This window comes from Gopherus flavomarginatus, chromosome 5, assembly GCF_025201925.1.
Source record: "Gopherus flavomarginatus isolate rGopFla2 chromosome 5, rGopFla2.mat.asm, whole genome shotgun sequence".
Taxonomy (NCBI): Eukaryota; Metazoa; Chordata; order Testudines; family Testudinidae; genus Gopherus; species Gopherus flavomarginatus.
The window spans coordinates 38,048,950-38,193,128 of record NC_066621.1 but is presented as its reverse complement, the minus strand read 5'-3'; the positions used below and the strand labels follow the sequence as shown (position 1 = coordinate 38,193,128).

The window sequence follows — 144,179 nt, the reverse complement described above, 5'->3', positions numbered from 1 at the left end:
AAAAGTTCCTCCTTAGCTCAGGAGACAGTCAAATGGACTGCAGAAGTGTTCATTTCTCCCTAAACTGTTGACTAAGACAGTGGTTGCCCAATTTTTTGTATCAAAAAGGATGTGCAGCTCGAAAAGGTCCTTTGATGAAAGAAGGAAACCCCTAAAAGTCCCTTGAATCAGGCCTTGCCAACACTCAAAATCAAGCAGCTAATGAAGGGATGTTATATGGGCCAAGTTGTGGGGACTGAAGAAACAAATGTACCACTGACACAACTGCTGTTTGAGAGAGAGGAACCAGGCTGCTTAAATATAAGGCTTTTTGAACATGAGAAGACAACCTGGTGCCCAGTGCTCCTTTAAAGGGTGTGTGGCTATGGGCAATCTTGTGCCATAGATGGTGTAGATCAGGAGTTCTCAATCTTTTCCTTTCTGAGCCTCCCCCAACATGATTCCCTCCCCCCCCCCATGCCAAGTGTAGACAAGTTTCTGCTACCAAAATCATCTAGGTGCCCAAAATTCTGCTACCAGGCATGTGCACACCTTCCGCAGTCCCCAGAAGGCTAAGCAACTCAGAGCAAACCACCCTGCTTGTAGGGTTGGCAGTAGCCCTACCACTCTTTTAAGGATGGGTAAACTCAAAAATACTGTTACCCAGGGTTTTCAGATCCCATAACACTGGTAATTTAACTGTTTCACTCCAGATAGTGTCAGGAATAAATCAATGGGAACACAATGCTCTGGCTGAGGACAAATTAACACAAGCAAGTGTGGTCATATCTAAAATTACAATTTATTAGCTAATAAGCACTCTCAGGCAGAAGCAATCAGTTTAGAACATCCCAGATATAGTTACCATCAGTCTAAGATGGTTTTAAATCATCACCAGCTGGATTTCCAGGGACGGTCTTTTCCTTCCAAAAGAAAAAGCTCCCTCAGACTGCTCCGAGATATTTACTTTTACCTAATCTTTTCTAGCTAACTCTATCAAAGTGTATAACCTATGGTGACTCATAGTGGCACAGCATAATAACCTGTACTGGGTCACCAATTCTTCTAATTTCAACAAACTACTCATTATTTCAAAACATTTCTAGTGTTTCTAGCTATAACAACAACATATCTAGGCACCAGCTTCCCAAGCATGTGCTTGCGGTGGCACTTTTAAAGGGGCAGCATTCTGGCATTTTTCCTTTTTTCTTTTGCTTCAGCAGTGGCACTCTGTCTTCTTTTTTTTGCTTCGGCGGTGGCAAAAAACCCGGAACCAGCTCTGCCTAAAACCAACATTGCTATCCACTCAAATTCCTCCAAAACTTTTTGTCCCATCCTCCCATCTAAATAACAAACAGCAAATATGCAGCTGTCCGAACTTGTCTCACAAAGGCCTATTATTCCTAGCAAGATGATGCTTGGTTTTCAGCTGGCAGCGGCTGCACATACAAAATGGCTGAGAGCAGTACTGTTAGGTTCTGGGGTACACACAGGAATGTCAAATTCCAGAGAAACAATACTAGTCAACATTTTAGAATCATAGAATATTAGGGTTGGGAAAGACCTTAGGAGGTCATTTAGTCCAACCCCCTGCTCAAAGCAGGACCAATCCCCAACTAAATCTTCCCAGCCAGGGCTTTTTCAAGCCTGACCTTTAAAACCTCTAAAGATGGAGATTCCACCACCTCCCAAGGTAACCCATTCCAGTGTTTCACCACCCTCCTAATGAAATAGTGTTTCCTAATATTCAACCTTTTATCTGACATAAGAGCTTTTATAATTTTTAGTGACCACAGTTGCATCCAGATTTTCAGCCAACTTCTTTATTAGGGCACAGTAGCACGCACTTCAGAAAACTTTCCCTTCATAGGATCAATTCTCAGAAAGAATTTCTCTCTGTAATTTTTATGATGTTCCAGTTTTTCTGAGGATAGAGGACTGCTGCCTACATGCAGTGAAAGGTTTGCATAAGCCAGCTGAACACCATTTCCTCATCATCATCCTTCTTTGTTCATTTATTCAAATCCACCACAAATGGTATATGCCTCCACACATTTATTTATTGCCACAACTCATTTCATTTCCTTCTTTCAGTCCTTCCAGGAGCAACTGCAATATTTTGTAATAGAACTACAGACAAATAAACACTCGCCTTTCTCATGTTCTGTCCCACTTTCTAGAAGAATAAAAAAGCTGTGGAAAGGGGTGCACACAGTTAAAACGGTTCTCAGCATCTGCTCTACTGCTGAGATAATGTCATTGGGTTTCCCTGTGGTGCTGTTTGCATACATGGAATGTTGGTTCCAACCACTGAAATGGTGGTTAAAAAAAAAGAACATAAGGGGTTCTGGGTATTGAGTCAGAGCAATGGTCCATATAGCCCAGTATCCTGTCTACCAACAGTGGTCAATGCCAGGTACCCCAGAGGGAGTGAACCTAATAGGTAATGATCTCTCTCTTGTCATCCATCCCCACCATCTGACAAACAGAGGCTAGGGACACCATTCCTTACCCATCCTGGCTAATAGCCATTTATAGACTTAACCTCCATGAATTTATCTAGTTCTCTTTTAAACCCTGTTATAGTCTTAGCCTTCACAACATCCTCAGGCAAGGAATTCCACAAGTTGACTGTGCACTGTGTGAAGAAGAACTTCCTTTTATTTGTCTTAAATGTGCTGCCCATTAATTTCATTTGGTGGCCCCTAGTTCTTGTATTATGGGAATAAGTAAATAACTTTTCCTTATCTACTTTCTCCACATCACTCATGATTTTATACACCTCTATCATATCCCCCCTTAGTCTCCTCTTTTCCAAGCTGAAAAATCCTAGCCTCTTTAATCTCTCCTCATATGGGACCCATTCCAAACCCCTAGTCATTTTAGTTGCCCTTCTCTGAACTTTTTTCTAGTGCCAGTATATCTTTTTTGAGATGAGGTCACCACATCTGTATGTAGTATTCAAGATGTGGGCGTACCTTCAATTTATATAAGGGCAATAATATATTCTCCATCTTATTCTCTCTCTCCCTTTTAATGATTCCTAAAATCCTGTTTGCTTTTTTGACTGCCGCTGCACACTGCATGGATGTCTTCAGAGAACTGTCCACAATGACTCCAAGACCTTTTTTCTGATTAGTTGTAGCTAAATTAGCCCCCATCATATTGTATGTATAGTTGGGGTTATTTTTCCAATGTGCATTACTTTACATTTATCCACTTTAAATTTCATTTGCCATTTTGTTGCCCAATCACTTAGTTTTGTGAGATCTTTTTGAAGTTCTTCACAGTCTGCTTTGGCCCTAACTATCTTGAGCAGTTTAGTATCATCTGCAAACTTTGCCACCTCACAGTTTATCCCTTTCTCCAGATCATTTGTGAATATATTGAATAGGATTGGTCCTAGGACACAGGGCCGGCTTTAGGACTATTCCACCAATTCCTCCGAATCAGGCCCCATTCCTAAGAGGGCACCTCTTCCAGTAAGAATCCCTTCCCTGGCTAGAGGCTCCTTTTTAATTTTTACTCACTTGGAGGCGCACTGGGTCTTTGGCGGCAGGTCCTTCACTTGCTCTGGGTCTTCGGCAGCACTTAGGTGGAGGGTCACTCAGTGCAGCTGAAGACCTGGAACTAGTGAAGGACCTGCCGCCAAAGTGCCGCCGAAGACTCAGAGCACCGTCCAGTGAGTACAAGACCCATGTGTTTTTTTAACATGTGTTTTTTAGTCATCTCTGCCAGGGCCCCATCGAAACTGTTTGAATTGGGCCCTGTACTTCCTAAAGCCGGCCCTGTTAGGACAGACCCTTGGGGAACACTGCTGGTTACCCCTCTCCATTCTAAGAATTTACCAAGAAGATCTGTGACCTAGAGCTGAAAACAATTGTCTCTCATTGCAAGACCCATCATCTGTCTGGTCTCACAGTCCTTGAGCGGGATTAGACAATCCTGCTTTCCAAGGTATGTCCTGCTTTGAAATCACCTCCTCCCTGGATTGGAACTGGTGATACAAAGGGGAAAGACACTGTTTCTCAGCCTCAAAACCTTGAGCTGTTCCCTTTCTCCATAACTGTCTTCCTTAAAATCCTTACTATTTATTCCCCCACCTCCATTACTCAGCAATTGACTCACTGCTTTAATTCTGCGGAGCAGACTACAACACATCAGAGGGAAGAGAGAGACTTTTTTTTTAACTTGATATCAGTGTAAAGAAGGTACTGACCCATGGGGCAATTTAAGTGATTTGTCCAGTTTGTGGCAGAGCAGAAGCATGAACCCAGCTCAGCTGAGTCCAAGTCCAGCAAATCATCTGCCCCACATGGATCAGGGAGAGATGGATTAAACGATTCCTTTCCAACCTAAAAGAATCTGCTATCCTGTAACCCTAAATCTTTAAATAAATACACATCAGGTCAAATTTAATACCCAAACCCAAAACACATGCATGTCATAGAATCATAGAATATTAGGGTTGGAAGGGACCTCAGGAGGTCATCTAGTCCAACCCCCTGCTCAAAGCAGGACCAATTCCCAACTAAATCATCCCAGTCAGGGCTTTGTCAAGCCTGACCTTAAAAACCTCTAAGGAAGGTGATTCCACCACCTCCCTAGATAACCCAGTCCAGTGCTTCACCACCCTCCTAGTGAAATAGTGTTTCCTAATATCCAACCCAAACCTTCCCCACTGAAACTTGAGACTATTACTCCTTGTTCTGTCATCTGGTACCCCTGAGAATAGTCTAGATCCATCCTCTTTGGAACCCACTTTCAAGTTGTTGAAAACAGCTATCAAATCCCATCTCATTTTTCTCTTCTGCAGACTAAACAATCCCAGTTCCCTCAGCATCTCCTCATAAATCATGTGCTCCAGTCCCATTATCCCTTACATCGGTTATGTACCCATGTCTGTTGCTATAGGACATTATATCTCATTCACTCAGCCAGTCCCCTTCTTGTTCTGCACTTCCTCACTGGTGATGTTTTACCAAGTTAATTAAGAGATTCACTGAGCGAGGACCTCGGGACAAAGATGACCATGAAAATGTAGGAGATGAGGATAACGAGGACGGAGATGATTTCCACTGAACTGCCATAGATATAGAGCATGAGTTCATTGAGGGAGATATCGGAGCACAAGAACTTGAGGAGCTGAGGTGGGTCTTCCCACTCCCTTTCCTCCCTGTGACTGGAGGGGTGTTAACAGGCCACTTGCACCTTGAATGGTCCCTTGAAACATGTGTTTACTACTTATACTAAACAATCGATTCCACCATGTATTGACCTGTGCAATTCTGAGTTAGTTTCCCAGACCTGAAGAAGAGTTCTGTGTCGGCTCAAAAACTTGTCTCTGTCACCTACAGAAGTTGGTCCAAGAAAATACATTGCCTCTTCCATCTTGTCTCTGTAGAGTTCTGGTCAGTTATTGTACCAGCATCCCTTTGCTATCAATGGCTAAGATTATGTCTACACTAGAGCGTTAACAACAGCACAGAGGTACTAATGCAGCTGCACCGCTGTATGATTGTTCATGTAGCCGCTCTGTGCTGATGCGAGAGAGCTCTCCTGTTGGCCTAATAAAAGCACCTCCATGAGTGGTGGTTGCTATATTGGCGCGAGAGCTTCTGCCACCAACATAGAATCATTGAATATCAGGGTTGGAAGACACCTCAGGAGGTCATCTAGTCCAACCCCCTGCTCAAAGTAGGGCCAACCCAACTAAATCATCCCTGCCAGGGCTTTGTCAAGCCAGGCCTTAAAAACCTCTAAGAAAGGAGATTCCACCCTCTCCCTAGGGAACCCAGTCCAGTGCTTTACCACCCTACCAGTGAAATAGCATTTCCTAATATCCTAGCTAGACCTCCCCCACTGCAACTTGAGACCATTGCTCCTTATTCTGTCATCTGCCACCATTTTGAACAGCCGAGTTCCATCCTTTTTGCAATCCCTCTTCAGGTAGTTGAAGGCTGCTATCAAATCCCCCCTCACTCTTCTCTTCTTCACGCTAAATAACCACAGTTCCCCCAGCCTCTCCTCATAAGTCATGTGCCCCAGTCCCCTGATCATTTTCGTTGCCCTCCGCTGGACTCTCTCCAATTTGTCCACATTCTTTCTGAAATGGGGGGACCAAAACTGGATGCACTACTCCAGGTGTGGCCTCACCAATGCCGAATAGAGGGGAATAATCACTTCTCTCAATCTGCTGGCAATGCTCCTACTAATGCTGTACACACTGGTGCTTCTGATGGTGTAACTTATGTCACTCAGGGAGGTATTTTTCTCACACTTCTGAGCGACATGTTATACCGACAAAAATGGTAGCGTAGACCTGGCCTAAGATGATTCCATTCTAGCATTGTCTAATATAATACAGACACTTGTAATGGATGAGGGTGTAAGTGGCAGATATAATTAATTTTCATGGTCTCACTAGAACTAGCCTCTTTGTATTTGAGTCATGTATTCGATATGGGCCTCTGAATAAAGGCAGAATTCTCTGATTTGAACTTCCATCCATGACCTTTCCATCAACAAGTGGATCTCACCTGAGGTTCAAAGGAGGCACTCATAGTAGTTAGATCCTGGGTTTAAGGTAGCAATAACAATGCAACACTATAATAGCAATACATGTTTGCCGAAAGAGAGGCCAGGGATTGCTGATCTCAGTGTTTGTTGTGTGGTTACTACACTAATGGTATACGTAGCTGTACATTGTGTTCCTTTTTTAAAAAACCACATTAAATTAATCTACTCTTTGCCATCCTGCCATATGGCTTGGCTGATACCAGAATGTAAAGTACAAATGTTTCTTCTCTCATGCTTACAAAATGATCGTTCTGTGATGTGTACTTCTGAAACTATCTGTCTGCCTCTCTGTGTACCAATCTACATTCTTATACAGGGCACATCACTGTAGAATTGGAGAGCCTTACAGACTGTTCGCGTGAGCAGATATGGGTCTCTAAAACTATTTTAAGGTCAGTGGTTTCATGGCCAGCTTTAAGTGAGCATTTCTATGAGATGTGGTTATTATTTACAACACCAATGGAAAAAGCACCTGACAGAGCAGCCACCTCAATCACATTCCCCGAAACAATAAAGAGAGGAGATGAAAAGGTTTGTTATTGGTTATTAAAGTGACATGGAAATACATTCATCTTGAAACCACTTCCCCGCCCCAGTGATCTCCTCAGGGCATCCTTCACCTCCTTGTTCCTCAGGCTGTAGATCAGGGGGTTCAGCATGGGGATCACCACCGTATAGAACACAGAGGCCACCTGGTCATGACCCACTGAGTAGCTGGATTTGGGGCGTAAGTATGTAAAGATCAGAGTCCCATAAAACATGGTGACAGCCGTCAGGTGGGAGGCACAGGTGTTGAAGGCTTTGTGTCTGCCCTCGACAGAGTGGATTTTCAGGATGACAGCCAAGATGTACAGGTAAGAGAAGAGGATTATCAGGAGAGAGCTGATACAGGTGAAACCAGCTAAAAGAGAAATGGTATTTTCAGCGATGGAGCTATCAGAGGATGATAGGGCTAGCAGTGGAGGGGTGTCACAGAAAAAATGGCTGATGATATTGGAACCACAGTATGATAACCTGGTAATAACACACACAGTAATCATGGCATTTGTGAAGCCAGTGATATAGGAGCCAGCCACCAGTGGGACACAGACTCTATGGGACATAACTGATGAATAGAGCAGGGGTTTACAAATGGCCATGTAGCGGTCATACGCCATTGCAGCTAGGAGGAAGCACTCTGTACATACCCAGGCAACAAAAAAATACATTTGAGAAAAACACCCAGTGTAGGAAATGGCTTTGTTCTCTGCGAAGAAGTTTGCTAGCATCTTTGGGGTGACAACAGATGAATAGCAGATATCAACAACAGACAAGCTGCACAGGAAGAAGTACATGGGGTTGCGTAGTCGGGAACTGATTCTGATCAAAATGATCATCCCAAGATTCCCCGCCAGGGTGATAACATAGATCACCAGGAACAACACGAAGAAGTTGACCTGCAGCTTTGGATCATCTGTGAATCCCATGAGAATGAACTGGGTTGCTATGGTACAATTTTTCTCTTCCATGACTCTCACTTCTGATACCTGCCGAAAAGATGAATTAAGAGAAGATGAACTATTTCATGTCCAGTCATCATTCTGTGTACAAAACATGCAAATGCATACATATTTTTGCATGCCTACTGCTTTGAGATTTGAGTCCCAGGGATATATATTCACAAACATTCAACCCTCTAATGTATAAAGAAGGTACCAAACTCTTCTCTGAGGTTTGCTTAAAATGGTTTCTGTAGTGACAGGCAGAAAACAAAACAACTGAGTGCTTAATTCAGTCTTATTCATCCGATAATTTGAATGCTTTCCATAATGCATTGCCTTGTATTTGGCATACTGTGTAAACGGGTGACTGGGTGGATGTACTAGATGGTAGGTGAGTAAGTGTGTGGCTGCATGAATAAAGAGATGTGAAAGAATAGGTGGTTGGCAGGTGAATTGGTTTGTAGCTGGATGGGAGTGTCCGTTGTGATGGACAATTGGATGTGTTAGCAAACTGGTAGACTGATAGATGGGTGAGCATATTGTTGGTGTAAGAAGAAGTGGGGAGTCGATGGTTGTGTAGGGAGTTGAGAAGGTAGATGGATGAGTCAGTGGGCAGTCAAATGGAGTAAGTAGAATTGTGAGATTGGGTTAGTGAGAAGGTGTCTGGGAGAATGCACTGGAAGGCAAGCAGTGTGTTTATAGGGTGTGTTGATCTCTGGCTATTACAGAGACAAGGTGGGTGAGGTAGTATCTTTTATTGGACCAGCTTCTGTTGGTGAAAGAGAGAAGCCTTTGAACAACACAAGACTACACAAAGATCTGACTGTTGGTCCAGTAAAAGATATTACCAGGTAGTATCTCTGTAGAGCAGACAGACAGATGTGTGAAAGAGTTTGAGGATGAGTGGATTGAGTGAGTGGTACTGTAGGTGTTCAGTAAGTTGAAAAAGTTCTTGAGTCTATTTCAGAGTTTTGAAAATGTTTTGTATGACAAAGATCACCCACCAGAACTGGAAGGCATTGCAGAAGCAAAGGAGTGGAAGCTCAGAGATTGAGCTCTTACCCTAGCACGTGGGTCGGCAACTTTTCAGAAGTGGTGTGCCAAGTCTTCATTTATTCACTCTAATTTAAGGTTTCGTGTGCAGTAATACATTTTAACATTTTTAGAAAGTCTCTTTCTATAAGTTAATAATATACAACTAAACTATAATTGTATGTAAAATAAATAAGGTTTTAAAAATGTTTAAGAAGCTTCATTTAAAATTAAATTAAAATGCAGAGCCCCCTGGACTGGTGGCCAGGATCCAGGTAGTGCTAGTGCCACTGAAAATCAGCTTGCGTGCCAACTTCAGCACATGTGCCATAGGTTGCCTACCCCTGCCCTAGCAAGTCAGCCTTTTAGGTACAGTGTGGCAAGGAAACTTGCTCTGTTACTGGTGATGCTGTTCTGTGGATAAACATAGAACTTGAGGGACCCAGGGCTGTCAATACAAGAGCAGTATAGGTAATGTGTTTAGTTACAGATGTATAAATTTAGCTCTTTCCCTCAGCGAAACACCCCAGAAGAATCATTATGTTAAATGCCAACCCTGTACACTGGCTATTAGTTACATTGTTACTCTATTGATACACAAAAATTGACATCAGTCTAATGAAAGAGGAGGGATAAATTTTGTACTAAAGGCACTGGACTGGGTCTCCGAAGATATGGATTCAATTCCCCCTCTACCAGCGATACCATCTCTGATCCTTCATGAACATGACTCAGAGGAAAATATTCAAAAATGTCTATGTAATTTAGGACCCTAATTCCTATTTTCAAATGGGACTTTTGAAAATGGGACTCAAGCTCCTAAGTGATTTAGGCCCTTTTGAAAAATTCACGCTTTATCTCTCTGTGCCTAAGTTCCCCACCTGTAAAATTAGGATAATAATACTTCTTGTCTCTCATCCTATGTCTGTCCTGTCTCTTTTGATCGCAAACTTGTTGGGGCATAGATTGTATCTTATTATGTGTTTGTACATTGCCTGGTTTTCTGGAGACCTGATCTCAGTTGTGGCATTACTGTAAAGCAAATAATTATTTCAAATCATTTCTTATCAGAAGAGTCAAAATCCAAGCATATTGCTTATGTTATTTAACCCAGTCATTCCCAAACAAATAGAAACTGAATCCAAGTTAGGAGTGAACAGTTTGGATTATTAAAAATATTTTGTTCCTTTGAACATAAAAGTTCTTATAATTTTCAACTCCCACATAGCCGAATACAATTTTTTAAAAAAAATTTCACTAAGAGACTCTCACTTACCAGGTTCCAAATTGGGCTATGAACACTGCTCCCATGTGGTAAAGAACATCTGAACAGAACTTCAGTTCATGCTGGCGTCTGAAAGAAAAGCCCTTTCTTAGCTTTCAATCAAAGCAAAGGGGTTGCCAGTGATTGTAACTGTTACTGTGAAGTATATTCAGATCTGCTCCAGAAGCTGGTAAAACCCACAGCTTGAAAGAGTAACTGGCTCTTTTTAAGAGCAGGTTAGACAAACACGTGTCAGGGATGGTCTAGACGGTGCTTGGTCCTGCAATGAGTGCAGGGGACTGGACCTGAGGGCCTCTCGAGGTTCCTTCCAGTCCTATGATTCTGTGAGCTGCGGAACGATTCATATCCTGATCATGCAGTAATATTTACATTGTACTGGGAACTCTGGAATCACAAAGGAGACTTCCTCAAACCCCAACCCTCCTAATCTCCATTATGGGATGCACTAAGCAATTAAACAGTGCAGCCTCATAACAGATTGGCTTAAATACATATTCAAATTTCAAAAGGAAATGGAGATGCTCAGAGCTACACATCCTGCAGGGCAGGACACTAAATGGAAAACACTAAAATCAAATCCAGCTATAGAGTTTGAGTGACTATTCTAGGAAAATAAACCATCCAAGAGACTGAAGAGGGGAGGACAGAGTAACTCTTGGGAATGAGTTGCACTCTTTTTGCACTCAAGTCATCAGGTTGAAAGCCCAGTTGATAGTGATCAGAAATTGTGGTTTATCTTAAGTTTGATTGATAAACTTTGTGCAATGAGTTGGGTGCCTCACTGCATCTTCTAGCATGACAGGTGGCCACATCTAGAGCTGGTTGGGAATTTTTTTTTCCACTGAACATTTGAAATTTTCATTGAAAAATCACAATTTATCACATTTTGGCTGTATACGGAAATGTTTTGACTTGGAAATGATGTTGAGGTGCCTCATGGGAGTTGTCGTTCAAGAGCCTCTTGCTCCCATATTTCTTTACTGGTTGGCCTACATGTTCCATGATGCATTATGGTCTCCCTTCTTGGTGACGGGAGGAGGAGTATCATTACTGATACATGGCCCCAGTGCATCATGGGAGATGAAGTCTGGCTGGGGAACGGGGCTCACCAAGGAGAACTGGAGCACAAGTTACTGGAGTTACAGCTCCATAAGGCAACTTGGTAGTATTTCGGAATTGAAGTATTTTAGTTTTCAAATTAAATTAAAAAATATTTAGGCTCTCAGGAATTCAAATTTTGGATGACAAAAAAATATCCATTTAGTTGAAAGCCTACAATTTCATGAAGAATAATTTTGGTGGAAAATGTTTGACCAGCTCTGCCCACATCACAAATTCCACCACTGCACTTTGTGCTTATTGGTATCTCATTGGCAACTTCAGCAGAGGAAGCAAAGAGTGACTAGGCCACAGAGACTGAAGACTATCAGCCCCTGGAGATGTTGCTTCTAGGTCAGCACTGAGGAACATTAGTTGGAACGGGCTTGTGTGTAAGTCTTTATTGCAGCTGCCCACAGTGTGTCTGACGTGGATGACTGAGAGCAGTCTTCAGTCTCTAGAGCTGTCAGTCAGGGCCGGCGCTTCCATTTAGGTGGCCTAGGCAATCGCCTAGGGTGCCAGGATTATTGGGGGGTGGCATTTTGCCGGTGGGGGGCGGCAGGCGGCTCCTGTGGACCTACCGCAGTTGTGCCTGCGGAGGATCCCCTGGTCCCACGGCTCCAGTGGAACTGCTGCAGGCATTCCTGTGGACGGTCCACTGCTCCCACGGCTCTGGTGGACCTTTCGCAGGCATGGCTGCTGCAGCTCCACCGGAGCCGCGGACCAGCGCGCGGGGCGGCAAAATGGCCGTGCGCCTAGGGCGCTAAAAACACTAGCGCCGGTCCTGCTGTCAGTCAGACACCTATCACTCGCAACATGTTCACTTTAACAGGTAGTGAGCTCTTTGAAAAGTCACTTGATAAAAATGGCATCATGGCTGTCAGTGCTTATTGTCTCTCACTAATATCTGTACCAAGTATGCTCAGATCATATCTCACTGCTAACCTGGGAGTTTTTTCTCTCTCTGCAAATTCCACCTGCTCTCCGAGAGTCAAATGAGGCATTGTCCACCTCATGCATCATCATCACAAGCCAAACTGGGCCCTCAGAGATACCTATCCAGTCACAGCACCTTCAGTAGGTTTGCCCAAACATAATCAATTGGACCTGAAGAAACAATTTAACTGATGATGAGTAAGATTGGAAAGTGTCCAGCTCCTTCTCTCTCAGCAACATCAGTTCTCCAGAGCCAACAGAAATAATCAGCAATAAAAACTGATTTCTGTCACTGAAGATAGAAGACACGACTGCAATGCAGACAGGAAGCGGGTCTGTGGTGTAGGCAGGTGACAGTTTTACACAGTTGATTTTAAGAGATTGCCTGTGTTTGGCATGAGTGGGGAAAGGATACACACCAAAGAGGTTTATAGCCATACTGTTCCTAGCCATTATAGGGATAGATCGGGTAAGAACAGCACAGCTGAGGAGGTTTCATGGGAGGGAGCAGAGCTGACAAGGAGGAGGTGTGACATTCTCTTGGCATATCTTTTTGCTACTTAGGCTTTAAAAATTAAAATATTCAAAATAAAAACCAAATCTGTTTTTCCAACATTTCTGGGTTCCAGTGGCTCAACAAAGACTAGACTGATACCTTCTAAACATGTAACACTCACAGTGTTGCCAACTGCCGTGATTTTATTGCCTGCCTCATGACATTTGGTGCTTTTCTTCAAGATCCAGTGGCTGGAGTCAGGTGAATCTCAGCTTTCATTTAAAGACAATTAATTGTTGAGCACTTATGATTACAAAGAAAAACTTGAAAACATGACCTATGTGCCCCACTATGGCTCAAAAACCAGAAGACCAACAAAAATAACCCAATTATTTGTATTTTTTCCTTAATCTTATGCATTTGGGGGACGAGTGTCATGATTTTTGAATGTTTGGGGTTGGCAATACTACAGTTGCCTGACATGGGACATATACAGAGATTGACTCGGGATCTACTGCATTAGGGACCAGATCCAGCACCCATTGAAGTTAGTGGTAAAGCTCCCATTTCCTTTGGCTGTGTAGGGGTAGGTCCTAAAAGCAGGAGCATCTACATTTGAGCTCAAATATTAAGCGCCTCTTTTTTGGCCTCAACTGTAGATTTGTTAATTTATTATGTGGACAAACCACAAAAGGGGAGGGGGAGGCAAAGACCTGCTATGTGGCTAGACAAAGGTTGGCTCATCACTCTGGTGTTTGCAGGAAGAATGTTTGATGTGAGCAGAATTTGGTAGGAAATTTTTCTTTCACTCTGATTCATTTTTGGTGGAGAAATGTTTGCCATTAGAGGTGGCAGACAGTTTTAAAGATGAAAAGCTTTTTTTAATCCAAAATAGCCATTTTCTATTCCTAAACTGATAATTTTCACAACAAATGTGTCCACTTTCAAAATGTCCCATGATATTGTTTTTCAGTATTGCTTGCCAATATTTTTGGTTTAAGTGTCTTCCTAGTTTCTTCTTTTTTCCCCTTCCCCCCACCCCTTTGTCTTTCCTTTTTAATTTCAAGAGAGTTGAAGAAAAGAGGAAAGAAGGACAACTGAAAAAGCTAAAAGAATATTACCTTGCCAAACATTTAAAACAACTGTGTATTGAAACCTACAAACCAAAACTTTGAAATTTTGAATCAAATTGTTTTACATTTCTGTTTTTACCAGCTCTAGTTCCGACGTGCCTGATTCTGGGCCGCTGGGCTTGTGATGTCACTAACAACAGTGCAATATGAGATGCTGATTCACACTCCGAGTTAAATAGGAATCTTTCCACTGACTTCAGTGGGCTTTGAATCAGGGCCTTATGATTCAAAGGTGTACAAGACTATACAAGCTGCAAGACAATGGAAAATCAGTCACATTGAGAGCGGGATGGGCGATGGGATGGATCACTTGATGATTACCCTGGAATGAGTTACCTAGGAAGGTGGTGGAATCTCGTTCTTTTGAGGTTTTTAAGGTCAAGCTTGACAAAGCCCTGGCTGGGATGATTTAGTTGGGGATTAGGTCCTGCTTTGAACAGGGGGTTGGACTAGATGCCTCCTGAGGTCCCTTCCAACCCTGAAATTCTATGATTCTATGTTCTGTTCATTCCCACTGAAGCACCTGGCACTGGCCACCATCAGAAGACCGGATACTGGGCTAGATGGACCACTGGTCTTACCCAATATGGTCGTTCTTATGTTTCTTATGTTCTTATGGGATTTTGAAGAAAGAAGCTTCAGAGGTGAGCCTTTTTTGCCTGGAAAACTTAAGAACGTTTGCTCAAAACATTCTGTACAGGTTTAAAACAAAACATTATTCACTCATTTTCAAAAAGAGAAGATTTGAGGGAAAATATATTAGCATTCTTTAAATATTACTGTTTTTCCCCACTCAGCCGTGTGAAAGCTAAATTCCTAGTTGGTCTGCATCAGCATACAACTCCTGGCCTTTCAACTGAATAAAATAACAACAACAAAATTTAATTGTTTTACTCAAACAAGGAAAATCAGTACAAAATTAGAAAGAGTAGAAGATGTTAAAAAAACAAAAAACAAAAGATGATTGGTAGATAGATAGAACTCCAGTGTTTCAGACCTACGTCAAGCAGGAACACATTTGCATCCTGCCTCCAAAGCAGTTCCATCTTGTTATCAGCATCAGAGTTTATCCTACCTTTTTAATGAACAATGGGAACCCTAATCCCTGAGGCAAGATTGTGATGGGTGTTACCGAGGTGCAACCTGGAACTGGGGCACCGCTGAGCTCTCTACCAACCTGAGCTCCCTTTCATACTGTGACAATGCAAGAGGTCTTGCACTGACACAAACATTCACAAGGGGGGACACACCCAGCTGAGTTACATGAATGCTTTTGCCAGCTGCTATGAACCAACAATGGGCTTCAGTCAATTCCCTCCTGCTCCCTAGGCTAGGGCCCTAGACCTGTACTGTCCTGCCCTTGTCAGAAGCCTTACCAGTGTAAGTTATTACTCCATCCATCCATCCCTCAATGTGGAGAGGATAATGCACCCCTCCTCCTCCCCGTTCCTTAGCAGATTTCCCTTTACACTTCAAATAAGACACTTCAAATAGCAGGTTTATTAACTACAGAAAGACAGGTTTTAATTGATTATAAGTATTAAGTGTTCTGATCAAAGCAGATTACCTAAGAAATAAAGAAAAATCACAATCTAAGTTCTATAGCCTAGACAGGATTTGAATCAAGCAGTGTCTCACCTTGATGATACAAACAACTCACCAATCTTCCACACACAGGCTGGAATTCCTCCTTTCCTGCCTGGGTCCACTTCCCCAGTCAAAGTATTTGTCCTCTAGCCATCTTTTCAGGTGTTACTTGGGGGTGGGGGTAGTGAAGCCAAGTGATGATGTCACTTCCTCCTTTCATAGCTTCTGCCATGTGGAAGGAACTTGATTGTTCCAAACAAAGCCCCGAGCACAGTTTGTGGAAAAGTACAGGAACAAGATAGAGTCCAGTGTCACATGAGCTGTCCCATGCCCTTGCATGCTTCGATGACTCATAGCAGAGGCCATTACCTATATTCTGGCTGGAACAGCCACAAAAATATTTCGTTATATAAGAATCGTACAAAAAACAGATAATAGGACATTACAAAAAGTTTAGCACCATCCAAGACAGGCACCCAATCCCCCCCTATTTAAATTCTATGGGAGCTTTGCTACTGACTTAAATGGGATTAAGATCAGATCCTCTAACAGAAATATTTTGATGTACAATAATAGCCGGAACCTTTTCCGAGGAGAACCATCTAACATTACAGAACTGTAAGATACTAATAAATACCAATATTAATATATTAATCTGTTGCCACAACAATTGTAAGAATTTATTTAGACATTTTGTTGGTGCCAGTTTTTTCTTTCTCCACATGCATAACAATTGCATAGGACCTCTAATTTTGTATATTTATTTGAGAAATTAAACCAATATAGTAAACATATAGTTATTTGTAGATTTACTTGCAACACAAAAGTATTATTAGGCACAATCAGAAAAGCTAACATAAGTGTTCATTCTAAAACAAGATAAAAAGGACAGAAGAATCGAGTTCAAATGGTGAATTAATTCATGAGTCACTTCTCTAGTAACTATGAATAATTATGATGATATATTTAGTTTTCAATTGCTTATCAATATGAATTGTAACTCAGTGTAAGTGAAGGGAGGAAAAACAAAGAGGTACCACCGAGACATGAGCAAACAAATCAGTTTCAGAGCACTTCAGCCTTTAATTGAAATGACATTAATGGGAAAGGAAGGAAGAAATTATGCTGAGAGTAAAAATTTCTGAACATATTTACCTATCAAAAGAAGGAAAGAGCTTTACAAGGAGGGAGAAGACTGATAGAAAAGGAGAGAAAAAAATCTAGTCAGTCCTAGGATCAATCCTATTCAACTTAGTCATAAATGATCTGGAGAAAGGGGTAAACAGTGAGGTGGCAAAGTTTGCAGATGATACTAAACTGTTCAAGATAGTTAAGACCAAAGCAGACTGTGAAGAACTTCAAAAAGATCTCGCAGGACTAAGTGATTGGGCAACAAAATGGCAAATGAAATTTAATGTGGATAAATGTAAAGGAATTCACACTGGAAAAAATAACCCCAACTATACATAAAATATGCACAATATGATGGGGGCTAATTTAGCTACAACTAATCAGGAGAAAGATCTTGGAGTCATCATGGATAGTTCTCTGAAGATATCCATGCAGTGTGCAGCGGCAGTCAAAAAAGCAAACAGGATGTTAGGAATCATTAAAAAAGGATAGAGACTAAGACAGAGAATATGTTCTTTCTCTTATATAAATCCATGGTATGCCCACATCTTGAATACTGTGTACAGATGTGGTCTCCTCAACTTGGGTGAAGGACATTTGGTCCCAGTAACTTGTTAAATGTATCAATTAGTTCAAAAACCTCCTCTAGTGACACTCAAAAAGGATGTACTGGCATTAGAAAAGGTTCATATTGGGGGTTTGGAATGGGTCCCATATGAGAAGAGATTAAAGAGGCTAGGACTTTTCAGCTTGGAAAAGAGGAGACTAAGGAGGGATGTGATAGAGATATATAAAATTATGAGTGGTTTGGAGAAAGTGAATAAGGAAAAGTTATTTACTTGTTCTCATAACATAAAAACTAGGGGCCCCCAAATGAAATTAATGGGCAGCACCTTTAAAACAAATAAAAGGAAGTTTTTCTTCACACAGCGCACAGTCAGCCTGTGGAAATCCTTGACTGAAGAGGATGTGAAGGCTAGGACTATAACATGGAGAACTGGATAAATTCATGAAGATTAAATCCATTGATGGCTATTAGCCAGGATGGGTAAGGAATGGTGTCCTTAGCCCTGTTTGTCAGAGGGTGGAGATGGATGGCAGGAGAGAGATCACCTGATCATTACCTGTTAGGTTCACTCACTCCAGGGCACCTGGCATTGGCCACTGTCAGTAGACATGACCCTGGGCTAGATGGACCTTTGGTCTGACCCAGTACAGCCATTCTTATGTTCTCATGTTCTTATGAGTATTGTTCATTATTATATCATTATTATTAATTTGTTTGTATTCCAACAAGGTCTGCAGGGCCTAATTGAGATCAGTGGACAAAACCTGAGGAAGTCTCACAAGTCCAGAAAGTGAGAATGATTTTATAAACGAGTGGCTAGGGACATTCACCTAGAAGATGAGATGTTCAACTTCATGTCTCAGCACATCAGGTGCCAGTTCCAAAGGGGTTTTTGTAACCCAACCCATCACACAGAGTTTAGGAATAAAATTAGGAATAAAATTGCTAAACAATGTGTGTGGGGGCAGGGAAGGCTAGGACAAGAACCGATGGACTTCAATTGCAGCAAGGGCAGTTTAGGCTGAATATTAGGAAAAACATCTCAACAATGAGGGTAGTGAAGTACTGGAATAACTTGCCTAGGGAGGCTGTGGAATCTCCACTACTGGAGATTTTTAAGAGCAGGTTAAACAAACATCTGTCCGGGATGGTTTAGATAATACTCAGTTGTGCTGTTAGTGCAGGGGATTGGAATAGATGACTTCTTGAGGTCCCTTCCAGTCCTATGAATCTATGATCTGACAAGGAACCCTCCCTGCACTGGGAGGAGGGGGGATGCCAGCCTGAGCACTGGTCGGGGCAAGGGACACACACCTGCCTACACATGATATTCAGCTCCACTGTACCCCCCCACATGCACACACAGAGTGCCCAATGCACACTAAATGCACACACACACAGTGCCCACTACACACCAAACACACACACACACAGAGTTCCCACTATACACACTATACACACACACAGCCTGACACTGAGCTTGGTCAGAATGCAGAATAATACAGAATAATCTCTACTGGGAAGCTGGGACAGCTGGAATATTTCCAACTTGCCTGAACAAAAAGAAGGACCGAAGGGGATTCTGCTGCTCTGGCAGGGAGATAGGACTAGATTTCCTAACTGGTCTTTTCCATTGGCAGCTTCTCTGAGGCCTGGTTTATGTTTAAAAAATAGATCAACAGATCTCGGTCATACAGGGGGCGAGGGAAATTTTTCACACCCTGTGCTACCACCTCCTGGAGACGTGGATTTACTGCATCGAAGGAAAAACTCTTCCATCAATGTGGAAAGCATCTATACTACGGCACTGCTACACACCATAGCTGAGTCAATGTAATGGCTTTAGTATAGACCAGGGGTAGACAACCTATGACACATGTGCCAAAGGCGGCATGAGAGCTGATTTTCAGTGACACTCACATGGCCCGGGTCCTGGCCACTGGTCTGGGGGGCTCTACATTTTAATTTAATTTTAAATGAAATTTCTTAAATATTTTATAAACTTTATTTACTTTACATACAGTAGTTTAGTTGTATATTATAGACATAGAAAGAGATCTTCTAAAAACGTTAAAATGTATTACTGACATGCGAAACTTTAAATTAGAGTGAACAAATGAATACTTGGCACACCACTTCTGAAAGGTTGCCGACCCCTGGAATAGACATTCCCTGAATTGATGAGGGAGTTTTCCCTTTCCTGATAAAGCTATTTCTCTCTTCTTTTCCAATCACTCTTCTCTCTCCCTTGGTAAAGCTCTTTCCTTCTTTTGATAGGTAAATATGTTCAGAAAAGTTGAAATTTCTCCTCTCGGGATAATTCCTTCCTTCCCCTCCCATGAACAGCTCACTGTCATTTCAATTAAAGGCTGAAGTGCTCTGAAACTGACTTGTTTGCCCATGACTTGCTGGTAGCTCTTTGTTTTTCCTCCCTTCACTTACAATGAGTTGAAGACGGAAGCAGTACTTGCTCAGAAACATAAAATCAGAAGCATAAAGTCAGAGTCGAATCTTTCCCTGTTTGCTCACCACACCAACATTTCCCTCAATACCTCTGGAGCTGCTTCCTGGGATGACTTTGAGACTTGATCCCGGGAACATCTTTGCTCCCAGCACAACAGATGTGCACAGCACATGCAATTAATTTTGTTGCCGTGTCTTTCCTTGTGGAAATGGAACACAGGGGGCCAGAGAATCAGCTTGTTTGGATCACTGTCTCTCCCATGAGGTCTTTTGAATATGATAGGAAACAGAGGTGACTATTCCACTTCATATGTTTGTCAGCTCTCCTAAAATATTTTAAAGTAATTTTCCAGGGTTGGGACACAAAAGTATCTAGAAATGGGTGAAATTCTTCTGGAGTAATAATTTACTGTGAAAAACAATGCCTTGGGGCTGACCTGAAACTATTCACAAATGTGTTACAAAGTCTCCTAGTAGCCTTGTCCCAAAACAATGTTTGTGTGAGAGTTAGATTTAGGCACCAATGGCAAAGCAGCCGCCAGTAGGAGGTGGTGATGCTCTCTCTTTTTGTAATTTTTAGCTCAATAGTTGGGGTTTTCACTGGTGAGGTGTGAGATTCAGGTTCAGTTCCCCCTTCTGCCCAGTGCTGGGCAAAGATGTGCACTTGGGTTTCCTATATTTACAGAAAGCATCCCAGCCACTGAGTGATGTGCTATTCCAGTCTGGGTTGCTCTCAATCTCTCCTTTCCAAGTTGTCCTACGGTAGATGACTAATTAAATAACCACTGGAACAGAGACATGAAGTTGAGCGTGTTGGTGCCCCAAACTACTTGTCTATAGAGTCTTCTCTCTTTCTGGCCCTGTGATTCTTCCTTTTTTTTTATCCACAATGCAACAGCTTCAACCAGTGAGACTGAGGCCATATCTACGCTAATGATTAAATCAGGATTACTGCGATAGATGAAACGATGTTGATTGAGCTTGTCTGGAGAAGACATGCTAAATCAATGGGAGCGTTCACACCTGTTGAAGTCTGTACTCCAGCTCCCTCAGACACTATGTTCCATCATGGATCTTTCTCAGGGCTGGGCTACACTAACGCAGTCGGATGATGTATGATACACTCCTTCAGTTACGTAACTCTTCTGGTGACATAGTATGGTGTGGCACCGCTGTAAATCAGACTAACTTAGGGCTTGTCTACATCAGAAAGTTGCAGCGCTGGTGAGGGAGTTACAGCGCTGCAACTTTGAAGGTGTACACATCTGCAGGGCACCACCAGCGCTGCAACTCCCTGTTTGCAGCGCTGGCCGTACTCCCGTTTTGTCTCGGGTGTAGAGGATCCAGCGCTGGTGATCCAGCGCTGGTAATCCAATGTAGACACTTACCAGCGCTTTTCTTGACCTCCGTGGAAGGAGGAAGCCTCTGGTAATCAAGCTGGTCTCCTTTCCCGGTTTGCTCTCTCGTTCCTGGAGCCCAGAGCAAGCAGGTCTCCTTCCCTGCGGTTTGCTGGGTGGCTCCGGGAACGAGAGAGCAAACCGCGGCGAAGCGGGTCTCCTTTCCCGGTTTGCTCTCTCGTTCCCGGAGCCCAGAGCAAGCAGGTCTCCTTCCCTGCGGTTTGCTGGGTGGCTCCGGGAACGCGAGAGCAAACCGCGGCGAAGCGGGTCTCCTTTCCCGGTTTGCTCTCTCGTTCCCGGAGCCCCGAGCAAGCAGGTCTCCTTCCCTGCGGTTTGCTGGGTGGCTCCGGGAACGCGAGAGCAAACCGCGGCGAAGCGGGTCTCCTTTCCCGGTTTGCTCTCTCGTTCCCGGAGCCCAGAGCAAGCAGGTCTCCTTCCCTGCGGTTTGCTGGGTGGCTCCGGGAACGAGAGAGCAAACCGCGGCGAAGCGGGTCTCCTTTCCCGGTTTGCTCTCTCGTTCCCGGAGCCCAGAGCAAGCAGGTCTCCTTCCCTGCGGTTTGCTGGGTGGCTCCGGGAACGAGAGAGCAAACCGCGGCGAAGCGGGTCTCCTATCCCGGTTTGCTCTCTCGTTCCCGGAGCCCAGAGCAAGCAGGTCTCCTTCCCTGCGGTTTGCTGGGTGGCTCCGGGAACGCGAGAGCAAACCGCGGCGAAGCGGGTCTCCTTTCCCGGTTTGCTCTCTCGTTCCCGGAGCCCCGAGCAAGCAGGTCTCCTTCCCTGCGGTTTGCTGGGTGGCTCCGGGAACGAGAGAGCAAACCGCGGCGAAGCGGGTCTCCTTTCCCGGTTTGCTCTCTCGTTCCCGGAGCCCAGAGCAAGCAGGTCTCCTTCCCTGCGGTTTGCTGGGTGGCTCCGGGAACGAGAGAGCAAACCGCGGCGAAGCGGGTCTCCTTTCCCGGTTTGCTCTCTCCTTCCCGGAGCCCAGAGCAAGCAGGTCTCCTTCCCTGCGGTTTGCTGGGTGGCTCCGGGAACGAGAGAGCAAACCGCGGCGAAGCGGGTCTCCTTTCCCGGTTTGCTCTCTCGTTCCCGGAGCCCAGAGCAAGCAGGTCTCCTTCCCTGCGGTTTGCTGGGTGGCTCCGGGAACGAGAGAGCAAACCGCGGCGAAGCGGGTCTCCTTTCCCGGTTTGCTCTCTCGTTCCCGGAGCCCAGAGCAAGCAGGTCTCCTTCCCTGCGGTTTGCTGGGTGGCTCCGGGAACGAGAGAGCAAACCGCGGCGAAGCGGGTCTCCTTTCCCGGTTTGCTCTCGCGTTCCCGGAACCCCCCTTGAAGCCGCCCAACAGCGCTGCAGTGTGGCCACATCTAACACCACTTGCAGCGCTGGTTGCTGTAAGTGTGGCCACTCTGCAGCGCTGGCCCTATACAGCTGTACTAATACAGCTGTAACAACCAGCGCTGCAAAACTTTAGATGTAGACATGGCCTCAGTCAACTTGAAGTAGTGCAACTGAGATCAATTTACAGCTGTAGAGTAGACCAGACCTGAGAACAATGCAGGACAGAACAAAGCCCATTCGTCAGGGTACTGTCTGGCAATGTGAGAGACCCACTTTCAAATAACTTCTCCCCATCAGACAGAGGGGGAATTGACCTGGATCTCCCACATCCCACGGGAGTGACCTAATGACTCGGTTAAAATCTACAAGAGAAGCAGCACCATTACCGCCTCTTCCATTCCTTCCATTTTGTCCATGTGACCCTACATTGTCTTTGCTTTTACATCAAAAAGTATCCAGGAAGGAAAGGAAATGTTCCATTTCTGGTCATGCTAAATATTTCCTTCGATCCTACAGGACATTTTTGTCAATGTTTTATATTTGTCAAACATTTAGGGAATTTTCAGATTTGGTTCAGGTTGAACTGAATTTGTTTTTCAATTTTTTGTAACCACCCATGAACTCAACAATCAGCTATTGGCCCAGCTCTATCCATTTCTCACTCACAGTAACCAGAGCTGTACAATTCCCAGAAGCCCTATTCTTCAGACTCCATTGTACTTTCCTGCAGAATGGTGACAGTGACTGTGAAATACTCAGGGAGATTAGAGAGGCTGTAAAATAATTAAAAACCCTCAATAATAATAATAGGGGATTTCAATTATCCCCATATTGCCTGGGTACACGTCTCATCAGGATGAGATGCAGAGATAAAGTTTCTTGACACGTTAAATGACTGCCTCTTGGTGCAGCTGGTCCTGGAACCCACAAGAGGAGAGAAAATTCTTGATTTAGTTATAAGTGAAGCATAACCTGGTAACCTGTTCCTGTGGTATTAACATCTAGTGTCTGATATGACTTTTTCTTTCTGGCTCATTTATATGGTAGAGAAAACTCAAGCTTTCCATATTGTTTTGTATTCAGTTCAGTGCAGATTCTCACAGAGGATGCACACACACCATGCTCTCTTTTGGAAATGTTACCCTTGTTCTTACTTTATTTGTTGGTCCCTTAACTTAAAATAAAGGCCATTGTGATGGAAATCACCTTTCTCCTCCATACGCATGGATACAAACCAGGCGACAATCTCTACAACAACCCCACAGAGGACATAAAGGGCTGCAGAGGATCAGGAGAGTGTGCAAAACGCCCTTTGGTTCAGCCATTGAAATCACACACTTCATACTTGCAACTGCATAACAAAACCAAACCCACTACCAAGAGGGAGATAGGTTAGATGCCCCCCTCTTCTTTCCCACTACAAATAGGTCTGTGCTTTCGAAGCACATTACCTGTATTCACACATGTGAAACAGATGCCTCCTGGAATTTTGCTGGGGTAATCATCTAATAAAGCCCTGATTTTAGGTGGGGGCTGCAGACCATGTTGGGATACAAACAGATTAATAATAATAACAATACAGAAATGAACAATACCCCAAAGGGCTCTGTAAAATTACATTGCAATGGGCTGGGAATTGAATTCACCTGTTTCCACTCCCCATCACTAAACCAGTACTGAGTTAAATGGATTCAAAAATTGGAGTTTATTCATTGCTCTCCTCAGGGCATCCTTCACCTCAGTGTTCCTCAGGCTGTAGATGAGGGGGTTCAACATGGGGATCACTAGTGTATAAAACAGTGAGGCTACTTTGTCTGTGTCCATGGAATAGCTGGAGATGGGATGTAAATAGGTGAAGAATTGGGTGCCATAAAACAGGACCACCACAGTCAAGTGGACAGAGCAGGTGGAGAAGGCTTTGCGCTGGCCCTCGGTGGAGCGGATCTTCAGGATGGTGGAGATGATATAGACATAAGAGAGGAGCACAGTCACAAAACTGCCCACTGTAAAGAGGCAGGTGAAAAAAAACATCACAATCTCCTTGATGCAGGTGTCAGAGCAGGAGAGAGACAACAGTGCAGGGATGTCACAGAAGAAATGATTGATGATGTTGGAGCTGCAGAATGACAGACGAAATATAAAACTCATGTATATCACTGAATCCACCATCCCCACAGCAAACGCCCCAGCCACCAGCAGTTTACAAAGCTGCCTGGACATGGTGACTGTATAGAGCAGCGGGTTACAGATGGCCACATAACGGTCATACGCCATCACCGTTAGCAAGAGGCTCTCAGCATCTGCAAAAGCGATAGAGAGAGACATTTGCACAGCGCAGGCAGTGTAAGAAATGCTTTTCCTCTCGGCTAAGAAATTCAGCAGCAACTTAGGCGAAATTATCGAGGATAAGCAAAGGTCACAGAAAGACAAAATACTGAGGAAAAAGTACATGGGGGTCTGGAGCTGTGGATCACTCATGATTAACAAGATCATCCCCCCATTCCCCACCAGGATGATACCATAAATCAGTAGGAACATCACAAAGAGGGGAACCTGCAGCTCCAGAAGATCTGTCAGTCCTGAGAGAATGAACTCAGTCGCCTCCGAGTGATTTCCCTTTTCCATCATCTCTGAACACAGATCAGGCAGCTACAGAGATGTGGGCAGGTGGATGGTGTGGAAAGCCTGTTCCTTCTCTGTAATGAAGTGAGTGAAAATAAACAGAGATCAATTTCTTAATGCATATCAGGGAAGGGCTTAGTTCACAGAGCCAGATGTTCACAGCTGGTCATTCCAGGTGTTCAATAAGATGCACACACTGTGCAAATACAATAACACGCAGGTTAATCATGCCCCTCACACAAACACTCCTGTTTACTAATCCAAACAGAAAACAGTGTCTTGTGACTGTGCTGTGAGGGAATCAGTCTGAAGAGATTATTCCTTAGCTAAAGAAAGGGTCCACATGTTGGTGTGACTGTAATTCAGGACAATTGCAAGTACCTGCTGCAAAGAGAGAGAGAGAGAGAGAGAGAGAGAGAGAGAGATGTGGTGGCGTTTCTCCAGTGACAGAAACTGCCAGTTTGGAGCATTTGGGAAGTTTTATACTGAGATGTGTAATCTGTGGCACATGATTCCTGAAGCAATACCTGAGATTAAAGAGCCATAACACCTAATTAAGGCATTCACTGAGCCAAAACCACCCTCTGTGTAATTGGTGCCCTAGGGATTAATTTGACCTACTCTTCCTTACTGTGTTCTGAAATGATGCAATTTCTACCAGAGTTACAGAGTATTAGGTAAGGGGTATATTTCATCCTGCTGTTTTCAGTGCAAGTTGGGTAGAAAGGATGCACAAAGGGTTTTGGATTTTTTTTGTTGTGGAGACTGAATTCTTTTTCTAAGAACTTAATATTTCGACTCGGAAATACCATGGTTGGGGCCTCAGATACCACACACCACCAATCTCTTCCATGGGCCAGGCTCCCAGGCTAGACTACATCCCCCATTATGCATGATGGTCTCTCCTCTTGCTGAACTGACCTGGAACTTCACCAGAGTCCCACAGCCATGGTTTGGGGAGGAGGGGAGTTTGGTTTTTTTGATTGAAAGTGGATAATTTGCAGGGGAAAAATAATTTTATGGAAAAAATAGTTGATTGAAAATCCAATTTCCCATAAAAAAGACTTCTGAAGAAAAACATTCAATCAGCCTTAGCAACAAATTTGGTTTCAAAGGAACAGAAAGTTAGATATAGGTGAAACGTACTAATTGTTTGCAGCTGTAGCTGTTCTGAGTCATTCCTGGTTTCAGAATCACCTCATTGTCCTGGGACCAAGAAGTGGAACATAAAATCTATAAGACATGTAAGAGTACTCTAGATTATGTAGCTATTAATAGGATGCCAATCACCATGGTATCCTATGTCCTTCCTTTGCGTATTGGAACATCTCTGAGGGTGAGATTTACCTGCATTTAGTTTTTACTGTATTAGGCTTAAACTTGCATGTTCTATTTTATTCTGTTTGCTAATTTACTTTGTTCTGGCTGTTATTACTTGGAACCACTTTAATCGGACTTTTTTATTTAATTAATCCCATTTTTACATATAAATTAACCCACTGTATGTATTAATAGCTGGTGGGGGGCATATGGCTGTGCATATTTCTCTATCAGTGTTATAGAGGGGAAACAATTTATGAGTTTACCCTGTATAAGCTTTATAAGGGTAAAACGGATTTATTTGGGGGTTGGACCCCATTGGGAGCTGGGTATCTGAGTGCTGGAGACAGAAGTACTTCTTGAGCTGTTTTCAGTGAAGCCTGCAGCTTGTGCGGGACGTGGTTCAGACTTGGATCTGTGTTTGCAGCAGGCAAACGTGTCTGGCTCAAACAAGGCAAAATACTGAAGTCCCAAGCTGGCAGGGGAAACAGGCTCGGAGGTAGTCTCAGGACATCCAGTGGCAGTCCCAAGGGGGTTTCTGTGACCCAACCCATCACAGTGGCGTAGTCGGCAGGATACACAGCTGATTGCTTTGAGACACTGGTAGTGATTTTAAGTGAGTTTTGGGTGTGGTGGCTGGAAAACAGACAAAGTGATTATGTTTGTTATTTTCTGATAGCTTATTTTGGGTAAGGGAAATAGTGACAGAAAAATAAGCAAATTAAATAAGAGTGAAAATCAGAAGAAGCTAGAGCTGCACAAGTTGCAGACTGTAGCCTGATTTAGGGTGTAAACGCACAATATTAATTTAATTTGTCAATTTTAATTTAATTTCATTAATAATAATAATACATTATTAATAGTAATAGTATGGGTTTTAGGCTCACCAATCTTTTTGGTCAGAACATAAATGATCTTGTCCCAAATCAAGCTCCACAGAATTTACAAAGGACCCTTGAGGGTATGACAGGAAGCTCGCACTCAGACAGTTATAGCCTTAAAGACCTTTTATTACAATCAATAATAGTAAGTAAATGGTAAAATACCCAGAGTTATAAAAAGTTACAATTGCATTACTGTTATTCAAAAGAAAAATATGTTAATGTTTGTATTATATGGAACAAAGCTTTGGTTAACATACTCACACTCTTCCTTGATAACCTGAGGATAAGAGACACAGGACCAGCCTTGCAGTTCAGGTCTCTCAATTCTTGAGTGACGGATGCAGTGCTTAAAAGAAACTAATGCTAAGAGATAACTTAGAATTTACTTGACTAACTTAAACTTAAAATCAAAACCTAATAAACAAAACTAAGAATAAAAGCTTAGGGAAACCAAGCTTAGCCTAGTTCCCTTGAAACTTAAAGTTTAAGAAAAACAAGTACAGCCTACTACTACTAGGAGTCATAGTAGATAGATAGAATAGATGAAATAAAATAAAAAGTGTGCGTAAGTAAGTGTCAAAGTTAGAATCAGGACTCACAGTTTGTCAGACCACTCTATTTTATTAGCACAGCGCTCTGCTAATAACACTCAGATAATGTGAGCTGCCATGCAAGACTGAAACAGTCTTATTTACAGATAAAAGAGCAAGAATTAAACAAAGGGACAAAGAAAGCAAAACAGTAAAATTCACCTGGGGCACAGCATGCATATCCTACTTCCTTACTAACTCTTATCGATCTAAGGCTAATACTTCACCAATTGCCCTTAAATGGAGCAATTGTTCTACATTAATGTCTGCATTCCTGACACCTGGATTGCAGCATTCCAGCAATTTTGCTTAAAGATACAGATAGCATTTCTTTAATCCTTTCTATTTTTACAATATAATTCATTCTACTTTCACAATCCCTCCTTTTGGTCACACTTCGCCATGACCAACATTTTACTGGGTTCCACATATTAACCGTTTTTCATCTCTTTGTTCATCAGCGATATACAAAATTGTCATATCAGCACTCTGTTTTGGGGCACTCACCTGGGTGGCATATTTTACACAATTCTGGATACAACAGGAGATTAACTGAAAACAAACAAAAATTACTAGGATTCCAAACAGGATAGTCAGGGCTCCCTGAAACATCCAGTTTCCTGTGCCAGAGAAATTGAACAAGTTACTTAGCCACTTTCATCAAGAACTCAGCTCTTCATGGGGAAGATATGCGATTTGTTCTAAGTGGCTAGCTCAATCTATTACCTCATTGGTATTGTCAGGTATAAACACACAACATTCTTTTCCAATGAGAGCACAGGTCCCACCTTTGGCCGCCAGCACTATGTCCAATACCTGACGGTTTTGGAGGGCCATCTGTTGGATCGCCCCTGTCTCTTTGGCCAGGGTTTTTAAACTCTCTCCGGTTTCATTTGCCATTATTTCAACTACTGCTTGTAACCTCAGAAGCCTTTTTGCATGGTGTATTACTCCCCCAAGTGAGATAAGGGAACTGCCAATGGCCTCTTCCCAGGTTAAGGGGCTTATGTTATGTATATACCATTGGGCATCTGGTAAGTCCCTTCTTTTTCACTTGAAATTAAGGAGGCGTTCTCGTGGGAAGGACCCTAGCACTCGGAATTGTGGGAAGAGTCAGGTGGGATAACAGATACCTGCCCAGTTAGCTGGTAATGCAGTATAAGCTTTGGTTCCACAAACCCAATGATGGCCTATTAAGGCCGGGAAGGGTCGATTGCACCCATTTGTTACATAGGTGTCTGCAAAGGAGGAGTAATATCCTCCAAAGGGAACAGGGTAATTCTCCTTATGAGGAGTGGTGTTGTTTGTATGGCATTAAAAGATTGTATTATTTTTACTAAGATTACAGTAGAGGGAACATGAGATAGATTTTTCTGTTTGATCCCAGATCGAAAAAAAATTCATATTCCCATACCCGGCCTTCCACTCTTTAGGTTTTGTTCGAATAATCCCATACACTATTGGCTACAATATTCTGAAGGCAATAGCTTTTTTCCAGATCCAGCCCTGTCCCATTACACACCCAACACCAATGACCTTTTCCCTCCATCACACTTATCCATTTAGATATATTTATTCCCACTGCATCCCAAGTGTCATTACTGATCCATGTTTTGTTAAATGGACAAGATCCTCCAGTGATGTTTGGAGAATTGAGTGGGATAGCCAGGACAGGAACACCAGCTTGAGAGTGGGCTGGGATGTGGCTGCAGACCCAGCAATTAGAGATATCAAGGGTCTGAGCTACCCACACTTGCTGCTGGATAAAAGAATTGTCATTGTGGGCTCCCCAGACCTTAAGAGACCAGCAGCCGAGAAAGAGGCGCCACCATAGGTGCATGTTGGAGGCAAGGCCCTTCTGGTTCTGACAACCTCAACTGAGGGAACCGCAGTCACGGTTTTATGTCCACCAGTGAGGGAACCGCAGTCACGGTTTTATGTCCACCAGGCAGCAGGCGCTAGGCTTGCTACTGCTTCTTTTGGTGGGCCTTGCTTTAGGTTGTCGTCTGCTTCTGGCAACCCTTACGAGAGCGTAGATTGTAAGGTATTGCAGGCTGTTCCTCTTCATCTTCTTATGGAGTCAAAATTGACTCTGCGCGGTTCTGAGGTGATGATTGGTTCACAGAGGAGGGTGTCTTCTTACACTGCGAAGCATGTATCCACGCTGCGATGCCAGATAGTTTAACAACCCTCTGGGTAGTAAGCAGTACCTGACAAGAACCCTTCCATTGGGGTTCTAAGGCGTGTTTTCGATGATGGTGCCATACGTAGACCCAGTCACCTGGCTAGAGGTTGTGGCAAGCGTCAGAGGTGGGTTCTGTCAGCCAGGCGGCTTGAACCTGTGAATGGAAGTGACTTATGGCTTGCATTAATCCCTTGCAATATTGAAGGAGTGTATTGTGAGTCAAGTTCAAGTCTAGGACTGGAGTAATTGCAGCCACAGCTTACACAGGGCGTCCCATAACAATTTCAAAAGGACTCAATTTATGCCTTTGGGATGGAGTGGATTGCATTTCCATAAGGGCCAACGGTAAGGCTACTGGCCAGCCTAACCCCGTGGAGTCACAAATCTTAGCAAGCTTATTCTTAAGTACACCATTTTGCCTTTCCACAGCACCTGCACTTTGTGGGTGGTAGGGACAGTGCAGCAGGTGTGTGATACATAATATACGATCCAGGTGTTGAACAATTTGTCCGGTAAAATGTGTACTCCGGTCACTGGACAGAGTGGCAGGAATTCCTTTGGCAGGCATAATATGATTTAACAAACATTTGGCAACAGACAGTAAGTCAGTCTTGTGACAGGGAAAGGCTTCAATTCAACCAGAAAAAAAACATACCATAACCAAGATAAATTCATATCGTTGACACTTAGACATTTGTACAAAATCAAGTTGCCAATGCAAGAATGGTGCTTGAGGCAGGCCCCGGAATCACTGAGCCACTTTTACAGGTTTACCAATATTGTGGCTTTGGCAAGTGGTACAGACAGCACAGTGGCAGGCTGTAAAAGAGCCGAAATGGGGGGCCCACCATCCCACCTTAGTTATAGGAGAGACCATCCCATCCTTTGTGACATGCGAAACACCGTATAGCAGGGCAGCCAGTGATGGATAGAGTGAAAAGGGGGCCACAAAGGCACCAATAGGCGAGCGCCAAAGAGAATCAGGAAGTAGAGAGCAACTCTGGGCAACCCAGGAGTCTCTTGGCTTCTGGGGCAGAGTCCTGGAGCAGGGTGAGGTCAGAGAGAAACAGAAAGGGAACTTAGAAATGCATCTGGGGGAGGTTCTATGGCAGCAGCATGTTTAGCAGAGGCATCAGCAAATGGGCTACCCTTAGCAACATCAGTATCTGCCGTCAAGTAGCCAGGGCACTTAACAATAGCTAGCGCAGAGGGAAGTAAAACCGCATACAGGAGAGCAGCGATGTAGGGGCCATTTTTAATAGGAGTACTGGCGGAGGTATGGAAACCCCAAGCTTGCCAGAGGGTGCCAAAGCCATGTACAACCCCAAAAGCATAGCAGGAGTCAGTGTAAATGGTGATGGAGTGTACCTCCACCAAAAAGCAGGCACGGGTGAGGGTAACTAAGTCGGCAACTTGTGCTGAGATTACAGAAGGTAAAGGCGCAGCTTCTAGGGTTTCAGAGAGTGACACTACAGCATATCCTGCAAGGAGACAACCTCAGTAGTCTCGAAAACAGGAACCATCAGTAAACAAAACAAGGTCAGAGTTAGGGAGAGGGACTTCAGAAAGGTCAGAGAGGGGGATGGTGACAGCAGACACAGGTGCAAGGCAGTCGTGGGGATCACCGCTATTAGACAAGAGAAGGAGAGTGGCAGGGTTTAACTGAGAAAAATGCTTTATGGTGATATATGAAACCGACAGCAGTAGAAGTTCATACCTGGTAAGGTGAGTGAAGGAGAGGTGGCTTGTATTACATTGTAACAGCAGAGTTTCCACAGAGTGAGAGACCATGAGAGTAAGGGGAGAGTGAAGGACAAGGGATTCAGACATTTCGACTAGGCATGCTGTGGCAGCCACAGCACACAGGCAGGGGGTAGGCCTTGGGCCACAGGGTCCAAAGTGGCAGAGAAATAAGCCACTGGGCGGTTCTTGCCTCCGTACACCTGAGTGAGAACTTCAAGTGCACATCCAGATTGTTCATGGCAGAAAAGGGTAAAAGGCTTAGAATAGTCAGGCAGCCCTAAAGCGGGGGCAAAAGCCAAACCTTGTTTGAGGGAAACAAAGGCAGAGTCAGCCTCAGTGGGCCATGGTATGGGGTTAGGCACAGAGTCAAGTGAGTTCCTGGAGAAGTTTTGCAAGGGAGGCATATTGGGGAATCCATTGCCTGCAAAATCCAGCCAAGCCCCAAAACTTTCAAACCTGGCGTGGGGAGCAGGGTCAGAGAAAGCTAAGGAAGCCTGGATGCAGGTGGGAGAAAGTGTACAGGAACCCTGGGAGAGGAGAAAACCAAGGTATGTGACAGAGGCTTGACAGAGCTGTAGTTTAGAGAGAGAAACCTTGTGAACTTTGTTTGCTAGGGCAGTAAAGAGCACTAAAGAATCAGTTTTTGACACAGGTAATGAGGGGGAACAGAGGAGTAGATCATCTACATATCGGACTAGAGTGGACCTGGATGGGAAAACAAGGTCAGCTAGGTCTTGGGCTAATGCCTGGGAAAAATAAGATGGACTTTCTGTATACCCCTGAGGGAGCGTGGTCCCTGTATATTGCTGTCTCTCGTAAGAAAAGGCAAAGAGGTACTGGGAGTCAAGGTGAACTGGAACAGAAAAGAAGGCAGAACATAAATCAACAACAGTAAAATGAGTTGCATCTGGTGAGATAGAAGCCGGAATCGTCGCTGGGTTTGAGACAACAGGAAAGGCGGGTATGACAATACGATTAATGGCTGAGGATGGTGACAAAACAGTCCCACAAGCATGTTACCTTCCAGCCCTACACCTCTAAACAGACTGAACTTGGCACAGCAGCAAAACCATAACAGGCCAATGCTGCTGTGCAGATGGGGAAACTGAGGCACACTGCCTCATGGCATTGGTGGCTAAGTGCCAAGACTCCTACACTTTAACAGATATTGCTGTCTGCATTTTGTTAGCAATACTACATCCCAATCTGTTTTCAGGCACCCGGGGATTAGGAACCCCAAACCTTGCTAGAACACTTATGTATGACATCATATGGTTTAAAGGTACTGAAAGGGGGTGTGATGAGAGACAAACTGATTTTACATGTACTGCCTCCGCCGTGCAGAGTGTCCAAGTTTCTGTCAGTAAGTTCCGAAGGAGAGTATGAGGGTGCACCCCCGTAAGGCTTTATGGAATTATGCTTATGAATGTATATATGACATAACTGGAATATGTTTTATGTGACATAGGCCATGTAACATATCTCTGCAAATGTTATGAGCTACTGAATCTATTCCTCCTACTTGTATGCATGTGTCATTTGGGTAGTTGGAGTTATGAATATTGGCTGTGTACTTGCTTGATTTTAAGTAGCCTAGTAGAGCATTTGGTCAGCTTCTGGAGAAAGAAGTCAAGAAGCACTTTACAGACAATAGAGCTTGGGGATGCCAATCCACATCTGAGCTTCCCCAGGAATGTGGCTTGGCTGGTAAGGAACTCAATCGTGCATGGACATGTGACTTGCCCATGTGACTCCAAAACTCCATTTTGTAACGCAGGGAGTGGAAAGGGTGTCCACCCAGAGGAGAAAGTCTATAAAAATCCCTGGGAGACCCCTCCATTTTGTCTTCAGCTGGCTCAAGAGAGAGCCTCTCCACTCCCAAGGAGATTCCTGAAAAGAAACTGGAATAGAGGACAGTAACTACAGGGGGTGTGAGTGATTGCTGGACCCAGACTAGAGGGAGACTCGTTTGTAAAAGGAAGCTTAATGGAACACCAATGAGGGTGAGGTTTTTATTTCTGTTCAGTTTCATTACTGTATTAGAGATAGATTTGCATGTTTTATTTTATTTTACTTGGTAATTTACTTTTTTCTGTCTGTTACTCCTTGGAACCACTTAAATCCAATGTATGTACTTAATAAAATCACTTTTTACTTATTAATTAAACCAGAGTATGTATTAGTATCGGGGGGGGGGAGCAAACAGTTGTGCGTATCTCTCTATCAGTGTTATAGAGGGCGAACAATCTATGAGTTTATCCTGCATAAGCTTTATACAGAGCAAAATGGATTTATTCAGGGTTTGTACCCTATTGGGAGTTGGGCATCTGAGTGTTAAAGACAAGAACATTTCTTAAGCTGCTTCCAGATAAGCCTACAGCTGTTAGGGGATGTGGTTCAGACCTGGGTCTCGGTTTGCAGCAGGCTAGCGGGTCTGGCTCAAACCAGTTAGGGCACTGACTTCCCAAGCAGCCAGGGCAAGAAAGCAGGGGCAGAAGTAGTCTCAGCACATTAGGTGGCAGCTCCCAAGGTGATTTCTGTGATCTGACTCATCACAGGTGGGTGCTCAGCGCTCTCTGAAAGTCCAGTCCTTGTGAGGTGCTTCAATCTTGGTACCCAAAACCACTATTCGCTTTTGAAAAGCTTGACTCCAGTGAGCAGCTTCACTCTTCTAGCCTCTGTCCCCAACCACAGACCCAAACCCATAAAGGGAGCGAGTGCTAACAGGAATCAAACTCACATTATCATTCTTTAAACATCACTGTTTTTCCCCACTCAGCCATGTGAAACCTAGAGCCTGAGGTGCTCTGCGTCAGCATAACTCTATTGATGCCGGTGGACCACATGTAAACAATAAATGCTCTATTCAAGTTAATTGCCCAGATCTCCTGCTAATGTACTTTGGCCATAAACAAACAAGCAAATTTAAAGTTCTATGGGAGCATTTTGCCCAGGGAAAACTTTCTGAGTGCATGTAACATACTAGTTAAATGCGCCCTGCCCCTTTCTGGTGGCCAGTCCATAGAGAAGATAAAAATCTACAATGGGGACCAGCAAATGGAGTTACTGTGCACTCAGAGGGTATTGGCCTATGCTTTGATGCTGAGGGTCTTGGGTCCTATAAGCAATTATGACACATAGTTTTGATGCAGGACATGTTTTCTACGCCTGGGGATTTGTGCACAGCTAAGTTTCTAGGGGAGCAGTTGCCTGCAAAGGGTCACATTGTCCTTGCTTGAACGTGCAGGGTTAAGGAGACAGTGCAAGGAAAGTTTCCACGATAGAGCCCCTGCACAGAAAGCTGGCACAACTACATTCTCTTCACTTTCTGAGTCCAAGCATCGCTCCCCGCTAATCCCCCAAGGGGGAGAGGGGACGGGGAGGAAGCAGAGGGGAGATAGGGTCATGTTCCCCCTCCCTCTTAGAAGGCAGCAGAGATGACTGGACCCGAACTGAAGGAGGTTCTGTTCCCTACGGGCCTGCTGTAAGCCCCACTGACGTTAAGAGGTCTATTGATTTCATATCCAGGCCCCATTGATTTCAATGTGAATTAGGCACCTAAATACCTGTAAGGATCTAGGCTGGCTGTGCCAAACAGGCACAATCGGGGCCCGCCCGATGCAAGGAATAATCCAGCTCTTCCTTTGCTTCTATCGAATCTACTGTGCCCAGTGGAGGGTGTTGCTGTGAATTTACCAGTCCCTCTGTGTACCATGAACACAGAGATAGGACGGTGGGCCCTCCAAGCCCTAGGCTTTGGTGGGTTCTCCATCCCTTGGGGGGTCCTCATTAAACATTTTGCCTTCTGAGAGCCTCAGATGCTTTAGTGCTCAGCTTACAACTTCTCATCCGCGGCCTCTGGCCCTGCTCTCAGCCAGCCTGCTCTTCCTCTTCCACTGCCAGCTCCCAGACCGCTGCCTCTGGCTGGCCACTGCCCACTCTCAGCAGCTCGCTAGCTGACCCTGATCCTCTTCTGTCCTCTGGGTGTCACTGCCTTGCCTGTTCACACGGACCACTCTACTGTCACAATGTGGATCGTGGATAAGACAGCACTCTCTGGCGGTCATACATGAACTAGATCCCCTCCCAGAATGAGCTGTGGCCCAATCCTTTTCCTCCAGCTAATTCTGGAGTGGGGTGGGTGGTGGGGCCTGACCATGAGCCAGCAGGTTCATTACACTATCTCTAGGGCCCAACGCGATAACACACGCTCCAATTCCTGTTCCCGGACACTCTCTGCTCCACATTCCCTCATAGCTAGTGCAATCTGTGTGATGCCTCGCAGATGCACAAGGACAGTATGGCAGTAGAGAACTTCAATACACCCAGTCCACAGCAGTGCTTCCTCATTCTGTATTGGTCCACAGTGAGCTTGGAACCATTGTGCAGACTAAGGTGCCTCTGGGAAGGAAATGGCCTGGGGACCTTGGATTTCCTTTAGGATGGAGATTGCAAGAAAAACCAGGCCCCCTTCAGTACACAAAGCTCCCAGTGTATAAGCAATTCTGCCCATGTTGTTTCATTACATTGCACTTCAGGCTTTATCAGCGGAAAGGAATTCAGTGTGCTTATGCATGGAATATTTTATGGAAAAGACTTTAGCAGAGCTGTATGAGGTGTGGGATGGGGGGCAAAGAGTGAAATATCGGGGCAGGAGGTTGTAGCACAACAGGACTGAGGGGCATCAGGAGAGTTGTGTGGACAGGCTGTGACTGCAGTTCCAGGGGATCCAGGCAAAGAATTAGTGGGGTTGTTATGGGTCAGGTCTAGCTATCTAAGTTCCTCACGTGGCTCCTTTATCACTGTGTCGCAGAACCTTGCAATCTGCAGTTGGTGCTGCAGGCAGAGGTAGCTCTCCGGCGCTCTCTGCTGCTGCCTGCACGTATCAGTCAACAACTTCTTAGTCCTGGTCTACAATGGGAAGTGGTGGGGGAAAATCGATCTAAGATACGCAATTTCAGCTACAGGAATATGTTGATGTATCTTAGGTCGACTTACCTTGGCGTCTTCACGGTGCAGAGTCGACTGCTGCTGCTCCCCCAGCAACTCCACTTGCGCCTCTCGTGACGCTGGAGTTCTGGAGTCAATGGGAAAGTGGCTGGGGATTGATTTATTGCATCTAGACTAGACACGATAAATTGACTCCCGATCGATCGAGCACTACCTGCTGATGCGGCGGATAGTGTAGACATAACCTGCAATATGTTTGACACTCTAAGGGTATGACAGGGGGCAGGGGCATGAACCCACCTCATCTAACAGGCTAGCACCCTAAATGTTGCTCTAGCCAGTTTCCAGCCTCCAATTTTGTCTTTGCCCCCACTACAGCGCACCTTCCTGCCCTGCCACAGGCACCCCAAATGCTAGGCTGTCCACCCTCTTCACTAAAGTGTGTTGGTGGAGATTTTGTGTGTGTGTGTGCGCGCACACATATCCTACATATTTAGTGTAATGGAAACTAAGGTGATGCAAATTAGGATTTGATGCAGAGCTGGGGGCATGTGTGGGACTCCTGCAGATTAGAGATGAGCTGGACAGGACTGGAATGCCAGGGGATCCAGGAATAGAAATAGAAATGCCAGGAGGGTTGCTACAGCTCAAAAATGAAGTGCGCTGTCTATTTGGGGAGTGGGTGGATTTTCAAAATGTTCTTTTCTGTCTTTAGCAACTGGTTTTAATTTTTTTTTATTCCTCTTTGAATTCACCGAAATAGTTCCCAACACAGAGGTTTCTCTTTGCTTTATTTTTAAACAGGAAATTAAATTGGTACACAGGTCCATAGATTTTAAGGCCAGAAAAGGTCATGATTATCAGATAGTCTCTTGTCCTGCATGCCACAAGTCGGAGTATTCCAATCATTCCTGCAGTGAAGGGAATTATTCTATCCTATGGGAGGGCCTGTTTTGTAATCTGTGGCTGTGATAGCAGTTTCAGTTTAAAACATGTTTATTCTGTCCATATTCTTTCACTGTTTTCCCATAGTATTAAGGTGCATCCAATCAAGATGTGTCCATCCTGATCTACAAGGTCTGGACAGAGGGTATGTGGGCTATAGAGAGAGAGGTGGATATGTAGGTCTGACATTAGTAGAATTAATAGTAATATTTGACTAATATTAATATAGTCACTGCAACAACAGTTTTGAATTTCAAATGTATCTTCTGTGCAGTTTTGCAGTTACAAATCAAATAATTAGTTTCTGTCTTTGTATGTTCCCTCTTAGGGAATTCTCTGCTGGTAATTTGTTTAATTCCCCTATGAGGAACAAGGCAATGCACTTTGGTGATTATGCACGCTGGTTCAAAATAATCACCCTGGCTCTGGCTATAAAACAAAAATGCAAAATCCAGGGAGATTACATCTCCAGGTACCTCCATCTCAGGACCTGAGGTGATCAGTTTAGTGTGATTGACCCATGTCTCCAGAAACGGCATTAGCTTCTGACCATGTTAATAAGCTCCCGGTGGGCATGATTAGAAAGTCTGTGCCTGCCAAACTGAGATTGCTTAACTTGGCAAGAAAGTTTGGAAGTGTGGTTAAAGTGGGTCCACTGTGCATTATTAAAATCTGAATATGTTTCAAAGACATTGCAAACATTCATTGAAATTAGTAGGGTGGCATCTGCATTGTTGCAGAAGACCGTCCCTTGCATCCCAGGTCACCCTCAGTAGTGAGATAACTTCTAGGACAAACCCAGCCTGTGGAAAATGTGGGGACAGTGTTGAGTAAAGGGGCTGCCTGCAGCTGTTGGCTCTCCCCAAGACATAGGACCCCAGAGGACAGTAGGGCCTGTTAATGGTTCTCCAGCTGCTTGTGGATCCACCCCCATTTCTCACTCCCCTCAGCAAGCCAGCCAGTCCCCCTGCCCTCACACTGGATCAGAGCCAGGACCCCTTGGAGGGGAAAGGCCCTGTGTCCCATTCCCCACCCCTCTGAGCCAGCCAGTGCCCCCCTGGATCAGAGACCCTCATACCCCATAACACAGCAAAGGCCCTATATCCCAGAACCTGAACCCACTTCTGTATGTCATGTGGCTTTCCCCAAACCTCTGCATGGCACCTTACTCTTCAGCACCCAAAGCATGACCTCTTACAGCTCAAGAGCACCCCAGCTGCTCAAGGATTAAACATGCTCCCAATTGTGGGAGGGGGGAGGTTAACACTTTGTGCCCTGCCCTAGAATCCCCACCTCTCCCAACCCAAACCTACATGTTGCACACAGCAAAATGGCTCAGGGCCCCCAGCCTGTGGAGCCCAGGCTGGGATGGGTGAATCACTCCAGTTCCTGCTCATCCTGTCACAAAGCTTTGCTCGCTGGACCCTCCCTCAGGGATCCCAGGACCGAGCAGGGCTCAGAGCCTGATCACCAGAGGAAATAATGTCCTTGCATGATCCAGTCCCTGCTCCCAAAGTCAGGTCCCATCGCCAGGCTCCGAGGCACTCTGAGCTCATTCTCCTTCTCTCTGCAGCAAGGGAAGCACCACGAAAAAGTTCTGTACAGGGTCTGCACAACAATCAGCCTCATGCTGTAACTGCACACCTTTCCCACCCTGTAAGACTAGCTCAGCAGGGTGGAAATGCAAACACCTCTAGACTCTTCCCACCGAGCTGGGAATGGAACCCAGGAGTCCTGACAACCAGGTTACCTCTCTGCCCTTCTCTCATCACTAGACCCCACTCTCCTCCCAGAACCAAGAGTAGGTCCCAGGAGTCCTGGCTTCCAACTCTCCTGGTCTAACCCAAAAAACTTCCCTTCCCAAGCTGCAGATAGAAACTAGGAGCCTTGACTCTCTTCTCTCCTCACCCCACTCCCAGAGCCAGAAATAGAACCCAGAAGTCCTGGTTCCCAGCCCTGCCCCACCCCAGCTCCTAACCCAGATGACCCCACTCTCCTCCCACAGCTGGGACTAGAACCCAGGTGTCCTGTCTGAAGCTTAACCTCCCTCCATTTCCTAGCAGAGATTTCAAATCTCAGGCCCTAAACGTTTGCCTCAAGACAACTAGTTAATCTATGAGGAGTTGTATTCATAGCAACACCCGCAGCATCGCAGCAGGCCTGGTGGACTCTCCTTCCTCCAGAGCCCATCACGTGTCTATTAACACCACCAAATGAGCACAGCTGCTCTGACAGCCTCAGCAGGGCTACTGTCAGATGCTGTCCAGGACATTAAAACCACACAGGTTTCCCAGCCCTACTGATTCTGGTAGCCAGGAAAAGGAGTAGTTGGAAGGCCTCTCTGTAACCCCTAGAGCTGGGCTCAGTCTCTGTGGCCTGGTCAGCCCCCAGTCTGAGGTTTGTGAGCAAGGGGGTCATTTGGTACCAACTGTGGTGAATTTTGGGAAATGGACACATTTGTCCTACACACTGGGCTGAGAACCCACCAACTCATTAAATACAATGTAACAGATTCAGGCACCTAGAGGGGAGAAAGATCCTGTATGCCATTCCCAGACCTCCTCCCATTCCTGCCCCTGGACAGCTAGCCCCTGGCCAAGGGTCAGATTGGAACCAGCATTCCCCAGAAGGGGAAGGTTCCCCCTACCCTATTCCCAATATCCCCTTGTCAGAAGCCAGAACCTCCTGCCTGTAGAAACCCCACTCTAACATGCCCTCCTCACATAAGGTTGCCTGTAATCCTTTATTCAAGGGATATCCCTTATTTTTTCGTCTCCTTACAAGATCAAGTGTTTCTGAGCATTGCAATAAGCAACAAGAAATACCCCCTGGTGAAGGTAGGTGAGTCCTGCTTATTATTAAACTAAAACTGATGATAATACTGGGAGAAGAGGTGGGGCAGGGGTGCTATGAAAACAGTCCCTTATATTTGAAGTACAATGTTGGCCAGCCTATCCTGACACCACCCTCTTGGCAGCTCTTGTTAGGGCTATCAAAAGCAACAGAGTGGCAGTCCAAAAGCCAGGCTGTCCAAGGAAACATGTCCCAGGGTGGGGCTGGGGCAGGAACAGAGTTGAATTTTGGCTCCAATACAGAAAGAGTGCTTGATGACTGTGAGAAATCAGTTGGGGAGAGTGAATCAACACAAACACTGAGAGAACAAGATGTGTGAACCACAGAAGTGTGGGGGGGGGAGGGGAAGGATAATATCCTGAAGCAGGAAGTTCCACAGATTAATTATGTACTCAGGAAAAGAGAAACCTGCTCTTTTATATCAACTGCATTCAGCTCCCAATGTAGTATTCTCCTCCCTTCCCTCAAGGGAATGTCTAGGTGAGATCCTGGAGTCACAACCCTAGCAGACGAATTCTCAATATCTCACTCTCACACACCCTACCTTGCAAATGCCTTCCCTCTAAAGGGTGGGTGTTTACTGGAGTGCCCTTAATATAGGAAAGCCCCCGAGGTGGAGCTAAGGCCCTCTAGCCCCACCCACAAATAGAACCTGATTCTTCCTCTCTTTATAAAAGACCATGCTCAGACAGTAGTGGTTTCCTTTAGATTGAGGGGTGGAGTTTGTAAGATAGGGCTGTATTTATAGGCAGTCTTAAGGAAGAGTGTTAGGCAGCTTAAGATAATCCTCTGTCTATGGGCTTTTGTAGGGAAGGGCTGAGAGTTAGGGCTTCTGTGTTCTGTTCCCAGTTTTGGCTGGGAAGTAGGGTCTGGCTGGGGCAGAGCTGGCTGGGAACTAGAATTCCTGGTTTCTGTATTCTATGAAGAGAACTCTGAAAGAATGTTGTCACTCCTAGCAGGGAGATTCAGGCACAGAATGGGTGTGAAGCCTATTTTTTCTAACCCACTAGACTCTCTTAGACCTGGGCAAAGAACCCAGGAACCCTGGCTTCCAGTATCCTCCTCCTCTGTCCCATAGGCCCTTTCTCAGGCCTCCAGAAGGGCTCTGTAGAGCTGGGAAGCTTGTCTCACCAACAGAAGTTGATCTAATAAAAAAATCTCACTTATCTTGTCTATCCATAAGACTCTATGATGGCAATTTCACACATTATCCTGCACAAACCTTACTGAATTATGTGAAAACTTACTGAATTAAATGTATGCATCATTGCATGCTAGGGATTGTATTTAATTCCATGGGACATGAGGACTGTCGCCCTCCAAAAATTAAGAACAGGTTGAAGGGATAAATTCACTCAAGTTGTAACATCTCCAGAGAGCTACCACCACCTGGAGAGAGGCTTACGTATACTCGTTCAAACTGGATTCTTCAAGGCCCAGTGAACAAAGGAGGGACATTGAGTTAAATAGCCTTAGTTAAAACTGACTCAGAGCCTTATTTCTAGTGCTCCAAACAGACAGGACCTTGTCTCCAAGGGCTGCCTCAATCCTTCCTGGGAAGTTTTGGAAGGACATGGCCCAGTCTGTTTGTTCTGAGCAAAAGGTGTTGTGAGCTTGTAACCATAGGGAAAAAAAGTCCTTGATGGCAAGGTTTGAAGGACAGTTCAGCATCCAGAGCCCTTGTTGGAGCTGGGATGATCTTTGGTGAGCTTAGTTGAATGCATATAGGTTCTTTTATTGCTTTTAATATTTTCTCTATAATGTTTTCCCCTTGAGAATGAATTTTAGCAAGAGTGGTGTGGTAACTTATAACTGTGGCAATCACACTGTTTTCTGTCACTAAGGAGAAAAGTAAAGCAGGTTGGCTTAGGCAGTCTGGCTTGCTGGGGAATTCACAGTGTAGGTAGGGAACCGTGGAGCTGCAGAAAACCCCAGTCAAGAGGGAGAGAGATGTGCATCTCCACCCAAGAGAGGTGACAGCTGCAGAGCTGGAAACCTAAAAACAGGTGTTCTTGCTGGACCATACAGAGGGGTTGCAGGTTCAATGGCCCTAAATGAGACAGACTCCACTCCCCTTGGAATTTCTCTGGAGTTTACTCTCAGGGACTTGCCTTAATCAACGCCCCCCACCCTCAGGTTTTAGTTCCCATAGGAGCTGTGGGAACCATCCCCCCTGGAGTAGAAAACAGTAATATATAAACCATTCATATAATGAAATTTAATATAATGGTCCCAAAGATACTGCATGGGTTTGCAATATCTATCACACTAGATCTCCTGAGTGTCTTATCTGTTAGACCATGCCACCTCTCTAAAACATTATTCTTAAAACTTGAACATATTAGAGTTTTGATTTTCATGATAAAGTTACATAGAGTGGAAGGGAATGCAAAACATGGTCAAATTATTCATCAAAGCTGCTGAGAGAACTTTCTTCTCTCTAACATTCTCCCCATGCGGCCTTCACCTCCTTGTTCTTCAGGCTGTAGATGAGGGGTTCAGCATGGGGATCACCACCGTGTAGAACGCAGAGATCACCTGGTCTGCTCCCGTGAGGAGGTGGAGTTGGGTCGTAAGTAGATAAAGACCGTCGTGCCATAGTATATAGCCACGGCTGTCAGGTGAGAGGCGCAGGTGGTGAAGGCTTTGCGCCTGCCCTCTGAGGAGCGGATCCTGAGTATGGCAGCAGTAATATACAGATAAGAGAAGAGGATGATCAGTATGGTAGTCAGCTGTATGGAACCAGCAAAGATAGAAAGCAGCATTTCATTGTTGTGAGTGTTGGTGAAGGAGAGCCGCATGAGTGGAAGGATGTCACAGAAGTAATGATCGATTACATTGGGCCCACAGAAGGATAGCTGAAAGGTGCAGCTGGTAAACATGGTTGCATTTGCAACCCTAGTCATGTATGAGCTAGCCAAGAGCCAGATGCAAGACCTCTTGGATATGAGGAGCCTATAGAGCAGTGGGTTACAGATGGCCACATAACGGTCATAGGCCATCACCGCAAAGAATAAAGACTCAGCTGTGGCAAAGACAAAAAAAAATACAGCTATGCAGCACATTCAGCATAGGAAATAGCCTTACTCTCCCTTGAGAAGCTCACCAGCACCCTGGGGGTGATGGATGAGGAATAGCCAAAGTCAACAAGTACAAGTTGCTGAGCAAGATATACATGGGGGTGTGAAATCGGGAGTCCCTCCAGATTAGGCCAATCATCCCCAAATTCCCCAGCAAGATGAGAACATATATCACCAGAAATATGAGGAAGAGGGCAACCTGCAGTTCTGGATGGTTGGTGAATCCTGCAAGGATGAATTCAGTCACAGTGGTGTCATTTCCCCGGGCCATTGCTTCACACAGGCTTTGAAGGCAGACATACATGGGGGAATTTCTGTATAAATAAAAACCAGTGTGAGGACCTGGAATTCCGTATGACCAATGACAGCATTTTAGTCCATTTGAGACCCTTGTTTGCTGAAAGTAAGAGTACTTTTACCCATATGTGAGTAGCTCATTCTTTCTCTTTCGAAGTGGACAATCTGCAAAGAACAACTATTGGCACAAAACTATAGCATAGTGCCGACTTGATTGCCAGAGGGTGAAGTTCACTGTTGCCTCAGTTGAAAAACCTTCCCCCCCCCAGCAGAAATCAAGGGAGTTTACATTAGAGCTGGGTGATTTTTGTTTTGTTTTGATTCGGTGGCTGGGCTGAAAAATCCTAAAATAACAGCAACTTGTTCCCTCCTCCCCCAGCAAATCATTTACATGTCAGGTTTTTACCCTCTGCTCCCTTGGAACCTGTGGAACTCCTTGCCTGAGGAGGTTGTGAAAGCTAGGACTATAACAGGGTTTAAAAGAGAACTAGATAAATTCATGGAGGTTAAGTCCATAAACGGCTATTAGCCAGGATGGGTAAGGAATGGTATCCCTAGCCTCTGTTTGTCAGAGGGTGTAGATGGATGGCAGGAGAGAGATCACTTGATCACTGCCTGTTAGGTTCACTCCCTCTGGGGCACCTGGCATTGGCCACTGTCAGCAAACAGAATACTGGGATGGATGGATATTTGGTCTGACCCAGTACAGCCATTCTCATGTTCTTATGTTTTTTTAAAAATGTTAAATCTAACACATTTTTTTTAAAAAAATGTCATTTCCAAACAAAAACTTGAAACACATTGTTTCAAAAATGTCAAAATGAAATATTTCTCCTTTTTTTATTTTTTCCTCCCTGAAACCATTCGCTGAATTTGACACAAGTCTGCCAGAAGCTTTGGGTGATGCAAACCTGCATTTTTGGGTGAATAAATTATTCAGAACAATGGGAAAGGTACAAAATTTTCCTGATCACCAGGTAAGGATGACCAGATGTGGTCTTGTTTTGCTAGGGTCAGAGCATCAGGGGATTAGAATCTACTCTAGTATTTTAATCACAAAAGGGATTAAAGACCAGTTTATTTTAAATGCTAAATTCTCCTGTGATACTTTCCAGGAGTATCAAGGGCTGAGGCACCGCAGCACCACTTACCCTTGGCATGAGGAAGTCTTGTCCACGCTGGCTCTAGACCTGAATTCACCAGTGTGTGGCAAGACAAGTGCAGCCTTCCAGGCCTCTGCAGGCCTCGCTTTCGCTGTGCGGGTTACCTCTAGGCAGACACCAACCCCGTCAAATCTTCTGAGTGTCTCTCTGGTGTACTCAGCCCCTGTTCCACTGAACACACCCAGAGCTCTCAGACTCACTACTCCCAAAGAAGTTGTACACAGCAGCTTGCAAGACACACCTTAGGATCACCACACTCCTTAACACACAGCACTTAGATATACAGAAAACAAGAATAAGTTGATTATCAAAAAACAGAGATTCAAGTGATAGAAAGTAAGATAATTGGAAACAGTTACTTATAAAACAAAATCATAACATGCTTCCTAGAGCCTAAACTTAACTAACAAGGCACAACAACGTCAAAAGACAGGCATCAGAGCTTCAATCCATACCTTTTTTAATCACTAAAAATGATGGTTTTAATAAAGACTCTCTGGATTTATGGCTTATTACAATGATCTGTAACCCGCTAATCCTGGTTTTGTACTTTTTGCAGAGGTGTTAACAAGCCACTGCACCTTGAATGGTCTCTTACAATATGCGTTAACTCCTTATGCTAAACAAGGTATTCTGTGTACAGCAGAAGTTGGTCCAATAAAAGACGCTATCTCACCTGCCTTGTCTCTCAAGGTGTTCCCCTATTACCCACAAGATAGCTTACCCAAGGTCTTCCCCAGGATTTTCAAGCAGTTTGGCGGAGATCCCTTCTCAAAATCAATCCCGCTAGCGGCTTGTCTTCACAGGTTGAAGGAATAACTGGGGGTTAATCTGCATCCCAGCAGTAGTTTCAAAGATGGATTCTTACCCTTACACAAGCTACCCATGTTCTTTTTCCCTGCAGCTTCCATCATTTATTGATTAGCATTTTGCTCAGGCTGCAAATGGTGTCCATACAGTAATTAATTTGCACATGACCAGTTACAGTGAGATAAGTATCTCTTCCCCTCTGACTGCCAGGAATATGTGGATTACTTTTTGGTGACCTGTGTTAACTCACAAACCTAGAGACCCTATTTCTTTGTATATATATGTAAGTCTTCGCGTATTTTACATACATACATTAAACTGAATGATTATGACGACCAGTGGGGCCCAGGCTTTCATTAGAAACCTTACATGACAATATTTGGTGGACTAGTGTGTTGATATCAGACTCAGGGGTTTCCGTGTATATCTATGTGCCCTCTGCTAGTTGGTATCAAGAGATCCTTGGGTCACATTTCCCTCTTGGCCAAGTCTAGTAACTTCAGAATAACTCTTTTGGAAGATTATTTCTGTGACCCTTACAATCCCAGTATGGTGTTGCCAGGGCTAACACTGTTGCTTTGCTGTGAATGATCCCTGTGGTAAATTCTGGTGCATCCTTCTGGAAATCTCATAGGAATTATTAATCTCTACCCAATGCCGGGCAGTTGCAGAAACAGTAAAGCTGAGAAGGTGAACTGGGATTTATATACTACTCATTGGGATCCCACAAGATGGCCTCTTACAAGGGGGCGAGAGGAGAAAGGACTCAGAGTTTGGGAGGACGGTTAATAACAACAGCACATGAAATGAATAAAAAGTGTTTTGCTGTTCTCTACAGTGCCATCCCTCTCCCTAGACACAGCCCAAGCCCAGGATACAGCCTAGCAACACAACAATTTAGCTGCTGTGTGCTGCTCCGTAGATTCTGGATGTAGCAGCTTCAGCTGAAGGGGTCATTTCCTCCATAAGTAGCTCTCTGATCAGTTAGGAAATTTTAGGTCAAAATTATACCTTCAACCCAATTTTCCAGTGGATCATTAGCTTTTACTTGCTGCTCGCAATAGGTTTTTACTTTTCTTTCCCTGCTAGTGCTACACCAAGACAAAGCAAACCTACCTGCGTGAGGATGAATAATTTATGTGATAGCTCCAAGAAAGTCCCATCTGGAGGAAGGGCAGGGAGCTGATTTATATTCTCTTACAGGCCATTGGGACTGTAAGTTTCCCCAAACTTGGACTGTCGGATAGACGAAGGAGCTTCAGCTATCTTCATGTTGCTGGGGCCAAGTATCTTTGTGGAGAAGTAATTTGTATAATGCCTTGCGAGGCCGCTGTGGTGCATGTCGGTAATTGGCCCAGTGGGTCCATTGGTCGCTGAAACCGAATGATTCAAAGCACTGGGGATGGAATATGGAGACTTTTCAGTTCTCGGTGTTGTTCAGATTGTGCAGATTGGATGACTCAAGAGATTGGGAATTATCTAACGGGTCAGGGCTACCTTGTGCTTTGATCACCCGCTCTGTGTAAGGGGCAGTGCTTAACTATACCACCTCAAGAGGAGGTCAGGGATTGAATTGTGACTCAGGTGCCACAGCTGATAGCTACCTTTATCTATGATAATTCGTTGGGACATAGGGGAAGAGGCAATGCTCTGCCAACTTTCCACCCACCCGTGTGTCAGTTGTGCAGCCCACACTTTCCCCATAGCATCCCCTACATAGGGTGAAGTCTGTGGGGTCCTGCTCCTCCTTATATGTGAATGACCCCCATAGAGACAGGCCAGGCTCTGGCTCTCAGAATGTATGTCTGTTTTGTTTAAGCATCCAAAGCTTTTATGTGCAAAGCAAACAACTGGAATCTATGACACTGGGCTGGCAATGAGCAAAACGTGGGTGGTAAACACCTACTTTCTCATGAGAGTCCCAGTACCTCTGCTCTTGGTCTCAGTTGGACACTGAAAACACTAAGGCCACATCTACACTGACAATTGAAAGACAAAACTTTTGTTGTTCACAGGTACTTAACCTCCCCCCCACCCAAAAGACAAAAGTTTGCCTGTGTGAACGACCGCATTGTTGGCAGGAGCGCTCTCCTGTCGACAATGCAAATCCCACTCATTGGGGGTAGAAGTATTTTGTTGGCAAAAGTGCCGACCAACAGCGTTCACCCTGTCCAACTTTTAGCAACCCAGCTGTGTCACTAAAAGCTGTGTAGTGTAGACATAGTCTAAGGCATAAAAATATATGTGAGTGTTTCAGAATCTTAAACCAACTCATGCCTGAATGTGGGGCTTGAAGAAGAGGTGGGATCTATGAGGGGGATTAATGGTTTGTTCCGGATGGGGGGGTTGGAACAAGTTCATTCATATTCATAGGGAATATATATTTCTCTCTCTCTCCCTCACACACACACAGAGGAACTAAATGTCAGAATGACTTTTATTTTAGATTAAGGAAAACAACAAAACAAGAAAGAACAAATGTAAGTCCTTAGGTGAAAGCATAGTGTGTGCATGTCTTTGTCCTCAGTCACATGATGCATCACCTCTGCCTTACAAAATAGCCACTGGGTGACCACAACTTTCTCCCAGTCCTAGATTTCCCCCCACCAAATGTGTATTCTGTATTGCACTGTCCAGCCTTGTCCTGGACAACTCTGATAACAAAGGTCTCTGTTGTCCCTGTAAAGAAACAATATGCAACAACTTGCCATCCTAAATGGAGTTACCCACACAGTTCACAACACTGTATTAATTTTGATACAAAAAAAAGTTTATTTAACTGCAAAGACATAGATTTTAAGTGATGACAAGTAATAAGGTGTTAAACTCAGAAATGTTATAAGAAAAGTAAAGATAAAAGACTTTCTCAACTTATCAAACCAGCCTTGGTGTAAAGTGGAGTTCTTACCACAAGTTCCCATAATCACTGCTGTCTAAGTTTCAGATCTCAATCTGTACCCAAAGTCCATAGCCAGTTTTTGGTGGTTGTTGTCATTGTCTTAGGCAGAAAAGAAAGAGATGGACAGGGAGAGAGCTTGGGAGTATTGGTGCTCCTCACTTTTATAGTTTAGCCACCCTTTGAAATTCTAGCCTTGGAATCCCTATCCTTAGAAACTTATTAGGACTTTTAAAGTAATAGTTCTGTAGATTTTGTCACCTACCATCCATGGAAATAGCCTTTGATATGTGTTTAGCTCTATTTTCTTTTTAAAATATTTACAACCTCTCAGAAAGAAGTCTGTTGTAAGTCTTGGACACATTCCTCAAGGAATATCTAACTTTCAGGGAAGAGATAAGGAGAAGTGTGGCAATGGGCACTAATGCTTGTGATGATACAAGCCTCAGTCCCATTCACATACCACCAATGTATTGGCTTTGGACTTTTGTTCTCCTGTAAAGTCGATGTCATTATGGTTATTTCCATGTTAACTGTTTCAACTTCACTAAAGAATATGCACATGGAAGAGGTGAAGAGGGACTGAGAAAAGGTTAAATGGAACCACAAAAATCTGCAGTTAGGTCAAGAGGATAGATCTTTTGGTCAAGTAAGTAATTTTGGTAACAATATTCTCTTCTCTGAAATTTTGACCAGAGAGAGAAATTTCCACATCTATTTGTTTAAGATTTATGTTGCTGTGTAAATCAAGAGTGAAACTCCTTTAATGCTGCTGCAATGGTTATCACTATCAGCTCTAATCACAGCAATCTGTGCTCAAATCTCAGTGAGAACTACAGGTTTCGTATGATTATTTCATTCAGAGAGAAGGTCAAGGGTTTTTTCTTTAAACAAATGTCTAATGTAGGGCCCTGGGTTCATATTTAGTCACACAAATAACTGGCCTGATTAACAAAATGCTGCGAATCCAGAAGATAACATAGATTTTTTAAGTTTCCTTGTGCCAAAACCATGTCTTTCTAAGTGTTCTGGTGAACATCCTAAAACATTGTCAATAATAAAGTAATATGCTGTTGCAAGTTATTTTCATGTTTAATCATTGCAGGACTTCACTGAAATCAGCTTTTTAATTATACTCAAGGAGTATGTATTATTTTTAAAACACTAGGATTTCTAGTGTATTCTAAATAACCATTGTAACAACTTTCCTAGGGTTGTGGTGGATTCTCTGCCACTGGAAATTTTTCAATATTTTTTTTTCTAAATATGCTGTTGTTAACATCAGAATTAATTGCTTAGGTCCTACAGTTCTGACTAGCTTCCTGTGATAGATGGGAGGCCAAGCTAGATGAGCTCATGGTCCCTTCTCCCCTTAAAATGTATAAATAAGTTCCATTGTATTCCATATAGATTTTTGTACATCCTTGCTCCACTTGAGCTCTAAACACCTTGATAAGTTCATTAAACAACATGACTAACATCTATCATATGTGGATTGTTCTCTCTCTTTCATCATTTAACCATAACTGCTGTACCAGATCAGATCACTGTTTCTTTTGTCTGGAAGTCACCACTCACAGCTGCTCGAGAGGAAGGTGAAAGAAAGGAACAACCCGTTGGCGAATTATGAAATAAGATGCTCCTAGGAAAAGATTCTACCTAAACTCAGTCAGTAATTGGGTGTCTGGAACATTTTTCATAGTGAGGGTGCAGAAAGACAGCCCCCTTACCCCTGTCCCCCCCACCACCACTCCCCAGAACTAGGGCTAGAAGCAGGGCTATGTCTCCTGGAGTGAGTGACCCAGACAAAGGTGAGGGGCTGAGGCTGGTGCCATAGCTGGAGACGGATGTGGGGCCGGCAGCCAGGACTTCAGGGTGGGGCAGAATCCGGAACCTGGGGCACAAGCCTGACAGTGGAGCCCCAGGCATGGGGGTGGCTGCTGGGACCCCAGGCAGAGATCTTTTTTCTGACACCATACTTCCTGGCAGGGAAGTGTCTGGCCATCACGGTCCTGCTGCAAATTATTCAATATCATCTCAGATTCTGTGTAACTACTTCAGATGTTCTAAAGCTATTGCTTATGCCTGTGCATGCTTAAATCTAACAAATCATAGTTTTAGATAAGAGCACACTTACTTGTATGAATCTTTCTTCAGACAGAATTGCTGTGTTGCCATTGATTTATTCCTGACATTGCCTGGGGTGAAACAGTTAAGTTACCACTGCTTTGGGTTCTGAAAACCCTGGGTAACAGTTGAAATGTCATGCATTTTTAATTTCAATCAATAAAACAAAATTTGTTGGGGAAAAATAATAATTTCCTTCTGTCACGGTTCAGGGCAACTGCCCCTGTATTCCCCCTCTGTGGTCCAGAAAGTGCCCCAATTCAGAATTCTGACTCCCCACCTGTCACCTCTATTGGGGAATGTCTACACTACCTGCCAGATCGGCAGGTAGTGATCGATCTATCAGGGATCAATTTATCGTGTTTAATGTAGACATGATAAAACCGATCCCTGATCATTCTGCTGTCAGCTCCAGAACTCCACTGCGGCGAGAGGGGAAAGCGGAGTTGATGGGGGAGTGGCAGCGGTCAACTTGCCGCCGTTCTCACGGCCAGGTAAATCGACCTAAGATACGCCGACTTCAGCTACTTGAAGTTGTGTATCTTAGGTTTACACACACCCCCAGTGTAGACCTAACTTTGGATGTGTAGAAGTCTCTCTCCCCTTTCTGATTGAAATTTTCCAGACCGTAAAGTTCCCTGCCTATACTGTGAATTCCCTAGCAATGAGATTCCATGAGCCAGCCTGCTTTACTTGTCTCCTCAGAGATAGAAAACAGTGTAATTGTCACAGTTATCACACAGATCTTTCTAAGCAAGCACATTTATTCTTAAAGTAAAAGTTTTACACAGAAAACAAATTAAAATGATAAAAGAACCTCCACACCCACTAAAAAGCTTCCCATATATCACTGCCCCCACCCTCTCAACTCCAGTAAGATCTTTGGCAGGTGAAGTCCTTCCAACTCTTCCCTAAATACTGAGGGCCCTCCTCTTGGACAGAAGTTCTGTACATTTGCTGGATCAGGAAGGAGGCCCTGAGTCAGTTTAAACTCAGGTTATTGACCCAAAAGCCCATTTTGTCTGATCTGTGAAGAATCTGAGAGAATTTGTCTAATTACCTCCCACTGGAGCACTGTGGTCTCCTCTGCCATTCAATTCCATATATTCACTGGCCTACAATGTTACATACACTTATTACAGTGAGATCTCCCAAAAATATGGCAGGAAATTGCCATAACTGTCAGATATTCCCCTTGCCCTGTTTTTATATTTGTAACAGTTAGTGATCTGTGATATGCAAGAAATCAGACTATCTGATAGTTGCCTTCTGGCCTTAAACTCTACAGATTAATCTTTTATTATTAATTATTAATTATTATTATTATTTATTTGACAAACATAGTAAAATACTCCAGAGAGTTTGCAATTAGATCCACGTGATTTGGCTCCTGCTCCAGTATTCAACCTTCATTGTTACTGTTCTTATTTGTATTAAAATGAGCCTCTAGGAGCCCACCAGTACCCCATTGTGATGGGTGCTGTACATATAGACACAACAGAGAGACAGCCCTTGCCCCAAAGGTTTCCAGTCTAAGAAAGGAGACAACAGACGTTGCAGACAGATGGGGAAGTACGAGAAAACAGACACAATACTAGGCAGTTGTCTCAATAAAACTGTGGCCTAATCGTTATCAAGTTTCTGGAGACTGTGAGACCAAACATGAGTTTTCAGGAGGGACTGGAAGGAGGAGAATGAGAAAGTGTTGTGAATATTTATAGGGCTCTCCTCCCAAGTGTGAGGGGCATGGGAGGAAAGCACAATGATTCTTGTCTGAAAATTTAACATGTTGGTGACAGAAGCTGGGCTTACTGGCCAATCTGGGGTGAATGGTGGCCTTTCAATAGTGAATGGTGATAGGGTCAGCTGGGATAGATTGTGAAGAGTCTTGAAAGTGAAGGAAGCATAGAGAAAGGGGAGCCAGTAAACGGAGACTGAGAAAGGGATGACATAGTCAAACCAATGGGCTAGGGAAATGATCTTTGCAGTAGCAATCTGAATGGATATGAAACATTCACATAAAAAAGATTCTGACACATCAGAAAAGGGCAGACAAATAAACAGACAGGTTTTTAGAGTGCTTATACACGAATGCTAGAAGTCTAAATAATAAGATTAGTGAATTAGAGTGCCTCAGGTTAAAGGAGGATATTGATATAATAGGCATCACAGAAACCTGGTATAGCGGGGACAATCAATGGGACACAATCAATCCGGGGTACAAAATATATCGGAAGTACAGAACAAGTCGTGCATGGGAAGGGGAAAGGCACCATATGTGAAAGAAAATGTAGAATCAAATGAAGTAAAAATCTTAAATGAATCCACATGTTCCATAGAATCTCCATGGATAGTAATTCCATGGTCTAAGAAGAATATAGCAGCAGGGGTCTTTTATTGACCACCTGACTAAGACAGTAATAGTGACAATAAGACACTAGGGGAGATTAGAGAAGCTATCAAAGTAAAGAACTCAATTATAGCAGGACATTTCAATTATCCCCATATTGACTGGGTACATGTCGCCTCAGGATGAAAGGCAGAAACAAAATTTCTCGATGCTTTAAATGACTGCTTCATGGAGCAGCTGGTATGGGAACCCACAAGGGGAGAGGCAATTCGCGATCCACCAAAATGGTCTGCAGATATAAAATGGATATTTATGGAGTTGCAGGGCTCTAATTAAAGGAACCAGTTATGGATCTATTTTCCAATATATGTCACTTTTTGCACCATCTGAGGTGAATGACCTTGTGAGCATCTGATCAGGATTTGGGGGATGGGAGGGGAGGAATGGGCCAGTTCTCTTTGAAACAAAGAAAAAAGGAGGAAAGAAAATACCCAGAAGTTAGAGCAATAACTGGACACAACACATCTTTGTGTGGCTATCCCTAGAAGACCTGAAGGTTTTAATGATCCCATCCATGTTTGCCCTGAACTGCAGAACTTTGGGGCTCCCCAAGGATTCCATCCCCAAATGCCACTGAAATAACTTTATAAACAAGGCTTCCAAACATTCTGCTTTGCAGTCAAGAGTAACAGATGTCTCCCTCCTGCAAGTAGGTTTAATTGCTCTGGTTCTGATGAAAATGGAATAAATATTCTCTTTTGGTTCTGGCAATTTGAATTAATTCTGATTCAGAGCCAAATCTCATGGAGATCAGATTTATTGCCTCTAGAGGTCCTGATATTTCAAGAAGGCTGTATCCTCAGCTGGTGTCAGTTGCCTAACTCCACTAAAGCCAATTTTCCATTTACATGTGCTGACGATCTGGCTTGTTAGAGCAGAGCAGTAGCTCTGCTATGGAAAAGCTTGAGACTCACTTTCCATTGGCTTTAAAATCCACAGCCTTACTCAGACTTGAAAACAGCTGATCCTCGTGGAGGTCCAGGATAGGTTTAATGGACTAAATTTGGAGTCACGTGTGCAAGGGAGAGCCCCTTGAAAAGTCACAGGATATCAGAATTGTGCAGTTCTCATCATGTTATTTTATCAATGCTCTGGACACACTAGGGCTCTGATTCTCCCCAGACTGTTATCTTCTTGGGGTTGATCCCAGCTAATGTCTGGCACCCACTGCCCCTAAAAAAATGCACATTTGGCTTCCCAAGTGCCAACCATCTTCCACATGGAGACCTGGCAGGTTCCAGTCTTAAAATCCCTCCAGGTAGGTTTTGCCCCCTGGATTAATGGCTCGTGCTAGTTTGCTGGATCAAAACAAGGGCTTCTCAGTTAATTTAAATTCAGCTTTTGTACACCATGCCTGCTTTTGTCATTTTTGTCATGACATATGTATGGGACCAAACTCTCAGTAGGCATAATGTACGTCTAATGACGATGCTCTGTTTGTATGTAATTTTGTCAGTTGTTCCTTAGAAGCCCACTGCCCCTGTGATGGAAGGAGCATTTCAAAAGTTATCCAAGGTAAACTTGCATGTGCAGGGGGAAGGCAGAACAACCAGGTCGCTCAAGATGACTGGATCCCAGGGCCCCCTTGCTCTGGGATTTTTGACTCCTGGCTTTGGCAGACTTCTACTCTTGTGTGTTGTGTATGTATGACAAGGAGGAAGATGGAGAGGAGAGCTGAACTGCATCTGTGTGTGTGCGCATGTGGTGGGAGGGAAAGCTTGGAGCAGCCAGGTCTTTTGGGGGATGGTCACAGCAATGGTTGTGGTGGAGGGTTGGGTTTCAGAGCAGTGGTAGAGGAATGTGTGTGGGGTGGTGTCCACTGTGCAAACATTAGGGTTCTGAAAACTGGGTTCAATGACTAGAGCTCTGAAGAAGAACTTGCTTTTGAACAATGTAGGGTTTTTATTTTCCTGTGATCCCTTAATGCATAAGGGAAGCACTTGAACAATTACCTAGGGAGGTGGTGGAATCTCCTTCCTCAGAGGTTTTTAAGGTCAGGCTTGACAAAGCCCTGGCTGGGATGATTTAGTTGGGAATTGGTCCTGCTTTGAGCAGGGGATTGGACTAGATGCAACCCTAATATTCTTTGATTCTGATTAGTTCCCTCAAAAAACTACTATTAAGCCAGGAGAGGGGTGCCTGTGTGTGGATTGCTAGGAGAGAGAGTCACATAAATCCAGGCGGAAGGGAAGTGCCTATCTGTGAGGAAGGGGCAGTGCTTAGGAAATCAGTGGGTCCTATTGGCAAGCTTAGGAGTCTCCCCACCTGGCGTCATGTTGGCTGTGGTGGAATGCATTTTAAGGTGCCTCTCTGTCCCCATTCATTGTACAGGGAGACTGTGGAAGCTCCTTCACTGGAGGTTTTCAAAAAGAGGCTAGAGAGTCAGATGCATGATTTGGGCACAACAAATCCTGCCACTTGTCAGGGGGTAAGACTCGATGACCCTTGCAGTCCCTTCAACCGCCACGGTTCTATGATTCTGCAGGGAGGTACCTAACTCGGCTTTCTGGATTGCAGTGCTGTGCTTGTGTTTGTTTAGGCACCTAAAAGTTAGATGCCATGATGCTCGGAGCTGCACTGCCTGAGTCCCTTCATGGATTCCAGCCAATGAGACTTAAACACAGGGGCCAGATGATCATCCCCACAAACATGCCGAGTAGCATCATATCCCACCATTGCTCCCATCGAAGTGAATAGCACCACCGCCCAGCTGGGGTAAGTTTGCTGCTCAGTTGAGAAAAGGTATCGGATCTGGTGCTCTGAGTGAAGGAACATTTTTTTTCTTCTTCAGAAGGGCAAGGCTGTAAAACAGAGCTTGTGATAAACATGGCTGTGCAACTTTAATAGCTGAGTCACCGTGGTAATCTGAGGAGTGGGTCCCGAGCAACAGGGTCAGTTTTCTGGCGGGATCTAGTTTATTGTGACATCAGGAGCTCAGGAATGTGAACAGGGGTCAGGCTCCTTGTGCACAAATGCTAGAGGCTCTGCATGGAATGCTGGGGAGCCTCAGGCTGCTGAATAAAGGTCTCTTTCCTGCAACTCCCTGCTTGCCCACATCACTTATTGCTAATGAAACAACTAGCCTGGCTCCATAACAGACAGTGCAGAAGCACCCACACCTCAGAGATGTTCACACACCAAGTAGTACTTTGCCCTGCATAAAGTCTCATTGCCCAGGGGTCTCACTAACTGATATTGGGGATTGTATCAGAATCTGACCCTGGAAATGACATTATGCAGATGGGTGGGTTATCAGAAGCAAAGATTGAACTTGTCCCTGTGGCTTCAAGAGCCTGAGCCACCACTCCCTGAGCTAGAAAACCTAGCTTGAAGCCGGTGGTGGACTCTGAACACTCCATGTAGTTCAGACAGTAGAGGGAAACAGATATTCATGGTGGGTATGAGGTTTATGGATTTCTGAGATAGTTCCACTGCCTAGAGTTAGTGCTTTGTTGAAAGTGACAGAGTTTGAGGTGTTTGTATACAGCCCTTGTCATAAACAGATAGCTAAGGGTTAATGTCTCTTTTACCTGTAAAGGGTTAAGAAGTTCACCTAGCTTAACTGACACCTGACCAGAGGAACCAATGGGGGAACAAAATGTTTCAAAAGGAAGGAGGGAAGTTTCCTTTGTTTAGTCAGTTTCAGTTTCAGCCAGAGTGAAAAAGATCAAGGAACCAGCCTCTTATCAGAGTAGTAAGTTTTAGAAAGGAATAAATAGGTTTATGTTTATTTTCGTTTGTGACATGTTTGGGTGCCATTAAGGGAATTATCAAATTGGATATTCTTGTGTGTATTAAGATTTCTGCCCAGGGGAACATCCTGTGTTTTCAATCTATTGTCTGTGAGATATGCTGGTATGCTGTCTCCCAAAGGGTTTATATTTTTTCTTTCTTTTACCTTTTTTTTCTTTAATTAAAAGCCTTCTTTTTAAGAACCTGATTGATTTTTTCCTTGTTTTAAGATCCAAGGGGATTGGATCTGGACTCACCAGGAATTGGTGGGGGAAAGGAGGGGGGATGGTTAAATTCTCCTGTGTTACGATCCAAGGGGTTGGATTGGCGTTCACCAGGGACTCGATGATGAAGTCTCTCAAGACTATCCAAAAAAGGGAGTTAGTTTGAGAGTGGTGTCAGCGAGACCAGATCTAAGCTGATAATTAAGCTTAGAAGTGTCCATGCAGGTCCCCACATCTGCACCCTAAAGTTCAGAGTGGGGAAGGAACCTTGATAGATGTGGGGACCCACATGAAAGACCCCCTAAGCATATTTCTATCAGGTTTGGTTAAAAAACTTCCCCAAGGCACAAATTCTTCCTTGTCCTTGGACGGTACCACTGCCACCACCAAGTGAGCTAGACAAAGATTCAGGAAAAGGACCACTTGGAGTTCCTGTTTTCCAAAAATATCCTCTCAAACTCGTTCATCCCCTTTCCTGGGGAGGCTTGAGAATAATATACCAACCAAATAGATAACCAAGTTGAGCACAGACCAGACCCTTGTGTTTTTAGGAAACTAAAAACCAATCAGTTTCCTAAGAGCAGAACTTTATAATAAAGAAAAAAGCTAAAAGAAGCACCTCTGTAAAATCAGGATGGAAGGTAATTTTACAGGGTGATAAGATTTAATATACAGAGAATTCCCCTCTAGGCAAAACTTCAAAGTTACAAAAAACAGGAATAAACCTTCCTCTTAGCATCGGGAAAATTTACAAGCTAAAATAAAAGATAAGCTAACGCATTTCCTTGCTATTGCTTCCAATTTTTGAAATCTTGGATGCTTATTTCAGGTAGGGTTTTAGGAGATTGTTGTTCTTTCTTGGACAGAGAGTGACCAGGGCTGGAAAAACTAAGAGACCACAAACAAAACCTCCTCCCATCGATTTGAAAGGATCTCTTTCCCTTATTGGTCCTTTGGGTCAGGTGCAAACCAGGTTATCTGAGCTTCTTAACTCCTTATCGGTAATGGAGGGATTTTATGCTACCCTTAGCTGTATGTTTATGACAGCCCTCATCTGTCTCCTCTCTGTGTACTCCTCACTTTCTCACCTGCAGTGGAGAGTGCATCTGGGATAAATGGCAGAGAGGAATTACACAGCAGTGACTGAGTTTGTCTTGTTGGGATTCACACAAAACCCAAAGCTGCAGGTCATCCTCCTTGTGATGTTTCTGCTGATCTACATGCTGATCCTAGTGGGGAACCTCACCTTGGTCACCTTAATCAGAACTGACTCCCAGCTTCACACCCCCATGTACTTTTTCATCAGCAACCTGGCCCTCTTAAATGTCAGCTACACCACCATCACTTCCAGCATACTGATTACTTTAATATCAATGAGAAAAGTCATTTTGTTCTCTGGGTGTGCTCTGCAATTCTTTTTCCTATGCATCGCATTGTCCTGTAAATGTTACCTCTTGGGTGTCATGGCGTACGATCGCTTCATGTCCATCTGTAACCCATTGCTCTACACTGTCGTCATGTCCAAGCGGTTTTGCATGCTACTGGTGCTGGGGTCCTACCTAGTGAGCTGCGTGAATGCAATTGTTCAAACTATATTTATATTCCATTTGTCCTTCTGCAACTCAAACATCATCAACCATTTCTTCTGTGACGTGTCCCCAATCCTGAAACTGTCCTGCTCCGACACCCACATTACAGACATTGTTCATTTCACCTGCGTCACTGTGGTGGTAACACCTACTATCTTGATTATCCTCATCTCCTATATATACATCGTGGTCACTATCCTAAGGATCAACTCTGCCAAGGGCTAACGCAAAGCCTTCTCCACCTACGCCTCCCAGCTGGCAGCCATCACCATCTTCTGTGGAACGGGCTCTTTCATGTATTTACGGCCCAGTTAAAAGTACCTCATGGACCACGACAAAATCATGTCCTTGTTTTATACCCTTGTGATTCCCATGTTGAACCCCCTGATCTACAGTCTGAGGAACATAGAGGTGAAAAAGGCCTTTACGAGGATGTTACACAGGAAGATTTATTCTCAGAGAATTTAAATGTTGGGAGTGGGTTTTTAACAGTAAACGGGAGGAGTGAGTTCTTTACATCTTTCTTTTTTTTTTTTTTTTGTGTGGATAACCAACCCAGTGCATCTTGCACCAAAGGGGCAGGTTTTCCAAGGAGATCTGCACCAAACAGCTATGATTTGGCAACTCATCAAGTAGCCAGCTTCTCAGAGCTGCTCAGCTCCCAGTTAGGAACCATTTTGTGCTAAGGCCACATTGCCATCCCCAAGTGAAGGGCAGGCTGGTCCTGTGGTTCAGGCACTGGCCGAGGACATAGAAAACCTGGGTCTAATTTCTTGGTCCACAGTGACTTTCCTCTGTGACCTTGGGCAAGTCACTTAGCCTCTTTGTGCCTCTGTTCTCCAGCCTTACAACGGGGATGGTGGCACTACCTAGGGATGCTGAAAGGGGAGCAACGTTAAAGAAAAAGACAGTAAAATGCTCGGAAAGCTACTGATACAAGCAATAGGCATTATTATTACTATTTTTTTATTAAGTGTTTTAAAAGCATGAGCTGGGCCCTCTAATAAAGAGGAGAGTGGCTGAAAAATCATTTATATTTCATAATTATAATGTATGTAGTTGTTATTTGCCTTCTAGGTTTTGAATATTTGAGTTATTCAAAGCAGTGAATGTTTGGGTGAACGCTGGTCATGTTTAGAAGATTGCATTACAAGGTCTTACCTAGAGTTCAGGGCATGCCTCAATGAGCCACTTAGGAGCATTTCATCTCTTCCTCATACAGTACTAGTCCACTAATTTTGTACAACCTTCTACTTACTCACCAACAGCCTTTTCTGTTTCGTGGATGGCCACATATAATTTACATCTGTCAAGGAGTGTGGGGGAGTCAGGGCCCTGCACCCCCAGCTTCCTGCGATTCACCGTGACTCTCAGCCAGCCAGTAAAGCCAAAGGTTTATTTGGACAACAAGAACACAGTCCAAGACAGGTCTTGTAGGCACAGACAACAGGATCCTCCTCAATTAGGTCCATCTTGGGGTCCCAGGAGCACCACAGCCTATTGGGGGGTCAGAGCCCTGTCTGTGCTTCCGTCCATTCCCCAGCCTTCTCCTGAAACTCTCTCTCTCTCCTGCCTCTCCTTCCCCCAGCCTTTGTTCAGCTTCCTGGACAGAGGTGTCACCTAGCCTCTAACCCCTTCCTAGGTTCTCACATTACATGCTCTCTCCCATCCCCCAATGCAGACCGTCCTCCCAGACCAACACTCCCCACTCAGCATTCACAGACCACAGTAAGAACAGTCTCAGTTCGTCACAACATCTGATAATTGTCTGGTCATCTATGCTAAAAGCTTTGTATGGGTTGTTTGTCTCAGGTTTCTAAGGATCACTTGACAAAATTACATACATAAGGAGCCAGGCACTCAGGCAGTATAAGGAGCCAGGCACTCAGGCAGCGGCACAGTCAGCTGCAGCGGCACAGGAGGCGGCGAACAGAGCGGCTAACAGGGGAGTTTCAGTGGGAGTTTCCAGGGGGAGGTTGCAGGGGAGACCAAGGCAGAGGAACCGGGAAGGCAGACCAGGGAAGAGGCAGCCCTGCGCTGGTCGGTGGCCTGCGGTGCGGTGTGAGGCGTGGATTGCCAGGCACAGGGTTGCAGCGCTACGATGGAGGCAGAGGCAGCGGCAGCAGGTGCAGACACACTGAGGATGACTGGGTGTGGCAGCTGCGGCATGTACATGGTCCTAGAGGGAGCACCTGAAAGGAGTTTCATCTGCATGAAGTGTCGTCTGATAGAGCTGCTGGAGGAAAAGGTAAGGGGACTGGAGATGCAAGTGGAAACTCTGGCTGAGTTTAGAAGGGGATTTGAGCAGATGATGGAACACAGACATGATGAGGCACAGGGGACAAGCTCAGGCGAGCGGACAAAAGCAGGACCTAAGGACTCTGAGGAGGGACTGCTGGGTGAGGAAAGTGGACGGTGGAAGCATGTCACTAGGAGAACCAGACAGAGGATAAGACGGGCCAGCGATGGACAAATAGAACTCAGGAATAGGTTTGCTGAGTTGGGAAATGAAGATGGAACACAGCGGGCTGCTGAAGGAGTAACGGCAAGGAAGAAGAGGCAAGCAGCTAGTCCTGCAGATGGAGGGGAGCAGTCAGTGGAGGCGACATCAAGTACGAGCCCTAGGAGGATTGTGAGGTCAAATACAAATCAGGAGGAATCACGGCCAGCTGCTGTGGGGGATAGACCGGAGAATCGCATTGTCACCAGGAAAAGGCAAGTCTACGTGATTGGAGACTCTCTACTGAGAAGAGTAGACAGGCCTGTAACTAGACCGGATCGGGAGAACAGAAGAGTGTGCTGTCTGCCGGGGGCTAAGATACAGGATGTGGACTTGAGCCTGAATACGATCTTAGCGGGAGCGGGAAAAAATCCGTTGATTATCCTTCATGTGGGAACGAACGATACGGCTAGTTACTCACTGGACTGTATCAAGGAGGACTATTTCAGACTGGGGAAGAGGCTTAAAGACATCGAGGCTCAGGTGATCTTCAGTGGGATTCTGCCGGTTCCTAGAGCGGGGCGACGAAGGAGGGACAAGATTATGGCGATCAACAGATGGCTCAGGGAGTGGTGTTATAAGGAGGGCTTTGGGATGTACGGTCACTGGGACGCATTTACGGATAGACAACTGTTTGCTCAGGATGGACTTCATCTCAGCAAGGAGGGAAATAGGATTCTAGGATGGAGGCTCGCCAACCTCATCAAGAGGGCTTTAAACTAGAAAGTTGGGGGAGATGGTTGGGAAATGTTCGGGAGATCTCCAAGCCAGAACATAACCCGGAGAGGGAAGTAAACAAAGTGAGCGGGGATACCCTTGCGGCCCCAAGATTTGATCCAAGGAGGAATAGTGGAGTAGAAACCAGAGTAACGGGTGATGCTGGTGGCAGACAGTTTGTGCACGACAGGGGAAAGAATGTCACTGACGCCAAACGCCGAAAATTAAAAGGTTTGTACACTAATGCGAGGAGCCTAGGTAACAAGATGGAGGAACTGGAGTTACTCGTGCAGGAAGTGAAGCCGGATATTATAGGGATTACCGAAACCTGGTGGAATAGTACTCATGACTGGAGCACGGGTATTGAAGGCTATGTGCTGTTCAGAAAAGACAGGAAGAAAGGCAAAGGTGGGGGAGTAGCCTTGTACATCAATGATGAAATTAAATGTAGCGAAATAAGATGCGATGGAATGGATAAGACGGAGTCCGTCTGGGCAAAAATCACGCTGGGTAAAAAAGCAACTAGAGCTTCCCCTGAGATAGTGCTTGGGGTGTGCTACAGACCGCCAGGATCGGATTGGGATATGGATAGAGACCTCTTTAATGTCTTTAATGAAGTAAACACAAAGGGGAAATGTGTGATTATGGGGGACTTCAACTTCCCGGATATAGACTGGAGGACGAGTACTTGCACGAATAATAGGGGTCAGATTTTTCTGGATGTGATAGCGGATGGATTTCTTCATCAAGTAGTTGAAGCACCTACGAGAGGGGATGCCATTTTAGACTTGGTGTTGGTGAGCAGTGAGGACCTCGTAGAAGAAATGGTGGTAGGGGACAACCTTGGTTCGAGTGATCATGAGCTGATTCAGTTCAAACTAGATGGAAGGATAAACAAATGTAGATCTGCGATTAGGGTTTTCGACTTCTCGAGGGCTAATTTTAAAGAGTTAAGGAAATTAGTTAGGGAAGTGGATTGGACGGAGGAATTAGTGGATTTAAATGTGGAGGAGGCCTGGAATTACTTTAAGTCACAGCTGCGGAGACTGTCGGAAGCCTGCATCCCGAGAAAGGGGAAAAGAACCATGGGCAGGAGTTGCAGGCCAAACTGGATGAGCAAGCAACTCAGAGAGGGGATTAGACAAAAGCAGAAAGCTTACAGGGAGTGGAAGGAAGGCAGGATCAGTAAAGAAAGCTACCTGCTGAGGTCAGAACATGTAGGGATAAAGTGAGGAAGGCTAAAAGCCGCATTGAACTGGAACTTGCAAAGGGAATCAAAACCAATAGTAAAAGGTTCTACAGCCACATAAATAAGAAGAAAACAAAGAAAGAAGAAGTGGGGCCGCTATACACTGAGGATGGAATGGAGGTTAAGGATAACCTAGGCATGGCCCAACATCTAAACAAGTACTTTGCCTCGGTTTTTAATAAGACTAGTGAGGAACCTTGCGATGATGGAGGGATGATAAACGGGAATGTGGATATGGAAGTGGATATTACTGCAACTGAGGTAGAGGCCGTACTTGAACAGCTCGATGGGTCGAAGTCGGAGGGCCCGGACAATCTCCACCCGAGGATATTAAAGGAACTGGCGTGTGAAATTGCGAGCCCGTTAGCGAGAATTTTTAAGCAATCGATAATCTCGGGTGTTGTGCCGTATGACTGGAGGATTGCTAATGTAGTTCCTATTTTTAAGAAAGGGAAAAAGAGTGATCCGGGTAATTATAGGCCTGTTAGCTTGACGTCTGTAGTATGTAAAGTCTTGGAAAAAATTTTAAGGGAGAAAGTAGTTAAGGACATAGAGGTCAATGGTAATTGGGACGAATTGCAACACGGATTTACTAAAGGTAGATCGTGCCAAACCAATCTGATCTCCTTCTTTGAGAAGGTGACGGATTACTTAGATAAAGGAAATGCGGTAGATATAATTTACCTAGATTTCAGTAAGGCGTTTGACACGGTTCCGCACGGGGAGCTGTTAGTTAAATTGGAAAAGCTGGGAGTGAATATGAAAGTTGTAAGGTGGATAAGGAACTGGTTAAAGGGGAGACTCCAGAGGGTCGTATTGAAAGGTAAACTGTCGGACTGGAAGGAGGTCACCAGTGGAGTCCCTCAAGGATCGGTTTTGGGACCGATCTTATTTAACCTTTTTATTACTGACCTTGGCACAAAGAGCGGGAATGTGCTAATAAAGTTCGCGGATGACACGAAGCTGGGGGGTATTGCTAACATGGAGAAGGACAGGGATACTATTCAAGAAGATCTGAACCACCTTGTAAACTGGAGTAATAGAAATAGGATGAAATACAATAGTGAAAAGTGCAAGGTCATGCATTTAGGAATTAATAATAAGAATTTTGGATATACGTTGGGGGCGCATCAGTTGGAAGCGACGGAGGAAGAGAAGGACCTTGGGGTACTGGTTGATAGCAGGATGACTATGAGTCGCCAATGTGATACGGCTGTTAAAAAAGCAAATGCGATTTTGGGATGCATCAGGCGGGGTATTTCCTGCAAGGATAAGGAGGTGTTAGTACCGTTGTATACGGCGTTGGTGAGACCCCATCTGGAATACTGTGTGCAGTTCTGGTGTCCCATGTTCAAGAAGGATGAATTCAAACTGGAACAGGTTCAGAGACGGGCTACGAGGATGATCCGAGGAATGGAAAAACTGCCTTATGAAAGGAGACTCAAAGAGCTTGGCTTGTTTAGCCTGGCCAAAAGAAGGCTGAGGGGGGATATGCTCGCCCTATATAAATATATCAAGGGGGTTAACGTTAGGGAGGGAGAGGAATTATTTAAGTTTAGTATTAATGTAGCCACGAGGACGAATGGGTATAAACTGGATATTAGGAAGTTTAGACTTGAAATTAGACGAAGGTTTCTGACCATTAGGGGAGTGAAGTTCTGGAATAGCCTTCCGAGGGAAGTAGTAGGGGCAAAAGACTTTCCTGGCTTTAAGACAAAGCTTGATAAGTATATGGAGGGGATGTTATGATAGGATCGTTAATTTGGGCAATTGATCTTGAATTACCACCAGACAGGTCTGCTCAATGGTCTGCGGGGTGATGTTGCATGCGATGGGTACTGAGTTGCTGCGGAGAACTCCTTCTTGGGTGCTGGCTGGTGACTCTTGCCCACATGCTCAGGGTTTAGCTGATCGCCATATTTGGGGTCGGGAAGGAATTTTCCTCCAGGGCGGATTGGCAGGTGCCCTGGAGGTTTTTCGCCTTCCCCTGCAGCGTGGGGCACGGGTCGCTTGCTGGTGGTGTCTCTGCAGCTTGAGGTCTTCAAACCATTTTTGAGGATTTCAATAACTTGGTCCTGGGATAGGGGTTGTACAAAATTGGATGGGTGGGGTTCTGTGGCCTGCCTTGTGCAGGAGGTCAGACTAGATGATCAGATTGGTCCCTTCTGACCTATGAGTCTATGAGTCTATACAAACAAAGAATTGTCATTAGACATAAGTTATGCCTACTGAGAGTTTGGTCCCATTCATAAGTCATGACAAAAAGACAAATGCAGGCATTGTGTTGACACTATTGCATTAACTTTATAAATGTTTTCTGTATGTTGGTGATCAAAAACTCAGGAAACGTGACAACATCATAGACTGTCACATTAAGAGGTTCTCAGAAAATATTCATAGCCCTTTTGTATTCAATAAGTGTTATATGTATTTGTGTATTCTGGTTTCGCTGGGTGGGTTTCCCTTGGAATCTGGGTGAATAATGCAGAAGCTTTGTCCTTTGGAATAAGTGGCAGTGATTGGTTTTACCTGTTTTTGGAGGCCTGAAAAACAAAGAAAGCCTTTTGGGTACAAAGGCTGAATTTAAATTAACTGAGGGGCCCTTATTTTGATCCAGCAAACTGAATACAGCCCTGAGAAAACAGGTGGAACTTCATTAGCTCACCTTTATAAAAGAGGGGTTAGAACTCTCAAATGGACTGTCACTGAGAGAATCTGTTCCAGAAACTAAATGGACAAGAGGGGAGATTGTCTGAGGAGGCCTGAGGGTCAGAGTCAGGAAATTTTGTTAGGGGAATTATTGGGGCGAGAGACTGATTTGGGGAGGACACTACTGTGCTTGCATAGGCTTTGAAGAAAGAGTCTGCAGGGGGTGGGATTGTGTTTAAGAAGGTTCAGTTACAGAAATTACCTCAATTGAAGACAGTGTCCCTGGATTCCTTGAGGAAAGCACAGATGAGGGTTACCCTGGAGAATGAGTTGACCTGGCAGAATGCAGCTCAGTCTGACAGCAGGAGGGTGCTGTAAAATAGGCCCAATCTATCACGGTGCCCTTGCTGGGACATTGAGGGGAAACACAGATGCAGTTGCCCTAAACTGTTACAGGTAGCTACCCATTATTTTTAGGAGGTTGTCTCTATAGGGATTTTTGCCTTAAGAATAAAACTGGGGGAAGGGATAGCTCAGTGGTTTAAGCATTAGCCTGATGAACTATGAGTTCAATCCTTGAGTGAGTCATTTAGGGATCTGTGACAAAAAACTGTCGGGTGGTACTTGGTTCTGCTGTGAAGGCAGGGAACTAGACTTAATGATCTTTTTAAGGTCCCTTCAAGCTCTATAAGATGGGTATATCTCCAGATAGGCAGGGCAATGTAGGGAATCTACTAGACCTGCCCTGAAACTCTATTCCCCAGGCCTGCCAGTGCAGAACCTCTCAGTGCTAAACTCACTCCATGGAATTGTAAAGGGTGTTACACAGACTCAGAGTACTAAGATTCCAGGATATAGCAAGTATTGATTAGGGTATAACATGTATCAATAATCAGCTTCAAATGTAAACATTTCCATCTCAACCCACATGACTCCAAATGCACATGGATGGATAATTCCCTTTGAATTGCTTCAGGAGCACCTGGCCTGGATTAGGAGCTGGGAGGGAGCAACAGGCAATTACATCCCAAGCCATGATAGAAACCCAATATAAATATCTCTAAGCACAGATCCTTCTGGAGTTTCTTTCCTGGTGCTACAGGTATGTTGTATGGTGATGGCTTTACGTAGAACTAAATAAACTAATAGATGCATTTTTAATGTCATGCAAAGGTATAGTGATCTACCTACCTCTCTGTCTAGCTATAGTTTCAATAATAGAGAGAAAGAAGGATATAAAAGAGTTGGTAGGAATTACATTCCATGGGAAATTCAGACATTTTGAAATTTGTTTTCATTCCAAATTAAAAAATAAAAAGAAAAAACAATCCTACAAAAGAAATTTTTGGGGGCGAGGGGAAATTGTTTCAGGCCAAGCAAAGGTTCCATTTCAAAAAAATCAAACCAATTCATTTCAATGTCCATCTTTTTAATTTAAAGTTATGTTATAATATAATAAAAAATAAAATACATTTGAAACTGGAAAAAAAATTGAAAAGAAAACTCAAAACATCCCTGTCTTCTCAATTTTTCCCCTTCAATTTTGACAAGATAGCCTTTCCTCATGGAAAAATGTTCTATGGGAAAATTTTCCACTAGTTCTAATATATATATATAAAAGAACTGTTGGACTTAGTTTATCAGCTATTTTTCAGGGTGTCTTAATTCAGAAATCATTGCAGGAAAGCATCCTGCCTACTCCTACATTCCCTCATTCCAGGAAAAATAAAAGCCTCCTGTTCCACAGACGAAGTAGTATGAGTTGGAACATAAGAAAGGGTGACTATTTAAGACGTATGGATGCACTGCAGGTGCCTAGTGGGAAGATGGTATTAAAAGTACAGTGCCTGGAGGTATAATGCCCAAAATATCTTGGTTGATGTGGTGAATCCTTAATAACTAGAAGCTTTCCTTAGACACCCAGATTGTGATAGCACTCAGGCTGGTGTAAACCCAGAGTGTTGCCACTGAAATCAACTGAGTTCCTCTGGATTTACACAGTTTGGAAGTCGTCTTTAGCACATTCATCGCCTTTTTTCCCCTCTGAGATGGGCAAGAGAGAAGCAGATCATTTTTACCCATCAGAATATGATTTTGTTCAGAAAGTTGGATGGTTGGTCTTGCTGTCTTTCTAGGAATGGAACTGAGACTCGCTGAGTGCTGTCTAGTTGTTGAATGTGTTTCAGCAATAGTTCAGAGGAACCTGTCCCTGCACCCATCATCAGCAATGATGAGAGCTGAATAAGTATGTCAGGGTACAGCTACACTGCAAAGAAAAACTCACAGCACAGAGCCTCTGAGCCTGAGTCAACTGATTTGAGCTTGTGGGGCTAAAAATAGAGGTGTAGATATTCAGACTCAGGCTGGAGCCCAGGTTCTGAGACCTTCCGCTCTTGCCAGGCTACACAGCTCAGGCTCCAGCCTGAGCCCGAACTTCCACACCACTCTTTTTAGCCCCGCAGTCCGAGCCTTGTGAGCCTGTCGAATGACTCCAGGTCTTTTATTGCAGATTAGAGACTCTGAGTTACCCATTCCTTGCTAGCTAGCTTTCCTAGTGTTGTAGCTGGGGTTTCCAGGAAAGATTGGATGATTATTATAATCATATTAATTATCTAGCTCTTACATAGCACTTTTCATTTCTAGATTTCAAAGTTCATTTTTTCTATACCTCCATGCCCCTACCGCAACATATGCATAATAACACTTAGAACTTGTATACGAGTTCCCACATAGATCTCAAAGTGCTTTACAAATGAGTGGTAGGGAGAAAGTGAATAAGGAAAAGTTATTTACTTGTTCCCATAATCGAAGAACTAGGGCCACCAAATGATATTAATAGGCAGCAGGTTTAAAACAAATAAAAGGAAGTTCTTCTTCACACAGCGCACAGTCAACCTATGGAACTCCTTGCCTGAGGAGGTTGTGAAGGCTAGGACTATAAGAGGGTTTAAAAGAGAACTGGATAAATTCATGGAGGTTAAGTTTATTAATGGGTATTAACTTGGATGGGTAAGGAATGGTGTCCCTAGCCTCTGTTTGTCAGAGGGTGTAGATGGATGGCAGGAGAGAGATCACTTGATCATTACCTGTTAGGTTCACTCCCTCTGGGGCACCTGGCGTTGGCCACTGTCGGTAGACAGGATACTGGGCTGGATGGACCTTTGGTCTGAGCCAGTATAGCCATTCTTATGTTCTTAAAGGCATGTGAGCACAATTTCCCCCATTTTAGGCACAGGGAGGTGTAGTGTCTTACCCATGGTCATGAAGAAAGCCAGTGGCAGAGCTGGGAACAGAAACCAGGTCCACTAACCCCCAGTTCTCTGTTCTGTCCGGTTGCTAATAGATATGTGCCCACATCAATTTTTTCCACAGAGATTCATAGAGTCTAAGACCAGAAAGGACAATTGTGATCATCTAGACTGATCTCCTGTATAACACAGACCAGAGAACTTCCCAAAATAATTCCTGGACCATACCCTATGGAGTTAATAACACTTCTTAGGAGTGGCATACATGACCCTTTTTTGTCACTTGCAACAGACAATCAAAGGACTAAATAAAACCCTCCTCTTCTCCAATGACTACAAAATCATTGACTGTAGCTAGGCAGATGGTGTGCTACAGCCACTGCCTAGCATCTCATTGCTTCCTTGTACTCCTCCATCTGTCAGATTACACCCACTTGTTGTCTATTGTCTTGTACTTAAATTGTAAGCTTTTGTGGGCGGGAACTGTTTTGTTGTTCTGTTTTTGTACAGCATCTAGCACAATAGATTCTGGTTTATAATTAAGGTTCCTGGATGCTACCTAAATAACTGTGTAATAATAATAAATAGCTCATATGGCTGTCCTCATCTTCTCTAGAAGAGATCCTTCTGAAACAAAGTGGAGTCCAGTTGGGGAAATAGGTTGGGATAAACTTACATTGTCGTTGTCCATACTCTATCAGCTCCCCAGAAACAGAGCATATCGCAGCCAAAGCTCCTGTTACCACCATAACTTTATAAATCAATCAATCAATCATTCAATCTACCCAGCTTCTTAAGTGGGCTCCCCCCACTGCAATATCTGACCAAGGAATACATGACAGTAAAATAAATGATAAAATACCATTAAAAAGATCAGCAGTTTTGGGCTTGTTTTAGTTCCCTCACACCAATCATTCGATAATGTCTGAGGCTGTGTTAGAGCTAACGGAAGCAACTCCGATGGTGTTGTATAGCTCCTACGATCTTTTGCGTCCCTTTTCCCTTTGAGTTTAGATGCTTTTGATGATGCCCAGAGGAAACAAGAGCGCTGTGTCTCAATTTCTGCTGCTGGGATTCTCCAGCCTGGAAGAGCAGCAGGTTCTGCTTTTCCTGGTGTTCTCCCTGGTGTACTTCATAATCCTGACCTCCAGCATCCCAATCCTGGCAGCCATCAGTGTTGATCGGAGCCTCCTTACCCCCATGTACTTCTTACTCTCGCTTTGTCCTTCTCAGAAACTTGCACCACTTTTGCTGTCATCCCCAAGCTGCTGGTGAATTTGCTGTTGGGAAACCAAACAATTTCTTTCCTGGGATGTGCGGCTCAAATGTTCTGCTTCTTCGTCTTTGGGGCCACAAATTGTTTCCTGCTGTCAGCCATGGCTTACGATCGCTATGTGGCCATATGTAATCCACTGCAATACCCAGTTGTGATAACCAGGAGGGTTTGATTTGAGCTGGTCGCCATTTCATGTGCAACTGGCTTTCTTATAGCGCTAGGCATCAGTTCCTTGTATTCAGTTTGCCCTTCTGCGGGCCCAATGCCATCAGACATTTCTTCTGTGACATCTCGCCCGTTCTGAGACTGGTCTGCAGTGACCACCATATTGCTGGGATGGCCACTGTTTTTCTGTGTGCCTTTGTTTTGCTAGGCCAGTTCACAGGAATCATCCTCTTACATCTATATCCTCGCTGCCATCCTGAAGATCCACTCTGCCCCAGGCACGCGCAAGACCTTCCCCACCTGAGCCTCCCATCTCATCGTTGTGATCACACACTTCGGCTGTGCTTTTTTCGTCCATTTAATACCCAAATCAACCTCTTCCCTAGATGAGGACACTTTCATTGCCTTGTCTTATACCTTCTTTAGCCCCATGTTGAACCCTGGGGTTAATAGTCTGAGAAACCAGGAAGTTAAATCAGCCCTAAGGAAATTAACTGCTCACATATTTCTTTCTCCCAAAACGTGAAAAGTTGCAAATTTGGGCACCTCCAATATATCAATTAACTCTGCATGATGTCACTATTGTCCATAGTATGGTCTTCAAAGCAGTGACTTTGTCTTTCTTTTTGTCTGGGCATTAAGAGCCCCTGTGGTTCAGTATAAATAATGGACAATAAAATAATATTGTTACCCCTTATTCTGAAACTAGTGTTGCCCCTCTGCCAACGTCTGGGGCCTTGCAGGTCAGCTTCCCGGTAGCAGTTAAATCTACAATGCAGAATCTGGCTGTATTCTGAGGGTAACTTGCACTATTCACACACACATATCAGTCCTGAAATGAGATGATCAAACAACATGCAGAGCCATCTCTTATTCCAGGAATCTCATCCCAACACCGATGCCCAAGGAGCAACTCTGCCTCAAGAATTATCTCTAATCAGAGGCCAAGGCAGACAGCAAACTCTCCTGCCACTCACACAACTCCCATTCCCCCTGAAGTTGCCTCTACAACCAAAGCCTTACTTTACCAAAATATGATGACAACACCACATGTTCCCCCAAGAGTCAAAACTTACTTGCACACCAAGAGGATGTTTATAGTGGCTCTGGAGGTGTAATTTCCAGCTAGGATTGACATACCCCTTCTAGCTCTGATCAAGCTAGCATGCTAAAAACAGAAGTGTAGCCGTGGTGGTGCGAATGGCGGGACAGGTTAGCTACCCCGAGTATGATCTCATTTGAAACTCTTGGCATGTAATCAGGGATAAGCCCTTGTGCTGTCGGGCTATGGGATCAGAGCTAGAAGGGGTATGTCTACCTGAGATGGATGTTACGCCTATCAGCTTTAGAGTAGACAAACCGTAAGGACAAGAACTGAGACCATGGTGGTACCGGCATGACATTATTTTTTCTCTCCTATTTTTTTATTATCTCTGTATATGTATAAGTGCAAAGTGTTGTTATGGCCAGTCAGTGGCAATGGAGGAGTTCCTGACTTCTAGCTTTTTACTCAACGAGAAGCACGGACAATCAGTACCTCTCCCACCCCCCAAATACACAGATCTTTGCTGGAATGGAAGTATCGGTATTTGGAATCACAGGGAAGGTGGCTGAATGACTACCACAGGTTGAGTTTTAAATAGAGCTGGTGGATTTTTTCCCACAGGAAAAAAGGGATAAACTTTTTTTGTGAATAACATTCCCCATTTGACCAGTTCCAGTTTTTGTTAATAGACACCCCCACCCGGCCTTCTCCCATCTCCCCGAGATAACTGCCGATATCCCAGCACAACCATTTCCTCCCATGTAAATATTATAAAGGAAAATAACCTCTTCAAGATCCCCGCTGCTAGTGCTTGCCCAGTGCATCTCTTTACTTGTGTGAGATGAGGACCAGGGGGTGTTTGCTCATGCCACTAAACTTCTTAAACTGAAAAATAACTTCAATTTTTTTTCAAAGTGATAAGAGTAGAATTAAAGGCAATTTATGGTCCTAGTCAGATCATAGCATGTTCTCTCCCCGTTCCCCGTAACCTCACCCTCCACTTGGAATGGTGATGACAAAGGTGCCATCCCCTTCCAGAGAGGCAAGGCTAATGCATTTTCTCACCCAGGAGTAGCATCATGTTTGTTTATCCCTCCGTTGAGGAGCATCAGGAGTTTCCTTTGCCCCTAGAGAGGAACAGACTGTGGCAGGACACCCCCCCCAGTACTTACCCCAGCAGCTAGAGTGTATCTGTTTTTGAAGAGAGCAAGCCAACTGAATTCCTTCATTCCTGCCACACAGAGTTCACTGCTGGGATGGGTTGACATAGCTCCCAAAGCAGTGTGTCCTGCAGTTACCTGCCCCATACATCTGAATGGGATGTTAACAGAATAGACCCATGGTCACACACTACACGGTATTGTTATAATGCTTGTACAAGGTTTGCCTTGTGAGGTGGTATTTAAAAACACATTGTTTGCTGGTCAATATCATGGCAAAATGCACGTGGCACCATTACATGTAAAGTTATGTACATAAGATGAAATCATGACTCAAGCATGTTTCCCACATAAGTCCGAGGAGTAGCTAAACCACTTCCTCAGAGGCAAAGGGCAAGCTGATGCCTCAGGCATCAAGTCTGAGTCAACAAGGCTGATGGACCGTTATCATCTAAGTGGCCATTCTTTGAGGAGGAAGTGGGAAGGGACAGAAATCTACATTTGAGCAAAGAAACTGCATGGAGTTTCCTTTCTTCACCAGACTGCCTGTCACCTTTCTCCCATCTGGAAATGCTTCTCAATGGGGGGCAGGACTATAAAAAGAAGGAGAAGACACCCCAAGACTCCCATCATCTCTCTCCCTTTCTAGCTCTGACATCACACTTATGAAGATAAAAGAAAACAGCCACTGGACTCGAGGGGAGGGATCCAGACTGAAGAGTTTGGTCAGTAATATGCTGGAGTCTGTAGTGAGAAACTTTGTTTGAATCTAACATTTTATTAAGTTAGGCACTAGTAAATATTTTATCTTTATTTTTCTTACAACAGTTTGTGACTTTTAAGACTCATTACTTGTACTCACTTAACATCTATCCCATTGTAATTAATAAACTTTTTTTTTTACTGTTTTACCTAGTCCAGAGTGTTAAAATTGGAGTGTCTGGCTACGCTATTTAAAATAATGAGATGGCATATACCTGTTGGCTGAGACAGATGCTCATGAGAAAGAGGCAAAAGGAAAGGGATAGAAAAGAGGATATATAAGGTGTGGAAGGAAAATGTCACATGAGGGAGGGTGTGACAGCAGGAACACAAGTCTCCTATCCCAAGTATTCAGAATTTAGCTCAAGCAGGGCCAGATGGAGATATCATCTGGTTTCTTTTCTCTGACTTTGTCTGGTGAGGATGGTTTTTCAGGATCAGGACGATGTAGGACCAATTGTGTCATGGTGGATGCCAGAGGATGATGAAGGTGGAAGCCATAATAGAAAGCTCAGGCCTTCCAACCCACTTGTCCCTGTGCTACCATGTAGTGACCGCACTCCCAGATAAACAACATCCTTTGAAGCATGAATACTATATCCCACGAATCATTAACCTATCAAAGCACATTTGGATGAATTCAACTATAAACATTTCCTCTCATTTGTGGAATCTTTCAGCTCATTGCCCTGCCAACCCATGACTTTACAAGATGCCTTGCAGACCCTTTAGTGCTGTTCCTTTAACCCAACCATCCGGTTCATAGCAGTCTGTCTATCCCCATCTTTTGATGACTTTTATACATAATTCTATGTAAGAAGCTGAGTGGGATTCATGTTGCCTGGAGCATCTTAGATTTCATACATCTGCCCAACCCCAGCATGTAGCACAATGTGGGCTGGCTCCACGACTGGGGGCACCAAACAGTATAGTTAATTGAGACTGTGACCTTGTTGTGCCAAGCACTGTATCAGCAGAGAGAGGGAAATAGATTTCCTGAAGGTCCTACAGCAGGTGAAAGCTGGAATAAAATCCAGGTCTCCTGGCTCCCAGCCCAGTACCTAATGCACTAGACCACATTACTTCTTTGCATTAATTTAAGTGTTAGTTTAGCAGCTCTGCTGAATCATTGCGCCCCGCAACATGCCATAAAAACTCCAGAGCCCAGCTGTGCCACAACAAGTGTATTTCTGCATAGAAAAGCCAGGGCCAGCATTAGGGGATAAAATTGCCTGAAGCCCTATACCACAGCTGATCCCGCAAAGCTAAATTGCTCAGGCTTCAACTTCAGCCTTGGGTACCGGGGCTTGGGGCCATGGGCTGCCATCCTGTATGGTGGGGCTTTGGCTTTCTGCCCTGGGGCCTAGCGAGTCTAATGCCAGCCATCCCTGGAGTAAACCCTGAAACCTGCCCCAGACTCCTTGTTGGGAACTACAGAGGTAGGGAACAAAACTAGGGCTCTGACTGCTAGAAACCATATACCATTGGACTGTCCTAGGATCAGCTCCTTACTGAGTGATACACACTAAGCAGTGTACTCCCTTGGTGACTTAAGGGCACAGGTGCTGTTCCTAGAACCAAAGGACTGTGTGTCTCAACCCTTTACTCCAGTATTTTGTGTGCTGTCCACCTTGGTGCTCTCCAGGTGCCTTTCTGCTCAATGTTTATGACCACAAGGAAGCAACGGACAGGAACGGTAACTTTAGAGGATGTCCAGCCCTCCACAGACATTGCCCCCACCCCCTAGTGCCATAGAGCTATCTGCCAACATGTAGGTGTGGGACAGTTTGGAGAGCAGTGCTGGGTCAAAAGTATGATGCCTGGATGGCGATGGAGAGCCTTGAAGATATGGGAGGAAATCGTTGCCACACAGAAAATGACACAGAGAGGCGAGTGTAAGAGTCTCAGCCAGGATAAATCACCTCTCTGTTGGGATAGGCTCACTGAACGCCTGCCTGGCAGCACTCAATATGATGAACAGGGTCTGTGCCAGCCACAATGAACAAATTCACTCAATGCACAGCACCAGCACACGGGATGGAGTGGGGAGCTGAGAATTGTGTATGGTACAGTACATAGCTCCGGGATTGTAGCCGGGAGCTGAGCATGCATCAATGAGAGCAGACTAATGAACCAGGAATGGGCATACTCAATGAGCGGCACATGCATACAGTGCTGGAATACGGACTGGATATGTGATCTGCATGGCACAAGTTCAACAAGGGCTGAGTTGCAATGCTACAGGTACATTCAAGGCACGTTCAGTGTGCGGCATAGTGCACAGACCAGGTGCAGTCAGTGCATGGCACAGAACACAGCTCTGGGATCATAGTTGGGAGCAGGAGAGATGCATGGTTGGTGCATGCACCTGGCACATACTGAGAGGCCATCGTAGGGATCTGGGAATTAGTATGTTTGGTGCCTTGTGCAGGCAGAGAACTCTTCCACTGGGATGGGGAGCTGCAAATGGGCTCTGGAGTAGGAAATGTATGTGTCCATGTGTCATATGCTTTCTCACACTGAGTAGAAGCTTGTTATGCAAAGATTCCCATTGGTCAATGGTAGAGCTCCTTGATGTGAGTTATGGTCTCAGATTCTGGGTTTTCTATAACCTGTTTTGGAGGCTTATGACAATACTTACCTATCTTTAGAATTAGAGAGTTTTCCCCTCAAAACTAACCTAACCTGGAATGGTGGTCGAAGCATGAAGGGACATACAAATGTTTAGCATATCTGGACGTAAATATCTTTCAACACTGGCTACAACAGTGCCATGTAAATGCCTGTTCTCACTTTCAGGTGACATTGTAAATAAGAAGCAGGCAGCATTATCGCCTGTAAATATAAACAAACTTGTTTGTCTTAGTGATTGGCTGAACAAGAAGTAGGACTGAGTGGATTTGTAGGCTCTGAAGTTTTACTCTGTTTTGTTTTTGAGTGAAGCCATATAAAAACAATTTTACATTTGTCAGTTGCTCTTTCACAATGAAGAATAGATTGCAGTACAGTACTTGAATGAGGTGAATTGAAAAATACGGTTTTATCTTTTATAGTGCAAATATCTGTAATAAAATAATAACATGAAATGAGTGCTATACACTTTGTATTCTGTATTGTAACTGAAATCAATACATTGTTGAAAACATCAAAAAATATTAAAGTAAATGGTGTTCTATTGTTAAATCTGCAATTAATTGCAACTATTTTTTTAATCTCGCCATTATTTTTTTAATTGTTTGCTTATGAAAATGTTACGTACAACTGTGTCAAAAGCCTTACTAAAATGTATATCATATCTACTGCTTCACCTCATCTTCTAGGCTGGTTACACTGTCAAAGAAGGACATTAGGTTGAGTTGGCATGATTTCTTCTTGACAAATCCGGGTTGGCTGTTACTTAGTGTTGACATGGGGATTGAACTATGGCTCTGACTTTAACAGTATGAGCTTCTACTGCCAGAACTAAAAGTCCCACTTGTTTAGCCTGAAGCCAGTAGCAGACTCTTAAATCTCGATACGGTCCAGTCACTACAGTGACCCAGAGAAGTATAGGCTATATTTAATAATTTTAATATCTTCAGACTTATGCACTGACTACAGGCCTTATTTGTCTCCTCTTTCAGTGTACACCTCACTTTTCTAACCTGCCAAAGACAGTGCATCTGGGATAAATGGGAGAGAGAAATCACACTCTGGTGACTGAGTTCATCTTGTTGGGACTCACAGACAATGTGAAGCTGCAGATCACCCTCTTTGTAGTGTTTCTGTTGATCTACTTGCTGATCCTAATGGGGAACCTTACCTTGGTCACCTTAATCAGGATTGACTCCCGACTTCACACCCCTATGTACTTTTTCATCAGCAACCTGGCCCTCCACCATCATAATTCCCAGCATGCTGATGACCTTTGCAGCAAGGAGCAAGGTCATTTCATTCACTGGATGCACTGTGCAATTTTTCTTCTTCAGCATCGCCATCTCTTGCAAATGCTGGCTGTTGAGTGTGATTGCGTATGATCGCTTCACGGCTATCTGCAGCCCATTGCTCTACACTATCATCATGTTCAAGCGGTTCTGCCTGCTGTTGGTGCTGGGGTCGTACTTCATGAGCTGTCTGAATTCAATGATGCAAACTGCATTTATATTCCGTTTGTCCTTCTGTGATGCTTATATCAACCATTTCTTCAGCGATGTGCCCCCTCTTATGAAGCTGTCCTGCTCTGACACCCGCATCGCAGACATTGTTCATTTCACCTGTGCGACGATGCTGGTATCAACCACCATCTTGATTATCCTCATCTCTTATATATACATCATGGTCACTATCCTAAGGATCAACTCTGCTAAGGACCAATGCAAAGCCTTCTCCACCTGTGCCTCCCACCTGACAGCAGTCACCATCTTCTACGGAACAGGCTCTTTCATGTATTTACGGCCTAGTTCAAAGTCTTCCATGGATCAGGACAAAATCATCTCTGTGTTTTATACCCTGGTGATCCCCATGCTGAACCCCCTGATCTACAGCCTGAGGAATAAAGAAGTCAAAGAGGCCTTTAGGAGGATAAGAGAGAGGAAGGTATTTTCTCTGTAAATGTAAATACTGGATATGGTTTTAATTCAATAGAGGGAATAAAAGGCAGGGAGTGATTTCTCTGGATTGTAGCTTGATTTCTGTGAATAACCCAATGTGCGCACCTTCCATGAAAAGGAACATAGGAAGGCAGATTTTCCCAGGGCCGCTGATCGGAGGGGAGAGGGGTGGGCATAGGAGGCATACCACGGGCTCTGGTGACTTAAAAGGGCCCACAGCTCCCAGGCCCACTGCTGCTGCCAGGGTAGTACTGGCAGAAAGCTCCTTGCCACTTTTAAGTCACAGTAGCGGTGCAGTGCGGTGTGTTAGTAGCGGGGGGAAGTCTCGGGCTGCCCAGGAATCCCTGCCACTTTAAATCACAGTGATTTAATCACTGGCCGGGTCTGCAGGAGAGTGGGGCACCCAGAGCTGCGAATGTGTGTGGTGTAGGTGCAAAAGGGGCAGTGGTAATCACCACTGGAGCCCCAGGCAGCACAGGCCAGGCAGCGCTCAAGGCATCTCGAAGGGGAACTAGCTCCCATCCCCTCCCCTTCTGCCTGAGGCCCTGCCCCTTCCGGGGGCCTGGAGCCTTCCTCACACACAGTTTCCCTTGGGGCCCAGCAATTCTGTTAGCAGCCCTGGATTGTCCAAAGAGCTGGGCACCCAACAACCACCAAGAAGGGCACCCCAGGGAGTACGCAGATGGTCACAGCAGATCAGCTCCCAATCATGCACCAGTTTGTGCTAAGGGCACATTGCCATCCCCAGGTGCTCAAAAGCCTTGAGTCAAATCCTAAAATTGAGAGTGCTTGAAAAAAGCATTCTTTTTTTTATTTTATTTTTTTTTAAATTTCTCTACATGTTGAACCTTTTGAGTCCTTTCAACTATTTAATATTTGGGTGAACTCTCATCGTGTGTACAGGCTTTTCCTTCCAGGATTTGAGTTACAGAAAAGGACTTGTCCCAATGAGCCAAGCTGAAGCATTTTAAACCCACTTTTATAATGCCAGGCCATTCTGTGCCACCTTCTACCTACTCGGCAATAACCTTTTTTGTATCATGGACATCCACATATAATTTATACTTGATGGTTGCTTGGTTGCCTAAAAGATTGACTGTGGTTTATTTCACTAAAGTTTCTAAGGGAAACCTTCCAATTAAGCCTCATAATACCAAGTAAATTACTTCCACAGAGTTATACAGCTGAGAATTTGGCCTAGTATACACATCTAGAGCTGAAATTTGTTTAGGTGGTTGATTTCTTCTTAGAGGAGACAGACTGCTTTGTAGACAGCTGTCAGTTCTTCCTGGATTATTGGGTACTCACTCCACTTTGGCTGGACTGGGCTTGAGGTTAGTCAAGGTTTTATTAAATAGCACTTCCTTATCAATTCTTCTGTGATGTACTCCCCAGCCTGAAGCTGACCTGCTCTGGCACTTGCATTGCAGACATTGTTCATTTCACCTATTCCGCTATGGCTGTAACATCTCCTTTCCTGATCATTCTCATCTCTTACATGCACATTGTGGTCACTCTTCTAAAGATCAAGCCCATGAAGGGCAGGAGCAAAGCCTTCTCCACCTGCACCTCCTAACTGATGGCCAGCACCATCTTCTATGAAACAGGCTCTTTTATATATTCACAGCCCAACTCAAAGTACTTCATGGAAAAAGACAGGGTCACCTCTGTGTTTTATACCCTTGTGATCCACATGCTGAGCTCCTGGATCTGCAGCCTGAGGAACCAGGAGGTGAAAAAAATGGAGTCCTGTGGCACCTTAAAGATTAACACATGTATTTGGGCATAAGCTGATGAAGTGGGTTCCAGCTCACGAAAGCTTATGCCCAAATAAATGTATTAGTGTTTAAGGTGCCACAGGACTCTGGTTGTGTTTGCTGAAGCAGATTAATATGGCTATCCCTGTGAACAGAGTTGAAAGAGGTCTTTGGAGGATCATAGAAAAGAAGGTATTTCCTTGGTGTAAATGTTGGACGGGGTGTTTAATCAATAAATGGGAGCGAGAAGGAGAAGTGAGTTTTCTGTTTCGTTATCTTTATATGAATAACCAAATATGTATCTTTCATTAAAAAAAAAAACCTATTGCCCAGATTTTTCCAAAAATCTCTATCCAATAGCTAACTTTTCAGAACCCAAACAAATGACTGGATTTTCCAAAGGTCTCCACTCCCACTTAGGGACCTAAATTATTCACTTGGGACTTGCACTTTTTATCTCAGTGTTGGGTGCTGACCACTGCTATAACTCGGGCTTCCTAATTGCGGTGTCTAACTGAAAGCCCAGCATCTCTGAACATCTGCCTCCAATTGTAGGTGCTGCTGGACACGTTGTACTATCTGTCCCGAAATGTACACTCAAAGCTTTCTCCTCTTTTGAGGTGTATTGCCAGTTTGGAAAGTTTTCCATTTTACCAGACTAGAGCTCTTACAAGTAAAGGACCCAGTTCTGGAAAGCCCTTAGGTATGTGCTCGCACCCATCTCTATATAGTGAATCCATTAAGCATATGCTTGACATTGATCACGTGATTAAATCCCATTGAATTCTGGGGGATTTAAGCACACTCTAAATGATTTCCAGAATAGAAATATTTGCCTAAAATGGGAGCAGGATCTTTAAAAAACAAAAATCAACAACAAAAAAAAAACAAAACAAAAAAACCCACAACCAACTGTTTGAAGGATTTGATCCTAAGACTTAAAGAAAGAATAATGACGACAGTGGACTTAGGTCAGGCCTGATCAGTAATTACCCTAGCAGAACCCATGTCACATGGCAAATGACCATTTCCAAGAGACGTGTTGACTGGATGAAGGCCAGGTCCCACTCTGTGTCCAGCCAGGTCAGAGGCACAATAGACAAACCAAGTAGTTACCAAGTAGAAGTCAATGGATAGGGATTAAGATGCTTTTTTTTTTTTCTTCAGAGATGTCTAAGAACCTGGGATTGGAGTGGTAAAAATAGCTGAACATCAGGGATGAGGGGCACTGGCAGACTCAAAGGTTCAGAAAGGGCTACAATAGCATAGAGTGATGGGTTGACTGGATGAAGGCCAGGCCCCATTGTGTATCCAGCCAAGTCAGAGGCACGATAGACAAACCAATCTCCCAATATTCTTACATAACTATTCCTGCTGCATTTAGTGATCAGAGAAGAAATGGGGGACTTTGTCAATGTTTGTGCAGCTGGCTCTTATAACACAAAAATATGGAAATAGGAAAGCCTGTGTAAGAGAATCATGAACAAGCAATGCAAATTGCCTTTTGCTAACTAATAGAAAATAGATGCATTCAACTCACGCAGACAAAATATATTAATGAAAGCATGGAATTTGTTTGTTGTTGCAGCTATAAGTGCAAGTAAAAAGGAGATGTGATGTAACCACAATAAGAAAGTAGTGAATAGGTATAGTACATTGTATTAAGAATGTTTTATATTGATGCTGAAACTGTACTGTTGTTAGATGATGTAATCTTTGCATGACGCTTGCTCTGTATACAGCAGCGGAATTCAACATGGCTAAAGAAACATATTCAACCTGAGATCCTTTAGGTATTCTCTTATGCTTGGCTCCTGCAACCATCTATCTATCTATCTATCTTAGTTTTATAGTGTTAGCCAATATCATATACAGTATTATATATAATAGTATGTATTTTTATAGAAGTATGAATTGTATTCATCTTAAGTTCTTCCAAAACTATATATACATATGTTATGCTATTTAGCCAAGGGCAGATGTGAACTATTGTTATCTCAGAAAACAAGGACAAGATAAATAATTTTGCTAACACCCCACTAACGTGCGCTTTATGACAAGGTTTTACTGGTAGAGGATACTTCTAAGGTTTTGTCAACTTCTCAAATATAGTGGTCACGGCATAGATAATAAACTAGTTATACATGTTGTCCTGTTTACTTTCCAGTTTGTGCAAGCTTAGCAAAAACATTCAATAACATGTCAAAAGGTAAGAGATTTAAAGGCAGTCTGACCACTGCACTGTTACCATGCAGATGGGTTGGTAATATATGTAGTCTTTCTTTCTCTGTTATACCACATTTATCTGTTACTAATAATCTTTTATTCCTAAAAGTTGATTAAGCCTAGACATTTGGCATTATTGAACTCAGTCAAACCTGTAACACATGGTAATGATTTAGGGCTCGACTCAGTGTGCCTTAAAGATTAAGTGCACAACTCCCACTGATTTCAATGATGCAAATGAAACCCTTAAAGGGGGTGGAGTGAGGGAATTCTCTGAGTTTGTCCATTTTACAAATGATTTTTATTTACCTATCTTGCACAAATATCTGAAGAGCTAAATTCGGTTTGGGCCAGTAAAGGCAGCAAAATGAAATTTCCTCTCTCGGTTACATGACATGACATGTCCCATTTTTGGATAGTATCTGTGCCATTAATAGTTTCTCTGTTTATACCTTGGAAACGATTCAAAGTGATGCTTCAAAATGTCATGTGATGGGAAGATGGATAAACTTAAATGCTCATCTGTCCCTTAGGTAAGATCCATTTTGATAGTGATAGCTATGGTTTCCATGTATTTATCTGGCACATTTCATCCACTGAAGGATCTCAGAAGATGTCACAGGAGTCATATGTGCATTATTTCCCCCACTGCTTTATCACAGTTGCTGCTGTGGTGAGGCTGTTCTGGGTTAATTCAATGTAGCCAGCATGAGACACGTCAAGAGCTAACAGTTGAGCTGCCTCTTGAACCCTCTTTGGCCAAATCCATGGAGGACTGGTGCAATGCCTCCTCCACCTGCATCTTCCACCTGGTGGCCATCACAGTGTTCTTTGGTACTGTCTCATCCGTGTATTCACAATATTTTGTGCACTCCCTCACATGTTTGGGCTCTTGCCTTCCCCTGTCCTGGGATGGAATCCCCAGACTCTCCCACTCTTAGGTTATCGCCTCCTGTGTATCTACAGGTGCTTCTCATCTGGTCCATTTGGCTGTAGGGCCTGCCAGTCTTCCCTTCGGGAGCTGTGATAAGTAATTAACACAGTGACCAGCTTTCTAAGAAAAAACACCACCACACATCTGTGTTTCATCTTAACAGCAAAAACACAGTGCAGCCTGGGAGCAAAAGGATTCTCAGAAGTAAACCAGTCTATGTGCACAAGTGTCTCACCTAAGGCTTAATAAGCCCTGGGGAGACTAGCAAGGCCCTTCTGCTGGGCCCATGGCCATGTCAGCCTAGAGTCTCACAAACAGCACCTGACAACTGTCCCCATCCTCTCTAGAGATTTGCTTTTTAACTATTTCATATTCTTACACTCTATTCCCACCTGTATAGGGGCTGATCTGCACTGAAAAGTAACATCAGTGTAGCTACGTCTCTCTGGAGTGTGAAAAATCCACACACACCCCTCTGAGAGACGTAGCTATGCCAACATAACCCCGGGCATACACAGTGCTAGGTCCATGGAAGAATCCTTCTGTCAACCAAGGTACTGCCTCTTGGGAAGGTCTATTAGTGACACAGATTGGAATACCCCTCCTCCCCCTGTTGTGAGCATCTCCACTGAAGTGCTACAGGTGCAGCACCGCTCCTGTGCTGCGGTAGTATTTGAAGTATAGGCGCACTCTAATTTTGGGCTGGAGACAAGGATTTGGGCACCATTTCTTAGTCCTGTTGCAATGTGAAGGATGGGAGAGTTGATCCATAACCATTTATGGCTCCTGTATGTGACATGGATAGTGAGATTAAATACGGTCTAGTTACCCTGGGTTCTTGGAATGATGTCATAGATACATGGATTAAGCTGGACTGTTAAGAAATTATCATGAAGGCAAAAAAATATCTCTAGTAGAAGTAACCTGCTGATAAACATGGCAGGAGTCATTAGCGGCTTCCTATTAATTTCTTTGGCTGATCTGTGATTCTTGTCTTTTGTGAAGGGGAATATGTTATTTCCTGGGGTAAATAACACTGCCTCATCCACTTTCTCCATATCGTTAATGATTTTATTGACATCAATCATATCCCTTGCATCGTTGTCTCTTTTCTGAACTGAACTGTTCCAATCCTTTTCATCTTTCTTCAGATGGAAGCTGTTCCATAACCCTGGTGATTTCTGTTACCCTTCCCTGTATCTTTTCCACTGCTAATTTACATTTTTGAGATTGGCTGACCAGCACTGCACGCAGTATTCTAGATGTGAGTGTACCATGGATTTATATAGTGGCCTTATGATATCTTCTTATCTGTCCCTTTCCAAATGGTTCTTATCATTTTCTTAGCTCTTGACTGCTACTGCAGCTAGATCGGATGTTTTCAGAGAACTGTCCACAATGACTCCAAGATCTCTCTCTTGAGTGGTAACAGCTAATCTAGACCCCATTTTTCATGGATAGTTGTATGACTCCTCAGTCTGGGGTGGTTCCTCAGATCCATCACATAATAAGAAAGGCTCAGGTGTGGGAATCTCCCTCACATCCTTTGCAGTGAAGACTAGTGCAAAGAATTCATTTAGCTTCTCTGCAATGACTTTGTCTTTCCTGAGTGCTCCTTTAGCACCTCAATCATCTAGTGCCGCCTCCCATTCTTTGTCAGGCTTCCTGCTTCTGATGTACCTAAAAAAAATACTGTTAGTTTTTTAGTCTTTTGCTAGTTGCTCTTGAAATTATTTTTTCACCTGCTTAATTAGACTTTTACACTTGACTTGCCAGATTTTAGGTTCTAGGTGTATATTATATTTAATAGTTTAATATAATATAAAAGTAAAAAAAAAGAAATAAGGTTGAACCAAAACATTTTCCTTATTGAAATGATATATTTTTACCTTTGCGAAACAGAGTTTCAACATTATTAAAATGAAATGTTTAGACAATATCAGAATGAAACCTCCTGATGGTCCCAAAGAGAAATTGTTCCAAATTGTGGTTTTTGTGGGAAATGTCAAAATATTGTCTCTCTTATAATTCGGAATGAAATGTGGGAATTTTCTGAGGAAGAGGGATAGCGGTTTCTGACCTGTTCTATGTCTAACACATTACTACCAATGTTTAAGGAGCGCTCGGCTGACTGGATGTTGAATGGGTGTATGCCATTACCTCCAGTGGCTATATTCCTTGCCTGCTGCTCAGCTAGCAAGGCGGGGGGAGGGGGGATGAGAAGTTGCCGTTATTGACTCTAATTCTCTCCTGCCTTGTTTCTTGTGCTATCATTTATACTGAATCACAGTGACTACTAAAGACAGGATCAACTATTATATTTCACTCAAATACCTAATTCTGGGGGAAAATAACACTGAAACAGGATAATATCAGCTTATCTGGACCTCATGAAGAAGAGCATCAAATATATAAAGTCCTTCAGAGAGAAATTATTTAAAAAAGCCGACTAAATAAAGTGGATTGAATATAGAAAAAAACAATGGCTAGGGAAGTGGACAATCTGGGCATCCTAGAAGTCAGGGAAGTCTCAGATTCTGGGGATGCAGGACATTCTCCAGTCCATCAACACAGCAAGCAGGAAGCCTGGACAACTGGCTGCCAAGGAAGATGAGGATCCTAGGGACGAGGTAGGCTGGGGAGCGTGAGAGCTTGGAGGAACAGGGCGGCTTTCACTACCACCCATCAGCCAGCAAGCATGCACATGGCCTGGAAGGAAACCAGGCAGGAAGACCAGGCTTCTTGTGATGCATTTTAATTCAGTCTGTATATGTGTGGCCTCCTCTTGAATGTATATTTGTGGCTTTGAGGCAGCCCTGCAAGTGGCCCCTCATCTCAGTTTCCCTTTTGGATAACTCCAAGCTCTTCATTTCAGACTCTTACTCAAATAGTAGTCAGCCTGGGGGCCAGTTCCCCAAGCTGCCTGCCCAGTGTGCTGGTATGAGTGGGTTGCGGGGGGGGGGGGGGGACGGGGGGACGGTGACTGCCCGAATTACTAGGAACTGGGATCTCCCTGACTTCCAGGGAAGTACTCCATATCATCCCATATTGTCCTGAAATAGGATGATTCGGGGTTTTTTGGTTTTGTTTTGTTTTTTTTTTTGGAAATCTCAACATTTTCCATAGGAGAGAAATTCCATTTTCAGGCCAGCTCCTCTCACTTCTATTCATTATTAAAACATGAAACTCAGCCTCTCAGTTAGATTCAGTGAGGAATCATTTTCTGGTATATTGTCTTCCTCAAGGTGTCCTTCACCTCCTTGTTCCTCAGGCTGTAGATCAAGGGGTTCAACATGGGGATCACAAGGGTATAGAACACAGACACCACTTTGTCGTACTCTGCTGAGTTGCTGGATGTGGGTCATAAGTACATAAAGCACAGAGCCCCATCCAGTATGGACACAGCTATCAGGTGGGAGGCACAGGTGGAGAAAGCTTTCCGTCTGCCCTGGTTGGAGTGAATCTGAAAGATGGTCACCATGATAGAAACATAGGAAATAAGGATGGCCAGAATAGTACTTAATGCAACTATGACAGAAAGGAGGAAATGCACAGTGTCACCCATGTGAGTGTCAGAGCAGGAGAGTTTTTGGAGTGGAGGGAGATCACAGAAAAAGTGATCAATGATATTGGGACCACAGAAGGACAGGCTGAACAAAGAGCCTGCTTGTATGTTTAGTTTGGAAAGGAGGAGATTAAGGATGGACATGATAGCAATCTTGAAATACTTGAAACATTGCTATAAAAAAGTTGGAGAAAAGTTTTTTCTCTCTTGCCACAGAGGGCAGGACAAGAGGCAGAGGGTTCAAAGTACAGCAAAGCCGATTTAGATTAAACCTCAGGAAAAGCTTCCGAACTGTCAGAGCAGTCGGACAAAGGAACAAACCTGCCAAGGGAGGCTGTGGAAGCTCCTTCACTGGAGGTTTTCAAAAGGAGGCTGGAGCCATCGGTCTTGGGTTAGTCCAGGGATCAGCAACCTTCCAGCAGTGCTGTGCTGAGTCTTCATTTACTCACTCTGATTTAAGGTTTCGCGTGCCAGTCATACATTTTAACATTTTCAGATGGTCTTTTTTGATAAGTTTGTAATATATAGCTAACCTATTGTTGTATGTAAATTAAATAAGTTTTTTAAAATGCTTAAGAAGCTTCATTTAAAGTTAAATTAAAATGCAGAGCCCCCGGGCCGGTGGTCAGGACCCTGGCCGCGTGAGTGCCACTGAAAATTAGCTTGCTTGCTGCCTTCGGCACACGTGCCATAGGTTCTCTCCCCCGGGTTAGTCAGACACAACAAACACTGCATCTTGGCTGGGGGTTAGACTAAAACACGACCCCTGTGATCTGTTCTAACCCTGTGGTTCTCTGATTCTCTGAACTCTGCAACAATCTGATATAGAGCAGAAAGGTTGATGAGGTCTTTGAAAACCAGCCTTCTATTGCAGCTCTAGCACCTTTCCATAAATAAATCATCAGTTAGGAACCAGGATATATTCATGACAAGTCAGCCAAAACCTCACATTTGGAATAAAGTCCCCGAGTAAATTCCACAAAGACAATTCTTTTGGAGATAACTAAGTTAATATTCACAAAGGGGTGTTTACATAACTAAAGGAGGTATGAATGAACAGCAGAGGTCAACAAAGGGAGGCTGTAGTTAAACCATGGTTGAAAGAAGCTCTCACACTTGTTCTGGCCCCTGGTACTGACATGGAACCGGTATAACTCAGCGGGGAATCAGAAGCAACACAAGTGGGTTTCGAAAAGATCACCATTCAGGAAAGAAACAGCCTACTGAATACAGATACAAATAAAAACCCTCTCTCATGTTCACTATGGCAATAGCTGATCACTCTCCCGCCTCCTCTGGTGTCAGAGCCCAGGCTCCAGCCTGAGCCTGAATGTCTACACAGTTATTTTTTTGCCTGTAGTGCAATCCCCAGGACACAGAGTCAATTGACCTGGCCTCTAAGACTCTCTGCCATGGGTCATTTTTCCTTTCTGCAGTGTAGACATACTTTGAAGCTCTCTCAATCTCTTTCTTGTACCCAGAGTGCGTGGAGACAGTGGGAGTCAGACTAGATGATCATAATAGACCCTTCTGACCTTAAAGTCTATGAGTCTATGAGGGCCGGCCTTTCTTTCTCAGAAGATACTTTGAAAGGAGAGACATTAGGCAGCTTCATAGTGAATATGCACCCGATAGCCACCTAGAACTCCACAATGAGGTGTCTCTGTAGCAGGGAGTGTCAGTCAACAGTGCCCAGAGAGATGTTTCCTGGGAATCCAAGTGTGCTTGTTCTTCCACTTCAAGCTAATGAGAAAAAACTGAAATATACACGAGCTTTTTATTTTCATTCCATTATCTCTGTGTATCCACCCTGAACCCACAAGACCTTCCGTGGGAGCAGAGACTGCTGTGTTGGGGGAAGCCAGTGCTGCCCGTTCTATATAGAACCCTTTTTCGATAGAGAGAGACCATCTCTCTCTAGGGTTGCCAATCTAGAATATTTCACCAGCAGAAAACCTGCTCAAAGAAGTTTAAAATGAACATGGCATTTACAGAAAACAAAATCCCTAGCAACTCGATTTCTGGCCAATAAGGGGTATTTTTGTCTTATCTTTTCCCTTTTTTCATTTGAGGAGCATGTACAATAACTTAGGTCATTAAAGCACATTGGGCCAGATCCTTAGTTGGTGTAAATCATCACAGCTTTATTCAGGTTGATTGTCATAGCACCATCAACAACACCTGAGGGTCTCTAGCCCCATATACAACCCTCCCCCCTCCCCCCCAAAAAAATCACATTCCTCATTCATGGTATTTTATGCTTTTTGTCCCATTTTACTGCAAATTATAGAGTGAGAGATAATCAAGACAACATTTTGGTGGTAAAAGACTCACCATTTTGAGAATAGGAAAAAAAAACTGTTTCTCATTGAAAAGAATGGATCTGGATGTATTTACCAGGTAGCTGAAGAAAAGAAAACATTTAGTTGACTCACATTAGTGTTCGTCCTGTAATATTAAAGCTGCCTGTTGCAGGAGAGACATCTCTCTTTATTGGATTCAAAAGGAGTAATTAGAGGCAGGGCATATTTATGTGGTCTGCAGGCATTTGGAGACACAATCCCTTAGAGCTGCCAATCTCACCCCTGGCACAAGAGGTGTCATTAAAATGCGCTTTAGATCATGTGGGAGCAGTAGATAGTGGGATGCCAATCTGTTGGCTTCTAACTTTGTTCAAGTTCTTTGAAGCGTTGATGCTGCTCTCTATCCCTTTCCCCTGTTTTAAATCTGAACCTTCCCCTAGCAATAATTATTTCCAGTCAGGAGTAAATGTGGAAAAGTTTATTGAAAATTCATTTTCTGTTACATTTATTTAATTATTTTGTATGTGCAGAGAAAATTAGAATTGAGTCATTCATAACAGTGTTTTTTTTTAGAAAGCCCAGAGATAGAAACTTTATAAGCAGTTACCAGGTAGAATGCAATGGATTGGGACTAAGATACTTTTTTTTTCTCTTCAGAGATGTCTAAATACCTGAGATGGGAGTGGTAATAATGGCTAAAGATCCATCTTTGAGGGGCACTGGCAGACTCAAGGGTTCAGAAAGAGCTGCAATAGCATAGTGGGATGGGTTGACTGGGTGAAGGCCAGCCCCATTGTGTGTCCAGCCAAGTTAGAGGCACGACAGACAAACCCATCTCGCAAAGTTCTTCCATCACTAAATGCGGCAGGAATAGTTTTCAGAGAAGAAATGGGCGACTTTGTCAATGTTTGTGCAGCTGGCTCTTATAACACAAAATTATGGAAATAGGAAAACCTGTGTAAGAGAATCATGAACCAGTAATGCAAATTGCCTTCTGCTAACTAATAGAAAATAGAGGCATTCAACTCAAGCAGATCTTCCAAAATTAGTTTTACTTATGTTATGCTATTTAGCCAAGGGGAGATGTGAACTATTGTAATCTCAGAGAACAAGGACAAGGCAAATAATTGCTAACACCTCACTAACGTGCGCTTTATAACAAGTTTTTACTGGTAGAGGATACTTCTAAGATTTTGCCAACTTCTCAAAGATAGTGGTCAAGGCATAGATAATAAACTAGTTATACATATTGTCCTGTTTAATTTCCAGTCTGTGCAAGCCTAGCAAAAACTTTCCAAAACATGTCAAAGGGTAAGAGAGAAAAAAGTCCTCAACTCTAGTATAGATAGAGGCAGAGTGAAGCTGAGATTTAAAGGCAGTCTGACCTCTGCACTGTTACCATGCAGATGGGTTGGTAATATATGTAGTCTTTCTTTCTCTGTTATGCCTAATTTATCTGTTACTAATAATCTTTTATTCCTAAAAGTTGATTAAGCCGAGCCATTTGGCATTACTGAATTCAGTCGATCCTGTAACACGTGGTAATGATTTAGGGCTGGACCCAGAGTGCCTTAAAAGCCAAGTGCACAACTCCCACTGATTTCACTGATGCAAATCAGGCCCTTAAAGGGGGTGGGGAGAGGGAATTCTCTGAGCTGAGACTCGCTGAGTGCTGTCTAGCCGTTGAATGGTTTTCAGCAATAGTTCAGAGGAACGTTTTCCTGCACCCATCATCAGCTATGATGAGAGCTGAATAAGTATGTTAGTGTACAGCTACACTGCAAAGAAAAACTCACAACACAGAGCCTATGGGCCTGGATCAACTGATTTGACCAGGTGGGGCTAAAAATAGAGGTGTAGATATTCAGGCTCAGGCTGGAGCCCAGGTTTTGAGACCTTCCGCTCTTGCCAGGTTACACAGCTCGGGCTCCAGCCTGAACCCAAACTTCCTTATCACTCTTTTTAGCCAAGCAGTCCGAGCCCTGTGAGCCTGAGTCCATTGACTCCAGATCTTTTATTGCAGATTAGAGACTCTGAGTTACCCATTCCTTGCTAGCCAGCTTTCCTAGTGTTGTAGCTGGGGTTTCCAGGAAAGATTGGATGATGATTATAATCATATTAATTATCTAGCTCTTACATAGCACTTTTCATTTCTAGATTTCAAAGTTCATTTTTTCTATACCTCCATGCCCCTACCGCAACATATGCATAATAACACTTAGAACTTGTATACGAGTTCCCACATAGATCTCAAAGTGCTTTACAAATGAGTGGTGTGGAGAAAGTGAATAAGGAAAAGTTATTTACTTGTTCCCATAATCGAAGAACTAGGGCCACCAAATGATATTAATAGGCAGCAGGTTTAAAACAAATAAAAGGAAGTTCTTCTTCACACAGCGCACAGTCAACCTGTGGAACTCCTTGCCTGAGGAGATTGTGAAGGCTAGGACTATAAGAGGGTTTAAAAGAGAACTGGATAAATTCATGGAGGTTAAATTCCTTAATGGGTATTAGCTGGGATGGGTAAGGAATGGTGTCCCTAGCCTCTGTTTGTCAGAGAGTGTAGATGGATGGCAGGAGAGAGATCACTTGATCATTACCTGTTAGGTTCACTCTGGCTAGGGCACCTGGCATTGGCCACTGTCGGTAGACAGGATACTGGGCTGGATAGACCATTGATCTGACCCAGTATAGCCATTCTTATGTTCTTAAAGGCATGTGAGCACAATTTTCCCCATTTTAGGCACAGGGAGGTGAAGTGTCTTGCCCATGGTCATGAAGAAAGCCAGTGGCAGAGCTGGGAACAGAAACCAGGTCCACTAACTCCCAGTTCTCTGTTCTGTCCGGTTGCTAATAGATATGTGCCCACATCAATTTTTTCCACAGAGATTCATAGAGTCTAAGACCAGAAGGGACAATTGTGATCATCTAGACTGATCTCCTGTATAACACAGACCAGAGAACTTCCCAAAATAATTCCTGGACCATATCCTTTGGAATTAACAACACTTCTTAGGAGTGGCATACATGACCCTTTTTTTGTCACTTGCAACAGACAATAAAAGGACTAAATAAAACCCTCCTCTTCTCCGATGACTACAAAATCATTGACTGTAGCTAGGCAGATGGTGTGCTACAGCCACTGCCTAGCATCTCATTGCTTCCTTGTACTCCTCCATCTGTCAGATTGCACCCACTTGTTGTCTATTGTCTTGTACTTAAATTGTAAGCTTTTGTGGGCAGGAACTCATAGACTCATAGACTTTATGGTCAGAAGGGACCAATATGATCATCTAGTCTGACCTCCTGCACAAAGCAGGCCACATAACCCTACCCATCCACTTCTATACAAACCCCTAACCTATGTCTGAGTTATTGAAGTCTTCAAATTGTGGTCCGAAGACCTCAAGCTGCAGAGAATCCACCAGCAAATGACCCAGACCCCACGCTGCAGAGGAAGGCGAAAAACCTCCAGGGCCTCTGCCAATCTGCCCCGGAGGAAAATTCCTTCCCAACCCCAAATATGGCGATCAGCTAAACCCTGAGTATGTGGGCAAGACTCACCAGCCAGCACTCAAGAAAGAATTCTCTGCAGTAACTCAGATCCCATCCTATCCAACATCCCATCACAGACCACTGGGCATACTTATCTGCTGATAATCAAAGATCAGTTGCCAAAATTAAGCTATTCCATCATACCATCCCTTCCATAAACTTATCAAGCTTAATCTTAAAGCCAGATATGTCATTTGCCCCCACTACTCCCATTGGAAGGCTATTCCAAAACTTCACTCCTCTAATGGTTGGAAACCTTCATCTAATTTCAAGTCTAAACTTCCTAGTGTCCAGTTTATACTCATTTGTTCTTGTGTCTACATTGGTACTAAGCTTAAATAATTCCTCTCCCTCCCTAGTATTCATCCGTCTGATATATTTATAAAGAGCAAGCATATCCCGCCTCAGCCTTCTTTTGGCTAGACTAAACAAGCCAAGCTCTTTGAGTCTCCTTTCATAAGGCAGGTTTTCCATTCCTCTGACCATCCTAGTAGCCCGTCTCTGAACCTGTTCCAGTTTGAATTCATCCTTCTTAAACATGGGAGACCAGAACTGCACACAGTATTCCAGATGAGATCTCATCAGTACCTTATATGATGCTACTAACACCTCCTTATCTTTACTGGAAATACCTCGCCTGATGCATCCTAAACCTGCATTAGCCTTTTTAACGGCCATATCACATTGACGGCTCATAGTCATCCTGTGATCAACCAATACTCCAAGGTTCTTCTCCTCCTCTGTTGCTTCCAACTGATGTGTCCCCAATGTATATCTAAAATTCTTATTATTAATCCCTAAGTGCCTGACCTTGCACTTTCCACTATATGATTTCATCCTATTACCATTACTCCAGTTTACAAGGTCACCCAGATCTTCCTGTATGATATCCCGGTCCTTCTCTGTGTTAGCAATACCCCCCAACTTTATGTCATCTGCAAACTTTATTAGCACATTCCCGCTTTTTGTGCCATGGTCAGTAATAAAAAGGTTAAATAAGATTGGTCCAAAAACTGATCCTTGTGGAACTCCACAAGTAACCTCCTTGCAGCCTGACAGTTCACCCTTCAGTATAACCCGTTGGAGTCTCCCCTTTAACCAATTCCTTATCCACCTTTCAGTTTTCATATTGATCCCCATCTTTTCCAATTTAACTAATAATTCCCCATGTGGAACCATGCCAAATGCCTTACTGAAATCGAGGTAAATTAAATCTACTGCATTTCCTTTGTCTAAATAATCTGTCACCTTCTCAAAGAAGGAGATCAGGTTGATTTGGCACGATCTACCTTTAGTAAAACCATGTTGTAACTTCTCCCAATTACCATTGACCTCAATGTCCTTAACTACTTTCTCCTGCAAAATTTTTTCCAAGACCTTACATGCTACAGATGTCAAACTAACAGGCCTATAGTTACTCGGATCACCTTTTTTCCCTTTCTTAAAGATAGGAACTATGTTAGCAATTCTCCAGTCGAACGGTACAGCCTCTGAGTTTACTGATTCATTACAAATTCTTGCTAATGGGCTTTCAATTTCATGCACCAGTTCCTTTAATATTCTTGGATGAAGATTATCTGGGCCCTCCGATTTTGTCCCATTAAGCTGTTCAAGTTTGGCTTTTACCTCAGATGTGGTAATATCCACCTCCATATCCTCATTCCCATTTGGCATCCTTCCATTATCCCTAAGCTCCTCATTAGCCTTATTAAAGATTGAGGCAAAGTACTTATTTAGATATTGGGCCATGACTAGGTTATCCTTAACCTCCATTCCATCCTCAGTGTTTAGCTGTCCCACTTCTTCTTTCTTTGTTTTCTTCTTATTTATATGGCTATAGAACCTTTTACTATTGGTTTTAATTCCCTTTGCAAGGTCCAACTCTACATGGCTTTTAGCCTTTCTCACTTTATCCCTACATGTTCTGACCTCACTAAGGTAGCTTTCCTTGCTAATCCCACCCTTCTTCCACTCCTTGTAGGCTTTTTGCTTTTTCTTAATCACTTCTCTGAGATGCTTGCTCATCCAGCTTGGTCTACAACTCCTGCCTATGATTTTTTTCCCCCTTTATTGTGATGCAGGCTTCTGATAGTTTCTGCAGCTGCAACTTAAAGTAATTCCAGGCTTCCTCCACATTTAGATCCACAAGTTCTTCAGTCCAATCCACATCCCTAACTAATTTCCTTAATTCTTTAAAGTTAGCCCTTGAGAAGTCAAAAACCCTAGTCCCAGATCAATTTTTGTTTATCCTTCCATCTAGTTTGAACTGAATTAGCTCATGATCACTCGAACCAAGGTTGTCCCCTACAACCATTTCTTCTATGAGGTCCTCACTACTCACCAAAACCAAATCTAAAATGGCATCCCTTCTTGTTGGTTCTTCAACTACTTGGTGAAGAAATCCATCTGCTATCACATCCAGAAAAATCTGAGCCCTATTATTCTTGCTAGCACATGTCCTCCAGTCTATATCTGGGAAATTAAAGTCTCCCATGATCACACATTTCCCATTAGTGTTTACTTCATTAAAAACATTAAAGAGGTCTCTAGCCATATCCAAATCAGATCCCGGCAGTCTGTAGCACATCCCAAGCACTATCTCAGGGGAGGCTCTAGTAGCTTTCTTTCCCAGTGTGACTTTTGCCCAGACAGACTCTGTCTTGTCCATTCCATCACTTCTTATTTCTTTACAGTTAACCTCATCAATGATGTACAATGCTACTCCACCACCTTTGCCTTTATTTCTGTCTTTCCTAAACAGCACATAGCCTTCAATACCTGTATTCCAGTCATGACTACTATTCCACCATGTTTCTGTTATCCCTATACTATCTGGTTTCACTTCCTGCACCAGTAGCTCTAGTTCCTCCATATTGTTACCTAGGCTTCTCGCATTAGTGTACAGACATCTTAATTTTTGCCGTTTGGCTTCACTGACATTCTTTACCCTGATAGGCACAGACATTCCACCACCAGCATCACCTGTTAGTCTGGTATCTACACTACCCTTCCTCCTTATGTCAATTCTTCTGTCCACTGCTGTATCCCCTCTTACTTTGTTTTCTTCCCTCTCAAGGTTAAATTCTGGCATGGAGATCTCCTGGACATCTCCCAACTATCTCCCCCAAATTCCTAGTTTAAAGCTCTCTTAATCAGTTGGATGAGCCTCCATCCTAGAAGTCTATTTCCCTCCTTACTCAGATGAAATCCATCCCGAGAGAACAGTCTTCTGTCCATAAATGCTTCCCAATGGCCGTACATCCCAAAGCCCTCCTTATAGCACCACTGCCTGAGCCATCTGTTGATCGCCATAATCTTGTCACACCTTTGTTGCCCTTCTCTAGGAACCGGCAGAATCCCACTGAAGATCACCTGAGCCTCGATTTCCTTAAGCGTCTTCCCCAGTCTGGCATAGTCTCCCTTGATACACTCCAACGAAAATCTAGCCGTATCATTCGTTCCCACATAAAGGACAATCAACTGATTCTTTCCCGCTCCCGCTAGGATCCTCTTCAGCCTCAGGTCCACATCCTGTATCTTAGCACCCGGCAGACAGCACGCCCTTCTGTTCTCCCGATCACCTCTAGTTACAGGCCTGTCTATTCTTCTCAGTAAGGAGTCCCCAGTCACGTAGACCTGCCTTTTCCTGGTGACAGTGTGATTCTCCGGTCTATCGCCTGCACTCACTGGCTGCAAGTCCTCTTGATTCCTATTCACCTTTGCAGTCCTCCTGGGGCTTATATTTGGTGTTTCCTCCATTGACTCCTCCCCTTCTCCTGTAGGACTAACAGCTCTTCTCTTTTTCCTTGCCTTCTCTCCTTCAGCCACCACCTGCTGTGCTCCGTCTTCATTTTCCAACTCTGCGAACCTGTTCCTGAGTTCTATTTCTCCTTCACTGGCCCAGCTTTTCATCTGCCTGGTTCTCTTAGTCACATGCTTCCACCGTCCACTTTCCTCCCCCAGCAGTCTCTCCTCAGAATTCTTTGGTCCTGCTTCCATCTGCACGTCTGAGCTTATCCCTTCAGCCCCCTCATGTCTGTGCTCGGTCATCTGCTTAAACCCCCTGTCTTAGTCTCCGCTGCAACCTCCCCCTGTAAACTCCCTCTGAAACTCTCCTGTTTACAGCTCTGTTTGCTGGCTGGTGTGCCGCTGCAGCTGTCTGTTTAGTTGTTGTTCTGTTTTTGTACAGCATCTAGCACAATAGATTCTGGTTTATAATTAAGGTTCCTGGATGCTACCTAAATAACTGTAATAATAATAAATAGCTCATATGGCTGTTCTCATGTTCTCTAGAAGTGATCCTTCTGAAACAAAGTGGAGTCGAGTTGGGGAAATAGGTTGGGATAAACTTACATTGTCGTTGTCCATACTCTATCAGCTCCCCAGAAACAGAGCATATCACAGCCAAAGCTCCTGTTACTACCATAACTTTATAAATCAATCAATCAATCATTCAATCTACCCAGCTTCTTAAGTGGGCTCCCCTCATTGTAATATCTGACCAAGGAATACATGACAGTAAAATAAATGATAAAATACCATTAAAAAAATCAGCAGTTTTGGGCTTGTTTTAGTTCCCTGACACCAATCATTTGATCATGTCTGAGGCTGTGTTAGAGCTAATGGAAGCAACTCTGGTGGTGTTGTATAGCTCCTAAGATCTTTTGCCTCCTTTTCCCCCTTGAGTTTAGATGCTTTTGATGATGCCCAGAGGAAACTAGAGCGCCGTGTCTCAATTTCTGCTGCTGGAATTCTCAAGCCCGGAAGAGCAGCAGGTTCTGCTTTTCCTGGTTTTCTCCCTGGTGTACGTGATAATCCTGACCTCCAACATCGCCATCCTGGCAGCCATCAGTGTTGATCGGAGCCTCAATACCCCCATGTGCTTCTTATTCTTTACTTTGTCCTTCTCGGAAAACTGCACCACTATTGCTGTCATCCCCAAGCTGCTGGTGAATTTGCTGTCGGGAAACCAAGCGATTTCTTTCCTAGGATGCGCGGCTCAAATGTTCTGCTTCTTCATCTTTGGGGCCACAAATTGTTTTCTGCTGTGAGCCATGGCTTACGATCGCTAAGTGGCCATATGTAAGCCTCTGCAATACCCAGTTGTGATAACCAGGAGGTTTTGCGTTGAGCTGGTCGCCGTTTCATGTGCAACTGGCTTTCTTATAGCGCTAGGCATCAGTTCCTTGTATTCAGTTTGCCCTTCTGCAGGCCCAATGCCATCAGACATTTCTTCTGTGACATCTGGCCCGTTCTGAAGCTGGTATGCAGTGACCATCATATCACTGGGATGGCCATTGTTTTTCTGTGTGCCTTTGTTTTACTAGGCCACTTCATCGGAATCATCCTTTCTTACATCTATATCCTCGCCCCCATCCTGAAGATCCACTTTGCCCCAGGCTGGCGCAAGACCTTCTCCACCTGCGCCTCCCATCTCATTGTTGTGATCACACACTTCGGCTGTGCATTTTTTGTCTATTTACTACCCGAATCAACCTCTTCCCTAGATGAGGACACTTTCATTTCTTTGTCTTATACCTTCTTTAGCCCCATGTTGAACCCTGGGGTTTATAGTCTGAGAAACGAGGAAGTTAAATCAGCCCTAAGGAAAGTAACTGCCCACACATTTCTTTCTCCCAAAATGTGAAAAGTTGCAAATTTGGGCACTTCCAATATATCGATGAATTCTGCATGATGTCACTATTGTCAATGGTATAGTCTTCAAAGCAGTGACTTTGTCTTTCTTTTTGTCTGAGCATAAAGAGCCCCTATGGCTCAGTATAAATAATGGACAATAAACTAATATTGTTACCCCTTATTCTGAAACCAGTGTTGCCCCTCTGCCAATGTCTGGGGCCTTGCAGGTCAGCTTCCCGGTAGCAGTTAAATCTACGATGCAGAATCTGGCTGTATTCTGAGGGTAACTTGCTCTATTCACACATATATACCAGTCCTGAAATGAGATGGTCAAGCAACATGCAGAGCCATCTCTTATTCCAGGAATCTCATCCCAACACCGATGCCCAGGGAGCAACTCTGCCTCAAGAATTATCTCTAATCAGAGGCTAAGGCAGACAGCAAACTCTCCTGCCACTCACACAACTCTCATTCCCCCTGAAGCTGCCTCTACAACCAAAGCTGTACTTTACCCAAATATGATGATAACGCTGCATGTGCCCTCAAGAGTCAAAACTTGCTTGCACACTAAGAGAATGTTTATAGTGGTGCTGGAGGTGTAATTTCCAGCTAGGGTAGACATAACCCTTCTATCTCTGATCAAGGTAGCATGCTAAAAACAGAAGCATAGCCATGGTGGTGCGAATGGCGGGACTGGTTAGCTGCCCCAAGTATGATTCCATTTGAAACCCTCAGCATGCAATCGGTGATAAGCCCGTGTGCTGTCGGGCTACGCGATCAGAGCTGGAAGGGGTATGTCTATCTGAGATGGATGTTACATCTACCAGCTTTAGCTTAGATAAACCCTAAGAAAAAGAACTGAGACCATGGTGGTGCCTGCATGACATTATTTTTTCTCTCCTATTTTTTTATTATCTCTGTATACGTATAAGTGCAAAGTGTTATTACGGCCAGTCAGTAGCAGTGGAGGAGTTCCTTACTTCTAGCCTTTTAATCAAGGAGAAGCATGGACAATCAGTACCTCTCCCACCCCCCAAATACACAGATCTTTGCTGGAATGGAAGTATCGGTATTTGGAATCTCAGGGAAGGTGGCTGAATGACTGCCACAGGTTGAGTTTTAAATAGAGCTGGTGGATTTTTTCCCACAGGAAAAAAGGGATAAACTTTTTTTGTGAATAACATTTCCCATTTGACCAGTTCTAGTTTTTGTTACTAGACACCCCCACCTGGCCTTCTCCCATCTCCCCGAGATAACTGCCGATATCCCAGCACAACCATTTCCTCCCATGTAAATATTATAAAGGAAAATAACCTCTTAAAGATCCCTGCTGCCAGTGCTTGCCCAGTGCATCTCTTTACTTGTGTGAGATGAAGACCAGGGGGTATTTGCTCATGCCACTAAACTTCTTAAAATGAAAAATAACTTCAATTTTTTTTTCAAAGTGATAAGGGTAGAATTAAAGGCAATTTATGGTCCTAGGCAGATCATGGCATGTTCCCTCCCTGTTCCCCGTAACCTCACCCTCCACTTGGAATGGTGATGACAAAGGTGCCATCCCCTTCCAGAGAGGCAAGGCTAATGCATTTTCTCATCCAGGAGTAGCATCATGTTTGTTTATCCCTCCGTTGGGGAGCATCAGGAGTTTCCTTTGCCCCTAGAGATGAACAGGCTGTGGCAGGACACCCCCTAGTACTTACCCTAGCAGCTAGGGTGTATCTGTTTTTGAAGAGAGAAAGCCAACTGAATTCCTTCATTCCTGCCACACAGAGCTCACTGCTGGGATGGGTTAACATAGCTCCCAAAGCAGTGTGTTCTGCATTTACTGCCCCATACATCTGAATGGGATGTTAACAGAATAGACCCATGGTCACACGCTACACGGTATTGTTATAATGCTTGTACAAAGTTTGCCTTGTGAGGTGGTATTTAAAAACACATTATTTGCTGGTCAATATCATGGCAAAATGCACGTGGCACCATTACATGTAAAGTTATGTACATAAGATGAAATCATGACTCAAGCATGTTTCCCACATAAGTCTGGGGAGTAGCTAAACCACTCCCTCAAAGACAAAGGGCAAGCTGACGCCTCAGGCATCAAGTCTGAGTCAACAAGGCTGATGGACCATTACCATCTAAGTGGCCATTCTTTGACGAGGAAATGGGAAGGGACAGAAATCTACATTTGAGCAAAGAAACTGCATGGAGTTTCCTTTCTGAACCAGACTGCTTGTCAAGAGTTTGGTCAGTAATATGCTGGAGTCTGTAGTGAGAAACTTTGTTTGAATCTAACATTTTATTAAGTTAGGCACTAGTAAATATTTTATCTTTATTTTTCTTACAACAGTTTGTGACTTTTAAGACTCATTACTTGTACTCACTTAACATCTATCTCATTGTAATTAATAAACTTTTTTTTTATTGTTTTACCTAGTCCAGAGTGTTTAAATTGGAGTGTCTGGCTACTCTATTTAAAATAATGAGATGGCATATACTTGTTGGCTGAGACAGATGCTCATGAGAAAGAGGCAAAAGGAAAGGGATAGAAAAGAGGATATATAAGGTGGGGAAGGAAAATGTCACATGAGGGAGGGTGTGACAGCAGGAACACAAGTCTCCTGTCCCAAGTATTCAGAATTTAGCTGAAGCAGGGCCAGATGGTGATATCATCTGGTTTCTTTTCTCTGACTTTGTCTGGTGAGGATGTTTTTCAAGATCAGGACGATGAAGGACCAATTGTGTCATGGTGGATGCCAGAGGATGATGGAGGTGGAAGCCATAATAGAAAAGCTCAGGCCTTCCAACCCACTTGTCCCCGTGCTACCATGTAGTGACCCCACCCCCAGATAAACAACATACTTTGAAGCATGAATACTACATCCCACGAATCATTAACCTATCAAAGAACATTTGGATGAATTCAACTATAAACATTTCCTCTCATTTGTGGAATCTTTCAGCTCATTGCCCTGCCAACCCATGACTTTACAAGATGCCTTGCAGACCCTTTAGTGCTGTTCCTTTAACCCAACCATCCGGTTCATAGCAGTCTATCTTTCCCCATCTTTTGATGACTTTTATCCATAATTCTATGTAAGAAGCTGAGTGGGATTCATGTTGCCTGGGGCATCTTAGATTTCATACATCTGCCCAGCCCCAGCATGTAGCACAATGTGAGGCTGGCTCCATGACTGGGGGCACCAAGCAGTACAGATAATTGAGACTGTGACCTTGTTGTGCCAAGCACTGTATCAGCAGAGAGAGGGAAATAGATTTCCTGAAGGTCCTACAGCATGTGAAAGTTAGGAATAAAATCCAGATCTCCTGGCTCCCAGGCCAGTACCTAATGCACTAGACCACATTACTTCTTTGTATTAATTTAAGTGTTATTTTAGCAGCTCTGCAGCTGGGCAAACACTATTAATTGAATAACTTATATGAGGAATGACATCAAGATTTGCTGAATAAATTATCCATACAATGTTTTCAAAGTTCTCATTCAGCTCTGCAGAACACTTTGCTTTTGAAGGTACATTTCCTTCGTGAATATCACATGACCTATTAAAGCAGTACATTGAAGAGTCTCATAGATTGCTAAAAGACATTTTTGGAAAGGAGAAGAGAGTAGGAAAGAACAGGATAAGCCGTGTCTCAAAAACCTGTAGAAATATATTATGAGATGTTTATTTGCAAAAAAAGGTTCACAACAACATTAAAGAGAGTATTTTTAGGCGTATCGTTGATCTCAGAGCGTCCTTTACCTCCTTGTTCCTCAGGTTGTAGATCAGAAGGTTCAACATGGGGATCACCAGGATATAGAACATTGAGACAATTTTGTCTTGTTTGTGTCAGTCTTCAGATTGGGGCAGGACATAAATGCAAATGGCCATCCCGTAGAACATGGTTATGGCATCAGGTGGGAGGTGCAGGTGAAGGTCTTTGCACCTGCTCTCAGTGGAGCAGATACTCAGGATGGTGGAGAAGATGTAAATGGAGGATAGAAGGATGATTGAAATGGTGGAGATAGCAATAATCTCTGAGAAGGCAAAAAGCATCAGTTCTGAATTGTAGGTGCCGGAGCAAGACAGCTTGACAACTGCAGGGATGTTGCAAAATAAATGATTGATGATGTTGGAGCTGCAGTAGGATAATCAAAAGACACCGCTTGTTTGTACTGAAGCTCCAATGACCTCAATGAGATATGACCTACCTACCAGCTAGGCACATATCTTTGGGGACATGATGGTGACATAGAGCAGTGGCTTACGGAGGACCACATATTGGTCGTACGCCATCACAGCCAGGAGGTAACACTCTGTGGTCAAAATTGTATTGAAGAAGAACATTTGAGCAGTGCAAGCAGCATAAGCAATGGTTTTCCTCTCTGCTAAAAGGTTCTGCAGTGCCTTGGGGACAATGGCTGAGGAGTAACAGATGTCAACAAAAGACAGATTACGGAGGAAGAAGTACATGGGTGTGTGGAGTTGAGGAATGATTCTAATTAACATGATTATCCCAAGATTCTCCACCAGGGTGATAATGTAGGTCCCTAGAAACACCAAGAAGAAGGAGACCTGATGCTCTGGATGATCTGTGAATCCCCAAAGAATGAACTAGATTGTCATAGTGCAGTTTTCTGTTGCCATGGAATCAACACAGGGAATCTACAGCACAGAGTATAAGAGGTAGGTTAAAATGAGAGAAATAGTCAGGGATTGAAGTCTTTGCACAGGAATCCCCTGGAATGGCAGAGCATCCCTGCTATTAAACCCATAAGGAGCAGAGGTGGCGATAGCAGGGAGTACATTCATAATCGGGGACAATTTCTGAGTGCCACCAGGAAATATGACAATCTGGCAATGTCTTTTGTACCAGGGAAAAGACACAGAGGGTCAGGTCCTCATATTGTGCAAATTCCTCATCTCAGTGGAGCTATGCTGATCCACAGTAACTGAGGATCTGGGCCAGAGTCCGCACTATCCTAAGTGACGACCAAGGGTGGGGTTATCAAAAGCACTCCGAACTGACCTAACTCTGTTCCAGTTGAATTGACTTTAGTGGGAGCAGAGTGAGACCCAAGGATGAGTGTTTTTGCTCCATGAATCCTGTATTGAAAAGTCTTGTTAGCACATCTAAGTTGCAAATACTGACCTGATTTGAAACAGGTATCTCGTGTGACATGTACCAGAGGCAGGTCCAAGGAGGCTGCATCAGGTATATTTAGCAAGAGGATTAACATGGGGAACCATATTTGTTACGTAGAAGGATACAACATTTGTTACCTAGAAGAATACAATATGTTGCTCTTTGCATCTACAATGAGGTTTTTACTGGTGAGGGATCCTTCAGCTTCCTGTCTGAGGAAAATGGGCCAATTTTCTTTGAACCTAAGAACAGGGAATGAAGTGAGCTCATGAAGTGAGCCCAAGTTTTGAAGACAACACGTCCATGTGCAGTTATCCACGGAGGATTTGAAAAACATTTTAATGATCCCATCTGTGCTTAGCCTGATATGTAGAACTCTGTGGGCAACCCAGGGATTACATCTGCAAATGCCACTTCAACTAATATATAAAAAAACTCACCGGTCTCCAGATACAATTCTTTTGATGGGGTCAACAATGACAGATATCTGCCTGCTGCAAGTGGGTTTCATCACTCTGGTTCTGGTGGAGGTGGTGTAAATATTCTCTTTTGATTTTTTTTTTTTGCATGTGGAAATAGTTCTTATTTGGAGGCAATTCACCTGGAGAATGGACTGTCTGAAGAGTTCATATATTATTATTATCCTTTTGCACAGTAACACAATGATGAGGAAAGTCACACTGATGCCTCAAGTAATCTGGGACACACAAGTGACTGCTTAGGTAAGAGTGGTAGCTCTGGTATACTTAATGATGGGACTTGTCTGCTGTTTAAGAGCTGGTTTCTGTAAGTGCTTTACAATCAGCGTGCTTGCTTGGGATGTCTTGAAAATTGCAATGCCTGCTGGAAGCCAAGGGCAAGGTACAAACGGATAGTCCCTTGTGCTTGGAATTCTCGAGATACAGCCCCACGGTTCTGAGTTCTTGCTAACCCCAGCCAGACTGCGCTGAGTGTGGACTGAAGGGGACTTGGGCTCAAACCTGACCCCAAACCTGGGCTTGGCAGGCATTGTGGGATACTCAGGCTGGCTCAGGGCGACAGTCTGTGCTCATCGAGTCCTAACATCACTCTTCAGCTGTGAGCTTCAGTCCTGGCCTTGGCAACTTCCTTAGCCTGTGTGTGGATGTTAGTTCCATTCTGCAGAGGTTTCTTTTGGAACTTCTGCGCTGAGGCAGGACTGGCTCCAGACACCAGCTCAGCAAGCAGGTGCTTGGGGTGGCCAAGGGGAAGAGGCGGCACGTCCAGCTCTTTGGAGGCAATTCGGCGGTGGGTCCCTTGGTCCCTCTCGGAGGGAAGGACCTGCCACCGAAGTGTCACCAAAGAAGAAAGCGGCGCGGTGGAGCTGCCACCGAATTGCCACCAATTGCAATCATGACTTTTTTTTTTCCCCACCACTTGTGGCGGCAAAACCCTGAAGCTGACCCTGCCCTGAGAGCAAAGCTCCTGGTTTAGGAGCTGATTTTTCAAGATGCTTCAAAATGTGTACGCATCAGGGGGTTGCCTTTGAAAGTGACATGGTAGAACTGACCCAGAGATGGGATCTGAGACATAAAATTGAGATCATTTCGTTCTGAGGATCCAGCCATGCAGCCCTTCCTAAAATCAGCTGCTTATAATTTTCAGGGTACGAAAATCGACATATATTTGTAAATTGATTTCCAAAGTGATATGCTGCAGGGCAGTTTGGAGTAGAGCTGGTGGTGCTATTTTGGGGTAATTCGGTTAAGAGATTCCTGAGAAGCCAGGGCAGGGGTTCTCAACTTTTTTCTTTCTGAATCATTGCGCCCCCCAACATACCATAAAAGCTCCAGAGCCCAGCTGTGCCACAACAACTGTATTTCTGCATAGAAAAGCCAGGGCCAGCATTAGGGGATAAAATTGCCTGAAGCTCTATACCGCAGCGGGTTCCGCAAAGCTAAATTGCTCAGGCTTCAGCTTCAGCCTTGGGTACCGGGGCTTGGGGCCATGGGCTGCCGTCCTGTATGGTGGGGCTTTAGCTTTCTGCCCTGGGCCCTAGCGAGTCTAATGCCAGCCATGCCTGGAGTAAACCCTGAAACCTTCCCCAGACTCCTTGTTGCGAACTACAAAGGTAGGGAACAAAACTGGGCTCTGACTGTTAGAAACCATATACCATTGGACTGTCCTAGGATCAGCTCCTTACTGAGTGATACACACTAAGCAGTGTGCTCCCTTGGTGACTTAAGGGCACAGGTGCTGTCCCTAGAAGCAAAGGACTGTGTGTCCCAACCCTTTACTCTGGTATTTTGTGTGCTGTCCACCTTGGTGCTCTCAAGGTGCCTTTCTGCTCAATGTTTGGGACCGCAAGGAAGCATCTTTGGAAGCATGAGCGGGATTGGTCACTTTAGAGGATGTCCAGCCCTCCACAGACATTCCCCCCCCCCAGTGCCATAGAGCTATCTGCCAACGTGTAGGTGGGAGACAGTTTGGTGGCCAGTGCTGGGTCAGAGTTATGATGCCTGGTTGGTGATGGAGAGCCTTGATGCCACACAGAAAATGACACCGGAGAGGCAAGTGTAAGAGTCCCAGCCAGGATAAATCACCTCTCTGTTGGGATAGGCTCACTGAACGCCTGCCTGGCAGCACTCAATATGATGAACAGGGTCTGTGCCAGCCACAAGGAACAAATTCACTCAACGCACAGCACCAGCACAGGGACGGGATGAGGAGCTGAGAACTGTGCATGGTACAGTACATAGCTCTGGGATTGTAGCTGGGAGCTGAGCGTGCATCAATGAGAGCAGACTAAGGAACCAGGAATGGGCATGCTCGATGAGTGGCACATGCACACAGTGCTGGGATACGGACTGGATATGTGATCTGCATGGCACAAGTTCAACAAGGGCTGAGTTGCAATGCTACAGGCACATTCGGGGCACGTTCAGTGTGCGGCATAGTGCACAGACCAGGTGCAGTCAGTGTATGGCACAGAACACAGCTCTGGGATCATGGATGGGAGCAGGAGAGATGCATGGTTGGTGCATGCACCTGGCACACACTGAGAGACCAGTGTAGAGATCTGGGAATTAGTATGTTTGGTGCCTTGTGCAGGCAGAGAACTCTTCCACTGGGATGGGAACTGCAAATGGGCTCTGGAGTAGGAAATGTATGTGTCCATGTGTCATATCCTTTCTCACACTGAGTAGAAGCTTGTTATGCAAAGATTCCCATTGGTCAATGGTAGAGCTCCTTGATGTGGGTTATGGTCTCAGATTCTGAGTTTTCTATAACTTGTCTTGGAGACTTATGACAATACTTACCTATCCTTAGAATTAGAGAATTTTCCCCTCAAAACTAACCTAACCTGGAATGGTGGTGGAAGCATGAAGGGGCATACAAATGTTTAGCATATCTGGACGTAAATATCTTTCAACACTGGCTACAACAGTGCCATGTAAATGCCTGTTCTCACTTTCAGGTGACATTGTAAATAAGAAGCAGGCAGCATTATCGCCTGTAAATATAAACAAACTTGTTTGTCTTAGTGATTGGCTGAACAAGAAGTAAGACTGAGTGGATTTGTAGGCTCTGAGTTTTACACTGTTTTGTTTTTGAGTGAAGCCATGTAAAAACAATTTTACATTTGTAAGTTGCACTTTCACAGTGAAGAAGAGATTGCAGTACAGTACTTGTATGAGGTGAATTGAAAAATACAGTTTTATCTTTTACAGTGCAAATATTTGTAATAAAATAATAACATGAAGTGAGTACTATACACTTTGTATTTTGTATTGTAACTGAAATCAATATATTGGTGAAAACATCAAAAAATATTTAAGTAAATGGTGTTCTATTGTTGTTAAATCTGCAATTAAATGCAATTACTTTTTATCTCACCATTATTTTTTTAATTGTTTGACAGACGTACTAGTTTGCTTATGAAAATGTTACGTGCGACTGTGTCAAAAGCCTTCCTAAAATCTGTATCATATCTACTGCTTCACCTCATCTTCTAGGCTGGTTACACTGTCAAAGAAGGACATTAGATTGAGTTGACATGATTTCTTCTTGACAAATCTGTGTTGGTTGTTACTTAGTGTTGGCAATGGGGATTGAACTACGGCTCTGACTTCAACAGTATGAGCTTCTACTGCCAGAACTAAAAATCCCACCTGTGTGTAGCCTGAAGCCAGTAGCAGACTCTTACATCTCAATACGGTCTAGTCACTACAGTGATCCAGAGAAGAATAGGGTATATTTAATAGTTATAATATCTTCAGACTTATGCACTGACTACAGGCCTTTTTTGTCTCCTCTTTCAGTGTACACCTCTCTTTTCTCACCTGCCAAGGACAGCACATCTGGGATAAATGAGAGAGAGAAATCACACTCTGGTGACTGAGTTCATCTTGTTGGGATTCACAGACAACGTGAAGCTGCAGGTCACCCTCTTTGTAGTGTTTCTGTTGATCTACTTGCTGATCCTAAAGGGGAACCTCCCCTTGGTCAACTTAATCAGGATTGACTCCCGACTTCACACCCCTATGTACTTTTTCATCAGCAACCTGGCCCTCTTAGATGTTGGCTACTCCACCATCATAATTCCCAACACGCTGATGACCTTTGCAGAAAGGAGCAAGGTCATTTCATTCACTGGATGCACTGTGCAGCTTTTCTTCTTCGGCATCGCCATCTCTTGCGAATGCTGTCTGTTGACTGTGATGGCGTATGATCGCTTTATGGCTATCTGCAGCCCATTGCTCTACACTATCATCATGTCCAAGCGGTTTTGCATGGTGTTGGTGCTGGGGTCGTATTTCATGAGCTATCTGAATTCAATGGTGCAAACTGCATTTATGTTCCATTTGTCCTTCTGTAATGCTTATATCAATCATTTCTTCTGCAATATGCCCCCTCTTGTGAAGCTGTCCTGCTCTGACACCCTCATCATAGACATTGTTCATTTCACCTGTGCGATGATGCTGGTATCAAATACCATCCTGATTATCCTCATCTCCTATATATACATCATGGTCACTATCCTAAGGATCAACTCTGCTAAGGACCAATGCAAAGCCTTCTCCACCTGCGCCTCCCACCTGACGGCTGTCACCATCTTCTACAGAATGGGCTCTTTCATGTATTTACGGCCTAGTTCAAAGTCTTCCATGGATCAAGACAATATCATCTCTGTGTTTTATACCCTGGTGATCCCCATGCTGAACCCCCTGATCTACAGCCTGAGGAATAAAGAAGTCAAAGAGGCCTTTAGGAGGATAAGAGAGAGGAAGGTTTTTTCTCTGTAAATGCAAAAACTGGATATGGCTTTAATTCAATAGAGGGAAGAAAAGACAGGGACTGATATCTCTGTATTGTTAGCTTGATTTCTGTGAATAACCCAATGTGCGCACTTTCCATGAAAAGGAAGAAAGGAAGGTAGATTTTCCCAGTGCTGGTGACCAGAGGGGGGGAGGCAGGCAAGGAAGGCAGACTACGGGCTCTGGTGACTTAAAAGGGCCCAGGGCTCCCAGGGCCACTGCTGCTGCCAGGGTAGTGCTGGCAGGAAGCTCCCTGCCACTATTAAGTCACAGGAATGGTGCAGTGCGGTGGGCTCCATGCCACTCTATATCACAGTGATTTAATCACTGGTCGGGCCAGTAGCAGAGTGGGGCACCCAGAGCTGCCAATGAGTGTGATGTGAGTGCAAAAGGGGCAGCGGTAATCACCACTGGAGCCCCAGGCAACGCTCAAGGCAACTTGGGGTGCGGGGGGGCTAGCCCCCAGCCCCGGCCCTTCTGCCTAAGGCCCTGCCCCTTCCGGGGGGCTGGAGCCTCCCTCACACACAGTTTCCCCAGGGGCCCAGAAATTCTGTCAGCAGCCCTGGATTTTCCAAAGAGCTGGGCACCCAACAACCACCAGAAGGGCACCCCAGGGAATATGCAGATGGTCACAGCAGATCAGCTCCCAGTCAGGCACCAGTTTGTGCTAAGGGCACATTGCCATCCCCAGGTGCTCAAAAGCCGTGAGTCAAATCCTAAAATTAAGAGTGCTTGAAAAAAGCATTCTTTTTTTTTTATTTTTATTTTTTTTAAATCTCTCTATATCTTGAAACTTTGAGTCCTTTCAACCACTTAATATTTGGGTGAACTCTCGTCATGTGTACCGGCTTTTCCTTCCAGGATTTTAGTTAGAGACAAGGACTTGTCCCAATGGCCAAGCTGAAGCATTTTAAAACCACTTTTATAATGCCAGGCCATTCTGTGCCACATTCTACCTACTCGGCAATAACCCTTTTAGTATCATGGATGTCCACATATAATTTATACTTGATGGTTGCTTGGTTGCCTAAAAGGTTGACAGTGGTTTGTTTCACTAAAGTTTCTAAGGGAAACCTTCCAATTAAACCTCATTATATGAAGTAAATTACTTCCACAGAGTTATCCAGCTGAGAATTTGGCCTAGTATACACATCTAGAGCTGAAATTTGTTTAGGTGGTTGATTTCTTCTTAGAGGAGACAGACTGCTTTGTAGACAGCTGTCAGTTCTTCCTGGATTATTGGGTACTCACTCCACTTTGGCTGGACTGGGCTTGAAGTTAGTCAAGGTTTTATTAAATAGCACTTCCTTATCATTTCTTCTGTGATGTGCCCCCCAGCCTGAAGCTGACCTGCTCTGGCACTTGCATTGCAGACATTGTTCATTTCACCTGTGCAGCTATGGTTGTAATATTTCCTCTCCTGATCATTCTCGTCTCTTACATGTACATTGTGATCACTCTTCTAAAGATCAAGCCCATGAAGGGCAGGAGCAAAGCCTTCTCCACGTGCAGCTCCCATCTGATGGCCATCACCATCCTCTATGGAACAGGCTCTTTTATATATTCACAGCCCAGCTCAAAGTACTTCATGGAAAAAGACAGGGTCACCTCTGTGTTTTATACCCATGTGATCCACATGCTGAACTCCTGGATCTACAGCCTGAGGAACCAGGAGGTGAAAAAAATGGAGTCCTGTGGCACTTTAAAGACTAACATTTATTTGGACGTAAGCTGATGAAGTGGGTTCCAGCTCACGAAAGCTTATGCCCAAGTAAATGTATTAGTGTTTAAGGTGCCACAGGACTCCGGTTGTGTTTGCTGAAGCAGACTAACACGGCTACCCCTCTGAACAGAGGTGAAAGAGGTCTTTGGAGGATGATAGAAAAGAAGATTTTTCCTTGGAGTAAATGTTAGACATGATGTTTAATCAATAAATGGGAGTGAGAAGGAGAAGTGAGTTTTCTGTGTCGTTATCTTTATAGGAATAACCAAATATGTTTCTTTCATTTCAAAAAAAAATATTGCCCAGATTTTTCCAAAAAGCTCTGTATCCAATAGCTAACTTTTCAGAACCCAAACGAGAGTAACTTTTCCAAAGGTCTCTGCTCCCACTTAGGGACCTAAATTATTCACTTGAGACCTGCACTATTTATCTCAGTGTTGAGTGCTGACCACTGCTATAACTCGGGCTTCCTAACTGCAGTGTCTAACTGAAAGCCCAGCACCTCTGAACATCTGCCTCCAATTATAGATGCTGCTGGACATGTTGAACTGTCTGTCCCGAAATGTACACTCAAAGCTTTCTCCTCTTTTGAGGTGTATTGCCAGTTCGGAAAGATTTCCCATTTTACCAGACTAGAGCTCTTAAAAATAAAGGTCCCAGTTCTGGAAAACCCTTAGGTATTGCTCGCACCCATCTCTATCTAGTGAATCCATTAAGTATATGCTTGACATTGATGAAGTGATTAAATCTCATTGAATTCTGGGGGATTTAAGCACACTCTTCATTGATTTCCAGAATAGAAATATTTGCCTAAAATGGGAGCAGAAACTTTAAAAAACAAAAAACAACAACAACAAAAAACAAAACAAAAAAAAACACAACCAACCATTTGAAGGACTTGATCCTCAGACTTAAAGAAAGAATCACAACAACAGCAGACTTAGATCAGGCCTGATCAGTAATTACCCTAGGAGAACCCATGTCACATGGCAAATGACCATTTCCAAGAGACGTGTTGACTGGATGAAGGCCAGGCCCCACTCTCTGTCCAGCCAGGTCAGAGGCACAATAGACAAACCATCTCTCAAAGTTCTTAAATCACTAAATGCAGCAGGAATAGTTATCAGAGAAGAAATGATGGACTTTGTCAATGTTTGTGCAGCTGGCTCATATAACACAAAAATGTGGAAATAGGAAACCTGTCAAACAGACAGAATCATGAACCAGCAATGTAAATTGCCTTCTGCTAACTAATAGAAAATAGATGCATTCAACTCAAGCAGACAAAATATATTAATGAAAGCATGGAATTTGTTTGTTATTGCAGCTATAAGTGCAATTAAAAAGGAGATGTGATGTAACCACAATAAGAAATTAGTGAATAGGTATAGTACATTGTATTTAGAATGTTTTATATTGATGCTGAAACTGTACTGTTGTTAGATTACGTAATCTTTGCATGACCCTTGCTCTGTATACAGCAGGGGAATTCCACATGGCTAAAGAAACACATTCAACTGGAGATCCTTTAGGTATTCTCCTATGCTTGGCTCCTGCAACTATCTATCTATCTATCTATCTATCTATCTATCTATCTATCTATCTATCTAATTTCATAGTGTTACCCAATATCATATGCAATATTATATATAATAGTAGGTATGTTTAAAGAAGTATAAATTGTATTCATCTTAAGATCACCCAAAACTATTTTTAATTATGTTATGCTATTTAGCCAAGGGGAGATGTGAACTATTGTAATCTCAGAGAACAAGGATGAGACAAATAATTTTGCTAACACCTCACTAATGTGTGCTTTATAACAAGTTTTTACTGGTAGAGGATACTTCTAAGGTTTTGCCAACTTCTCAAATATAGTGGTGGCATAGATAATAAACTAGTTATACATGTGGTCTTGTTTACTTTCCAGTCTGTGCAAGCCTAGCAAAAACTTTCAAAAACATGTCAAAGGGTAAGAGATAAATAAATCCTCAACTCTAGTATAGATAGAGACACAATGAAGCTGAGATTTTAAGGCAGTCTGACCTCTGCACTGTTACCATGCAGATGGGTTGGTAATATATACAGACTTTCTTTCTCTGTTATGCCACATTTATATGTTACTAATAATCTTTTACTTGTAAAAGATGATTAAGCCGAGACATTTGGCATTACTGAATTCAGTCAAACCTGTAACATGTGGTAATGATTTAGGTCTGAACCCAGTATGCCTTAAAAGCCAAGTGCAGAACTCCCACTGATTTCACTGATGCAAATCAAGCTCTTAAAGGGGGTGGGGATAGCAAATTCTCTGAGCTTGTCCATTTTCCAAATGATTTTTATTTACCCATCTTGTACAAATATCTGAAGAACTAAATTCAGCTTGGGCCAGTAAATGCAGCAAAATGAAATTTCCTCTCTTGGTAACATGACATAACATGTCCCATGTTTGGATGGCATCTGTGTCATTAATAGTTTTGCTATTTATACTTTGGAAACTATTCAATTTGATGCTTTAAAATGTCATGTGATGGGAAGATGGATAAACTTAAATGCTGATCTGTCCCTTAGGTAAGATCCATTTTGATAGTGATAGCTATGGTTTCCATGTATTTGTCTGGCACATTTCTTCCACTGAAGGATCTCTGAAGATGTCACAAGAGTCATATGTGCATTATTTCCCCCACTGCTTTATCACAGTTGCCGCTGTGGTGAGGACAATCTGGGCTAATGCAATGTAGCCAACATGAGACACGTCAAGAGCTAACAGTTGAGCTGCCTCTTGAACCCTCTTTGGTCAAATCCATGGAGGACTGGTGCAATGCCTCCTCCACCTGCATCTTCCACCTGGTGGCCATCACAGTGTTCTTTGGAACTGTCTCATCCGTGTATTCACAATATTTTGTGTACTCCCTCACATGTTTGGACTCTTGCCTTCCCCTGTCCTGGGATGGAATCCCCAGACTCTCCCACTCTTAGGTTATCGCCTCCTGTGTATCTACAGGTGCTTCTCATCTGGTCCATTTGGCTGTGGGGCCTGCCAGTCTTCCCTTCGGGAGCTGTGATAAGTAATTAACACAGTGACCAGCTTTCTAAGAAAAAACACCACCACACACCTGTGTTTCATCTTAACAGCAAAAACATAGTGCAGCATGGGAGCAAAAGGATTTTCAGAAGTAAACCAGTCTATGTGCACAAGCGTCTCACCTAAGGCTTAAGAACCCCCGGAGAGATTAGCAAGGCCCTTCTGCCGGGCCCATGGCCATGTCAGCCTAGAGTCTAACAAGCAGCACCTGATAACTACCCCCACCCTCTCTAGAGATTTGCTTTTTAAATATTTCATATCATTTCACTCTATTACCACCTGTATAGGGGCTGATCTGCACTGAAAACTAACGTCAGTGTAGCTATCTAATGTCAGTGTCTATCCGGAGTGTGAAAAATCCACACACACTCTCTGAGAGATGTAGCTATGCCAATATATCCCCTAGCATACATGGTGCTAGGACCATGGCAGAATCCTTCTGTCAACCTAGCTACTGCATCTCGGGAAGGTCAATTAATGACACAGATTGGAATACCCTTCCTATCCCTGTTGTGAGCATCTCCACTGAAGTGCTACAGGTGCAGCACCGACCCTATGCGGCATTAGTATTTGAAGTATAGGTGCACCCTAATTTTGGGCTGGAGACAAGGTTTTGGGCACCATTTCTTAGTCTTGCTGCAATGTGAAGGATGGGAGAGTTGACCCATAACCATTTATGGCTCCTGTATGTGACATGGATAGTGAGATTAAATACGGTCTAGTTACCCTGGGTTCTTGGAATGATGTCATAGATACATGGATTAAGCCGGACTTTTAAGAAATTATCATGAGGGCAACAAAATATCTCCATTAGAATTAACCTGCTGGTAAACATGGCAGGAGTCATTAGCGGCTTCCTATTAATTTCTTTGGCTGATCTGTGATTCTTGTCTTTTGTGAAGGGGGATATATTATTTTCCGGGGTAAATAACACTGCCTCATCCACTTTCTCCATATCGTTAATGATTTTATTGACATCAGTCATATCCCTTGCATCGTTGTCTCTTTTCTGAACTGAACTGTTCCAATCCTTTTCATCTTTCCTCTTATGGAAGCTGTTCCATAACCCTGGTCATTTCTGTTACCCTTCCCTGTATCTTTTCCACTGCTAATATATATTTTTGAGATGAGCTGACCAACACTGCACGCAGTATTCTAGATGTGAGTGTACCATGGATTTATATAGTGGCCTTATGATATCTTCTTATCTGTCCCTTTCCTAATGGTTCTTATCATTTTCTTAGCTTTTGACTGCTGCTACAGCTAGATCAGATGTTTTTAGAGAACTGTCCACAATGACTCCAAGATCTCTCTCTTGAGTGGTAACAGCTAATCTAGACCCCATTTTGGGTGGATAGTTGTATGACTCCTCAGTCTGGGACGGTTCCTCAGATCCATCACATAATAAGAATGGCTCAGGTGTGGGAATCTCCCTCACATCCTCTGCAGTGAAGACCAATGCAAAGAATTCATTTAGCTTCTCTGCAATGGCTCTATCTTCCTTGAGTAGTCCTTTAGCACCTCAATCATCTAGTGCCTCCCATTCTTTGTCAGGCTTCCTGCTTCTGATGTACCTAAAAAAATACTGTTAGTTTTTTAGTCTTTTGCTAGTTGCTCTTGAAATTATTTTTGCAGCTGCCTAATTAGACTTTTACACTTGACTTGCCAGATTTTAGGTTCTAGGTGTATATTATATTTAATAGTTTAATATAATATAAAAGTAAAAAAAAAAAGAAATAAGGTTGAACCAAAACATTTTCGTTATTGAAATGATACATTTTTACCTTCGCGAAACAGAGTTTCAACCTTATTAAAATGAAATGTTTAGACAATATCAGAATGAAACCTCCTGATGGTCCCAAAGTGAAATTGTTCCAAATTGTCGTTTTTGTGGGAAATGCCAAAAGTATTGGCTCTCTCTTACAATTCCGAATGAAATGTGGGAATTTTCTGAGGAAGAGGGATAGCGGTTTCTGACCAGTTCTATGTCTAACACATAATTACCAATGTTTAAGGAGTGCTTGACTGACTGGATGTTGAATGGGGGTATGCCATTGCCTCCTGTGGCTATATTCCTTGCCTGCTGCACAATCGGCATGGGGGGGGGGTGAGAAGTTGCCCTTATTGACTCTGATTCTCTAATTCTCTCCTGCCTTGCTTCTTGTGCTATCATTTGGATCACAGTGACTACTAAAGAGAGGATCAACTATTATATTTCACTCAAATACCTAATTCTGGGGGAAAATAACACTGAATCAGAATGATTTCAGCCTATCTGCACCTCATGAAGAAGAGCAGCAAATATATAAAGTCCTTCAGAGAGAAATTATTTTAAAAGCTGACTAAATAAAGCAGATTGAATATAGAAAAAACAGTGGCTAAGGAAATGGACAATCTGGGCATCCTAGAAGTCAGGGAAGTCTCAGATTCTGGGGATACAGGACATTCTCCAGTCCATCAGCACAGCAAACAGGAAGCCTGGGCAACTGGCTGCCAAGGAAGATGGGGATCCCAGGGACCAGATAGGCTGGGGAGCCTGAGAGCTTGGAGGAACAGGGCGGCTTGCACACCCGCTCATCAGCCAGCAAGCATGTACCTGGCCTGGTAGGAAACCAGGCAGGAAGACCGGGCTTCCTGTAATGTATTATAAGTCAGTCTGTATATGTGTGGCCTCCTCCTGAATGTATCTTTGTGGCTTTGAAGCAGCCCTGCAAGTGGCCTCTCATCTCAGTTTCCCTTTGGGGTAACTCCAAGCTCTTCATTTCAGACTCTTACTCAAATAGCAGTCATCCTGGGGGCCAGTTTTCCAGGCTGCCTGCCTGGTGTGCTGATATGGGTAGGGAGGGGGGGGTCACTACCTGAATACCCAGGATTTGGGATCTCCCTGACTTCCAGGAAAGTACTCAGTATCATCCTATATTGTCCTGAGTTAGGATGACTCTTTTTTTTTTGAAATCTCAACGTTTTCCATCTGAGAGAAGTTCCATTTTCAGGCCAGCTCCTCTCACTTCTATTTATTATTAAATCATGAAACTCAGCCTCTCAGTTAGATTCAGTGAGGAATAATTTTCTGGTATATTGTCTTCCTCAAGGCATCCTTCACCTCCTTGTTCCTCAGGCTGTAGATCAAGGGGTTCAACATGGGGATCACAAGGGTATAGAAAATGGCCACCATTTTGTCGTACTCTGATGAGTTCCTGGATGTGGGTCGTAAGTACATAAAGAACAGAGCCCCATACTGTATGGACACAGCTATCAGGTGGGAGGCGCAGGTGGAGAAGGCTTTCCGTCTGCCCTGGTTGGAGTGGATCCGCAAGATGGTCACCATGATAGAAATATAGGAAACAATGATGACCGGGATAGTACTTAATGCAGCTACGGAGGCAAAGACGAAATGCACAGTGTTACCCATGCGCGTGTCAGAGCAGGAGAGTTTCTGGAGTGGGGAAATGTCACAGAAAAAGTGATCAATGATATTGGGACCACAGAAGGACAGGCTGAACAAAGAGCCTGTGTGCACAATGGCATTAATGGAGGCATAAATGTATGATGCCGCTACCAGCTGAACACAGACTTTTCTGGACATAATGAGCATGTACATCAGTGGCTTGCATATAGCTATGAAGCGATCATACGCCATCACAGCTAGAAGAGAAGCCTCAGAGTTCACGGAGAAGGAGTGAAAGAAAAATTGCGTGGCGCACCCAGCAAAGGAAATGACTTTCCTCTCTGCTAAGAAGTTCACCAGTGCCTTAGGGGCAATAATGGAAGAGTAAGTGATGTCTACAAGGGACAAGCTGCTGAGGAAAAAATACATGGGGGTGTGTAGCCGCATCTCGATCCTGATTAAAGAGATCATGCTGAGGTTCCCCGCTAGGCTCATGCTGTAGATAAGCAAAAACATCCCAAAGAGAACAGCTTGCAGCGATCTACTGCCTTTGAATCCTAGAAGGATGAACACTGAGAGTCCAGTGTGATTGCCATGCGCCATATATTCCAGATCCTGTTGGGGTAAAAGAAAGAAAAACAGCCAAGGTACAGTTTGTGATTCAAGATTTACCGAAGGGGACTGGGAGGTGGATACCACCATTGTGAAATACAGAAGAAAACCAAGAACAAAAGCCAAGTCTTGCTGTTCTGGTTGTGTGACATTTGCAAACTTAAACTAATTTCATGTGAGTCTGTATAATTGCCAAGATTTTACTCCTTTTGAAGAAAATTAAAATAAAATAGAAAGATCACTTCAGAATTTTCAGTCTGCATCCTTAGCAAGCAATGGCATTTACTAATATCTCTTCATGGCATTCTACGGCTCGGCATCATTTGAAAGGATGTCGAGAAACTAGAAAGGATCCAGAAAGGAGTGACAAAGGGATGGAATGCAAGCCATGTGAGCAAAGGCTGAAGGAACTGGGTATGTTTAGTTTGGAAAAGAGGAGATTAAGGACGGACATGATAGCAATCTTGAAATACATGAAACATTGCTATAAAAAAGTTGGAGAAAAGTTTTTTTCTCTCTTGCCGCAGAGGGCAGGACAAGAGGCAGATGGTTCAAATTCCAGTACAGCTGATTAGATTAAAAATCAGGAAAAGCTTCCTGACTGTCGGAGCAGTAGGACATAGGAACAAACCTGCCAAGGGAGGTTGTGGAATCTCCTTCACTGGAGGTTTTCAAAAGGAGGCTGGATCACTATCAGTCTTGGGTTAGTCAAACACAACAAACACTGCATCTTGGCTGGGGGTTAGACTAGAACACAACCCATGTGGTCCCTTCCAACTCTATGGTTCTATAAATCTCTGAACTCTGCAACAATCTGATATAGAGCAGAAAGCTGGATGAAGTGTTTGAAAACCAGCCTTACATTGCAGCACTAGCACCCTTCCATAATTAAATCATCAGTTAGGAACCAGTATATATTTATGACAAGTCAACCAAACTCTCACATTTGGAATAAAGTCCCCGAGTAAATTCCACAAAAGCAATTCTTTTGGAGATAACCAAGTTAATATTCGCAGAGGGGGTGTTTACATAACTAAAGGAGGTATGAATGAACAGCAGAGGTCAACAAAGGGAGGCTGTAGTTAAATCATGGTTGAAAGAAGCTCTGACACTTGTTCTGGCCCCTGGCAGTGGCATGGAACTGGCATAACTCAGCGGGGAATCAGAAGCAACACAAGTGGGTTTGGAAAAGATCACCATTCAGGAGAGAAACAGTCTACTGAACAATGATACAAATAAAACCCTTCTCTCTCTCTCTCTCTCTCTCTCTCTCTCTCATGTTCACTATGGCAATATCTGATCACCCTCCCACCTCGCCTGGTGTCAAAGCCCAGACTCCAACCTGAGCCTGAATGTCTACATAGCTATTTTTTGCGCTATAGCGCAAGTCACACAAAGGCAGAATCAATTGACCTGGCCTCTAAGACTCTCTGCAATGGGTTATTTTTCCTTTCTGCAATGTAGACATGCTTTGAAGCTCTCTTAATCTCTCTCATGTACCCAGAGTGTGTGGAGACACTGGGAGTTGGACTAGATGATCATAATGGTCCTTTCTGACCTTAAAGTCTATGAGTCTATGAGGACCAGCCTTTCTTTCTCCAAAGATATTTTGAAAGCAGAGACATTAAGCAGCTTCTTAGTGAATACACACCCGATAGCCACCTAGAACTCCACAATGAGATGCCCCAGTAGCAGGAAGTGTCGGTCAGACAGCGTCCAGGGAGACGTTTCCTTGGAATCCAAGTGGGTCCAAATGTGCTTGTTCTTCCACATCAAGCTAATGAGAAAAATCTGAAATATACACGAGCTTTTTATTTTCATTCCATTATCTCTGTGTATCCACCCTGAACCCGCAAGACCTTCCGTGGGAGCAGAGACTGCTGTGTTGGGGGAAGCCAGTGCTGCCCGTTCTGTACAGAACCTTCTTTCAGCAGAGAGAGACCATCTCTCTTTAGGGCTGCCAATATAGTATATTTCACCAGCAGAAAATCTGCTCAGAGAAGTTTAAAATGAAAACATTCGTTGTTCAAAAGCATGAACCTTATTTAAAAAAAAATAAAAATCCCTTGCAACTTGATTCCTGGCAAACAAGGAGTATTTTTATCTTTCTTTTTCCTTTCTTTTCATTTGAGGAGCGTATACAATAACTTAGCTCATTAAAGCACATTGGGCCAGATCCTTAGTTGGTGTAAATCAGCACAGCTCTATTGTGGTCCATGCTGCTATGATAATCAACAACAACTGAGGGTCTCTAGCCTCATATGTGACCCCATCAAAAAAAAACGTGTTGCATTCAGGGTATTTTAGGCTTTTTATCCCATTTTACTGCAAATTATATGAGAGATAATCAAAACAACATTTTGGTGGTAAAAGAGTCACCATTTTGAGAATAAGGTGGGGGGGAACTGTTTCTCATTGAAAAGAATGGATCTGGGTGTATTTACCAGGTAGCTGAAGAAAAGAAAACATTTATTTTACTCACATTAGTCTTTGTCCTGTAATATTAAAGCTGCCTGTTGCAAGAGAGACATCTCTCTTTCTTGGATTCAAAAGGAGTAATTAGAGGCAGGGCGTATTTATTTGGTCTGCTTGCATTTGGAGACAGAATCCCATAGAGCTGTCAATCTCAGGTCTGGCACAAAGGGCATCATTAAAATGCCCTTTAGGTCACATGGGAGCAGTAGATAGTGGGATTCCAATCTGTTGGCTTCTAACTTTGTTCAAGTTCTTTGAAGCACTGATGGTACTCTCCATCCCTTTCCCCTGTTTTATGCATTCCATAAATCTAAACCTTCCCTCAGGAAGAACTGCTTCCAGTCAGGAGTAAATGTTTACTGAAAATGCATTTTCTTTACATTTACTGAAATATTTTATAATTACTGAGAAAATAAGAATTGAGTAATTCATGACACTGGTATTTTGAGAGCCCCAAAATAGAAACTTTATAAGCAGTTACCAGGTAGAATGCAATGGATCAGGATTAAGATGCTTTTTTTTCTCCAGAGATGTCTAAAAGCCTGGGACTGGAGTGGCAAAAATGACTGAAGATCAGGATTGAGGGTCACTGGCAGACTCAGTGGTTCAGAAAGAGCTGCAATAGCATAGAGTGATGCATAGAGTATGGGATGAAGGGCATGGCTGGGGGCATATCTCACCCTATATAAGCAATAATGTGTGCATCTCTCTAGCAGTGATGATGAAATGGAATTTAAAAAATACCAGGATGATCATGTCAAGATAGAGACTAGCAACTTGTGATTCTACTACAGAAAATCATTCCTCATTTATCTACTATAATTCTTTCATTTTGCAGACAAAAGAGTGAATATGGGAGGAACCATCTAACATAATATACTTGGACTTTTTTTGACAAAGTCCTTCACATGAGGCTATTAAGGAAGTTAGGTAGACATAGAATATGAGGCAAAATGCTGTCACAAATGAGAAAATGGTTACGCAACAGAAAACAAGTGCCCAGATCCTCAGAGATACTTAGACTCCTAACGTCTGTTGATTTCAGTGGAAGTTAGGAACTTACCTACCTTTGAGCATCTAGGCCAAAGAGTAGAATAAACCATCAATTTCAACACAGCAACAGGTAAAATATGGGTTGACACAATGTTCCGCATTAGGACTGGTGGTGTTTCAAATATTTGTTAATGATCTGGTACAGGGGGCGAGCCGTGAGGTGGCAAAATTTGCAGATGACATGGAATTGCTTTGGTGAGTCTAGGCTGGGGAATGAGAGAGAAAACTTCAGAGGGACCTAGCTGAGAGTTGGGGGAACGAGCAGCTCAGTGGCAGGTGAAATTAACAGTTGACAAAGGATTTGAACAGCTCACGCACAATTCTGTGTTCTAAGGTCAGTAACTGCCAGTGAAACATTCTCTGGTGTTACCAGGAAGAGCTGAATGACAATTTCTCCCCAGTGAAATGGAAAGTTGGCAAATTCAGACCTGAACCATGGAAATACTGGAGCTTGTCACAAAACAGGGGAATTTTTACGCAGTAAATTATTTGTTGTTGGTTTTTTTTTTTAAAGAAAATATTAAACCCCAGAAATGTTCAGCCTAAAACTTTTGGCTGAACACCAAAAATGTCTATTTGCCCTGCAGCCTTAGGGGAGTGATTGTGTGGGTGTCTCGTGTTGCAATTCTCCTCAAAGAGCTCGGGGGTGTCTGGCAGGATTGTATCTCCCATTGTTCTGATACTGAGGTGCCCAGCCTATGGCTTGCAGTCCATATATGGGCTGCCAGAGCATTTTGTAAGGTCTGCAGCCTGCTTCAACGTAATCTACTGATGGCCAATTCAGGGGCACTGAAACAATTTTTATAGTGGGGCTGCTGGAAGCCATTGAACCAAACTGTAAACCCTGTACATGATGGAAACCACTTCAAGCCAGGGGGTGCAGCAGCAGCACTCCTGGGTCTAGCACCTATGGGCCAATTCATTAGTGTTTTGGTGCCATGTTTACATCATTTTAATTTACACATGTGTGTAAATAGACAATCGTGAACATAGAAACAATCCAAAGATACATGAAACAAGCTGAACTTAAAATATAAATCAACATCAGCGACTTTAAATCTTATTAAAATGTGTAGAATCTGCTTGACCCCCAGTATTTGGTTCATGTGGCCCTCCTGTGTAATAGGGTTGGGTACCACTGTAACCTGATCCATTAAGCTGATTTCTTATGGCCCAAATCCTTGGTAGTTAGGTGCCTAAATACTGTTGAGGTTCGGGGCCTATGTTCCTATATGCAGCACTAGTCAGGAAAGCAAAACTAACATGTCAGACTGCCTAAGGGATAAGACAGATTTACAGATTTTAAGGCCAGAAGGGATCATTATTATAATTATATATTACAATTAATATTGAGCAGCACTTTTTGTTTAAAGGTCCTCTCTTCTATATGCTTAAACATCAGATTGCTTCTTTGGATTAGATTTTCTGTTCTACTTCTCTGTTGAACCAAGAGCATTTCCAAGCAACCTGTTGTTACAGCAACGTGTGTAACCCCTGAGTCTGAACTCATGCGGCTAACCAGAGCCACTGCCAGTGCCGTAATTGCTAAAGGGCAAGTTTTGGCACCCTAGCTCGAGAGGAGCTAAAGTGAGTCTGCCTAACCGGGCTGGGAGGCGAGCTCCTAGCTGCAGTAAAGAAATACTCTGTGTGACTTAAGGTTAGGTCCACTTAATGTAAGGGTGTTTTACAGTTAAAACACTACAGTGTAAACATGACCTGCACTGATGGGAGAGAGTCTCCTGTTGGCGTAGGCAATCCCCCTCCTCGAGAGGCAGTAACAAGGTTGACAGAAGAATTCTTCCTTTGACCTAGTACTGTCTACATAGGACCTTAGGTTGGCCTTACTGCATTGCACAGGGATGTGGATTTCTGGTGTAGACCAGGCCTAAGATACAACCACACGCTGTGAGTTTATTCCCCTTCTTGGGGAGAAGTCATTGCCTGATAAGCTTTAACGAAGAGGAATAGCAGAAAGGATATTGTAATTCAGTTTCCTGAAAAATGGAACTGAGGTCTGCGTAGGCTGCATCTGGAAGCATGTTTCCTAAATCAGACAGACAGACACAAGTAAAGTTGTGCTATTTGATATAACATTATATAATATAATATTTTAATTATATAATATTATATATAATGTTTAATATGTTATAAAAGTTTAAACAAAACTAATTGTTATAACAATATTATTTGACATTTTCAGAGGAACTGGTAATGAATCAAAAATTTCTGAATATTAATTCTGTTGTAAATTCCAAAATGTCCTACTCCATAAATGTCAGAATTTCCTGCAGAATGGAAAGCCATTTTCTGACCAGGTCCAGTTAAAAAAAAAAAGAAAATTACACTCTGCCACTCCTTAATTCTATGAATTGCTTCACATTGGTTCAGAACCATTTGTAAATGTGCCAGGGTAACACAGTATGGTGAAACTGATGCTTCATTCCCCCTACTCAAGTAGCCCAGTAGCTCAGATGAATGAGCACTGGGAACAAACACAGGAGCTTTTCGCCACATGTCACAATATTCGTTTAATTCAGACTCACACCACCCATCTTCTAGGAAAAGAGAGAACATTGTCACTCCTGATTTACAGAAATGTACAGAGAAGATCAAACCCAATGCTTAAATGTCTGGAGGAAAGAGCTTGTGAGGAAAGATTTAAAAGAGCAAAGCATCTCTAATATACTCAGGACATTGGATTTAATCGATACAAAATTCCTCGAATCAACATGAAACAAAACTTTTTTTTACATTAAGACATACATTATATATTAAGACATACATTATATATATAAAGGAATTCTCAAATGACCATTTAATTAATTATAAAAAAGGAAGAGCATCAAGAGGAGAGACTGAGACAGCCTCACCCCAGAATTTCCTATAATCCAGTGGCTAAGGCCCATTCTTGTAATGTGGGGGCCCTAACTTCAAATCTTTTTCTCCATCTCAGGCAGAGGGAGTAACTGGTCCTGAGTATCCCACAGCCTCAGAGAGCGAGAGGCAGCAGCCTGGCAGCTGGCTGCAGAGGAAAGGCCTGATAGCAGGGAATGAAAAAAAGAGGTAGGCAGAGCCTGTTGCTCTAGCAGCATACAGGACAATGGCCTGCATGCAAGATGTGTGTGTTTGGACACACTACTGAGGGAACCCATTGCTACATATCTGTTGAGGGAGTCTCTTATGCTACACAATTACTGTGGGTGCTCATTGCTACACAGCAAGGATGAGAGTCTCTCCAATTAGAGCTGCTCAAAATTCAGTGAATTTCAAATTTCTGATTAAATGTTTTGTCAACGGGTCAAGTATCGGTGAAAAGAAGAGGATGCCTTTTTGTGTGTACGAGAGAAAAGTTTCATCAGCATTTCAAACACACCACAAGGTAGATCTGGTTTGAGGGGATTCCTCTTAGACTATGAGACATCCAGGGCTCAGCAAGGGCTGTTCTGTGAACAATCATCCTCCATCCTTCTGGCTCCATGGTACGTCTGTCTCGCCTATGTCATGGGCCAAACTGTGCTCTTGGTTTTCTCTGTGTGAATCCATCATAACTGCAGTAAAGTCCGTGGAGTTCCTCTGGATTTACCCTACTGTAGCCAAGGGTAGAATTTGATCCAGACAAAACTGTCCAGCTCCCCAGTGGATGTAAGTCAGAATATCTTTGTTGACCTATATGGAGCTATGTTGATTTATACTTGATGAGGATCAGGCCCTATGACAGAGTTATCTGAGTGTCTTTAGCTGTCATTTGGGGTTTTAGGCTTAAAAGCAGGAAACACTCCTTTAGTTTTGAGTCTATTTCACAACCTATTCCTGGAGAGAAGGGCTTCTCTATGTGAAGCATATCCATATTTCTGCAATGAGCACATCCCTTTGAAAGAGGAAAAAAGAAGAGTAAACAAAACACCCAGCAAATCCACAAGTGATTCTTCCCGGGAGAGATGAGGGACATTTTGATGATCCCATCAGTGCCTGGCTAGAGATTCAGAGCTCTGAGATGCTTCAGGGACTTTGCACTAATATGCCACTAAACCAGATATAAATTGTGATACAGCATGGCCAGAAGGCAGCAGGAGCGGGTTAGAAGGGAGCCTTATTCTCTGTAAGGGAAAGAAAGTTTGCTATAGATTAACTAGAGCACCTGACACCAATTAGAGCACCTGCAGTCAGTCACATGATAAAAAAAACCCTGCTTCAATCAGACAGTGTGGGAGTTGGAGAAGAGAAGATCGGTGCTGGAGCAGAGAACAGTTTGAAGGGAAGCAGAGGAAAGTTTGGAGGAGTGCTGCGGTGGGCTAAGAAGTCCAAGACCCTAGGTAAGGGGCACCTGGCTTGTGCAGAGGGAGGGCAGGAAGCCCCCACACGCTGAAGAGCAGGAGAGGGAAGTAGCCCAGGGGAAGGAACTGCCAGTTCAAGTGGTTCACCACTATCCTCAGGGCCCCTGGGCTGGGACCTGGAGTAGAGGGCAGGCCCAAGTCCCTCCCTCTCCCCTCCCCTCCTCAAGGACACTAGTGGGGCAATTAATATTGCAATTCAGGGGCAAGAAATGGCACCGTGAACCCCCCCTCAAAGAAGAGAATGTGCGAGACCCATCATCATAGTGCTGGCAATTTGCCACAAAACCTATCCATCATCCTGATGTGATCCATTTGGAACTGAGAAGCACAGTAGAGGCAAATTAGATCATTTATTTTGGATGTGGGGGAAAAAAAATCTCTTTCATTTCAAATTTCTGCAAATGGCTGCATTATTAGACTGATCCACTCAGAACTGAGATTTTTTTGGTACAAATGATTTTGGTTCTTTGCCCTTTTCTAGCTCAGCATAAGTTATACTGAAAAGGGAACCCAGCTCTTGAAAGTTGTCCATAGACAGAATGCAATAATGAGGTAAGTATGTGAGGTTTTGAGATCAGTTCTGGCATCTGCAAATGATAAAAGGAACATTGTAGAATAATAAAAGTGTGTTGTGTGGCAATAATATTGGATTTTTCAATGATGTTCAATGTAGAAATGAGGGGATGGGCAGGTGGAAGGACAAATATGTTTGTTTTAAATTCTCTGAAGTGTTTTTTATGCTGGATGAAAGCTGCCCTCCAGACAGAAGTGCTCACTGGCTTTTGCCAAAGCCCACTGGTCAGTGGCAGTTCTTCTGGTGAGTTCAATGGGCTTTGGATCAGGTTCCTATCTGCTGAGATGCTACTGTTTGGTTCCGAGTGGCGCAGGATTTCCCAGCACAACGTCACCTCAGGAAGGGATGGGGGTGTGATGTCTGCCAGGGAGAGAATTGTCCAGATTGTCAGCTACCAGCAGGTTGCAGCTGAACCAGAGGCAGACCCCGCCCTATGGAGCAAAGAGAAATGTGTCCCAGGGAGGAGCCCAGAGGAGGGTGATGGGATCTCAGAAACCACTGGGGTGGGTAAGGGTTCCTGTAACTCTGTAACACAGGAAGGCAGGGGGCTTCCAAGCATGGGAGGGGCTGAGACTGGCTCCTTTCCAGCAGAAGGTGACACACCCTCAGGATCTGGGGCAGGAGAGGTGTTGTCACTGATTAAGGAAACTCTCTCAGTTGTTAGCTGGCAGAGTTTTGAACCTGAACAGTGGATGGACCCTTTTCGAGGGAGCACAGAGAAATGTGTCTTAGCAGGGCACACAGACAAGGGAACTGGGGAAGGAATAGTGAAAATACAGGAATGTCTCCTCACTGGTCACTTGGGAAAGGATGCGCAGGACCTAATGGCCAAGTCAGCATCTGTGCACCCAGGCACTCAGCCCACGGCCCAGGTTTTGAGAGGGAACCGTGTGACTGACCTCCTGGACTTCTCAGGGACAGAGAAACGGGTGGCGGAAGATACCCCAGTCCAGGTCCCAGCTTTTCAGGATGCTATTTCTGATAAGTTTTTGGAAAGTATCTGTGTCTCTTTGCATCAAGATGCAACTCCAATGCCTGTGATAACAGAGGAGTTGAGACCAGGAAATTGCCAGGTGGTAGTTTGTGAGAATTGAAATGACCTGGCTGATGTGGGGAAGCCGGGTTTTTCACGAGCAGGAGCGGCTGTAGACATTTTGCCGTCCCAAGCACAGAGGGTCCACTGGTCCCGCGGCTTCGGCGGACCTCCCGCAGGCATGCCTGTGGGAGGTCCCCCGAAGCTGCAGGAGCAGTGGACCCTCCGCAGGCAAGCCACTGAAGGTACCCTGACTGCCGCCCTAGCGGCGACCAGCAGAGCTCCCCCCGTGGCTTGCTGCCCCAGGCACACGCTTGGAACGCTGGGGCCTGGAACTGCCCCTGTCCACCAGGCTGGTGAGACATGGAGAGCAGTGATGGGAAAGATGCTGGGAAAAGGTGACTCTGATCAAAGAGTAGATACTCTTAGCCCCGACAGCACAGACCACAGCCCTAGAGAAAAAGAGGGGAGGGAAGAACTCAGTGCTGGGAGGGGAAAACACAGGGTAACCCCAAAAAGGGAGCTGGATTTTTTGCATATGTACAGTCCTGGAGTTGGAAGACTGTTCCCCAAAGGGCCAGCAACATGCACAGCCATTGGTGAGCAAATGTAGCCTGAATCAGAAAGTAACAGGAAGTTGCGCAGGAGAGACCAGTCTAAGCACACAACACATATCCCAGGAGAAAGCAGAGAATATTCATGCACATAGATTGTTCTGCATGTATTTTTTTTATTTGTCAAAGACTTAAAACAAAAATGCACTCAAAATATTAAAGTGCTTGATTTACAGATCCCCAAGCTATTCCAGTTTATACAATCTCAGGATCTAGCTTCACCAGTCCGGATTACAAGAGATGTACATCTTTTGCAGGAGATCAGGAGAGGGTACATTTGTGTCTGGATGTGTTTTGTGATGGCTGAGTTGTTCAGTGCACTTGCGTTTGCTGTTTCGATGTGGATTGTGTTTCTGCTAATCTATTAAGGCATCTAAAGCTGGCACAGATGTCTTTTAGGTCTTTAAAGTCTAAAGACAATGAATAACATATGGAAGGCACAGGAAACTGCAGTGGAAAAAGCCTAAACTAGGACAAGAATATTCAGAGGAGGGCTAGGAAGTCAGACATAAGGATGTTCCCATGGCTGAGGTGCTAATCCTAGACTTGGTAGACCAGGATTCAACTACTTGTTCTGCCAAAGACTTCCTAAGTGATCTTCACAACTCGCTTTATCTCATTGTGCCACAGTTTCCCAATTGTGAAATGGGGATGGTCGTAATTCCCGACCTCACAGGGGTGTAGTGAGGCTAAATACATTAAAGGTTGTGAGGTGTGCAGTTGTCATGCTACTGAGAGCAGGTGAATGCCATGGATGGTGGATGCCCATCTCTTACTTAATTTCAAATGGATCCGTACATCTAATTTTCATAAATTCTTTTGAACAGCCCAGATGAGATGCTTCAAACAGCAGCTCCACGCTGGCCTGAATGCATTGGTTTTTACATAGGGATTAAACACAAAGCAGACCTGGGTTTGGGTAGAGTTTGGCTGATTAGTTAATCTAAACACTTTATTTTTTCAAAGATCACCTCTGGTTTAATTCTGCACTTCCATAGGTCCTTCAACCCATAATTGTCCAACACTGGGTAATGTGAGGTGCCATTCCACAGTGAGTCAAATCTTAAGCAAAGGCCCAGCCATTTATTAACTTCCCCACCTGGAAAGTCATGAAAATGTGGCTGAACTGGGTATGGCTTTAGTTAAAATCCATCTTTTCCCTATAAGGTTTTGTGCACATAATAGCTCTTGTCTTTAGATTGACTGGAACCAGAGGGCTATCAAGTAGCTAGATATCTGGCTTCCTTTAATTGCAAACATGAAAACCTCAGGAACAAACAGAGAGGACCAGGTTTTTACATATTTGGACCATTGCATCTCTCATATTCATTTTTGCACGTTAGGTTGCTGTGCAAGTATATTGAGTACTGATCCTGTGGGGAGCTGAAAGCCTAACCTCCATTGAGGTCAGCCAGGAAGAATGAATGTGCCCTTTGCAGGATCTAGATTGTCAGGACAGCATAATCCACAGAAAAACGGCATAGCACTAATTGCAACCCAGACTCTCACAGTGTGGCTATTTGTCCTGTCTCTGTTGGCCGGAACATGAGCAGAGCTTTCTGAGACTGCTGCTGTCTTCTAGTTGATGATCCTGGTTATTTTGGTTAAACAACACAGGCCTGTGCTTTGTGACTCTGCTTTTAATATTCTGATTTGGTGCATTGAAAAATCCCATATTTAATGTTTTGTTAAAAAAAAGAAGGGTGTGTTTTCCTCTCCTCTTAGTTGACATAAATTTATAATTGTTAGTTGCCTTGAAAATATCTTATCAGTCAGTTCAGAAAGTTGAAATACATGGAATACTACTTTTCATCCCTTTGCACTCTTTTAGCTGTCAATATCAGGTTTCAACATTTTCTTAAAAGGCCTGCTCCAAAGTACACTGTAGCCAATGGAAAAACTGCCTTTGGCTTCCATCAGTATTGGTTCAGACATTCATAGAGGGAGTGGGAACACTACATACCGAGGAAGTAGGAAAATATGAATGTTTTTCTATGCAAAATTGCAAGATGAAATTAAAAACAAACAATCAAAAACAATTTTCATTCAAATTGTCCATGGAAAATTTCAATTGTTTGACCTCCACCAACAATTATAATTTAAATAATTGGGAATGTTGCCGTGGTCTCTCATGGAAGCTGTAGTTCAAGTTCCTCATGTACCCATTCTTTTCCATAGGTAGGGCTCACTGCTTGGACTACATTTCCCATGATGCACAGTTCACAATCAAAACACTTCTGATTTCAGACAAAATGTATTAGATTACAGCCAAACTATTTTATATTATTTCCCCCGTGAAAACATGGAATTTTCCAAGGGAAATGAAAAAAATAAAAACCCATTTTCCAATTTAGCTTTACATATTAGTCCCCTATTAAATATTCTGTTTCGTATCTCGTTTCTGTGACAAGTGATAACACCAACCTTTACTGTACATCAGAGGAGCCATTGGAGATATTTTGAGATACCCATTGTTCTGTCCTCTCATTTCTCTCTTCTTTGGTCGCAGAGAGCATCTACAGGATAAATGGCACTAGGGAATTATACCACAGTGACTGGCTTCATCCTCCAGGGAATAACAGAAAATCCAAAGCTGCAAATCATCCTCTTCATGGCATTCTCCTTCATCTATTTCTGCACCCTGGTGGGGAATCTAGGGATGATCATGTTAATCCATGTTGATCCCCGACTCCACACCTCCATGTATTTTTTCCTCAGCAGCTTGTCTTTCTTAGATACTGGCTACTCCTCTGTGGTTGCCCCAAAGACGCTGGTAATCTTTTCCACAGAGACTAAAGACATTTCTTTTGCAGGGTATGTAGTTCAGTTTTTCTTCCTCTTTCTCTGTGCCAACACCGAGCTTTGCCTCCTGGCTGTGATGGTCTACGATCGCTTTGTAGCCATCTGCAAACCATTGCTTTATCATGTTGTTATGTCCAGGAGAGTCTGCATCCAGTTGGTGCTGGGCTTTTATCTCTATGCCTTTGCCAATGCAATAGCTCACACTAGTTCTTTATTTTGTCTGTCCTTCTGCCACTCTCATGTCCTTGATCATTTCTTCTCTGATATCCCCCCTCTCCAAAAGATCTCATGCTCCAACACTCGCGTTGATGAGCTGGAGCATTTCACCTTTGCAGCTATAGCAACCATTGTCACCATTGTGATCATCCTTGTATCCTACACATATATCATCTTTGCCATCCTGAGGATCCGTTCTACTGAGGGCAGGCGCAAAGCCTTCAACACCTGCGCTTCCCACCTGATGGTCGTTGCTGTGCTTTATGGGACTCTCTTCTTTATGTATCTGCGCCCCATCTCCAATGACTCAGCAGATCAGGATAAAGTGGTGGCCGTGTTCTATACCCTAGTGATCCCCATGCTGAACCCCCTGATCTACAGCCTGAGGAACAAGGAGGTGAAGGATGCCTTGAGGAGAACAATATATTAGAAAATTATTCCTTGCTATATGCAAATATGGGGACCTTTTTACTGATCAGTACTGAAGCACAGGCATGAGCTAGTTCTGAGTCATTACGTCAACATGCAGAAATATCCTTCATTATGTGATATACAGGAGAAGACAGTAAAGAAATGGAAACTTGAGCCAGATAATTCAGGAAGGCGTAATTTCACTTGATAACAATGTCCCGTAACAGTGTTGTAGCTTTTCCATTATGCATTGTTATGTGATGTCTGCAAGGATAAGTATCTTCCTCATTGGTTTCATTTGCTACCAAACTGTGTCAGCTAGTGTATCAAGAGACACAAAGAGATGATACCAAGGATGTAATTTTTTCAGTTTGCCACTCCTGTCCCCTCAGCACCCACATCCCACACCAACCACCACTTTACAAGGAAATAAAGTACATTGTATATGTGGAGGTATATTTGTATATAGACTGACAGATTGATGGTTATGCACAGGGCTGGATGGGTAGCTAGATAGATTGATGTGCGGATAGATAGACAGACAAACATCATTTTACATACACATGTAAGAGGAAGGACGACCCATTGGCCAACCTAAGGCTAATGAGGTCTGAGTTCAAGTTCCTGCCATGTGACCTTGATTAGGTCACTGAGAACCAGTTTTTCAATGCGGGTTAGGTGCCTTTAAGAATCTTGGTCGCATGGCTTGTCTACAAGTAAAATGCTCCAGAGGCACAGCTATATTCCTGAAGTGCTACAGTGTAGGCACTACCTATGCTTACGGGAGGGGTTCTCCATTGGTGCAGATAATCAATCTTCCCAAGAGGTGATAGCTAGGTCAACAGAAGAATTCTTCCTTGACCAAGCACTGTCTACACTGGGGGTTGGGTCGGCACAGCTACGTCTTTCAGGGGAGTGGATTTTTCTAATTAAAATTCCTAGTGTACAACAGGCCTTAGTCTCTCTGGGCCTGACATTCCCGGCTCTAAAATGGGAATAAGGGCACGCCCCTATCTCACAAGTGGTAAGTACATTGAAGATTGTGAGGTGCGCAGCTACTGAAGGAGCAATAAGAGTAGATAAGATCACGTATTGCACCAAAGTAGTCACCTCGCTGTATACTTACCGGTCTACATTTGAAAAGTGAGTACTAATTTTGGATTCTTCCATTTTTCAGTTCCCAACCTGAGAACACTTCCCAGGACTGGGTTATCAGGCAGTGCTGAGCACTTGCCCTCTAAAACCTTTCTAAGAGGTCTCAGCTTGGGCACCCAAAAATGGAAACACCCAATACTATAGCAGAATGAGAACTCAGCTATAGTTAAGGCTAGCTTTCTGCTTAACTGTGGTGTAGCTTTTAGAGCACTTAGAACAGTCAGATTGCCTCACAATTTGGAGTGTCTCATGGGGGCATGGGGCTCTGCTATAAACCCAAATTTGGGGCTATTTGATCACAGAGTTCTTGAGATACAGCTGTTACCCCCAAACAGCTTTTCTTAAAATTAACAGATTCTATACTTCCCCATACCCAACATTAAATCTACAGACTGCTCTTGTCTCCCGCCTCACGACTGACAACACCCATGACAAGAAAAGCCGACTGCCCTGCTCCTGACATAACCTACATCATTTGGTATTGGAATGATGTAGACGGGAACCTCAAAGGACACATACACCTGTCAGGGATGGTCCAGATAATACTTGGTCCTGCCTCACTGAAGAGGACTGGACTAGATGGACTATTGAGATCCTCTCCAGTCCTATATTTTTATGATTTACATCAGGAGTTCTCAACCTTTCCAGACTACTGGACCACTTTCCAGAGGTGGATTTGGTCTTATGTACCCCCAAGTTTCATGTCACTTAAAAACAACTTGCTTACAAAATCAGACATAAAAATACAAGTGTCGCAGCACACTAGTACTGAAAAATTGCTTCCTTTCTCCTTGTAATCATATAATTATAAAATAGATTGCAACTCTCCAGTTGAGAAACACAGATATAGTACATAGAGCAGTATAAAGAAGCCATTGTCTGTATATAATTTTAGTTTGTACTGGCTTCGCTAGCACTTCTCATGTAGCCTGTTGGAAAATTAGGCAGATATCTAGATGAGTTGATGTACCCCATGGAAGACCTCTGCGTACCCCCAGGGCTGCACATACCCCTGGTTGAGAACTATTGATTGATATGACTCCTTTACTTCAATCACACACACTGGCGGACTGAGATCCATATCGCATCATATCTCAGTCACAGCTCCAACTTATTCCTCTGCCATTCAGTACATCTACTGTACAGTACAGTGACTGCAGCTGGAGTGCAAGCAGATAATTCCCGGTGGTTATTACCAGCTCCAGTGGGCAGAGATACGGTTGCGTGGGCGTTTCCCTGAACTTTGTATTTCCTGGTTTTCACAAGTTTGAGTTTTGCTGAACTCAACATTCTGGAATGGCATGACCCATCATTGGGCAACCATAACTCTGTGCTAATGTAGGGTTTTTTTTGCCATTTATTCACTAGTTAGTCTGGAAAATATTGATGTAAAGCCTATGATTCTTATCTGTCTGTTGCATGCCTTTATTGGTTCTTGTCTAACACTGAGATTGTACGCCCCTTGGGGTAGGGAACATGTGAGTCTGATTTAGTTTTGAAACACCTTGCACATTGCTGGCTGCTCTGAAAATAATAATAATAATAATAAATAATAAATAATAATAAACATAAGTGTGATGCTAACATGTTAACTAATCCATCATGTCCTCCTTTTATTGTAGCATATAGGAATAGCGTGCTATTTCTTTAGTCTGTGGATATGTCTAGGAGGAGGGAGAAAAATTATTCTCCTTAACCTCTGATGATAGGACAAGAAGCAATGGGATTAAATTGCAGCAAGGGAAGTTAAGTTGGACGTTAAAAACAACTTCTTAATTGTCGGGGTGGTTAAGCCCTGGAATAAATTGCCTGGGGAGGTTGTGGAATCTCCATCACTGGAGATTTTTAAGTGCAGGTTAGTCAAACACCTGTCAGGGATGTTCTAAATGGTGCTGCCATGAGTGCAGGAGACTGGACTTGATTCCTGTGATTCTATGGTCACAGAGAACATACCATGCATACTGACATCCACCAACACCACCCAACAGCTGCACAGTGGACCCAGCAACAGAAATTCGACCAAACTAAATGAGACCCAGAGAAGACTAGTCTGTTATGTGCCACAGGCAGAGGACAGCAAAGACCGAGGTGCACCAGAGCTTGAGGCCTCTGTAATGGCAGGGAAATAAGTGAGTGAGATATACCCAGATAATCCTGGCAAGTGACTCACATTAGGAAGCTGCTGAGGAAGTTGAATCCCATCCCCCAGGTCACTGCCAATCTGACCTGGGGGAAAATTCCTTCTCAACCCCATATGTGGTGATCAGTTGGACCCTGAGCATGTGAGCAAGAACCAGTTAGACAGCCAAGCATGGGAGAGGAAATGCTTGGTGCCACCTCAGCGAACCAGCCCTCTCCTTTCAGGGTACCAGCTCCAACCTTGGCCAACCCTGATGCTTCAGAGGAAGATATTTAACAACAACAACAAAAAACCCCTACCAGAATATAATGGTGAAAAAATATCCCTTCCTAACCTCTGCTAGTGACCAGCTGAAAGCCTGAAGCTTTTGCGATAGGAACATAAGACATAAACCACAAGTGAACCCCAGGGCTGTTGATCCCTGCCCCCACCATCACAAGCAAACCAACATGCAACTCCATCATACAATCAGACTCATAATTCATCCCACTCTCTATTAAAGCTAATTAAGCGGCTTGCCCCCACAAGTCCTATTGGGAGGCTGTTCCACAACCTCCCCCTTGTGGTGGTTAGAAACCTTCTTATAATTTCCAGCCTGAATTTGTTCACGTCCAGTTTATATCCAACATCGTCCAGTAGTTTAAATAGCTCATCACGCTCCCTGGTATTTAGCCCCTTGATGTAGTTATAGTGCCTGATGTTAGCTCCCTCAACCTTCTTTTTATGAGACTAAAAAAGCCAAGTTCTTCCAGTCTCCTTTCATGAAGCTCTCTGTACCTGTTCTGGTTTAAATTAATCTTTCTTGAACATGATTGATCAGAATTGTGCACAGTATTCCAAATGACATCTTACCAGTGCCGTACAATGGCATTAATACTTCTCTCTCTCTACTGAGAATGCCTGTCCCCGTGGTTCTCAAGCTATTTACCATGGTGGGCCGCATATGCAGCTCTCTACGTGACATTTGGGCCGCATCCAGACAATGTATGTACTACCTGTATGGCCCCGAGGATGTCACATGGGCTGCAGCCATGTGCTGATTGGGCCACAAGTTGAGAATCACTGACCTAGCCTAATACATCCCAAGGTCGCACTTGCATTTTCACAGTCTCATTACAGTGGTGGTTCCCGGTCACCCTGTGATCAGCCCCACAGCTCGGTCTCTCTCCTTCTCTATTGCTTCCAGCTTGTGATCTACAACTTGCAGAAGTTCCTATTATTAGATCCTTAGACCTTTCACTTTGTACTATTCAATTTCATCCTATGACTGTCAATCCTGTCTTCAAGGTCAATTCAAATCTTTCAGTATAATATTCTGATCCTCCTCTGTATTGGTGATGCCTCCCAACTTTGTATCATCAGCAAATTTCATTAGCACATACCTACTTTTTGTTCCGAGGTCATTAATAAAAATATTGAACAAGATTGGTCCCAAGACCAGCCCTTGAGGAACTCCACTAGTAAGCTCTCTCCAGTCTGATCATTCATCTTTCAGCACAACCTGTGTCTTTCTCCCGTTTAGTCAATTCCTTTTCCACCTTACAAGGCCTGTTCTGTTCTCTAGTTTAACTAATAATTTCCCATGTGGTACCATGTCAATGCTTTACTAAAGTCCAAATATATTAGATTTACTGAACTCCTTTTATCTAAAAATATCAGTTATATTCCCAGAGAAGGAAATGCGGTAAGTTTGGCATGATCTACTTGTAGTGAACCCATGTTGCATTACATCCTCTTTACCATTTACCTCTCTGAATTTAAATATTCTGTTTTTCACAATTTTCTCTAAAACTCAGTTCCATCTGTCAGTCTCAGTTAGTGGCAGTGGAATAAGACTTCAGTGACCTCGTTGAAGAATTATAGAATTCATCAAATATCCAGAGTTTTCTATCCTCCTCCAGGCTCTGCAGCATACTATAAAGCTAGGATGCAAGGATGTATGTTTGTTTTCCCTTGCTTGTTACTATATTCTCCTCCAGATTGCTTTATAATTGCAGCCAAACCACAGTATCTCCATAATGGACCAAAAAGGATTTGATCCGATCTGAATACCCAAACTTTGAGTTATTGACCTTTGGGCCAGTAGTGAAATGGACTCAAGCCGTGTGACTGGCTGGACTAGAAGTTACTAGATTAGTAAGTGAAGTTACTAGATCACAGGCCCTGGTTCTCATGGGGAACATCAATCACCCCGATATCTACTGGGAGAGCAGTATAGCGGTGCACAGACAATCCATGAAATTCTGCACAGCATATGAATGTGGTGTGAATTCTGCATTATGCAATGAGGCAGAATTCCCCCAGGAATAATGAGGAGAAGAGGTGAGAATCAACAATCATGTCACTCAATACACGGCAGGAAGATGCTCAGATATTATGGTGATGTAAGTCTATAGAGAATAGAATCAGAAATTGGGGGGTTATTTTGGGCTTTCTTCCACCCAAATGTGGAAGATCAATTATCCTTGTGGAAAAACAAAACAAAACCTGGAATAGAAATAGTGGGCATATGAGTAAAAATCTCTCCTCGCACCCCCACTCCCAACAGAACAATATATCGGAGGGCAGTTATTCTGTACCCAAAAACTCTGCCTACAACATGAGTCTTAGTCACTTAACTGTACGATTCTGTCATCAAGAGATCTGAAAACTCCAGGGAATCTGTCTTGGCTTTATAAACTAGCAATAAACACTTCATCTTAAAAGTCCGTCCTTTTACTGATGTAAATCCTTCGACGCCTTTCGGTAAATGCCAGCTTTCATCAGCAGGTAGGTTCCACGGGGCTGTATTTGAACTAAGTGGGGATAAATAATGGAGTAAACTATTGTATTTTCCTGAGTTAGGAGCATCTTCTTTTTAATGTAACTCTATTTTATCTTATTTATTGGTTAGTCAAAGTGAAATGCAGCTAGCAGGCTGGAAAGCTGAAATAATAGGAAGCAAACTATGCAGAAATTATTCATGATGAGCAAGATTCTGATACAATCTCTATTGTTGGGAAGTAACTTAATCCTCAGATTGCACCATTCATTTACATTGGTTAATCATGGTGTAGAGTATTATGCAGCCTTAGAGCTGGTTGAAGATTTTAAATTATAATTAATTTATATAATTTTTAATGATAATTAAATTTTAAATTTTGTGAGAAATTTCATTTAGCTTCCCCATCACCATCATAGATTTTACAAAAAAAACCCACAAAAATAAAACAGCAGAGCCCCTCCTCTCTATGTACATATTTTGCGTTTAAAAAAATGTTATTAAAATCTGTAAGGTCTTAGGTTCCAGATTTCATCACACATTGAAAATATCCCACCCCAAATATTTGGGGTTTGTTTCCCTTTTTTTTCCCCTGATACATCAGAGGAAGTTAGACTAGACTACACTGAACATTTTCTGCAAAAAATGCATTTTTCATAAAAATATGATTTGGTTAAAATAAATTCAACCACCTCCACTCAACATGGATTCCAACATATCACATTCTGGTCCTAAACAAAACAAAGGGCTACATAGATGACAAACAGTTTTACAGAAGAGTTAGTAAACCCCAAAGTTAAAGGTACAGATGCCATTTTTAATTCTTTCCCCTTCTGCATATGCATTATTAGAGTTCAGGTAGTTTGAAGTCAATTGAAGTTTTGCCACTTGTCTTTAGTAAGATCAGGATTTAGTGCAAAATATAGACATATATGCAATTGAGATGAAAATTATCAATATATTTCTAACCAGTAAAGCAGAACTAAATGACAAACTCACTTTTCTGCAACACTGAAAAAAAGTGCATGTGGCTCTAAGTACAATGTATGTACTGGATAGCACGGTGGTAGTGCCACAGATAAGGCTGAGTTTGCTTCCACTTAAGCAGAAATTCACTGTAGTATGCTGAGGTCACTGCCTTTCATGTGGACCATATTAACTCATAGACTCATAGGTCAGAAGGGACCAATCTGATCATCTAGTCTGACCTCCTGCACAAGGCAGGCCACAGAACCCCACCCATCCAATTTTATAACAACCCCTATCCCAGGACCGAGTTATTGAAATCCTCAAAAATGGTTTGAAGACCTCAAGCTGCAGAGACACCACCAGCAAGCGACCCGTGCCCCACGCTGCAGGGGAAGGCGAAAAACCTCCAGGGCACCTGCCAATCCGCCCTGGAGGAAAATTCCTTCCCGACCCCAAATATGGCGATCAGCTAAACCCTGAGCATGTGGGCAAGAGTCACCAGCCAGCACCCAAGAAGGAGTTCTCCGCAGCAACTCAGTACCCATCGCGTGCAACATCTCCCCGCAGACCATTGAGCAGACCTGTCTGGTGGTAATTCAAGATCAATTGCCCAAATTAACGATCCTATCATAACATCCCCTCCATATACTTATCAAGCTTTGTCTTAAAGCCAGGAAAGTCTTTTGCCCCTACTACTTCCCTCGGAAGGCTATTCCAGAACTTCACTCCCCTAATGGTCAGAAACCTTCGTCTAATTTCAAGTCTAAACTTCCTAATATCCAGTTTATACCCATTCGTCCTCGTGGCTACATTAGTACTAAACTTAAATAATTCCTCTCCCTCCCTAACGTTAACCCCCTTGATATATTTATATAGGGCGAGCATATCCCCCCTCAGCCTTCTTTTGGCCAGGCTAAACAAGCCAAGCTCTTTGAGTCTCCTTTCATAAGGCAGTTTTTCCATTCCTCGGATCATCCTCGTAGCCCGTCTCTGAACCTGTTCCAGTTTGAATTCATCCTTCTTGAACATGGGACACCAGAACTGCACACAGTATTCCAGATGGGGTCTCACCAATGCCGTATACAACGGTACTAACACCTCCTTATCCTTGCTGGAAATACCCCGCCTGATGCATCCCAAAATCGCATTTGCTTTTTTAACAGCCGTATCACATTGGCGACTCATAGTCATCCTGCTATCAACCAGTACCCCAAGGTCCTTCTCCTCCTCCGTCGCTTCCAACTGATGCGCCCCCAATGTATATCCAAAATTCTTATTATTAATTCCTAAATGCATGACCTTGCACTTTTCACTATTGTATTTCATCCTATTTCTATTACTCCAGTTTACAAGGTGGTTCAGATCTTCTTGAATAGCATCCCTGTCCTTCTCCGTGTTAGCAATACCCCCCAGCTTCGTGTCATCCGCAAACTTTATTAGCACATTCCCGCTCTTTGTGCCAAGGTCAGTAATAAAAAGGTTCAATAAGATCGGTCCCAAAACCGATCCTTGAGGGATTCCACTGGTGACCTCCTTCCAGTCCGACAGTTCACCTTTCAATACGACCCTCTGGAGTCTCCCCTTTAACCAGTTCCTTATCCACCTTACAACTTTCATATTCACTCCCAGCTTTTCCAATTTAACTAACAGCTCTGTGTGCGGAACCGTGTCGAACGCCTTACTGAAATCTAGGTAAATTATATCTACCGCATTTCCTTTATCTAAGTAATCCGTCACCTTCTCAAAGAAGGAGATCAGATTGGTTTGGCACGATCTACCTTTAGTAAATCCGTGTTGCAATTCATCCCAATTACCATTGACCTCTATGTCCTTAACTACTTTCTCCCTTAAAATTTTTTCCAAGACCTTACATACTACAGACGTCAAGCTAACAGGCCTATAATTACCCGGATCACTCTTTTTCCCTTTCTTAAAAATAGGAACTACATTAGCAATCCTCCAGTCATACGGCACAACACCCGAGATTATCGATTGCTTAAAAATTCTCGCTAACGGGCTCGCAATTTCACGCGCCAGTTCCTTTAATATCCTCGGGTGGAGATTGTCCGGGCCCTCCGACTTCGACCCATCGAGCTGTTCAAGTACGGCCTCTACCTCAGTTGCAGTAATATCCACTTCCATATCCACATTCCCGTTTATCATCCCTCCATCATCGCAAGGTTCCTCACTAGTCTTATTAAAAACCGAGGCAAAGTACTTGTTTAGATGTTGGGCCATGCCTAGGTTATCCTTAACCTCCATTCCATCCTCAGTGTATAGCGGCCCCACTTCTTCTTTCTTTGTTTTCTTCTTATTTATGTGGCTGTAGAACCTTTTACTATTGGTTTTGATTCCCTTTGCAAGTTCCAGTTCAATGCGGCTTTTAGCCTTCCTCACTTTATCCCTACATGTTCTGACCTCAGCAAGGTAGCTTTCTTTACTGATCCTGCCTTCCTTCCACTCCCTGTAAGCTTTCTGCTTTTGTCTGATCCCCTCTCTGAGTTGCTTGCTCATCCAGTTTGGCCTGCAACTCCTGCCTATGGTTCTTTTCCCCTTTCTCGGGATGCAGGCTTCCGACAGTCTCCGCAGCTGCGACTTAAAGTAATTCCAGGCCTCCTCCACATTTAAATCCACTAATTCCTCTGTCCAATCCACTTCCCTAACTAATTTCCTTAACTCTTTAAAATTAGCCCTCGAGAAGTCAAAAACCCTAATCGCAGATCTACATTTGTTTATCCTTCCATCTAGTTTGAACTGAATCAGCTCATGATCACTCGAACCAAGGTTGTCCCCTACCACCATTTCTTCTACGAGGTCCTCACTGCTCACCAACACCAAGTCTAAAATGGCATCCCCTCTCGTAGGTGCTTCAACTACTTGATGAAGAAATCCATCCGCTATCACATCCAGAAAAATCTGACCCCTATTATTCGTGCAAGTACTCGTCCTCCAGTCTATATCCGGGAAGTTGAAGTCCCCCATAATCACACATTTCCCCTTTGTGTTTACTTCATTAAAGACATTAAAGAGGTCTCTATCCATATCCCAATCCGATCCCGGCGGTCTGTAGCACACCCCAAGCACTATCTCAGGGGAAGCTCTAGTTGCTTTTTTACCCAGCGTGATTTTTGCCCAGACGGGCAAACTCCTTGTTTCTTTGTACTCCCTTATTAATCTGTCTGTGTACAGCTGTTGCCTCTGGACATATTTAAGCCACGTCCTCCTCATAGTTACAGCACTACACTCTAACTAATGAATGAATTTTCTGAGAATTTGCTAGTGCATCTGTTAATAAATTTCTGTGTTAAAATTAATTTAAAAAATATGTCCTTTAAAAATTTAACACAGTATCAAATTATTTATTTCTCCCTAAATAACCCAACCCAGGTCCTCCCTACTTCAATGGAAATTATCAAAGTCTTGGATGGATCTGGGGCAATGGGTGGTTTCTGAAAAGAACTTTTTAGATCTTTTTCCCTTTTATTTTACTTAACTGAAAATGCCCCCTTCATAGTAAAGTGTATTAACAAAACACTATTGATAGTGGCATAGTCTTTGAAACAATTCACATAATAATTTATTTCTAAATCACCGTACATGCAAACTCATTTTCATTAGCACTCCATGGTATTATATTTCACATGCTCAATGTTGTTTACATATGAATTTTAGTATAATTTTCATGTGAATGGTTTTGAGGGACACTAAGCCAAATTCTGCACCCTCTACCACTGGGTTATTTTGAGAGTAAGTGCATTAACTACTGTGCAGTCACAATGGATTCAAACAACTTTTCGATTGAAGGATTTAGATTTATTTATAAGAATATACTCAGGTATGCAAGGTGATCATACAATTGATGATGCTTCCGTAATGCATATAAGTGACAGTTACTGTGTTAACCAACAAGAGGCACTGAACTGGGACTCTCTAGAATGCAAGCAGGAGTGTCTACAGCTTGGCTAAAGTGCCAGCCATTGAAGCAATGGGCTATAACAGAAGCACATCCTCTGTACATCAGGCAATGAATGGGACACACATAATGCATTCTAACCAGCGGGTTACAGACATTAAGGTCATATGTTGCTATGCATTCCACAATGTTTTGTCTACTGCCTACTCTATGAAGAACTTGCAGCTATTGCCAGCACTCACAGGGAGATGGGGCACTCAAAAGCCCAGAGTGCTGAATAAATGTAAATCAGTTGCTATAAGCATCATGATTAATTATTTTTCCCTGCAGATAACAAGGAAGTTAACACGAATGACTGGATACAATCACAGCACAACGACCAAGTTCATTCTCGTTGGATTAACAGATCATCTGGAGCTGCAGGTCCTGCTCTTCATCACATTTTTTCTCATCTATCTCATTACCCTGATGGGGAATATAGGGATGATCTTGGTAATTCAGATCGACCCCCAACTCCACACACCCATGTACTTCTTCCTCAGCAACTTGTCTTTCTTAGATGTCTGCTATTCTTCCATCATTGCTCCCAATATGCTGGACAATTTCTTAGTGGAGAGCAAAGCCATTTCTTATAGCTGGTGCATTATGCAATATGGCTTCTTTGTTGTGTTTGTCACCACTGAGATCTTCCTCCTGGCTGTGATGGCGTATGATCATTATGTGGCCATCTGTAACCCACTGCTCTACATGGTCACCATGACCAAGAGAGTCAGCATAACGCTGGTGGTTGGATCATATTTCTCAAGCTTGATTAACTCTTTGATAAACACAAGCAGTTTGCAGAGATTATCCTTTTGTGATTCTAATGTCATCAATAACTTTTACTGCGATCTCACCTCTCTCCTGAAACTCTCCTGCCGTGATGTCTCTGTCAATGAGAGGCTACTCTTTACCTGTGGCAGTTTGTTTGAAAGGAGCACATTTCTGATCATCATCATCTTGTACATTCTTATTGTAATTGCAGTGCTGAGGATCCATTCTGTCCAGGGCAGGCATAAAGCATTCGCCACCTGCCCATCCCACCTGACAGCTGTTACTATATTCCATGGGACCATTTTTTTCATGTATTTGTGACCCAGTGCCAGCTACTCACTGGACACAGATCAAATAGCCTCTGTGTTCTATACAATAGTGATCCCCATGTTGAACCCCCTGATCTACAGCCTGAGGAACAGGGATGTGAAATGTGCTGTAAGGAAACTGCTAAGTAGAAAAGTGATTGTTACTCAGTGAAAATCTAGCATAACATCCTTCAGAGTAACTAACAGGGAAGGGTGGTAGAAGAAATGGGTCTATGCTGGGATGGAATCAAGAACTCCGTGACAGCAGCATCACCAGAAACAGTGTAAAGGCTCTTCCAAATGACAGATGTGTAAGGTGTTTATCAAAACCACACAATGTGCATTGCATGATATAAATTCACTAACGCCAATTATATCACTTAAAAGTTCTGTGCTATCAGATCCTGAGTAGAATAGCTTGTATCAGTCTGCTCCATTTTTATTCTAAATAAATAAAACACCTTTCATGTAACCCCAACCTTCCCAAGTGCTCAGCCCACTCTCATGGTTAACTGGATGGTGTACCAATATTCCTGACCCCTACTGGGTGGAATCAGAGTTATGTTCACAGTGTACAAATAGAGACGTTAGATGTAAGCCTCAAATACACTTTTGGAAGGTTGCAACATAACACTTTTATTTCTTTAGAATTCAGAACAATAACATACAAGGACATTGAAACAGAGAGAGAAAAAGCAGGCTGCTCCCTAAGGCTATGTCTACACTGCACACTCCTTGGGGTGGCATGTAAAGCTCCTCACCTGGCATGCCTCCTAACACCAGTATAAATAGCAGTGTAGATGAGGAGGCATTGCTTAGATGAGTAAAGACACAACTGAAACCATAAGGTATGTATCCTGCGTGGTTCTGTACATGCCCAGCCACTGCCTCCTCCATCTACACTGTTATTTTTAGCAATATAGTGTCACTCTATGTCACTGCCACTTCACTGCCAGAGACTTTCACCTCCACATCTAGCTACACACTGCAGTGTGGACAAAATCTGCTTTTCACTGCAAGGTACCTACACATACCCTACATACCGCCACCAGTGCTGTGCAGTATAGACATACCTTAAGTCAGAGAGGCAAAACTCATCCCACCTTGTTCTAAGCTCTCTGCAGAATG

At 43.6% G+C, this 144,179-nt stretch overlaps 5 protein-coding genes and 5 pseudogenes across 5 annotated transcripts; 5 read left to right on the top strand and 5 right to left on the bottom strand.

The window, feature by feature from the left end:
- Nucleotides 1-7,094: 7,094 nt before the first annotated feature.
- On the bottom strand, nucleotides 7,095-8,069 carry LOC127051491 (olfactory receptor 5F1-like). The gene has a single exon (XM_050953812.1). It carries the CDS (start codon nucleotides 8,064-8,066, stop codon nucleotides 7,095-7,097), a length of 972 nt encoding a protein of 323 aa, XP_050809769.1. The 5' UTR covers nucleotides 8,067-8,069.
- Nucleotides 8,070-24,156: 16,087 nt separating this feature from the next.
- Nucleotides 24,157-25,119, bottom strand: LOC127051490 (olfactory receptor 1052-like). The gene has a single exon (XM_050953811.1). It carries the CDS (start codon nucleotides 25,117-25,119, stop codon nucleotides 24,157-24,159), a length of 963 nt encoding a protein of 320 aa, XP_050809768.1.
- A 17,875-nt stretch (nucleotides 25,120-42,994) lies between these two features.
- On the bottom strand, nucleotides 42,995-46,037 carry LOC127052545 (olfactory receptor 151-like; annotated as a pseudogene).
- A 12,400-nt stretch (nucleotides 46,038-58,437) lies between these two features.
- On the top strand, nucleotides 58,438-59,379 carry LOC127052560 (olfactory receptor 1019-like; annotated as a pseudogene).
- Nucleotides 59,380-77,353: 17,974 nt separating this feature from the next.
- Nucleotides 77,354-78,272, top strand: LOC127052573 (olfactory receptor 1019-like; annotated as a pseudogene).
- An 8,121-nt stretch (nucleotides 78,273-86,393) lies between these two features.
- LOC127052571 (olfactory receptor 1052-like) lies at nucleotides 86,394-102,897 on the bottom strand (annotated as a pseudogene).
- A 4,827-nt stretch (nucleotides 102,898-107,724) lies between these two features.
- Nucleotides 107,725-108,660, top strand: LOC127052567 (olfactory receptor 1019-like). The gene has a single exon (XM_050956393.1). The coding sequence runs from the start codon at nucleotides 107,725-107,727 to the stop codon at nucleotides 108,658-108,660; it is 936 nt and encodes a 311-aa protein (XP_050812350.1).
- Nucleotides 108,661-116,523: 7,863 nt separating this feature from the next.
- Nucleotides 116,524-117,474, bottom strand: LOC127052640 (olfactory receptor 1020-like). The gene has a single exon (XM_050956520.1). It carries the CDS (start codon nucleotides 117,469-117,471, stop codon nucleotides 116,533-116,535), a length of 939 nt encoding a protein of 312 aa, XP_050812477.1. The 5' UTR covers nucleotides 117,472-117,474; the 3' UTR covers nucleotides 116,524-116,532.
- Nucleotides 117,475-130,090: 12,616 nt separating this feature from the next.
- LOC127052572 (olfactory receptor 1009-like) lies at nucleotides 130,091-131,011 on the top strand. Its single transcript, XM_050956396.1, has one exon. The coding sequence runs from the start codon at nucleotides 130,091-130,093 to the stop codon at nucleotides 131,009-131,011; it is 921 nt and encodes a 306-aa protein (XP_050812353.1).
- An 11,225-nt stretch (nucleotides 131,012-142,236) lies between these two features.
- On the top strand, nucleotides 142,237-143,223 carry LOC127052548 (olfactory receptor 1052-like; annotated as a pseudogene).
- Nucleotides 143,224-144,179: the final 956 nt, after the last annotated feature.

Excerpts from the sequence above, each read along its gene's own strand:
- LOC127052640 (XM_050956520.1), bottom strand. The coding sequence starts at position 117,471 with ATGGCGCATGGCAATCACACTGGACTCTCAGTGTTCATCCTTCTAGGA.
- LOC127051490 (XM_050953811.1), bottom strand. The coding sequence starts at position 25,119 with ATGATGGAAAAGGGAAATCACTCGGAGGCGACTGAGTTCATTCTCTCA.
- LOC127051491 (XM_050953812.1), bottom strand. The coding sequence starts at position 8,066 with ATGGAAGAGAAAAATTGTACCATAGCAACCCAGTTCATTCTCATGGGA.
- LOC127052572 (XM_050956396.1), top strand. The coding sequence starts at position 130,091 with ATGGCACTAGGGAATTATACCACAGTGACTGGCTTCATCCTCCAGGGA.
- LOC127052567 (XM_050956393.1), top strand. The coding sequence starts at position 107,725 with ATGAGAGAGAGAAATCACACTCTGGTGACTGAGTTCATCTTGTTGGGA.